The sequence below is a fragment of the Salvelinus namaycush genome, chromosome 18 (assembly GCF_016432855.1).
Source record: "Salvelinus namaycush isolate Seneca chromosome 18, SaNama_1.0, whole genome shotgun sequence".
In the NCBI taxonomy this organism is placed as follows: Eukaryota; Metazoa; Chordata; class Actinopteri; order Salmoniformes; family Salmonidae; genus Salvelinus; species Salvelinus namaycush.
In genome coordinates, this window is record NC_052324.1 from 2073883 (window position 1) to 2178166 (window position 104284).

A 104284-nucleotide genomic window follows, 5' to 3' on the forward strand; every position below is an offset into this window, starting at 1 on the left:
GAAAAACAAATGATAGTCCAAACCAGATGGGATGGCATATCGCTGCAGAATGCTGTGGTAGCCATGCTGGTTAAGTGTGCCTTGAATTCAAAATAAATCACAGACAGTGTCTCATCTGAATAGTTGATGTTGAGATGTGTCTATAACTTGAACTCTGTGAAGCATTTATTTGGGCTGCAATTTCTGAGGCTGGTAACACTAATGAACTTAACTTTTAATAAATTAAAATAATTTAATTGAAATGCATTCCAGGTGACTACCTCATGAAGCTGGTTGAGAGCATGCAAAGAGTGTGCAAAGCTGTCATCAAGGCAAAAGGGTGGCTACTGAAGAATCTCAAATATAAAATAGATTTGGATTTGTTTAACACATTTTTGGTTACTACATGATTCCATATGTGTTATTTCATAGTTTTATTCTACAATGTAGAATAATAAAAGTTAAGAAAAACCCTTGAATGAGTAGGTGTGTCCAAACTATTGACTGGTACTGTACATCTTAGATACACACACATCTTATTGCGCATACATACAAATACAGTCTGTAAATGAAAGACAAAAAATACAACAAAAACAAAGCATTGATATTCAAGCTAAATCAAACCATTATGGATTATGTGTTGTTGGGTGAGAGAAAAAGAAGAAGAAGTGTCTTTCATTAGAAAGGCGGGCAAATAGTATTTAGGCTTCAGTACCATCTGCACTGACACTTCAGTTGTTCTGTTTTTCCTTTCTGCACAGAGCAGAGATTACCATCTTTTTTAACCCAATTTTTTATTATTTTTACTTTTTAATTTAACCTTTTATTTAACTAGACAAGTCAGTTAAAAACAAATTCTTATTTACAATGACGGTCTTCCGGGGAACAGTGGGTTAACTGCCTTGTTCAGGGGCAGAATGACAGATTTTTACATTGTCAGCTCAGGGATTCGATCCAGCAACTTTTCAGTTACTGTCCCAACGCTCTAACCACTAGGCTACCTGCCATGAATGAATAAGTCATCTAATCAGTCTCTTACACATGCTGGCTATCAACACACACCCACCCATTTTTGAGATCACGTCATTTGGATATTCAAAATAAATGGATTCAAATGTATAATGTGTTTATATTATCATTCAAAATATATGTATATTAATATATAAAAAACATGTTTCAAACCCAATATATTAAACTAAATCTATAAGGAGTTGATAATTGAGAAAAAAAAGTAATACTTGACCTGCACATCCTATACTTTCTCCCCATTTCAATACTGTTTGTCACCCATTAATACTGTACATGACGGTATAGTATTATCTATACAATGACACATTTACAATACAGCAAAACTAAAACCCCTTACTGGGATTGTGTCCAGTTTAGTTCATTCCAATGTGGGGAACCATGTCATCCATGTCACCATGTACACCTTGATTTGTTCCACTAATAATGTACTGTTCTTGCCAATGTGGTCAGTACTTATACATGTGCTTGTCTGCATGTGTGTGTGTGTGTGTGTTATAGTTATGTGACTAGTGTATGAGTGCCTGTGTGTCTGCTGAAAGGTAATGGGTACAAAGTGGATAGACTGGAACCAAACATAAATAGTGCCGAAAATGAAGGCTGTTGTTCAGGGGGTTAAAGAGAATAAGTGCCTGGACAGAATGTTCTTGTAACAACCACTAGTCACTAATTCTCTAACCCTTTTAGGCTTGATATTACAGGTTTCAGGTGGAGGAGGGTAGTTGAACTGAAAAACAGTTGGGAGCATGAAAAAAACATTTTAAAACGTATGCATTTACTACTCACTCTGTAAGTCGCTCTGGATAAGAGCGTCTGTTAAATTACGAAAATGTAATTGGGGTAGAATTTCATTCAGCACTTGCTTGACAGTTTCTATACTGAACAAAAATATAAACGCAACACGTAACATTTTCAACGTTACAGTTCATATAAGGAAATCAGACAATTGAAATAAATTATTTCGGCCCTAATCTATGGATTTCACATGACTGGGCAGGGTATAGGGTAGTCCTGGCGGGGTATAGGCCCACCCACTTGGGAGCCAGGCCCAGCCAATCAGAATGAGTTTTTCCCCCCAAAAATGGCTTTATTACAGACAGAAATACTCCTCAGTTTCATCAGCTGTCTGGGTGGCTTGTCTCAGATGATCCCTCAGGTAAAGAAGCCAGATGTGGAGGTTCTGGGCTGGCGTGGTCTGCGGTTGTGAGTCTGGTTGGACATACTGCCAAATTCTCTAAAACGAGGTTGAGGCGGCTTATGGTAGAGAAATTAACATTAAATCCTCTGGCAACAGTTCTGGTGGACATTCCTGCAGTCAGCATACCAATTGCATGCACGCTCAAAACTTGAGACATCTGTGGCATTGTGCTGTGAGACAAAACTGCACATTTTAGAGTGGCCTTTTATTGTCCCCAGAACAAGGTGCACCTGTGTAATGATCATGCTGTTTAATCAGCTTCTTGTTCTGTCACACCTATCAGGTGAATGGATTTACTTGGCAAAGGAGAAATGCTCACTAACAGAGATGTAAAACAAATTTGTGCACAACATTTTTGAGAAATATGCTTTTTGTGCGTATGGAACATTTCTCCGCTCTTTTATTTCAGCTCATGAAACCAACACTTTACATGTTGCATTTATATTTTTGTTCAGTATAGTTTGCATGCTATGTTTATCACCATCACTCCCAGAAACCCCTCTAGCCCTCCAGCTCAATATGTTGGGTTGAGAATGGTATTCTGTGTGTCTTCCACTGTCCTCCAGAGCACATGCCAGATCCCTGTAACTGCCCTCAGAAACCTTAAGGGCCACATCAGAATGTGATTGTTTGTTTGTGAACTTTAAATCTAAACCAAGTAAACACTATGCCAGTATCAAGAACTTTGTATAAAAATTATGTTCAGTGTGTAAGTCTCTTTTAATATAAAACATGAAATATGCAACCAAACTGTGGGCGCTAGTCAGAATCAACTTCTAACTGGCTGGATCAATTTGGATTAAAAGGTACATTTTACAGTACATTTTCATTAAAACTTCAGATTTCAACTATACACAACTTATTATTCAGATTATTATTATTATAACTCTTCGTTTTATAATCATATTATTGTCTTGGTATTATCTTGTTATCACAAAATATACACACAGAAGGCCAGACAATGGGTACAATACTTCCAGCCCAAATTCTACATTCCTAACAGTAATTACAAAATAATCCTCTCCCCTAAGACATGAAGTGCACAAGTCAGGGGACTTTTCCCTTATTCAGTTCTTAAAGGCAAAAGACTGACAGTGTCTTCACCAGCTGATCCCAGATCAGCCTGTCCACAGCTCTTCGACTCTGGGATTCAGGACCAGGTTTAAGCTCAGGTGAACCTGGATCAGTGCCTGGGAGTCAGTGTCCCCACTAGCAGCCCTCCTGGCTACAGCTCACTGAACAGTGGTGTGCTATGGGAGGCCTGAGCAGCATGCCCTGTCTGTCTGTAGTAAGATTCCAATATGCTGTCAGTAGCCACCATGGGCTTTCTTCAGCGCTATAGCAACATCAGACGGTTCTGTATAAATGCAACTACAGGTCCAGAGCAGACTGATCTGTCATGTAGGCTGTAGAACTATACACTGTGGTGTAGAATTCACACTCTGCCTAGATATTAATGTGTGGGATGATGGATTTGTTTTAGGGATGAGTAATTGGTGTGTATGTTCTAGCTACAATACACTTTATATCCTGTAAATGACTCACTGCACAATATAAGTGTTATATGTGTTTCAATGGTAAAGCACCAAAGGACTGGGTGTGTGCAGTGCACAGGCTGAAGTCTCCTCAATGTCAACACAGATATGGATTAAGCTGTGGAAACCCACAGTGAAAAGTGCTCATTTACCTCCACAGATACAGCTTCAATTACCAGTGGAGTGAAAGTGGGACAGTGTTTGGATGGTAATATATCACAACATACCTAGTTTGTGTGAGGAAAGGTACTCAAGTTGTGTGGTTCTCTCTGAGCTAACTCAGTCTGAGAGCAACTCCAGACAGGTTGTTTAATAATCAACTGTTTACATTATTATATTTGCCTAGTTAAATAAAGGTTAAATGTATTTAACTATCACAGTCCCTATAGCTGCTGCTAACAACAGAGGAAACATCCTTGGGACCATGTCACTCAACATCTAATATGGTTATACTGTATGTACAGTGCCGTGAAAAAAGTATTTGCCCCCTTTCTGATTTTCTCTATTTTTGCATATTTTTGATACAGAATGTTATCAGATCTTCAACCAAAACCTGAGCTTACAAATAACAAATTAATGCTTATTTTATTCATTTAATTAAAGTTACGCAACACCCAATTTGCCTGTGTGAAAAAGTAATTGCCCCCTTACACTCAATAACGGTTTGTGCCTCCTTTAGCTGCAATGACTGCAACCAAACACTTCCTGTAGTTGTCAATCAGTCTCTCATGTCGCTGTGGAGGAATTTTGGCCCAGTCTTGCATGCAGAGCTGCTTTAACTCAGCGACATTTGTGGGTTCTCAAGCTTGAACTGCTCATTTCAAGTCCTACCACAACATCTCAATTGAGATTAGGTCTGGACTTTGACTAGGTCATTCCAAAACATCAATTTTTTTTATTTAATTTTGTTTTGCTATTTTCATGTAGATTTGATTGTGTCTTTTGGATCATTCACTGTCTTGCTGCATGACATTCTTCTGTAGAATTCTCGGATACAGAGCAGAATTCATGGTTCCTTCTATTAAGGCAAGTCGATCAGGTCCTGAGGCAGCAAAGCATCCCCAAACTATCACACTACCACCACCATGCTTGACCGTTGGTATGAGGTTCTTGCTGTGGAATGCAGTGTTTGGTTTTCGCCAGGCATAATGGGACATATGTCGTGTCAAAAAGCACCTGATCATCAGGAATCTTCGAAGAATGTACTATGGGCAGAATGTACTACGGGCAGATGATTAAAAAGTATAACTTTTTGGATGTTGTGGCAGTTCAAGCTTGAGAACCCACAAATGTCGCTGAGTTAAAGCAGCTCTGCATGGAAGGATGGGCCAAAATTCCTCCACAGCGACGTGAGAGACTGATGAACAACTACAGGAAGTGTTTGGTTGGAGTCATTGCAGCTAAAGGTGGCACAACCAGTTCTTGAGTGTAAGGGGGAAATTACTTTTTCACAGGGGCATTGGATGTTGCATAACTTTGATTCATGAAATAAGTATGTAATTGTTGTGTTATTTGTTCACTCAGGTTCCCTTTATCTAATATTAGGTTTTGGTTGAAGTTCTGATTACATTCTGTATCAAAAATATGCAAAAGTAGAGAAAATTTGAAAAGGGGCAAATACTTTTTCAAGGCAATGTAGGTCTAAACCTGGTTATATGTCGGTCTAAACCTGGCTCCTCCTGCAATGGAGAAAAGAATAGAGTGCACTTAAGTTGTTTACCAGGCAGACAGACATAGATGGAGAACTAATTCAAGCTTTGGAGTCTGTGCCTACTGCACATTCTCAATACCAGTTAATAAAATAGGGTTCAAAATAAATGTCCATCCTTTTGGGTCCAATAGCGAGATTTGTTTGGGTCAAATACACTGCATTTCAAACAGTCAGCAATAATCGAATGAATTCAGGGCTTGTGATATTATACCCAGGCTAAATATAAGTCTTTCACAACTATAAGACCCACTAATAATTTAATTATTTTATCAAAATAGTTTAAATCAGTTTTTTTCCCCAATAATCACTTATCTGGCTTTCAAGTCGGTCTATGAAAATGGTATTTTCGTTACAAATTTAACCAGAACCATGCATAATGCACATCCACTAATAATGACTAACCTCTTGTAGCACATCCACTAATAATGACTAACTTCTTGTAGCAGGCATTATCGAAAACTAACACAGGTCTCATAAGCACGTGCTAGTGAGTAGCCAGCTAATCTTAATATTTTAAGTTTAGCAAACTTGGATCTATTTGCTAGCTAACAAGGCATAACAGTTGAATTGTTATGAGCACACCCTTCTGTTTGAACAGCATGCTAGCCTGCCCACTTTGTTGAAATCAAGTGGCCTACCGTATTTCCCAGAATGAAAACGAGTTGCCCATTCCTTATATAATTGCGTTTTATAAATGTGCAATAAGCATAGACTAGACAGCTAGTATAACAGTCTTCGGCTAAAATGCTACTAGTGGAACGTGATACCGCAATGCCGCGCACGACAAACTGAGCATTCATTTTCCAGAATCAATGTTCATTGATACTCCCATTTTAGTAGTGATTGCTCTGCGATCAATTTGAATATTTGAGACATAAAAAGGGTATCGTTAGAAATGTTAACGTGTCCTCTATTACAGTACAATTATGTCTCAATGTGTTTCCGTGTCCATATGATCGATTTTGTGGGACCAAAGCTCAAATGCATATAGCGAGTTGAAACCTCTTGTCAGAGAGGAATTAGTGATCTCTCAGCTTTGTTGTAAGTGGCAGGGGGAGGGGCTTGGTATGCGTGTGTGTGTAAACAGAGAGGAAGAGGCGAAGGGAGAGTTTTCGCTTTCGCCAAAATCGGTCCTCCAAAAAACATTGCGGTTCTATGGTCTTATTTTGGACCTAAGCTTGTCGCCTGCCTTCGCGAAAACGACTCCACTTTGTCAGGGCGGAGACATGAGCATTTCGTCATTATATCCAGATCTCTGGTGTAAATGGGAAGGCACACAGCACAGGAGTGAAGGAGACGAGACCAGAAAGACATGAGAACAAGCCGACATAAACGCTCATAAAATCAAAAAATATTCTTGTGATAACAGGCATTTGGAATATTGCGCAAAAACATACATTCGAATGTATCTAATTAATTCGATATATCGCCCAGCCCTATCCCCCACTTAACGGTGTAGAGACAAATGTTCATTTTAAAGTTAATTTCCTGCAATTCTACACATTGTTCCATGGGGCAGAGAGAAAATGTTGCAGTTTAACAACACATTTCCAGCAATTCTACCCATTTTGCCATAGGGTGGAGAGAAATCTTTTCAGTTTGAATGCCATGTTAATATGATATCTGAGTGAGAATGACTAACAAAATCAAATGGGGGCCCCCTGGAAGTCAGGGCCCCTGGGCAAATGCCTTGTGTGCCCGGTCAGTATTCGACCATGATTACGACCATGATTACTAGATAGCTGGCTAGACTAGCTACCAATCTAAAATTGTTAGCTGACATGGCTAATTGAGTGACTGTCAGTGACTGACATAAGAAGTTAAAAACTGCTGATGCACAACCACATTTTGAAATTGCACCTGGTGTATTCTATTATTTCTCTCATTAGTAAATTGAGACCCTGACTGAGTTCCTAAAAATAAATATATATATGGCTAAAATGGGTATCGTTTTATATATATATATATATATATAGATATATACACACACACACGCACACACATATACATACACACACACACTACCAGTAAAAAGTTTGGACACACCTACTCATTCAAGGGTTTTTCTTTATTTTTACTATTTTCTACATTGTAGAATAATAGTGAAGACATCAAAACTATGAAATAACGCATATGGAATCATGCAATAACCAAAAAAGTGTTAAACAAATCCAAATATATTATATATATTTGAGATTCTTCAAAGTAGCCACCGTTTGCCTTGATGACAGCTTTGCACACTCTTGGAATTCTCTCAACCAGCTTTTCTCTCAACCAGCAGGTAGTCACCTGGAATGCATTTCAATTAACCTTGACCTTCAATTAACCTTAAGCCTTGTTAAAAGTAAATTTATGAAATTTCTTTAATTCTTAATGCGTTTGAGCCAACCAGTTGTGTTGTGACAAGGTAGGGGTGGTATACAGAAGATAGCCCTATTTGGTAAAATACCAAGTTCATATTATGGCAAGATCAAATAAGAAAAGAGAAACGACAGGCCATCATTACTTTAAGACATGAAGGCCAATCAATCCGGAAAATTTCAAGAACTTTGAAAGTTTCTTCAAGTGCAGTCACAAAAACCCTCAAGTCCATTGGTCTGATGAGCACAAATTTGCAATTTTTGGTTCCAACCGCTGTGTCTTTGTGAGACGCAGAGTAGGTGAACGGATGATCTCCGCATGTGTGGTTCCCACTGTAAAGCATGGATGAGGAGGTGTGATGGCGTGGGGGTGATTTGCTGGTGACACTGTCATTTATTTAGAATTCAAGGCACACTTAACCAGCACGGCTACCACAGCATTCTGCAGCGATACGCCATCCCATCTGGTTTGCGCTTAGTGGGACTATCATTTGTTTTTCAAAAGGACAATGACCCAAAACATACCTCCAGGCTGTGTAAGGGCTATTTGACCAAGGAGAGTGATGGAGTGCTGCATCAGATGACCTGGGCTCCACAAACACCCGACCTCAACACAATTGAGATGGTTTGAGATGAGTTGGACCGCAGAGTGAAGGAAAAGCAGCCAACAAATGCTCAGCATGTGGGAACTCCTTCAAGACTGTTGGTAAAGCATTCCAGGTGAAGCTGCTTGAGAGAATGCCAAGAGTGTACAAAGCTGTCATCAAGGCAAAGGGTGAAGGGCAAAGTGTTGAAGAATCTCAAATATAAAATATATTTTGATTTATTTAACACTTTTTTTGTTACTACATGATTCCATATGTGTTATTTCATAGTTTTGATGTCTTCACTATTATTTTATAATGTAGAAAATAGTAAAAATAAAGAAATGAGTAGGTGTGAATGAGTAGGTGTGTCGAAACTTTAGACTGGTACTGTATTATATATATATACATACATACACTGTCTTTCTATAAACTTCTGAAGCAGCATTCTTTTTGTCTCTCTGTCTGTCCGTCCATCCGTTAGACAGGATGGACTTCATCTCATCCCAGTATACAAGTGGAGAAGAGAACTGATTTAGATGGGTTGCTGTTCAATCACTAAAACCCCTAGAAACAGATGTGCTGAGCAGAGGAAAGGTGCATTGTGGGTAGCGTGTGTGGAGCACCTGATTCTTTTGAAAATCTCTATGGGGCCCCTTTTCTATGGTATTCAATCTCCCATCTCTCTCACACACCCCCACACAGCTCAGTGTTAGGTCAGGAAGGATCTAGAAAAGGCCCCTTCTCTCCCTTGACCCTGTAAAAAATATGACCTCTGTGTGTACATGGGGAGGTACACTGTGTTGTGAGTGTGTGAGACATTCACATTCTCATGCACACAGAGGTCCACATCCAGACCCAGACCCCCATTCCTCCAGGGCCAGTGGTGGAGCAGTCTCCTGAGCCTGGGTGAGTCCAGTGATGGGGTAGGATGGGTCTGGTCTAGGCTTAGAAGATTTCAGAGCACGTACTCCAGTCCTGACTGTCCTTAGCCTCCCAGTATCCACCCTTGTACACAAAGGTTGTCTCCCCAGTGATGGCGTTCTTCCTCTTGTGGAACCACTGTGGCTGGAAGCCCTCATACTCTCGACCTGGGGAAGAGACACAAGCGTCACTCAAATGAAGGGCTCAGGGAGTTATTCTGTATGGTTTACTGTCACTCCCACACATTAGACACCTCTATGTCTGTTTCTCTGGCTCTGAAACAGTACAGGCATAGTAGGGCCAAGTCAAGTCTGAATGAAAGGGGCATATGGCAGCAGGACCGGATCATAGTCTGGACCAGTGGATACAAGGGAGAAGCAGTCAGCATGCAGACCCCATACAAAGGACGCCTTCCAGGTCATCTTTATTGCAGTCATGATTATCAGCTTTTTTCCATCTTCGTAACTTTGCAAAATTGTGAAGCTTTTTGTGCAAAAATGATGCAGAAGAGCTAATCCATGCTTTCGTCACTTCTAGATTAGACTACTGCAATGCTCTACTCTCCAGCTACCCGGATAAAGCACTAAATAAACTTCAGTTAGTGCTAAAAACGGCTGCTAGAATCTTGACTAGAACCCCAACATTTGATCATATTACTCCAGTGCTAACCTCGCTACACTGGCTTCCTGTTAAGGCTAGGGCTGATTTCCAGGTTTTTACTGCTAACCTACAAAGCATTACATGGACTTGCTCCTACCTATCTCTCCGATTTGGTCCTGCCGTACATACAGTTGAAGTCGGAAGTTTACATACACTTTAGCCAAATACATTTAAACTCAGTTATTCACAACTCCTGACATTTAATCCTAGTAAAAACTCCCTGTCTTAAGTCAGTTAGGATCACCACTTTATTTTAAGAATGTGAAATGTCAGAATAATAGTAGAGAGAACTATTTATTTCAGCTTTTATTTCTTTCATCACATTCCCAGTGGGTCAGAAGTTTACATACACTCAATTAGTATTTGGTAGCATTGCCTTTAAATTGTTTAACTTGGGTCAAACGTTTCAGGTAGCCTTCCACAAGCTTCCCACAATAAATTGGGTGAATTCTGGCCCATTCCTCCTGACAGAGCTGGTGTAACTGAGTCAGGTTTGTAGGCCTCCTTAATCACACACGCATTTTCACTTTTGCCCACAAATCTTCTATAGGATTGAGGTCAGGTCTTTGTGATGGCCACTCCAATACCTTGACTTTGTTGTCCTTAAGCCATTTTGCCACAACTTTGGAAGTATGCTTGGGGTCATTGTCCATTTGGAAGACCCATTTGCGACCAAGCTTTAACTTCCTGACTGATGTCTTGAGATGTTGCTTCAATATATCCACATCATTTTCAATTCCTCCTGATGCCATCTATTTTGTGAAGTGCACCAGTCCCTCCTGCAGCAAAGCACCCTCACAACATGATACTGCCACCCCCGGGGTTAATGGTTGGGATGGTGTTCTTCGGCTTGCAAGCCTCCCCCTTTTTCCTCCAAGCATAACGATGGTCATTATGGCCAAACAGTTCTATTTTTGTTTCATCAGACCAGAGGACATTTCTCTAAAAAGTATGATCTTTGTCCCTATGTGCAGTTGCAAACCGTAGTCTGGCTATTTTATGGCGGTTTGGAGCAGTGGCTTCTTCCTTGCTGAGCGGCATTTCAGGTTATGTTGATATAGGAGTCGTTTTACTGTGGATACAGATACTTTGTACCCGTTTCCTCCAGCATCTTCACAAGGTCCTTTGCTGCTGTTCTGGGATTGATTTGCACTTTTCACACCAAAGTAAGTTAATCTCTAGGAGACAGAATGCGTCTCCTTCCTGAGCGGTATGGCGGCTGCGTGATCCCATGGTGTTTATACCTGCGCACTATTGTTTGTACAGATGAATGTGGTACGTTCAGGCATTTGGAAATTGCTCCCAAGGATGAATCAGACTTGTGGAGATCTACAATTTTTTCTGGGGTCTTGGCTGATTTCTTTTGATTTTCCCATGATGTCAAGCAAAGAGGCACTGAGTTTGAAGGTAGGCCTTGAAATACATCCACAGGTACACCTCCAATTGACTCAAATGATGTCAATTAGTCTATCAGAAGCTTCTAAAGCCATGACATCATTTTCTGGATTTTTCCACGCTGTTTAAAGGCACAGTCAACTTCTTGTCTGTAAACTTCTGACCCACTGGAATTGTGATAGTGAATTATAAATGAAATAATCTGTCTGTAAACAATTGTTGGAAAAATTACTTGTGTCATGCACAAAGTATATGTCCTAACCGACTTGCCAAAACTATAGTTTGTTAACAAGAAATTTGTGGAGTGGTTGAAAAATGAGTTTAAATGATTCAAACTAAGTGTATGTAAACTTCTGACTTCAACTGTACCTACACGTACGCTACGGTCACAAGACGCAGGCCTCCTTATTGTCCCTAGAATGTCTAAGCAAACAGCTGGTGGCAGGGCTTTCTCCTATAGAGCTACATTTTTATGGAATGGTCTGCCTACCCATGTGAGAGACGCAAACTCGTTCTCAACCTTTAAGTCTTTATTGAAGACTCATCTCTTCAGTAGGTCCTATGATTGAGTGTAGTCTGGCCCAGGGGTGTGAAGGTGAATGCCAAGGCACTGGAGCGACGAACTGCCCTTGCTGTCTCTGCCTGGCCACCTCCCCTCTCGCCACTGGGATTCTCTGCCTCTGACCCTACTACGGGGGCTGAGTCACTGGCTTACTAGTGCTCTTTGTTGCCGTCCCTATGAGGAGTGCGTCAGTTGAGTGGGTTGAGTCACAGACATGATCTTCCTGTCTGGTTTTGCGCCCCCCCTCGGGCTCGTATAGTAGAGGAGATCTTCCTGGGCTATGCTCAGCCTTGTCTCAGGGTAGTGAGTTGGTGGTCTGTTGATATCCCTCTAGTGGTGTGGGGGCTGTGCTTTGGCAAAGTAGGTGGGGTTATATCCTGCCTGGTCGGCCCTGTCCGGGGGTATCGTTAAATGGGGCCAGTGTCCCCCAACCTCAACTGTCTCAGCCTCCAGTATCTTTGCTGCAATAGTCTATGTGCCGGGGGGCTAGGGTCAGTCTGTTATATCTGGTGTAATTCTCCTGTCTTATCTGGTGTCCTGTGTGAATTTAAGTATGCTCCCCCTAATTCTCTCTCTCTCCCCCCTGGAGGACCAAAGCCCTTGGACCATGCCTCAGGACTACCTGGCCTGATGACTCCTGGCTGTCCCCAGTCCACCTGGTTCTGCTGCTGCTCCAGTTTAAATTGTTCTGCCTACCACTCCTGCTGTCTCGACCTCTGAATGCTTGGCTATGAAAAGCCAACTGACATTTACTCCTTAGATACTGACCTGTTGCACCCTCTACAACCACTGGGATTATTATTTGACCCTGCTGGTCATCTATGAACGTTTGAACATCTTGAACAACAACCTGGTCTTAATGGCCATGTCCTGTTATAATCTCCCCTACGCACAGCCAGAAGAGGACTGGCCACCCCTCAGAGCCTGGTTCCTCTGTAGGTTTCTTCCTAGGTTCCTGCCTTTCTAGAGAGTTTTTCCTAGCAACTGTGCTTCTACATCTGCATTGCTTGCTGTTTGGGGTTTTAGGCTGGGTTTCTGTATAAGCACTTCCTGACATCTGCTGATGTAAAAAGGGCTTTATAAATACATTTGATTTGATTTAATCTGAGATGTGCAGCGTGACTGCAAAAAAAACAACCTGGAACGCTGTCATAACCACAAAGCAGTGGCATAAAGTAACTAAGTAAAAAATACTTTGAAGTAGTACTTAAGTTGTTTTTTGGGGGATCTGTACTTTACTATTTGACAACTTTAACTCCACTACATTCCTAAAGAAAATATGTACTTCTTACTCCCATACATTTTCCCTGATGCCTGAAAGTACTTGTTACATTTAGAATCCTCAGGCAGGACAGCAATATGGTCCAATTCACACACCATCAATATAACGCCTTGTCATCCCTACTGCCTCTGACCTGGTGGACTAAACACAAATACTGTGTTTGTAAATTATGTCTGAGAGTTGGACTGTGCCCCTGGCTCTCTTTAAAAAAAAAATTTTTTTTAAAGAGACAATCGTGCCATCTAGTTTGCGGAAAATAAGGAATTTGATGTCTAGCTTTTACTTTTACTCATTTATGAAAATGGAGTACTTTTTCCACCGCTATACTTAAGTACATTTTAAACCAGATACTATTAGACTTTTACTCAAGTAGTATATTACTGGGTGACATTCACTTTTACTTGAGTCATTTTCTATTAAGGTACACTACAAAAAGTATGTGGACACTTGCTCGATGAACATCTCATTCCAAAATCATTAATATAGAGTTGGTCCCCCCTTTTCTGCTATAACAGCCTCCACTCTTCTGGGAAGGCTTTCCACTAGATGTTGGAACATTGCGGCAGAGACTTGCTTCCATTCAGCCCCAAGAGCATTAGTGAGGTCGGGCACTGATGTTCGGCGATTAGGCCTGGCTCGCAGTCGGCGTTCGAATTCATCCCAGAGGTGTTCAATGCGGTTAAGGTAAGGGCTCTGTGCAGGCCAGTCAAGTTCTTCCACACCGATCTCATCAAACCATTTCCATATGACCTCGCTTTGTGCATGGGGGCACTGTCATGTATGCCATTGTATGTCAAAGTATGTCATTGTATGCTGTAACATTAAGATTTCCCTTCACTGGAACTAAGGGGCCTAGCCCGAACCATGAAAAACAGCCCCAGACCAATATTCCTCCTCCACCAAACCTTACAGTTGGTACTATGCATTGGGGCAGGTAGCGTTCTCCTGGTATCCGCCAAATCCAGTTTTGTCCGTCGGACTGCCAGATGGTGAAGCGTGATTCATCACTCCAGAAAACGCATTTCCACTGCTCCAGAGTCCAATGGCGGCGCTTTACACCACTCCAGCCGACGCTAGAGTGGTGAGTGTTGCAACCGAGGACAGACGATTTTTACGCGCTACACACTTTAGCACTCGCCAGTCCCGTTCCATGAGCTTGTGTGGCCTACAACTTCGCGGCTGAGTCGTTGTTGCTCCTAGACTTTTTCACATCACAATAACAGCACTTACAGTTGACCGGGGCAGCTCTAGCAGGGTAGAAATTTTACGAATTGACTTGTTGGAAAGGTGGCATCCTATGACGGTGCCACGTTGAAAGTCACTGAGCTCTCCAGTAAGGTCATTCTACTGTCAGTGTTTGTCTATGGAGATTGCATGGCTGTGTGCTCTATTTTATACACCTGTCAACAACGGTGTGGCTGAAATAGCCAAATCCACAAATTTGAAGGGGTGTCCACATACTTTGTATATATAGTGTATCTTTACTTTTACTCAAGTATGAAAATTGGGTACTTTTTCCACCACAAAGGAGAGGGTCAACACAAAAAATATGGGGGTGGGGGAGGGTGATGCACAACAGGGGGACGCAAGGCCACCCCCACTCACCAGAGTCATCATAATCACACTCTGACCACCAACAGAGGGAGGAAAAGAGAGACGTGTCATGGGTACATCAAATACACCCCACAATAGGTCACAGTGCTACACAGTGTTGGATTTAACAATGTTACCAGGATTAGAAGTGTCTGTTGTGTCCTCTCTCTACAATCTCCCCCTAGTAGCCTCCAGTAGCTCTTCACTTCAATCCTAATCTGTTCTTTTCCTCTACTTGATCTGTCATTACCCCTCCATTTGCCGTGAGGCTCACTCCAGGTAATACTGTTATTCTCATAATCATTTACATAAAGGTCATGGGACCTGGAGGAATGATTCAAAGTTATGTGACTGAAAAAATACCTTTATAGAAATCCCTCAATCATTCCAGCCCTACTTCTGGAATGTCTGAAGTGTCCTCTCTCCCCACTTCTCCACCCAGCCCCTTTCTATCAGTCTTTTTCTTTATCAACTCTCCCTTTACCTTTCTCTCCACCTTGCCCACTTTCTCTGTGTGTCTTACCGTTGTCCAGTGCGTCTGTGGCCTCTGCCTCTCTCCTCCGCCTCACAGCTCTCTGTTTCTCCTCTAATCTCTGTTTCTCAGAGTTGGCCTCATCCCATCTCCCTGCCTCCATCAGCCTCTGGTCCGGTCTCAGCCGGCTGTCCGTCAGCCCCACCCCATCCTCCGGCTCATTCAACGTCAGCGCCAGCGAGGAGAAGAAGTACATGTTCTCAGCGTTATCCCTGACGGAGGGAGAGAGAGAGAACAGGAATAGGGAGGAAGTGGGGGAGTTGCTCTGTAATGTAGTATTCTTTACAAGTCAGTGTTTTTGTGTAAGGTGCATCATAGGCTTAGTGCGTGATCTGTGTTACTGTATAAACTGTTGTGCTGGGCAGTGCTTACGGGAGAGGGTATTTCTTCCACAGTAGTTTGGGGGACAGGGTCTGGTAGACAGTCTTCTGCTTGCCCTCGGAGCCGCTGCCCCCTTTGCTGCTCTGGACGATCTTGGAGCTCTCGATCTTATCGTCCCACGTGCCAGACAGGATGTAGTGGGCCTGCCCTCCACTGTCTGACACCACCCCTGTCACCTGGACAACACACACACACAGATAGAGGAGAGGGGGGTGAGGAAATGTATCAACCCTTATGTAGAAAATAATACAATAAACCTCTATAGTTTATCATAAACAACTATTATGAAAGAATAGTCCATTCAAAAATTATACATTTGCTTGTACTACCCAGCAGGGGGCAGCACACAACAATGTGACAGCCGAGCCTACGAGCTCATCATGCCACAGTCAGGTTTCAGCCAGGGCTAATTAGAGGGTGATGGTGGTAACATGTACCTTGCGTGGGACATCCCTGGAGAAATAGCTGTAGGGGGAGAACTTGAGCTGGCACGTCTCCTTGGTCCTGTGGTTGACTATCTCAATGTCCCCTGACTACCCATTGACAGTGGGAGGGATAGAGAAAGAGAGGGGAGAAGCGAGGGCAGAATGGGATGGCAGACAGAATGAAAGGGGAGGAATGGATAGTAGAGAGAATTGCTGGTAAGCATCAATAGCAATCATGTATATTGCATACATAAACAACTGATGAGTCATCATCAGAGTTCAGAAGGAGAGAAAGAACCACTAACATCTCAACATTCCACAGCTGCATCAGAACAGTGTCTGTACCATAGAGATCTTATTAAATTACAGCCATATTGGTCAGGGAGAAATCCAAACCAGTCTAATTGGAAAGAATGGCAGTAGAGGCATAATCCTGACTTTACTAATGCAGGAAAATAAAAGGCATGTGATATCTCAGAAATTGTGTTATAGAATTATTGTCAATCTAAAATAATATAGAATTATAAATCAAATTTATACAGGTTTTATACACATGTTTCAATTGTGCTATTGTATGATACAATGCCAGTACTTGTCTAAGTCCTATCACCAACAGAGTTCAGCCAGTGTATGGCTGTGGATTTATTGGGTTGTTTGAATGGAAGCTAACAAACACAGTGAAGATACATTCTTCAAATTCATTATTTTACACAATATCTTATCACAGCACTGGGAAACCATGGTTGCCCATCTCCCTGACCAAAATGGCTGACCTTTATTCCATCGAAAAGGTTCATGTCCATTCTAGTGTTCTAATTCCTGATTCTATGGTCTGTACATTCAGTCAGCCTCAGTGATATCATTGGATTCTAGCATGAAGGTCTATATAATTGACACTAAGTTGTGCTATAGGGACTGATAATGAGAAGCTGTTTGTGAGTGGGCCATATTCTACCATATGATAGAGTTTATTCCCTGGCCCCCGTCTCCCTCCTCCTCCTCCAGTGAGGGACTGGTATGGTTTTTGTCACTAGCACTACACAGCCGATTCAAATAACCAACTCATCATCAAGCCTGGATGATTTGAATCAGCGGTGTGGTGCTACGGCAAACACCAAAACGTGCATCCAGGGGGGGCACCAGGACAGAGTTTGGGAAACTCTGGTATAGAGTACAGAGTAGTTCTACAGACAGACAGACAGTTACAGACTGTAATTGGGTCATCTCAGAGAGAGGGGAGGGCGTTACTCGAGATGAAAGGGGAAGAAACCCCTGGAGACAACAGGCAGGCTTATTCATGTGCTATGCTGTTCTGTTCTGATTGAACTCTGCCTCCACACAACACTCATTCCAGTGGCCTGGATTACATTACAGAGATAAAGAGACGGACACCTCTAACACACTGAGGGACTAAGTAGACCCCATGAAGTAGTTAGTAGACACACCTGGTCAATCCACAGCTTGCCCACGATGATGTTGTGCACGGTGGAGATTACCTTCCTCCACACATAGTGGTTCTCACTGGAGTGGAACTGCAGGTGAATGGCACCTGGGAAGAGGGGGAAGGGAGAAAAAAGGAGGGAACATTGAGATATAATTGAGAGATTGAGTGGTGGGGATGAAATGCAGTCACAGAAAGAGTGACAACAAAAATGAAATCGATATCTTTGCGTTCTCTCTTAGTGTTAGTACCAATGCATTACAGTGTAACAAGGCAACATTGGTTGTGGTTGATATTCTGTGGTTCTTATTTTTGGTCCTTTGTAAACAAGGTCAGTCCTACCTGCAGGGACTTGGCCTGGTAATGCAGGGGAGTAGCTGAGAGGAAGAGGCTGGGACTCTCATTGCACTCACACACTTAGTGCTTTAATCAATCAGATCCGCTTTGGCCAACATCTGCATAGCGGTTGCCATTGGTTGCAAGGAGTCGTATTATCAGAAACCCCATGCAGTCTTGTTAACAAATCAGAACAGTGGAATGTGAGATGTAATTTACACCTCCATTAGGATGATAGAAACCCTCATTATTTAGTTTCATGATTTTTACATTTGAGAAAAATTATTTCTATATAGCCTATTATTTCTAACGCGAGTGGGGCGGGTGTGGCTTCGTGACAACTATCGCAAGAGCAGCTGCTCACCGATTTGACAGCTCTTTCAACAATGCCAGAACATCCACTATGAAAGTGTGGGCTATCGTCAGTTAACGCTTGATCTGATTGAATCGAGGCCTTATACTCTGTTGTCACATATTACTTACTTACATCTCACTAGGCTCACAAACATTCAATATTATATCTTTATAGTTCAAATGAATCTCATGGCTTCATGTTATGGGAAATCTATCAATCACATCTGTGGGATCTGTTCATCTCTAATGTATCAGGGTCTTAGAGACCGTAGCCCATCTCAGTAGAACACATCCCCCCTATGCATCCACTCAATTAGTATTTGGTAACATTGCCTTTAAATTGTTTAACCTGGGTCAAACATTTCGGGTAGCCTTCCACAAGCTTCCCACAATAAGTTGGGTGAATTTTAGCCCATTCCTCCTGACAGAGCTGGTGTAACTGAGTCAGGTTTGTAGGCCTCCTTGCTCGCACACGTTTTTTCAGTTCTGCCCACAAATTCTCTATAGAATTGAGGTCAGGGCTTTGTGATGGCCACTCCAATACCTTGACTTTGCTGTCCTTAAGCTTTTTTGCCACAACTTTGGAAGTATGCTTGGGGTCATTGTCCATTTGGAAGACCCATTTGCGACCAAGCTTTAACTTCCTGACTGATGTCTTGAGATCTTGCTTCAATATATCCACATCATTTTCAATTCCTCATGATGCCATCTATTTTGTGAAGTGCACCAGTCCCTCCTGCAGCATAGCACCCCCACAACATGATGCTGCCACCCCCATGCTTCACGGTTGGGATGGTGTTCTTCAGCTTGCAAGCCTCCTCCTTTTTTCTACAAACATAACGATGGTCATTATGGCCAAACAGTTCAATGTTTGTTTCATCAGACCAGAGGACATTTCTCTAAAAAGTACGATCTTTGTCCCCATGTGCAGTTGCAAACCATAGTCTGGCTATTTTATGGCGGTTTGGAGCAGTGGCTTCTTCCTTGCTGAGCGGCCTTTCAGGTTATGTCGATATAGGAGTCGTTTTACTGTGGATATAGATACTTTTGTACCTGTTTTCTCCAGCATCTTCACAAGGTCCTTTGCTGTTGTTCTGGGATTGATTTGCACTTTTCGCACCAAAGTACGTTCATCTCTAAGAGACAGAACGCGTCTCCTTCCTGAGCGGTATGACGGCTGCATGGTCCCATGGTGTTTATACTTGCATACTATTGTTTGTACAGATGAACGTGGTACCTTCAGGCGTTTTGAAATTGTTTCCAAGGATGAACCAGACTTGTGAAGGTCTACAATTTTTTTTCTGAGGTCTTGGCTGATTTCTTTTGATTTTCCCATGATGTCAAGCAAAGAGGCACTGAGTTTGAAGGTAGGCCTGGAAATACATCCACTTGTACACCTCCAATTGACTCAAATGATGTCAATTACCCGATTAAAAGCTTCTAAAGCCATGACATAATTTTCTGGAATTTTCCAAGCTGTTTAAAGGCACATTCAACTTCTTGTATGTAAACTTCTGACCCACTGGAATTGTGATACAGTGAATTATAAGTAAAATTATCTGTCTGTAAACAATTGTTGGAAAAATTACTTGTGCACAAAGTAGATGTCCTAACCGACTTGCCAAAACTATAGTTTGTTAACAAGAAATGTATGGAGTGGTTGAAAAACAAGTTTTAATGACTCCAACCTAAGTGTCAGTAAACTTCTGACTTCAACTGTATATACATACATACACCATCATGAGACATTTATTTTCATATTGTGTTGACAGCGATCAGTACATGGTGAATATGTATTCAGCAAACGCACCCAGAGGCATTATGGAGAGGTATTTGCCACGGAACTTGCTGGATATGGTGATTTGCTGCCAGAGGGTCCAGCCTCGCTGAGAAATCACATGGTGAGCTGCTGCTGGGGGGTGATGGCTCACCTACAGAGTGGGGGTGAGGGGAAAAGGTTATTTACACATTCAAAGGAAGATCACTGCTCTGGCTTCTAGTATGTCAATGATTGGAACTGTTGTGTATAATGGCTTATATCTACAGCAGGGGTACAAAATGGCAGTGTCGTCTGCAAATACATGGAGTATTTGTTGGTGTTTTTGTATGCGTTTGTCTCAGCGTCATATTGTACTGTATCTCTGTGTGTACCTGCTCACACAGCGAGCGGTAGCCCAAGTCCTCCAGGCGGTCCAGCTCGTAGGTCTCCCCCAGCAGGGGGTTGAAGGGCTTGGCCGTGCGGTGGACGGTGGTGGAGTAGGAGGACACAGAGAAGGCTGCCACCAGACACAGCTGCTCCAGGGAGCTCTCGCAGCGCGCCGCCTTGTCCAGCAGCTCATGGTACTCCAGGTCCTCTGTCAGCCGCTGCAGCATGGACAGGGGCTCGTTGAAGTTCACCTGCAGGGGAGGGACAGACAAGACAGAGAGACAGTCAGATTTCTATGGTTACAAGAGTTGTCATTGACCTGCACATTTGAGGCAAGTCCCAAATGGCCCACTATTGGGATGCCGCTCTCTCCACCTCTCAAACACTCACACCCAGGCTCATTCTACTATATGCACACAAGCACGCCACACACACTCACAGGCATGGGGATCTTGGAGAGCTCCTTGCCGATGCAGTTCTTCATGATGCTCCACAGGTTGAGGGAGTAGTTGGGCTTGTCTGGGATGCGGCTCCGCCTCCTTCGTAGGGGCTGCAGCTCCTTCCCGGAATCCTTACAGCTAGGAGACACCTGAGGGAGAGAGTGATAGAGAGAGAGAGGGAGGGAGAGAGAAAGATAGAGAGAGATGGGAAGGAGTGACTGAGACATACATCTACCTTTAGATTTGTTAACATCATAGAAAGCTGTGAAGAGAACTCTAACTTAACTATGGACAGCTTGTCAGTGACAGTAAGTCACCATTTGTAGAGTGGCACAGAGAGAAAAGAGAGGGAATAAGAGAGGAGAACGAGAGAGAGAGGGAATCGGGAGAGCAGATGTCTAACTGGTAATTAAGATCCAGAGAAATGACGGAGAGAGAAAGAGAGAGCAGCTGTGCATCTCCAGCACTGCAGAGGGAACAGGCCACAGGGAGTACACACACAAAGAGAACCTGTGAGCGTGTGTGTTCATTTGTGTGGTAAAAGCATGCAAGTGTGTGTGTGTGTGTGTGTGTGTGTGTGTGTGTGTGTGTGTGTGTGTGTGTGTGTGTGTGTGTGTGTGTGTGTGTGTGTGTGTGTGTGTGTGTGTGTGTGTGTGTGTGTGTATATATAAAAACACATGCCCAAGTTATAGTTTGTGACATGCAAATTTCCTTAACAGGATACTAGAAAACAGCAACTGGAAACAGGCTAAAAATAACACAAAGAGCTTCACAAAAAGTGACGAGGGTGAAACTACAGTGAGGTGGTGAAAAAGCCTAGTGTGTCGACAGGCAGGTGGATTATTACTGAGAGCTGTTTGTAGGAGACACACTCACATTGTCCTGGTTCCAATCATTGGAATGGCCTCCACTCGCTCCACACAGGTTACTCTGAGAACACCTGGAAGAGGAACATCATCTTAACAACAACAGACACACACACACACACACACACACACACACACACACACACTGAAGACACACAAAATAACCAAAACAGAGGGAAGAAGGCAGGCACACAGACACAGATGGATGGCTCTATTCAGCAGTGATCGTTCTCTGAGCTGTTCTGTTAGTGGTGGATAGATGTGTCTGAGCTGGAGAGGAGCAGAGTATGTATCTGGAAAATAGAAACACTATTTTCTTCACAGGGAAAGAGTCCTGCGAGACAGAAGGTGTTGAAGTAAAATAGCGCAGAAACACGACAGCAAAAAAACTACTAATTCAAATGCAGCAACAAAGTTCTAAAACTGAGCCACATATTTTGGAGGTGAAAGAATGAATCCAAAACAGAGAAGTGGCTGGGCTTCTGTGACTGGTTAATTCCCTGGTAGAGGAGCAGTAAGAGGCATGAGCTATCTTTTATCATAGAGAGGACAACATCTTGAGCTGTTAATGGTGCCAGAGCCATTACAGGACAGATAGACACTCATTAAAAACAGACCGAGGATGCTCGCAGTCGCAGACAGACAACACTGCCACCGTACAAGCAAGTGTGTGTTTGTGTGTGTCTGCTGTTTACGTGCATGTGTGTGAGTGAGTGAGTGTGAGAGAAAGATTATGAGCACAGTGGGGAGAATGTTATTACGTTTTAGCGCTGGTGGTTTATTGAGCCGCTGATGGAGGGAATGAGTCTTACACAGGCAATATGAGGTGTACTATATGGCTCTGGGCTTGACAGATGCTCTGGTGCAAACACTACGGAACCCATCAACAAGGCACAACCAAGTCATCACATCTTTGTATTTATCACAGTCTATTCACACTGAATCAGTCTAAAGACAAACTAATACCAAACTAAACATCCATGATCCATTTAGGTGGATGTGAAGAGCAGAGGGCGGCCAGGCAGGGACTTTACTGTACAGGCCATAGGGTGAGACTGACTGACTGACCTGTGCTGTGTGTTCTCAGTGGCGGTTACGGTGATAAAGGCAGGGGAGTCCTCCATGGCGTCAAAGTATTCCGTATCCTCATCTTCATCACTCGCCTCCCCTTTCTGAGGCCTCTCACTCCCTCCTGAGGGAGAGAATACACAAACAAGCACGCACAAACATACACACACAGTAAGGTATTGTGTGTAACGCACACCCTGCTCTATACTGGTGCGGCAGTAATCACATGATTTGTGGAGGGGAAGGTACAGTAGGTTACAGTAGCTAATCAACAAACCATGGAGATTAATTATGGATAATTGGCTTTAATAGGTAATGTCCCTGCAGGCTAACGAAGTACTGAACTCAATTCCTGACGAGATGGGAGGGAAAACTCCAACTTCAATACAACTTCTGACGGACAAATAATACTTCTATATCCATCCATTTCTGTGTGATACACGGCTACTCTGATACACTAGAATAGCTATCACGATGGAGAGGTGATTATGCCCATTTCAATACTATTAGTAACATGCTACTTCACTACTCATAAGAAATGTATCTTCTAGTCTATTCCAGTCTAATCCTTAATTTCATAGACAATCGAATTCAAAACCATCTGACATGGCTTGCATGTCCTATTTCCACAAATTCTCAGAGGCATGTTAGTCTAAAGCCCTAAGGACCATGGACTAGGAGGCCTGGCTAAGGGGCCTTACCCTTCTTGGTGGTGGGGGAGCTGGGTGTGTTGACGGAGAGTGTGGGGGCCTCTCTCCAGGCTCTCTCCAGACTGTTGTGTTGCTTGGCTAGCTGCTCTATGGTCTCCTCCAGGTGAATACGCTGCTCTCTCTCATACTGCAGCGCCCGCTGCCATCTCCTGCTGTGGGTCTCCGCTAGGTCCAGGAAGTCGCGACACGCCTATAATTACAAAACACAACATACAAACGCATGACGTCAGACATGATAAGAAGGACGAGAGACATGTCAATATGCACACGGATATTTCTTAGTCTAGTCCTTGTGAATTTGTAGATGTTAAAGGGCTCCTAGGCCTTTCTTGATTGGTTGAAGGAAATCAGTTTTCCAACCGAGTTGATCGTTGTGTTATCATTCTAATCAAGGTTAACAGAAATATTTAGACCACTGTTGATTAGCACCATTATCAACATCTTGACCATTAGTTATATTGGCATGCCTTGTAGCTCCCTCCAGTAACCACGAGCACAACCGTTCCTTGATTTTAACTGGCGGCTTTATTCTGTAGTTTTAGTCAGAATGATCACCTCCGTGAGAACTATAAAGTAAATTAAAATAGGGTTAAGCACACTCTTACAACCTTCTTATGTTACGAGTGACTTATTAGCTTGGTATAACTCTGAAGTACTTACATACATAGACAGTTTAGCCGGAGCTATAACAGTATCAGATTAAACACATGAAGGAAAAATACCTCATTGGCTGCTTATTACAGAAGGGAGGAAATCAAAAACTTCACACTTATTATTCCTGGCATGAATTCACGCTTCATCCTTAATTATTATAACGTTACCATCCTAACATACACACTTCTATAAGAACTACACCCGAAGACATGACATACACACTTCAACCTTTACGAACTACACCCGAAGACATGACATACACACTTCAACCTTTACGAACTACACCCGAAGACATGACATACACACTTCAACCTTTACGAACTACACCCGAAGACATGACATACACACTTCAACCTTTACGAACTACACCCGAAGACATGACATACACACTTCAACCTTTACGAACTACACCCGAAGACATGACATACACACTTCAACCTTTACGAACTACACTCGAAGACATGACATTCACACTTCAACCTTTACGAACTACACCCGAAGACATGAAAACTTAGCTAACACAGCGCGTGATTGGCTTCACTCCAAAAGGTGTGTTGCTACGATAATAATCCCCGTTACAACAGTTCTCAGCCACGTAGTTCCGCTTGTCTTATCATTTCCCCCGCATAGCGAACACGTAAACAATTCAAACAAAAAAAACTATGACATAGACTTACAGGTTAATCGTCAGTTCCATGCCTCTCTCATGCTGTATGCATATTAAGTCAAAAAAGGCATTCTGAGTTACGACTGCATTCTTGGCAAAACGGAGAGGTTACTCTAGATCAAAGACACAAGTAGAGTCCGTCAGCGTTCGCCTCCCTCTACATCGTGTGTCAGACCATGGAATGTGTTGCGAGGTCATTGACCTGAAACCGCAGGAAATGGAACACACATTGTGATAAGCAGACTGTGGGGCAGAAACACACATCAGCAAAAACATCAGTCCTGCAGGCTACCACTGCTTCCCCAATTAGGTATCAGAGTGAATGGTCAAACAACTAGCCGAAACAGTATAACATGACAAACCTGTCTATATCCATCCATGGACTTCCTAGTCCGGAAATCTACACAGCCACGGAGTGCTCTGATCCTGTGAGCACATTGTTATGCAGTCAGTGCAGCATCCTGTTCAACATCCAGCCATTAAAAACCTATTTGGTCCCGGTGCCACAGGATAGCTGAAACCACTTGGCCATGGCTCTGGCTGTGGTGTGTAGCTGAGGGCCATGTGTGTCACAGAGCACAGATAATCTGTGTCCTCTCAGATCAGTGGGTTGCACAGATAGGACATATCGCCCTCAGACAGACGGAACAGGGACATGGCAGGGTCCTATATATCCCCCACACTAAGCCAGCAGCTCAAAATAATTGGATATTTTAATATTGAAGATCTTTGTTGAAACACACACTAACCATGTACAGTAGCATCTTAATTTGACCTGTTTCTCATAGCAGGAAAATAATCCTGCAGCAACATAGTTTAACCAATTGACATGTTATAAGTTTAGTCTTCTCACAGTACAGGCCATCACATTAATAAATCAGAGAGCTGCACGCTAGCCTAACTGACAAGTAAACAACCATCTACGTTGATGACCTGACACCAAAACCAAAAGTCTAAACTAACATCCCAAAGTGTTTCAGTCATTTCACAATTCACACCAATTCAAATGAACAGCAGTGTTATTGTAGCTAAATCATAGCCTTACTCACAGATAATATATATATATCCTCTTACCTTACCAGAAGTCAAATAGTAAGTGTCCTGATTGCAGAGGTTTGACTTCTCACACTGAAAGTGCATCATGTGACAGAGCTACTCACTTCCTTCTGCTCCTCAGGCACATACACAATTAAATATCAACTTAAATCCAACTTTGGTTCCACTTTTTTTCTGCTGAATCCATCCTTTCAACTCAGACTGCTGCTCGTGACTTCCGGTGGGGGAAATATCATCATGTCTGAACTCAGTGGATATCACATAATGATTCAACATGCAAATCAAGCAGATTTGACAGCTGTTGGAGTTTAAATAAATGTTCTGGTTCAGTTTACAGTGTGTGCATGGTTGGGCAAGTGTGACAATTCTGTCAAGGTTTCATATGGCTTGAGTGCATTAAATGGAAAGGGGCCACCCACTCCAATCAGGGTGAGATCCGCATCCCTCCAAATCAAGGTGAGATCCGCATCCCTCCAAATCAGGGTGAGATCCGCATCCCTCCAAATCAGGGTGAGATCCGCATCCTTCCAGTCAGGGTGAGATCCGCATCCCTCCAAATCAAGGTGAGATCCGCATCCCTCCAAATCAAGGTGAGATCCGCATCCCTCCAAATCAGGGTGAGATCCGCATCCCTCCAAATCAGGGTGAGATCCGCATCCCTCCAAATCAAGGTGAGATCCGCATCCCTCCAAGTCAGGGTGAGATCCGCATCCTTCCAGTCAGGGTGAGATCCGCATCCCTCCAGTCAGGGTGAGATCCGCATCCCTCCAAGTCAGGGTGAGATCCGCATCCCTCCAAGTCAGGGTGAGATCCGCATCCCTCCAAATCAGGGTGAGATCCGCATCCCTCCAAGTCAGGGTGAGATCCGCATCCCTCCAAATCAGGGTGAGATCCGCATCCCTCCAAATCAGGGTGAGATCCGCATCCCTCCAGTCAGGGTCAGATCCCCCCGCCCCCCCTCCTACCACCAGTTGGTGTAAACTGAGATCAAGAGCAGTGGTTGTGGTGACATATCAAATACATCACAAACCGAACGAACCACAACCTACTGTAGCTATCAGATGATATCTGTAGCTATATCATCAAACAGCCTACTTATCTACTCCCCCCTTTCCTCTACTTACACAAAACCATTCAAAAAACTACTACAAGGAAATTTCAGAAGTAGCAGTTTTCCACCCCCTCCCTCATCGGCCTCCCTCATCGGCCTCCCTCATCGGCCTCCCTCATCGGCCTCCCTCATCGGCCTCCCTCATCGGCCTCCCTCATCGGCCTCCCTCATCGGCCTCCCTCATCGGCCTCCCTCATCGGCGCCTCCAGTTTGACCAGCTCTAACAGTGGTTTAATGAGATAGGAAATCCAATGGGGTATGTTTTATTGCCTGTCCAGTAACTTTCAGTTCCCACTCCAATTAATCAACACAGAAATGAACTGCATGCAGAAACAAAAGGCCTTTAGAGGGAAGACAACTAAATCTATGATAAAAGTGTAGACTTCTCCACACAAACGTAGAACACTCTAAATGAGGCTGAACTTTCTACAAAGCTTCAGCTGAGCAAACACACCCCATAATTTCCTCACAGTATCAGTTCAGGCCATGTTTAAAAAGGTCAAGTACATGTGCCCTGGATACACTATCCCACCTGCTTGTGACCCATGTTATGGGAACATTCCCCATGTGTCAGAAACACATTACCACAGAAATAACTGTCTGTGTCCCAGACAAAACAAAGCTATCTATTGTCAAACATACAAAAAAACATCAAACACATCAAAGCCAAGCAGCATAGTATAAGAGAGACACACAAACCTTGTCTGATTGTCTGTGTAGCGTCTGGCCCCTGTAAGAGCATGTCTGTTTTGTGGAGGCAGAGGGGGCTCTGGCATTCGTCTCTGGGCTCACGTCCCTGGGCTGGGAGGGTCTAGGGAGGTTTGGGGAGGGGGCAAGACTATTCCTGTCCCCCCCCCCAGCCCAGATCCGGTATCACTCCTTCAGCACCGACCTCTCCTTTCCTCTGCCCTCTAGTCCACTATAATACCACATGGCCTATGGAAATGACTCTCTGTGGTCATGGTAACCATAGCAATAGAGCAGCTACTGTAGTTCCGATGCTAACAACCCCACCGCATATATCTAACATACTGTAACTGGATGGGTGGCATGATACGTCACTGCTAGAAAGAGGTAACACCTAAGAAGAGCTTCCCTTTGTCGTCACATTTGCAAGAGCATTTGAGAATCTAAAGCACATCACTACAGTAAATACACAAACCAGAATCAAAATCTGCTGACCTGTGTCATTCCTGTCACATCTACTGTATCATACCATAGCACTGAGAATGATGGTCACTCTACACAGTACCCATTGCCATGTAAAAGGCTTCTACACATACAGTGCATTCGGAAAGTATTCAGACTGGATTAAATGGATTAAAGTGTTCCCCCCTTCTTCAATCTACACACAATACCCCATAATGACAAACCAAAAACAGCTTTACATTTTTTTTCAAATTAAATAAAAAATAAACTGAAATATGACATTTACATAAGTATTCAGATCATTTAGTCAGAACTTTGTTGAAGCACCTTTGGCCGCGATTACAGCCTCGAATCTTCTAGGTATGATGCTACAAGCTTGGCACACCTGTATTTGGGGAGTTTCTCCCATTCTTCTCTGCAGATCCTCTCAAGCGCTGTCAGGTTGGATGGGGAGCATCGTTGCACAGCTATTTTCAGGTCTCTCCAGAGATGTTCGACCGGGCTCTGACTGGGCCACTCAAGGACATTCAGAGACTTGTCCCGAAGCCACTCCTGCGTTGTCTTGGCTGTGTGCTTAGGTTCGTTGTCCTGTTGGAAGGTGAACCTTCACCCCAGTCTGAGGTCCTGAGCGCTCTGGAGCAGGTTTTTATCAAGGATCTCTCTGTACTTTGCTCTGTTCATCTTTCCCTCGATTCTGACTAGTCTCGCAGTCCCCGCAACTGAAAAACATCCCCACAGCATGATGCTGCCACCACCATGCTTCACCGTAGGGATGATGCCAGGTTTCCTCCAGACGTGACACTTGGCATTCAGGCCAAAGAGTTTAATCTTGGTTTCATCAGATCAGAGAATCTTGTTTCTCATGGTCTGAGTCCTTTAGGTGCCTCTTGGCAAATTCCAAGCTGGCTGTCATGTGCGTTTTACTGAGGAGTGGCTTCCGTCTGGCCACTCTACCATAAAGGCCTAATTGGTGGAGTGCTGTAGTGATGGTTGTCCTTCTGGAAGGTTCTCCCATCTCCACAGAGGAACTCTGGAGCTCTGTCAGAGTGACCATCGGGTTCTTGGTCACCTCCCTGACCAAGGCCCTTCTCCCCCGATTGCTCAGTTTGGCCAGGCGGCCAGCTCTAGGAAGAGTCTTGGTGGTTCCAAACTTCTTCCAATTAAGATTGATGGAGGCCACTGTGTTCTTGGGGACCTTCAATGCTGCAGAAATGTTTTGGTACCCTTCCCCAGATCTGTGCCTTGACACAATCCTGTCTCGGAGCTCTACGGACAATTCCTTTAACCTCATGGCTTGGTTTTTGCTCTGACATGCACTGTCAACTGTGGGACCTTATATCTACAGGTATGTGCCTTTCCAAATCATGTCCAATCAATTTAATTTACCACAGGCGAACTCCAATCAAGTTGTAGAAACATCTCAAGGATGATCAATGGAAACAGGACGCACCTGAGCTTAATTTTGAGTCTCATAGAAAAGGGTCTGAATACTTAAGTAAATAAGGCATGTTTTTTATTTTTTATACATTTGCACAATATTTTTTATCCTGTTTTCGTTTTGTCATTAAAGGATAGTGTATAGATTGATGAGAAAAATATTAATTTAATCACTTTTAGAATAAGGCTGTAACGTAACAACATTTGGAAAACTTCAAGAGGTCTGAATACTTTCCGAACCCACTGTATATCTAACATACAGCCAACCCAACTGCCTATGGACGGTTGTGGAAAGAATCTGCCCGGTGTGCAGTCTCAGTTGATCGCCGCTGGACATAGACCAACTTCTATATTTGAATAGGGACCTGAGTTGGGAGAAAAAACGACCTAACGTATCATCCGTAGTTAGTTAGCTTTATTTGGATAGATGTGTAGAAGCCTTAAGTCTCACTACTCACATTGATCATAGCATTCGAGGTGATGCGGAAGAGGGTGGCTCGTTCATTGACGCCCTTGATCTTCTCTCCTCCCTCCACTGGGACTCTCAGCGCCTCAAGTTCACTCAGAGAGCGCTGCAGGGCCGCCCCATGCTTGGCGATTAGGTCGTTACATGTGCTGAGGTCATCAAGCTTGCTGATCAGGGTCTTCAGAGTGCCCTGGATCCCCTCACTGCGGTCCGACTGGGTCGTGGGCTCCTCGTCCCCTGAGTCATCTGCAGAAAAAAGATCAGAGTTCAGATAAGAGGAGACTTTAAATAAAGGAGGGAAATCAAGGATGCAGGGTCCTCACCACAGACACGGAAAACTAAATCAAACATTAGAAAGACATTAGCACTTCTTAATGCTATTTGGAGTAAATTCCCGTAAAATGTTAACTCCATATTCTAAGCCCAATACCCAGTGGCTGCATGAACTCATGCATCCATCTCCCTTTATTGATTGCTCTCTAAGAAATGAGTTGGTTTCCCAAGTTAGAGCAATCGATAATCTCACCATTCAATGACCCACTCACTAGACATGTAAAATGGAGGACACTGCAGTAGGCTCACCAGCAGCAGAGTCAGTGTAAAATTCATACAGAGAGGCAGCCAACAGATGACCCTCAATATATTATTGGAGGTCCTAATGAGCCAAATCTATGGTCGACGGATTGATTTGCTTCATTACAGATTCATCACATTCCAAGAGATGCAAACGTGTGCGTGTGCATGTGTGTATCTAAAATACACAGGGTCATTTATGACTTAGCTATGAAGAGATTCAGAGACACTATGAAAATATACATTAAATAGTCATTACTGCCACGGATAAAATGTGTGTTGGAATTGCTCTGCTCTTTGGCTGGATTTTACAGCTGGTTTTCACTTACTAACACAAACACACACACACACAAACATCTCTCTCTTAATGGCCCCTTTCCGGAGACAGATACTGGTGAAACCCTCGGAAGCAGAACAAATGTATTTAAGCCGAGTCAGGCCATTTACATGAGGCAGTCTTCCATTCCCTCAGTGGGCCCCTGCTCTGCTCTGCTGCAGTGGTGACTGCAGGGCAGTGTGTCCGCAGTGGAGAGGTTACTCGGGACCACTCTGAACATGCAGTATGAGAACAGTGTGTCAGCCTCTGTCCAAACATTACATAGACTCTTACTGGGAACAGAAATACCCCCCAGGTCAGGCACAGAACCAGATATAGCCCACATCCAAGCATTATGGCACATCCCCTGGAATCTGAGGGATTTCACATTGCAATGACCCTGGTGGTGGTCATACGAACATCAATGGTCAGTTTAATTAAGAGACCTCCCACACAACATACTATATGACTTGATCAGAGACAGGTGTGTTAGTCTGTTAGAGAGCAACCACATCTTGACCATGCGTTTCCACAAACAAAAACCCTTTAAATGTCAGGGCAGAACACATGATTTATTGAGGCAAATCAGGAAAACTCTGACATTTGTTCTATAGTCCAGAAGTGGCATGGATCAAACTGATTCTCCATCATTTTCTCAACCCAAGATGCACAAAGTGACAGTGTATTTGTTGTATAATGCAAGTGGATCTTACTGTTATGGAAATTGGTTTGAAGATGATACACACTATTATAAGGGTAACATAACGCACCGGTAACAGAGAGACGTATGTGTGCACGGTACGGTGGCAGTGGGTGCATGCACATTCGTGTGTTTGAGTTACAAGCTATACACAGAGTGTACAAAACGTTTTTTTAAATAATGATTTATTACAAAAAACACAATACATTAAAGTATTAGAACATGATGCTGTAGTGTTTGTCCTTCAAGACACTATCAAACATGTATCAGTCTTTCCGCAACAGAGCCATCCTTATGTGTGAGGGTGCGTGTGCATGATAGTGATATAAAATATATGTCATAGTTTCCTTTTTCATGATCACAATCTTGTGAAACCCGAACCCTCCAAGATCCCCCCACAGTTCCCCAATAGCTATCCCTCAACCATTCGAGACCCCTCCCACAGTCCCCCCAGAAGCAAAATGTTTTAAATTACAATTAAATCCATTCCCCACCCCCAAGAACCCCCCAATAGACCAACAACCAAGAGAATGAAATAAAGAGACAAAAGGAAAAGACAGAAGTGTACAAAACATTAAGAACACCTGCTCTTTCCATGACAGACTGACCAGGTGAATCCAGGTGAAAGCTATGATCCCTTATTGATGTCACTTGTTAAATCCACTTCAATCAGAGTCAAGGTTAGAACACAGGTTAAAGAAGGATTTGTAAGCCTTTAGACAATTGAGATATGGATTGTGTATGCCTGTCATTCAGAAGGTGAATGGGCAAGACAAAATATTTAAGTGCCTTTGAACGGGATAAGATAGTAGATGCCAAGCAAACCAGTTTGAGTCAAGAACTGCAAAGATGCTGAGTTTTTCAAGCTCAACAGTTTTCCGTGTGTATCAAGAATGGTCCATCACCCAAAGGACATCCAGACAACTTGACACAACTGTGGGAAGCATTGCAGTCAACATGGGCCAGCATCCCTGTGGGACGCTTTCGACATCTTGTAGGGTACACGCCCCGACAAATTTAGGCTGTTCTGAGGCAAAAGGGGGGCGAAGGGGTGTAAATCAATATTAGGAAGGTGTTCTTAATGTTTTGTACACTCAGTGTATATAGGAAGTAAAATTAATATTTTCACGAGTGCAACAGCAGACATGACTTATTGTACTAAGTTAAATAAAGGAGGTGAGGTATCATCATTCTCAACACTAGAGTGTTGGACGCTGGAGCCTTAGAAACATGCCTCTACTGCTCTGGCAGGTTATTGAGTAGATGGGAGGGTCTTTCACATTTTTTAAAGGAATGTAGCTTCTCTTGAGGAGTGGGAGGTTATTGATTTAGCCTAGAATCTATCTAGAAGGATCAGGAAACTCACCATCACCCCAGGTTAGAGGACAAACTCTCTCTGAAGAATGACAGTTACATTCAGATCATTTTCACAGTCTTTCAGCTCTTCTTCGACCACCTTCATCCTCTTCACTTTCCATCTACTCTTGCATAGCTCTGTTGTATTCTTTCTTGCCTATTCCTGCATATACATCTCTGTCTGCCAGTCCTCTTCTGTTATTCCTCTCCTCCTCCTGATCTTCATCTGTTATATCAGGGAGTAATCCTGCACAGCCTAGGCCTAGGGTGGTGATTAGAATGTTCCAAGCATGTCACTTGAATGTGAAAGTGTCAGTTTAGCAGCTAGCAAAGGAAGCTGTCATAGAGGCCGTTCTACTTCCACATTCCCACTAGCAACATGCCAGCTCTCTCTCTGACTTCACAGAGGAAGAGACTAACACTACTGACAAACACATTTACAACATGTAGGCCTACATCGGTGATAAAAAAACCATCACATGCTGCACACACTAGTGACAAAAAAGTCTGAAAGGCACTACTACCCGTTTCCATTTCTACACAGGCATAACCGAGTCATAAAGACAGCAGCACCAGGAGCAGTGAGAACCAGGCAGTGGAGTGTATTAAAGTGACTCATTCCCAGTCCCAGGCTCGCGGGCTGTATGTCTGCGAACAGTCTAGAGCCTTGGCAATTACTCCACAATCTGACCTGGCAGAATGACATGCTACCAACAGACAGTTGCTCATCAAATAACAACAAGACATCAACAGGCATTCATGATAAACCAAGACCAAATATGATCCAGAGAGCCAGGGACAAGTCACACAATCGACTACAAAAAGAACTCATCTCCTAACTGTTTGGTAGTGCTAAAGAGACTGAACAATGACAGCACAAGATGTCTCTCTTTGTGCTAATCAAATGTCCTCCAGTAATCCATAAAGAGGGGGGAAACAACCCTCCTATTTGAAAGGGGAGATGTCCTGGAAGAGGGAGGAGAGAAAAGAGAGGAGGGAGAGAGAGGTAAAACAACACAAGAAAGGGAAGACGAGGGCACTCACCATGTTTGCACCCTTGGGCCTCCATCTTCACCCAGTGGGTGGTGACCAGTAAGCAAGCACAACCAGCATAGACAGCCAGAGACTGACTGCTCTGACTAGGTGATGTAATGCGTGAGCGTGCTGAACGGCCACGCTGTGTGCAGGAGCACAGAGAGACAAAACTGTCCAGCCAGAGGAAAAGACAAAAGCAGGCAGAGCTTCCGTAGACAGTCCAGCCCTGCACCAACAGAGATGGGAGCCCAGAATGACCCTCCCCATGACCATCTCACAGACCTGGAATTGAATTATAATTAGAGCAGTTAGGCTCAGTTAGTGCAGGAGGCACCACAGAGAGAGAGGGGGAACAGTAGGACTGTTTGGCGAGGCACGGAGTGACTCACCGCCTACTATAGGATGTATACTAACTAGTAGTGGCCAATAGGGTAGAGCAGAGACATATAGAGGAGAGGAAGCATGGCAGAGGCATCCCCCAGGATCATTAATATAGCCTCCAGAACCCAACTCTGCAACCCAAGAGGGGCTGCCCTATGCAACTCAACCCTCCAACACCATCCCATCCTCCTCTCTTTATGTAGCAGCAAGGTATGCCTTGGCACTTGGCATGGCATGACATGGCTGCCACTACAGCAATGCCGCTCATCCTGATCTACAGTGTTCAAGTCATCCACATTCAGTTAACTGCCAAAATAATGGAAACACTTCAGTAAATAGGGATACAAAGTATATTGAAAGCAGGTGCTTCCCCACAGGTGTGGTTCCTGAGTTAATTAAGCAATTAACATCCCATCATGCTTGGGGTTATGTATAAAATGCTGGGTAGGCCATTATTTTGGCTACAATGCCCCCATCCATAGAGCACAAGTGCTCACTGAATGGTTTGGTCACTGAATGGTTGGATGAGCATGAAAACGATGTAAACCATGTGCTATGGCCGTCTCAGGCACCAGATCTCAACCCAATTAAACACTTATGGGAGATTCTGGAGCGACGCCTGAGACAGCATTTTCCACAACCATTAACAAAACACCAAATTATGGAATTTCTCGTGGAAGAATCCCTCCAATGAGTTCCAGACACTTGTAGAATCGATGCCAAGGTGCATTGAAGCTGTGCAGGTGGTTTGTGGTGCCCAACGCCCTATTAAGACACTTAATGTCGGTGTTTCCTTTATTTTGGCAGTTACAGACTGAAATTACAGCTGCGCGAAGCAGGCAGGGTAACGTCAGGACATCCCAAGATGAGAGGCCTAAGTGGGGCTGTAGGGAAGGAATAAATAGACCAGCAGGCAGGAACAGGATATGGCCAGGGTATGATCAGACTGGGCTTAAACCGTTTATGAGGAGAAAATAAATGTATTAAGTCTGTATTAAGTTTTAACTGTCCATGTTGCTATACAGATATCATTTTAGGCCAGGGCTACCGAAATTGTTGCTTTGCCATGATTGGTTGTAGGTTACTGATAGGCCTCTACTATTGGCTGACATAGCCTATATCACTCACTAAAGGAGGCGATAGAGAATGAGTTTGGGACAGGTGGGTTGAGGCAGGTAAGTTGTAACCGAAGTTTAGAGCAGAGGTAGAGTAAAGGAACTCTGCAGCAAAGCCCTCATTATTCACAACTCACTGCCAAGGAGTTCACCAGCCAAGTGATGGCACTTAAAAATAAACAGTCACATGCACCAAGGACTATGTCTATGTGTTTAATGAATAATCTGCTTACAGCAGGTTGTCTGCATAACTAATTGCCATTCCAGCACCTCCGGGCCCCCGGCATGCAGTCTCTGAATCCATAACAAAGTCAAACGACCCTACCATCATCAGTACACTCACCTCATAGCTAATGGGGAGGCTGCCTGCTGTGAACAGAAACACTGGTTTCATGGGGTGAAATCACAGAGGGGAGGAGTACTGGTATTCGTTGTCTAATAAGAGCTAGGACATTAGGATGTGGAGAAACTAAAGATGAATGTTTTTAGCTATTTTGAATGTTGCTAAGATGAAAAGCTAAGATGAATGTTTTTAGCTATTACACAGAAGGGGACTTAGTTTGGTAGTGAGCCAGAGGTGAAGGAAAGTTGTCATGATGATCCTCTATCAAACATACAGAGGAAATTAAATAAAATATAAAACAAAGGAAGGGCATTTCAAACAACATTAGATTACAGGATATGAGTGGCTGATCAGTGAACCAATCAGAAATACAAGACACATGGCTAGCAGCCCCAGGGTACACAGCGAGTTGTGTGGGGGGCTTAATGGTAATCTTCTGCAGGTAATGAGGAGCTGTGCTGTGATGGTGCAGTGTACTGCTACACTCAGTGTCCATGCTCAGCCCCCCCACCCCTCGGAACGCACAGGACAACGGATGTGTCGGGATGGCTCTTCTTAGCAAGGTTGACGACACAGAGCGAGAGAGTCGATTACAACATGAGTCACGACTCAAGGGCGACGTGTCATCCTCCTCCCCACACCTCAGAGAACACCTATTACACAGAGACCAATAGAAAGCTGAGGCTCCCTCTACTGCTCTGATTTTATGCCTCAATTTCAGCCGATCTTGATGTCTATGATCTTCCTGAAAAAAACCCTAGTCATTACACGTCAAGTAAACCCACAACTAAATGTCCAATACCTTCCACATCCTTCTTAGCATGCAAACTGCTAATTTCACACGTCTGGTCTGACAGAGCGAGAAAGAAATAAGAAAGACAGAGAAAGAGAGAGAAAGAGAGAAAGAGAGAGAAAGAGAGAGAAAGAGAGAGAGAAAGAGATGGTTGTGTAATTAGGAGAGCAGTGCAGTACTACTAAACTGACAGACCCCGTCTCCAGCTCTTCCTGAGGATGTGCTGTCAGATCAGTGGTTTGGTTCAGGGTACATCCACTAGCATGGAGATCTGATCTACCCCAGGAGCACGCATGGAGTCATGCAGAAAGCCTGTCTCTGTGTGTTAACACTGACATTCACACACCAAACAGACAGAGGGAAGACGGCTGTACTTTAGCCTCTGGGTAGCCTAGACATAGAATGATGGGATAATGATGAGGTAATAATGAGATAATTATTAACAGGTCATCATAATAAATAATGTGAAGAATCACATCCTCACTGCATAAAACATATAATGGCTAATATGTTTATGAGATACAGTACCAAATACCATTTTAAGTGACCCTAATCAGTAATGAATGTATTGTTTTGCAGAGAACCCATTACAATTAGTGGCAGGAGCGTTGGGTGAGTAACCAAAAGGTCGCTGGTTCGAGCCGACAAGCTGAAAATCTGTCAATGTGCCCTTGAGCAAGGCACTTAACCCTAATTGCTATTGTAAGTCGATCTGGATAAGAGCTTCTGCTAAATGACTAAAATGTAAAATTGTAAATAATCCCACTTCAGAAATCCTATCAGATCCCCTCTCTGCTCAGCTCCATATACAGTATATTCCAAGTACAGACTCAAGCTATTCTACCTCATCCAGCTCAGCTCACATCCCAAACCACACGCACACCTGAGGTTAAAGGAGGCCGTGGATGGAGAAATGGTGCATTGGTAGGTAATGCATAACTACCCATGAAATCTGGAGAGTAGGTTATATTTAGTAGTACCGACGGACTAGTATGTACTTGCGTGTCTGTCTGCTTTTAGAGTAGTCAGATTCATCAAGGAGAAGAGAGACACAGGGAGCTGAGCGAGGGAGAGAGAGAGAAAGAGAATAGAGGAGTGGGATAGAGAGAGAGAGAGCGTTAGAGTGAGTGACTAGATAGGTGAGAGGATAGAGGGGAGAGAGGATAGAGGGGAGAGAGGATAGAGGGGAGAGAGGATAGAGGGGAGAGAGGATAGAGGGGAGAGAGTGTGAGCGGTGTGTCCTGGGCCAGGAGAGGGAGGAGTGTAATCCTGAGCAGTAATTGCTAACTGGCTGCTGGGCTCCCCTGAGATGCATCAAGTGAAGACAAATGGAGGAGACGGCAGGTTAAACCCAGTAACACAGCGCCCGGCTCAAAGCAACCAAATTAGGAACTGTGCAGAGCAACCTATCACTGTCCCCCCAACCTCTGCAGTACACTTCTAGTAGAATATTGAACACAATATAAGAACAAACCGAGGGTTTGGTGAGTAAGGGGCAGCGTAACTCACATTTTACCAGAAATCAAAAGATCAGCTTTCAATGAAAACAAAAGTAAAATGTAATTGTAAAAAAGTGCTGAAAGGGATCTGAAATAAATCCATATGAATATTTATTAGACAGAGGGGCAATATTCTATTTCCTGCCTGGCGTAGTATAGCAGGCTTTACAAGGAGGGGACATTTTAGAGAGCCAATATGTTGATCGATCCACAGCACATTCAGGTTCTGTCCCAAATGGCACCCTATACCCTATATTGTGCACTACTTTTGATCAATCAATCAATTAATCAAATGTATTTATAAAAGCCCTTTTTACATCAGGGCCCTTCAAGAGGAAATTGCCCTCTGCTCTCCCTCCCACTCTCTACAGGCATGGACATTAATTTGTGTTCCTCCACTAAATGCAAATTCAGCACCTCAGTGGCACCTCCTTGTCCTTGTGAGAGGGCATGCTGGGAAGGGAAAGTGTAGGAGACTGGCCTGGGAAACCACAGTGGTGCTGTAGGGTTCTACTGCATGCATGATGACAGGGTCAATGAGATATAGCAATTCAAGAGGCCAGAAGGAAAGTTAATGAAAAGACTGTGGATGACGGTCAGTTACAGTGAAACAGTCTGTACTGAGTTCTACATGGTTTCTGGTCACGGTTTTATCTGATAGTAGTAGGGTCAGGACCATACCAGTATCGTGATACTTGTTACTATCGTGATACTTGTTACTATCGTGGCAAGGATTGAACTTCTTTAGGAAAACAGCCCTAATGTTGGAAACAAACATCATGATGTTGTCATTGAGTCACATTTCCTTCCCAAGCTATAGCAGAATATTTTACATACAGCAGGTTTTTAAAGGACCAAGAGTTTAGTCTGCTTAGTGTTTTCAGTTATGCTACGGAAAACATATTGCAATACTGGCAGGGGTGAAAGTAGATTTCATTTCTTACCAGTACGGTGTACCCACCCTATATATTTTGCCGGCACACCATACCGGACCACCTTGCTTTCAACCCTGGATACTGGTATCGTCACAGCCCTTGCCTCGGCTTGTGCAAACCGGAACATCTCATAGGAACAGGAGACTATCTCCTTACCGGTACCGAACTCCCTATGTGTGCGATAGACTGGACAAGATGCTAGTCTATCGCTGGGCATTAACCCCAATCTACCTCCTTAATGCTGAGTGACAAGCAGAGACGCATCAGGTCCCATTTTTAGTCTTTGAAAAAAAAACTGTGTGTGTGTGTGTGTGTGTGTGTGTGTGTGTGTGTGTGTGTGTGTGTATGCCGAGTGGAGAGCAGAGATAGTACAGAAAGCCCAGGGCAGGAGCACACAGCTGTCCTAGTGAACCATCACTACCACCTCCAGGGGGAGAGAGGGATAGAGTGAGAGAGGGGGGAAAGAGGGATGGAGAGAGAGAGAGAAAACATGGTCATTGTGCAGTAGAGTCTACGGCAGGGGTAGTTTGGCTACCCTGGTCCTGGAGTGTCGCAAGCGCTTCTTGTTTTTGATTTAACTGACCTGGAAGACCAGGTGTGTTGAATTAGGCAATCATTGAACTGATCAATTAGCCTAGTTGGAACAAAATCCGGCAGTACCTGCGGCACTCCTCGAACAGGATTGCCTACCCCTGGTTTACGGTATAAGAGACTGTGACCAATCAAAGGACCAAATTATGACAATAAAAAATACAAACTTTAACTGACATAATTTCAACCACAGCTCAACTCACTCAACACACAAACTGTAAAGTCCATGAATGGGTTCATCCCCATCACTTCACCTCACATACCATGCTTGGTTAGTTACACTGGCCTGCACCAACAGTCACACATTACCACTCTGACACACAGCTGACATGGAGTTCCCCAAATAAAGTTTCAAAACTAAGAACCAAATCTAACCTTGGACTGATAAACTGCTGTTACAAATGTGTAATCCCCTAACAGAAACATAATGTAAATGAATTACATATTCACATGGTGATAAAGTAGACTAATTTATTCAACTTACACCCCGAAAATAAATATAAAGTAACCCAAAGTAGATTTATGCTGGTACAGTTACTATAGTGCAGTATCACACACTGCATTGAACTGCATAAGTGTGGTCATCATCTCCATGACTCTGCGGAGGGGCTCTAGGACCCAGGGAGCCGCAAGAGCTAGCATCTTTACAATCCTCAATGTCATCATCATATGTGGACTACTGTTACTATTAACACTCTACTCACATACTGTACATGCACAGACAACTATGGCATGCAGATATACACAGCTAGGGGCTAGCTAGCATGTTGCAAGTTTCATAACTTCTACATGCAAACACAAAGTGAAGCAGCCGGAAGACAGAGGGAGTGAATGGGAGAGGGAGAGAGAGAGGAAGGGAGAGGAGGAAGAGAGGGAGGGAGGGAAAGGAGTGGGAGGGGAGGCTGCATCCCCATGAACGCAGGTCCACCCATCTCAACTTTGCTGCTGCTGTGGATGGTCCAAAGCACTGACACCGGCCAGGCTGCAGTCGGACCAAGCAGCGCGGAATTGAGCCAAAAGCCAGAAAGCGCCGGTTCGATACAGAGAGATGGATGGATAAATGGATGGATACCTCCGAGACATACGAGGTGGAGGAGGTGGCAGGCCGAAGTTTTCCTCCGGGGTGGTGTGAGAGGAGTGTGGAGGCTGTCTCCTCCTGAGGCTGAGCTGTAGCTGCTGTACTGACCCTGGTTCAGTTTACTGAGGCAGCCCGAGTTGCAGAAGGAGCGGACCGTCCCTGGTTCCCAGCAGCCCCGGCCCTTCATCCCCCTCTCTCTCCTCTCTGCTCTGCAGGCCCGGCGCTCCCCGAGAAGCGACACTAGCCTGGGCCGCTACATCATCCTGGCGCGGGGGGGCGGAGGCAGCAGCGATTGTCCTTATTCAGCATTGCAGCGGGCACACGCACTGCTCACACACACATTCACACGCCCGCACGCTATGACAAGGGAAGTGAGGCAGGCGCTCCCCTCTTGCATTCGTGTTCTCTCCCTCTCCTAGCTTCGGCTCTTCTTCTCTGAAACGCTCTCGCTGCACACACACTCAGAGCACAGCACATTTACAATTCTCCTCCACATGCTTCTCTCAATGCAGTGCAGAGTGGAAAGGAGGGAAGGAGGGAGGGAGGGCGAGGCAGAGAGGAGATAGATGACTGCCGGCTGCCGAGACCTATAGAACCTAGACCAGAATGCATTACTACTTCCCCACTGCCATAGCCCCCCTCCCTCCCGCTGCTTGCCTTCCCTGCTTGACGGCATAAATCAATAGTTAACGGCTTCACTGCTGCACAGATTACAGTGAGCATTAGGGACAGTGCTTCACAGATCACAAAACTACCACGGTGTGCAGGTGTGTGAGGGATACAATATGATACTGGTGTTAACCTCATGTGGAAACTACAGTCAAGGACATACAGGTCAAACAATCTGTCATCTCTTTGCAGTCTTCAATAAAATATCTATCTACTGATCACCTCTCTGCTATTCTCTCTGCCTCTTTCCCACGACCAGTAAAGCTTTCCTGAAGAGACCAACAGTAGTGATCAGGCCACTGCGCAATTCTGACCTCCTCTAAAAGGGCAAGGTCAATGCAGAGATGTGATAGCAGAGATATACTACTGTTACTGTGGCTCTTCTCCTCAGCAGCATGCACTGCTGCACCCACAGCACAGTGTTCAGAAGGGGGGAGGTGATCATTTTAATACGGCTGCCAAGGGTTCATGCAGTGTACTGCATTTGCATTCCAAGGTGACCTTGACCGCCCACAAAGCTTTCTGCCTCCCTCTGTGCGCACGCACACGCACACACCTTGAGAAAGGGGAACAGTCTCACACACACACATGTATACCAACAATAACTAGGCTGTCCTCTGATCATATCCTCTGTTACCCTCTATAGGCTCATAACAGCAGCTATAGCGTCGCAATTCGCATACACATTGGAGCATGGCAACAGAGACAGTTTATTTATAGTGATCCACTTGAATTCTGCTCAAGCTGCTGCTGCTGCTGACGCCTCTGGGAAGGACACACTATGACAATCTGTGTTTGTATTGTAGGCAGCTGTATGAGCTGTCATTAACCATGTCATGGTTCCAGGGGTGCAACTTTCATTGGGGACGGGGATGGACATGTCCCCCCCGACATTCTGAAATTGCATTTTTGGCATTGGAATGTAATACAAAACACGGCAAGAGTGTGCTTTAGGACCAGGCGGACGCCTCCGAGCAGTCTGGTAGGCTGTTTGGAGTGTTTATCCGAATGGATTTACAGTGGTTCTTTGTATAAAAGTTGTGTCGTACTGCAACACAGCTTGCGGGCTGTCGCAGAATTCTACGGCACGTTATTTAAGTGTCAGCCATTGTTGCCATTAATGCTAGTTAGTGCTAGTTTGACCACTAAAGGGCATCTTTGAGAAAACTTTTACATTTTTTATATTGGCTGTACTAGAGAAGTTAAAACCTTTTTTTGTAAGAACATAGTATATGGGATTGATTAAGAAATTTAGCTTAATTCATTTGATTAATATTATGGTGTTTCTATTCCAAGAAAAACAAAAAATTATACATCTGACAGACAGCGCCTGATTCAGTAACACTAAACAAGGATTAGATGGAGGCAGATGTTATAGGAAGAGACTTGGATGTATAGCTGAGGGAAAGGTGGGAAGTATCTGGGCAACTACAGTACCTTTATTTAGCGAGAAGAAAATAGGAGAATAAGAAAGAGAGAAAAAGTTGTGTTAACATAGGGGGGTGGGGGGGGCGTTGACTGGCTTTCAAAAGTTGGCGCTGTACAACGTGACCGGTTGGGAGTAGGCTACTAAGTGACTGCGAGTGAAGAGCAATATAATCCTAACATTTCCACACCCTAATTGTAGTCTAACCAATACCCAAACGGAGATTCAGTGAAAATAAAAATCTCATTGATTTATCAATACGATTCCCCATGCTTGACTCAGAGCAGCGCGAAACGGTGCTGAAATAGTTGAACACACGCGGGTAGGCTATTGCTTCAAACCCTATTATAACAATTGGATGAATTTGGGTGTTCCAGTAAGCAACAATTAGTTGCCTTCATTAGCCTACTTTATTCTGAAAATAACTCCAGCACAGAGAAGAGAAAGGAGCCTTACATTTTTTAAATGATTTAACTAGGCAAGTCAGTTAATAACAAATTCTTATTTACAATGACGGCCTACACCGACCAAACCCGGACGATGCTGGGTCAATTGTGCGCCATGGGACTCCCAATCACGGCCGAATAAAGCGATTGAATTCACAACTGAATTTGACTGTTTTTCATATTGGCAATCAACCATAAACACAGCATCTACCGTGATATTCATTTCCAGCAAGATTATTCAAGCCATCAACTCACTGATGGTTGAAGATGATGAGCGATCGGCAAAGGCAATCTGGAATCTGCTGGCATCAGCGTACAAGATCGCTCTAATCACAGTCAGAAAACAATTAAAGAAACTTGAGTGGAGTTATGGAAAGGCTCTGTAAGAGATTATATATATAAAACATTTTTTGGAACATTAACCATGTGCGTTCTCTTGTTTTGTACTGTTCTGTAGTTTCAACCTAATGATTCGTCTGACAAACAAAGAACTTTGCGCGCCGCAAAACCAGTTTGGATTGAAGTATAACTTTTGTATCACTGACGCCTTTAGTGAGAGGTCTAATGCTTTAATATTTAATAATTTCTGCCCTCTGAATTCATATTCATTATATAAATAGGTCCATGTGCACCTTCATCAGATGAACCGCAACATGTCGGCTAAAGCGATTTAATTCATGGATGCAATTGAAAGTTTTTAATATTGTGATAGTGCAAAATAATCCTAACATTTACAAATAAAAATCTGATTGATTATCAAGACCAGTCCCCATGCTGTCATTCAGTGATATTTATTCCTATAGTAATTCGCTATGGAGCCATTAATATATTTAAAGTCCATAAACTCGGCAAGAGTCAACTGTCCTGCTGATAGTTGAAATAAACATCTGCATTTTGAAAGAGTATTTTTATTATTTTTTTATTAACAAAAGCATAAAGATGTTGATGAAGAAATACTGTACAGTATATGGCTTACACAACATTTTGCAGTTGCATGATGTTTGTAGTTAGAAATGTAAAACTTTAGAGTACTTAATACATAGCAAATTGGGGGGATTATTTAAAACAAAATAATTCACACCTAGCCAGAGCTATCCTTTTCTAAAGGTTGAAAAGTCTATTGTCCTGCTAATAGCCCATCGTGGAAACGTTGTTTGCACCCATAGGTTTTAGAAGATCTCGTACAATGGCTGTGTGCTACTCTCTCCACAGAACAGCACAAACTGGCTCTAACCAGAATAGAAAGAGGAGTGGGAGGCCCCAGTGCACAACTGAGCAAGAGGACAACTACATTAGAGTGTCTAGTTTGAGAAACAGACGCCTCACAAGTCCTCAACTGGCAGCTTCATTAAATAGTACCCGCAAAACCCCAGTCTCAACATCAACAGTGAAGAGGCAACCCCCGGGATGCTGGGCTTCCTTTCCTGTAGCGGTCCTCATGAGAGCCAGTTTAATCATAGGACTTAATGGTTTTGTGACTGCACTTGAAGAAACTTAACTTTTAACAAGGCACACCTGTTAATTGAAATACATTCCAGGTGACTACCTTATGAAGCTGGTTGAAAGAATGCCAAGAGTGTGCAAAGCTGTCATCAAGGCAAAGGGTAGCTACTTTGAAGAATGTAAAATATATTTCGATTTGTTTAACACTTTTTTGGTTACTACATGATTCCATAGTTTTGATGTCTTCACTATTATTCTACAATGTAGAAAATGCTAAAAATAAAGAAAAACCCTTGAATGAGTAGGTGTGTCCAAACTTTTGACTGGTACTGTATATATTTACAACAAATATATATGGGGGATTTGAAATTATGCAGATAATTACGTTGATGGAAGCCACAATCTATCTGCAATATTAAAGCTGATCTAGCCCCTAAAAGAAAATGTGACCCCCCCCCAACTTCTAAAACCAACGTTGTGCCCCTGTATGGTTCCACTTTTATACACAGTGCATGTCTGTAAGATGGATAATAAAAAGCCATGTCAGCAGTGTCCTGAGATAAGGATTTGGAATAGCATCTCTGGTGCATTACTTGTGCGTGATGTGCACTACAGGAGGTTGGTGGCACCTTAATGACTGGAGCGAAATCGGTGGAATGATATCAAATAAAACAGTCTTATATACTGAAGTAGATCTGTAGTGAAGGACATGGTGATAAACAGTCTTATATACTGAAGTAGATCTGTAGTGAAGGACATGGTGATAAACAGTCTTATATACTGAAGTAGATCTGCAGTGAAGTACATGGTGATAAACAGTCTTATATACTGAAGTAGATCTGTAGTGAAGGACATGGTGATAAACAGTCTTATATACTGAAGTAGATCTGTAGTGAAGGACATGGTGATAAACAGTCTTATATACTGAAGAGTATCTGTAGTGAAGGACATGGTGATAAACAGTCTTATATACTGAAGAGTATCTGTAGTGAAGTACATGGTGATAAACAGTCTTATATACTGAAGAGTATCTGTAGTGAAGGACATGGTGATAAACAGTCTTATATACTGAAGAGTATCTGTAGTGAAGGACATGGTGATAAACAGTCTTATATACTGAAGAGTATCTGTAGTGAAGGACATGGTGATAAACAGTCTTATATACTGAAGTAGATCTGTAGTGAAGGACATGGTGATAAACAGTCTTATATACTGAAGTAGATCTGTAGTGAAGGACATGGTGATAAACAGTCTTATATACTGAAGTAGATCTGTAGTGAAGGACATGGTGATAAACAGTCTTATATACTGAAGTAGATCTGCAGTGAAGGACATGGTGATAAACAGTCTTATATACTGAAGTAGATCTGTAGTGAAGGACATGGTGATAAACAGTCTTATATACTGAAGTAGATCTGCAGTGAAGGACATGGTGATAAACAGTCTTATATACTGAAGAGTATCTGTAGTGAAGGACATGGTGATAAACAGTCTTATATACTGAAGTAGATCTGCAGTGAAGGACATGGTGATAAACAGTCTTATATACTGAAGTAGATCTGTAGTGAAGGACATGGTGATAAACAGTCTTATATACTGAAGTAGATCTGTAGTGAAGGACATGGTGATAAACAGTCTTATATACTGAAGTAGATCTGTAGTGAAGGACATGGTGATAAACAGTCTTATATACTGAAGTAGATCTGTAGTGAAGGACATGGTGATAAACAGTCTTATATACTGAAGTAGATCTGCAGTGAAGGACATGGTGATAAACAGTCTTATATACTGAAGAGTATCTGTAGTGAAGGACATGGTGATAAACAGTCTTATATACTGAAGTAGATCTGTAGTGAAGGACATGGTGATAAACAGTCTTATATACTGAAGTAGATCTGTAGTGAAGGACATGGTGATAAACAGTCTTATATACTGAAGAGTATCTGTAGTGAAGTACATGGTGATAAACAGTCTTATATACTGAAGTAGATCTGCAGTGAAGGCCATGGTGATAAACAGTCTTATATACTGAAGAGTATCTGTAGTGAAGGACATGGTGATAAACAGTCTTATATACTGAAGAGTATCTGTAGTGAAGGACATGGTGATAAACAGTCTTATATACTGAAGTAGATCTGCAGTGAAGGACATGGTGATAAACAGTCTTATATACTGAAGTAGATCTGTAGTGAAGGACATGGTGATAAACAGTCTCATATACTGAAGTAGATCTGCAGTGAAGGACATGGTGATAAACAGTCTTATATACTGAAGTAGATCTGTAGTGAAGGACATGGTGATAAACAGTCTTATATACTGAAGTAGATCTGCAGTGAAGTACATGGTGATAAACAGTCTTATATACTGAAGTAGATCTGCAGTGAAGGACATGGTGATAAACAGTCTTATATACTGAAGAGTATCTGTAGTGAAGTACATGGTGATAAACAGTCTTATATACTGAAGTAGATCTGCAGTGAAGGACATGGTGATAAACAGTCTTATATACTGAAGAGTATCTGTAGTGAAAGACATGGTGATAAACAGTCTTATATACTGAAGTAGATCTGCAGTGAAGGACATGGTGATAAACAGTCTTATATACTGAAGTAGATCTGCAGTGAAGGACATGGTGATAAACAGTCTTATATACTGAAGTAGATCTGTAGTGAAGGACATGGTGATAAACAGTCTTATATACTGAAGTAGATCTGCAGTGAAGGACATGGTGATAAACAGTCTTATATACTGAAGTAGATCTGCAGTGAAGGACATGGTGATAAACAGTCTTATATACTGAAGTAGATCTGTAGTGAAGTACATGGTGATAAACAGTCTTATATACTGAAGTAGATCTGCAGTGAAGGACATGGTGATAAACAGTCTTATATACTGAAGTAGATCTGCAGTGAAGGACATGGTGATAAACAGTATAATATACTGAAGTAGATCTGCAGTGAAGGACATGGTGATAAACAGTCTTATATACTGAAGAGTATCTGTAGTGAAGGACATGGTGATAAACAGTCTTATATACTGAAGTAGATCTGTAGTGAAGGACATGGTGATAAACAGTCTTATATACTGAAGTAGATCTGTAGTGAAGGGCATCGTGATTGATAGCCCCCTCAATGTAACATGATGCTTCGTGCTTAGGGATTGGAAGAGGGGGTGTAGGGGTGGAAACAGTTCACACACCCACCCACACACCCCTGTGGCTATAATCCCCCCCCCCCCCCCCCCCAACCCGTGGAGGAGGGAATGACAGTTAGTGTTACTGAGGCTGTCAGGCTGCCTGGTAAATTGGGGAGTGTTTCGCTTGATTAAGGGAAAAAATAAAAGTTACCGTTATTTTTCTGACTAGAGTGTCATAAATTCTGCAGCAACATTTCTAATAGCCTAACGTGAGAAAACAGGGGCTGTGGATTCAGAGCTATAATAGTGTATCAGTGAGAGAACCGAGGGTGCTGTTGAGTGGTGGCTGATGGGTCCCAAATAGCACCCTCTTCCCTATAAAGTGCACTACTTTTGACCATAGCCCTACAGGCCCTGATCAAAAGTAATGCATTATAAAGGGAAGAGGGTGCTATTTGGGATGTATCCAGTGTGTTGGGGAGAAGGTGTGTTCTTTCGTAAGTAACTCACGTATGTCCTAAGTCTTATACAATGAGGGGAGGGAAACAAAGCCAGCTACCTCCAATTAATATCACTTGACCTGCATTTATTATTATCTCCTTTAACAGAGCTACGGGTAACAGCGCAAAGACAACTGAAATGGGTTCCACCGATGTGTGTGAGCGAGTGAGTGAGTGAGTTAACTACGGTAGCAATGGTCTCTGAATGTCATGTACGTTACGTCACTTCATCACAACAGTAGGATCCAGCAGAGAACACGCATTTTCCATGGAGATGAGAGAAAATGTTGCAGTTATAAAGCTAATTTCCTGCGATTCTATGCATTTTGCCATAGCTAATGCTGTGTTCAAGTTGACTGGATGTTCTTTGGGTGGTGGACCATTCTTGATACATACAAGAAACTGTTGAGCATGAAAACCCAGCAGCGTTGCCGTTCTGGACACACTCAAACCGGTGCACCTGGCACCTACTACCATACCCCGTTCAAAGGCACTTAAATCTTTTGTCTTACCCATTCACCCTCTGAATGGCACACATACACAATCCATGTTTTAATTGTCTCAAGTCTTAAAAACCCTTCTTTAACCTGTCTCCTCCCCTTCATCTACACTGATTGAAATGGATTTAATAAGTGACATCAATAAGCGATCATAGTTTTCACTTTGATTAACCTGGTCAGTCTGTCATAAAAAGAGCAGATGTTCCTAATATTTTGTTCACTCAAGGTATGTCCATTATATTTTTTACATACTTTATATCTGGTTACTGCGTTTGAGAATAAAATTCTCACAGCCCCAATCAAAGAACTTGGTGCTCATTAGTTCTAAACCCACTCACTGAAGTGTCTAAGTTCAAAAGAGCAAACATTTCTCTCTGAGAAAAGGGAGCAACATTATAAAAAAGAAAGGTGGTGTTATGGATGAAACAGTCTCTGGACAAAGATGGTACTAGTTATGGTGATGGCAGCCAAATTGAATGGAATGTTAAAATATATATATCTTTTTTTACATGAAGGACCAAGCAATGCCTACTACAAACTAAGTGAGCATGGCGATTCCCTCTGAAATATGATCTCCATTCCTGCCCTCTCCCTATGGGCTGATCTCCTCCTATGGTGATAAGTCAGTCATCAAAAGGAGGTTGAGGATCTTAACCATATGGTTAGAGCAGAGAGTTACTGCTTCTTGCCTGAGGTTGGGCCTGGCGCTGCTTTATTGCAGGGGGTAATGTATTGACTTGATGATTTGGCAATTACAGGCTGACACAACACTTCATATTAATGTCCCACGGAGCACCGCGCAATTATAGCTGCCCGTCAATACACTAGACCAACGAATCATCCCAGCTAGCAACTACTGAATGAATATGCATAGCCACTCGCTACACACACAAACACCAAACTGAGAATAATCTGAAATAACAAAATGTAACTCCAATGACAACAGTTAGCAGAAAAGACTATATGGAGAGGAAAAGTGACAGGAAGAAGGACAGGACAGGTCCTTGTCTACACTGAGCCTGGTGCCAGGTTTGCCCTCTTGTGGTGAGGGGGAAGGAAGGCACAGGTTTCCCAGCAGACCTCATGAAGCTCCTTTATTCTGTGTCCCAATGGCACCCTATTCCCTACATAGTGCACTACATTTGACCAAAACCTTTGGCCCATGGTCAAAAGTAGTGCACTATATAGGGAACAGGGTGGCATTTGAAGCAGCTTCAGTGTTCCTCCCCTGCTATTCCCATCAGGATGAAACCCCTCCATGACCCCCAGCCTCAGCCTGCCAGGCCTGGCACAATGCCCAGCTGGAATAGTGATCCTCAGCCTACCAGGCCAGGCACAATACCCAGCTGGAATAGTGATCCTCAGCCTGCCAGGCCTGGCACAATGCCCAGCTGGAATAGTGATCCTCAGCCTGCCAGGCCTGGCACAATGCCCAGCTGGAATAGTGATCCTCAGCCTGCCAGGCCTGGCACAATGCCCAGCTGGAATAGTGATCCTCAGCCTGCCAGGCCTGGCACAATGCCCAGCTGGAATAGTGATCCTCAGCCTGCCAGGCCTGGCACAATGCCCAGCTGGAATAGTGATCCTCGGCCAGCCAAACAGAGAATGACTGAGTAAAGCAAGTCACTAACTAGCAGGATAGGCAACTGTCTGATCTTACTGTACATGAGAATTCAAGACCGACTTCAACATCAGGGTCCTGAGACATGATGATGTGTCAGTCAGTCAGAGCCCCAAGCCATGCAGATGAAAACTAATCTAGATAAGCCACGGAACAACAATCCAATTAGGAAGGAAACCAGAGCAAACCAGAATACCAAAAACCCCAGCTATACCTGTCATAACCCAACGTTTTAGGAGTTTAGAGGTTTCCCTGTTTTAGGAGGGGGGGGAAAAACACTTCTTCCATCTATGCACTGAGTGTGTGTGACATTCTGCATCCCAATGGATTGGTCTTTCAAGCAGCACAGCATACAGAGATCCTCATTGGACACACTTAGGGCTGAGGCGGTCATGACATTTTGTCACCCGGTGATTGTCAAGCAAAAAACTGCCGGTCTCTCGGTAACTTACCATTAATTAAACATAAACACATTTAGCATCTCCTGGCTTCCACACATGCAGACCTTTGGAACATCTACATTTTAAAAGTCTAATAAATACATTTAATATAGCCTACACCTTCACAATAAATCCATTATTTATTTTAGACAGTTCTAAAGAAACATGATATGAAGAAAATGTAATGTATTTCAGAAGAACAGAATACTCTGAGTTGTCCTTATATTAGGCCCTGATCTGGCTTTGCCATATGGCTGTGGGCTATACAAGTTCATTTAGCAGACAAGATTTGCTTAGAATTCCGTGGCATTATTTTTATATTATTTTATAGTATGAAGGACAGAATTGAACATACAGTAGCTGAATAAAATAGAAAGGATGTTGTTTTCTTCAAATGATTTCTGAGGGAATGCGCACATGCAGCTATTCTGTGTTGAGCGGTTAACAAAGAAACAGGTCCTCCTATATGCTTAATTTAGAGTTATTTATGAAACTTTAGTTGGGATACAAATGTTGGGCTATATGTTTCAATTTTTAACATTCTATGGCTGCCTGATGCAAATCTAATGATGATTTGAAAAAGTCACATGAAAGGCATGAGCTCTGCTTTGTTTCTTGCATAGGCCGCACACACTTCAGTCTCTCATTCACAATTTGACAAGCAATTGATAATGCCTCAAATTTCCCGGCGGCATCCCCCTAATGTGGTCATAATGCCCCCTAAAAAAAGATCCCTGCGACCAGTGGCCGTTGTGCCCTTGGGCTGAATATAATAATTATGATTCCCTTCTCCCGACTGTACTCCGAAGCGCCTCTCACTCAGATATATCTATTCTTATTTGCCAATGCCCGTCACGTGATCGGGTTCTTCTCACAGGCATCTATCTCAGCTCCGAAGTAAGCTACAAGTGAAGACAGACACATCATACTCTGATGCAATCGCGCATGTCCTTCTTATCAAATTCCGAGGCGCATATTGAAGATGTTAGAAGAACTGTCCACATTTATTTTTCGTCAGCCAACAAGATGAGTAGTAGGCCTAACCAACAGCGATAGCACTAGCCTATGTCAATCTACTATCCCCCAAATTAATACAACCACTCGCATCAAAAAAACGTTTAAAAGCATTGAGGCTGATGCAACAGATCAGAACGTTTAGCTTAAAATATTGATAAACTATTAGGCAATTTCTTCACATTATAAGCACAGCAATGTTCACAAGCTGGGCATCATTCACAAATGATAATATATCATTCACAAGTGATAGGCTAATATTGTCACACATCAGAGTATTCTTGATTTAATCTTGTCTTTACATATACTAAATTATATATGTGTGAAATAAGTTTTGATTTAGAATGGACTATTATCATGCACCTGTCTCAGAACAAGGGTAGGGGGAAAAATACATGTAATCTATGCACTTAAATAGCGAATGGGGGATGCTTTTCCCATGGTAAAAAAAGCATCCTCCTTTTCATGCCAGCCAGGTGGGCTATACTCCTGATGTAAAGCGAAGCAATGTGCTTAATGTTAGGAGAGTTGAAAAATATATATAGTAGCCCTAGCTAATGGGATCCTCCTCTTTTTAATAGAGGCGATGAAAACTCTGTTTTCTCGCGCAATTGCATAGCCTATAGAAATGTTGAGCAACATGAGCTCATGGGCTCTCATGAAGTGATTCATTTGATTTTCAATTACATTTGCATTGATGTCAGAGTGATTAGAGGGACAATAGAGTGCCGAGTACCAGGCAGTTAGCAAGTTTGGTAGACTACTAATGACCATCAGCAGCATCAGAGCTTGGGAAAGCCTAGTTACTGTGACTAAACCCTCACGTGGAATTTGACTGCGGTCATGACTGGTGACAGCTGAAGTGGTGGTAATACGGTCACTAACAGCCCTAGACACACTCGATCCATACAGAAGACTAATCCCAGTACAGCAAAGCCCCACACAATACCACCAGTGTAGTAACTCCTGTAATATTACTGTGTTTTAAAAAAGTATGTTGTTCCCTGGCAGTTTGTGATTAACGTAGATTCCGGATCAATTTAACCATAGACTGGCTGTGTGGTTGTGTTATTCAGTAAGACTGATATAGTGCACACACACACAGAAATGCTTGGATAACAGCGATGGGGGGGGGGGGGGGGGGGTAGAAAAAAAAGTGTTACTGTACATAGAGATTATTTTTGACAATATTATATCGATACTTTGATTTCCATGACTGATCAAAACAAATGTTACCACGCTCTCTAGCATCTCTCTGCAGAAGACATATAGTGAGAAATACACGACATGACCAAACGTATGTGGACACCTGCTCGTCAAACATCTCATTCCAAAACCATGGGCATTAATATGGAGTTGGTCCCCCCTTGGCTGCTATAACAGCCTCCACTCTTCTGAGAAGGCTTTCCACTAGATGTTGGAACATTGCTGCAGGGACTTCCATTCAGCCACAAAAGCATTAGTGAGGTTGGGCGATTAGGCCTGGCTCGCAGTTGGCGTTCCAATTTATCCCAAAGGTGTTTGATGGAGTTGAGGTCAGGGTTCTGTGCAGGCCAGTCAAGTTCTTCCACACCGATCTCGACAAACCATTTCTTTTTTTCCTCTCTTTTTACCCCAATTTCGTGATTATGATCTTGTCTCATTGCTGCAGCTCCCAAACGCGCTCGGGAGAGGCGAAGGTCGTGTATGCAACCTCCGAAACATGACTTGCCAAATCACGCTTCTTAACTTCTTATGGCTGGGGGCAGTATTGAGTAACTTGGATGAATAAGGTGCCCAGAGTAAACTGACTGCCTGCCTGCTACTCAGTCCCAGAAGCTAAGATATGCATATTATTAGTAGATTTGGATAGAAACACTCTGAAGTTTGAATGATGTCTGTGAGTATAACAGAACTCATATGGCAGGCAAAAACCTGAGAAAAAATCCAACCAGGAAGTGGGAAATCTGAGGTTTGTAGGTTTGCCTATCCAACATACAATGTCTTTGGGGTCATATTGTACTTCCTAAGGCTTCCACTAGATGTCAACAGTCTTTAGTACCTTGTTTGATGCTTCTACTGTGAAGAATGACGGAAGGAGAGCTCTTCGAGTCAGGTGTCTGGTATGAGCTGGTCATGCGCGCTCCCGTGAGAGCGACCTGCGTTCCATCGCATTTCTGAAGACAAAGGAATTCTCCGGTTGAAACATTATTGAAGAGTTATGTTAAAAACATCCTAAAGATTGATTCTATACATCGTTTGACATGTTTCTACGAACTGTAATGGAATTTTTTTACTTTTCGTCTGACCTGCGCGTCATCAATTTGGATTTTGGAACTAAACGCGCTAACAAAAAGGAGTTATTTGGACATAAATTATGGACGTTATCGAACAAAACAAACATTTATTGTGGAACTGGGATTCCTGGGAGTGCATTCTGATGAAGATCATCAATGGTAAGTGAATATTTATAATACTATTTCTGACTTCTGTTGACTCCACAACATGGCGGATATCTGTATGGCTTGTTTGGGCTCTGAGCGCTGTACTCAGATTATAGCACGGTGTGCTTTTTCCGTAAAGTTTTTTTTAAATCTGACACAGCGGTTGCATTAAGGAGAAGATTATCTAAAGTTCCATGTATAATTCTTGTATCTTTTATCAATGTTTATTATGAGTATTTCTGTAAATTGATGTGGCTCTCTGCTAAATCACCGGATGTTTTGGAGGCAAAACATTACTGAACATAACACGCTTTATCGAACAAAACATACATGTATTGTGTAACATGAAGTCCTATGAGTGTCATCTGATGAAGATCATCAAAGGTTAGTGATTCATTTTATCTCTATTTCTGCTTTTTGTGACTCCTGTCTTTGGCTGGAAAAATGGCTGTGTTTTTCTGTGACTAGGTACTGATCTAACATAATCGTTTGGTGTGCTTTCGTCATAAAGCCTTTTTGAAATCGGACACTGTGGCTGGATTTACAACAAGTTTATCTTTAAAATGGTGTAAAATACTTGTATGTTTGAGGAATTTTAATTATGAGATTTCTGTTGTTTGAATTTGGCGCCCTGCACTTTCACTGGCTGTCGTCAAGTCAATCCCGTTAACGGGATCTCAGCCATAAGAAGTTAACACCAGCCCGCTTAACCCGGATGCCAGTCGCACCAATGTGTCGGAGGAAACACCGTTCAGCTGACGACCGAAGTCAGCCTGCCGGTGCCCGGCCCGCCACACAGAGTCGCTAGAGCACGATGAGCCAAGTAAAGCCCTCCCGGACAAACCTTCCCCTAACCCAGACGACGCTGGGCCAATTGTGCGCCGCCATATGGGACTCCCGGTCACAGCCGGTACTGACAGTCTGGGATCGAACCCCAGGCTGTATTGACGCCGCAACACTGCACGCAACAAAGTTCTTTGAAGAACCTTAGGGTTCTTGGCACTGAAAATTGCCCCGAAAAGGTTCTTCCAAGAACCTCATAGGAGGTGGGGTTCATTGAGGAACTTCATTAGTGGGAAGGGTTTCTTGCAGGAACCTAACTGCCCAACTGAAACATTTGGATTTTAACTTCTTATGGCTGCAGGGGCAGTATTGAGTAGCTTGGATGAAAAGGTGCCCAGAGCTGCCCAGAGTAAACTGCCTGCTCCTCAGTCCCAGTTGCTAATATATGCATATTACTATTATTATTGGATAGAAAACACTCTGAAGTTTCTAAAACTGTTTGAATGATGTCTGTATAACAGAACTCATATGGCAGGCAAAAGCCTGAGAAAAAAATCCAACCAGGAAGTGGGAAATCTGAGGTTTGTAGGTTTTCAACTCATCGCCTATTGAATACACAGTGGGATATGGGTCATGTTGCACTTCCTACGGCTTCCACTAGATGCCAACAGTCGTTAGAACCTTGTCTGATGCTTCTACTGTGAAGTGGGGCCGAAGGAGAGGGGATTGAGTAAGGTCTACCATGACCTGACCATGCGCTGACCATGCGCGTTCAAGTGAGAGCGAGCTCTGTTCCATCGCACTTCTGAAGACAAAGGAATTCTCCGGTTGGAACGTTATTGAAGATTTATGTTAAAAACATCCTAAAGATTGATTCAATACATCGTTTGACATGTTTTTACTGACTGTTACGGAACATTTTGACATTTCGTCTGCTTTTAGTGAACGCGCATTGTGACTTTGGATTTGTTTACCAAACGCGCTAACAAAAGTAGCTTTTTGGACATAAATTATGAACATTACCGAACAAAACAAACATTTCTTGTGGAAGTGGGAGTCCTGGGAGTGCATTCCGACGAAGATCAGCAAAGGTAAGTGAAGATTTATAATGCTATTTATGACTTTTGTTGACTCCACAATTTGGGCGGGTATGGCTTGCTTTTGTGGCTGAACTCTGTTCTCAGATTATTGAATATTGTGCTTTTGCCGTAAAGCTTTTTTGAAATCTGACACAGCGGTTGCATTAAGAACAAGTTTATCTTTAATTCTATGTAACACATGTATCTTTCATCAAAGTTTATGATGAGTATTTCTGTTATTTGATGTGGCTCTCTGCAATTTCTCCGGATATTTTGGAGGCATTTCTGAACATGGCACCAATGTAAACTGAGGTTTTTGGATATAAATATGAACTTTATCGAACAAAACATATATGTATTGTGTAACATGAAGTCCTATGAGTGTCATCTGATGAAGATCAGCAAATGTTAGTGATTCATTTTATCTCTATTTCTGCTTTTTGTGACTCCTGTCTTTGGCTGGAAAAATGGCTGTGATTTGGCGGTGACTTAACATAATCGTTTGTGGTGCTTTCGCTGTAAAGCCTTTTTGAAATCGGACACCGTGGTGGGATTAACAAGAAGTGTATCTTTAAAATGGTGTGAAATACTTGTATGCTTGAGGAATTTTAATTATGTAATTTCTGTTGTTTGAATTTGGCGCCCTGCACTTTCACTGGCTGTTGTTATATCAATCCCGTTAACGGGATTGCAGCCCTAAGAAGTTTTAAAGGACAGCAGGTGCAAAATGTAACTGAAAAATACATTTTAAGACCTCTTTAATTGACGGTAAGGTGTGTCCCTCTAAATTGATATTGTTTTATGATGTAAACATCCATCTTTTCATATTTGTGCAAATCTTTCTAAAACAGAAAATGGACAATTCAATGGATATAAAACCAACAAAGAGGTAAGAATATGTAGACTATAAGAATATGTTGAAGGCTAGCTATATTGGGTGCAGATGACTGAACTACTCGCTTTTGTGTCTGTAGGTATGTAGACGAGGACGCATACAAAGGTATGTCAATTGCTATTGGTATGTTATGCAGATCACATTTACCATCCTCCTCCCTTACCTCTTTAATGACAATCCCATAGGCCTCTACATAATGGACAAGGTATGTGTATGAAAACCATATCAACATTTTTTTTTTCATTCACCACAAAAACCAAGGTATGAATAATGTGTGCATGCCTTGTTTTAAAATGTTGTAATCCCAGACTTCACCCTCCCTACACCTCTGATGAATATAACAAGAAACCTGTTTGTTCACCATGCACTGCAAAATCATTCTGGCTGTGGATACGGAAAACATCAACACATTAACATCAACATGCCAGAGGATATACACATTGGGGCTCTGCTGGGAATTTACCTCATATTTGAATTGTTTTATTCTGCTTTGCCATTAAATGCATAATAAACAGTGACAACTAAAATATTGTGTTAATAGTAGTTATTGCTAAGTGTATTATTATTAATAAAAAGAGGGGTTAGAAAAGAAAAGGCCAAAAGGTTCTTCGAGGATCCATTAAAAGTGGTTCTTCAAAGAACTTAGAGGTTCCCCCACAGATTAAATTTGAAGAACCCCTAAAGGTTACTCCAGGAACATTTTCGTTTTAGAGTGTACGATGCCTTAGAACGCTGCACCACTCGGGGGGCCTTCGACAAAACATTTCTGTATGGACCTCGCTTTGTGCACAGGGCATTGTCATGCTGAAACAGGAAAAGGCCTTCCCCAAACTGTTGCCCCAAACTGTTGGAAGCACAGAATCGTCTAGGATGTCATTGCATGCTGTAGCGTTAAGATTTCCCTTCACTGGTCTAAGGGGCCTAGCCAAACCATGAAAAACAGCCCATGACCATTATTCCTCCTCCACCAAACTTTACAGTTGGCACTATGCATTCGGGCAGGCAGCGTTCTCCTGGCATCCGTCAAACCCAGATTCATCCGTCAGACTGCCAGATAGCGAAGCGTGATTCATCACTCCAGAGAACGCATTTCCACTGTTCTAGAATCCAATGGCAGCGAGCTTTACACCACTCCAGCAGACGCTTGGCAATGCACATGGTGATCTTAGGTTTGTGTGCGGCTGCTCGGCCATGGAAATCCTTTTCATGGAGCTCCCGACGAACGGTTCATGTGCTGACGTTGCTTCCAGAGGCAGTTTGAAACTTGGTAGTGAGTGTTGCAACTGAGGACAGATGATTTTTATGCACTACGCACTTCAGCACTTGACGATCATGTTCTGTGAGCTTGTGTGGCCTACCACTTCACAGCTGAGCGGTTGTTGCTCCTAGACATTTCTACTTCACAATAAAAGCTAAAGTAGGGCAGAAATTTAACAAACTGTCTTGTTGGAAAGGTGGCATCCTATGACGGAGCCCATTGAAAGTCACTGAGCAAGGCTATTCTAATGACAATGTTTGTCTGTGGAGATTGCATGGCTGTGTGCTCAATGTTCTATACATGTCAGCAGCGGGTGTGGCTGAAATAGCCAAATCACTAATTTGAAGGGGTGTCCACATACTTTTGTATATATAATAAATGTTTGGAACATCCAATCACAATAAAATTGCAGTATCGAATCACAATACATAACATATCGTCACCTAAGTACCGTGATCATATCCTATTGGGAGGTTCCTGGCTATTTCCAGCACTACTAGATAACACTACCCTCTCGCTCTCTCGCTAACGCACATCAGTGTAAAATGTAACAGGAACAGAGCGAGCCATACACTGGCTCTTTATGAGTTTTGGCTCCAGCCCTGTGCCTGCGTAATAAGGGAGGGACTGGAATGTCATCATTGTCTAGTCCATGCAGCGGTTTCCCCCAATGGGGTATATTTAAAGACCATTCAAACCACAGGTGCTAAATATCTGGGACACTGTCTACCTTGTGTCACCTCTGAATGGGATAGGAGGGGAGGGAGAGAAAAAAACTGAAAGAGAAGAGGGGAGGAAGAGATATTGCGAGGGAGAGGGAAGCCAATGACTTTTTTTGAGAGAATGCAGTGGGAAGGAAAACAGGGTGAGACACAGATGGAAGTCGGATGACAGACTGGAAAGAGTTGAGGGATGAGTGAAAGAGAGAGCGAGAGCGAGAGAGATGTGTTGGCATATCAGTGCAGCGGGTCCTGGAGTTCTGCACTGTTCATCTGCGGAATGTGCTGGTTTAGAAAGGTCAGACTTAGTGTGTGACAGCACAGCTTCAAACTCAGACTGACACCCTGCCCAGAGCACAGCAGCAGGCCAACAGGGAAAGACAGGGAAAAGACAGGGGGGGTGAGAGGTGTGGAGGCGAGGCATGCTGTTGTCCCAAGAGATCACTTAACAGGGAGGCCACTATTCCAGCATACAAAACACCCACCTCTCACAGCATGGAGCCATACACATCACCAAGGACTAGAAAGGGAGGGAGGGACTTGAGCTACTCTCACAGCATAGAGACACAGAGACGGAATAACAACAGTGGGAAAGGATAAGAATGGAGAGAGAGAGAGACAGAGAGAGAGAGACAGAGAGAGAGAGACAGAGAGAGAGAGACAGAGAGACAAGAGAGAGAGAGACAGAGAGAGACAGAGAGAGAGAGAGACAGACAGAGAGAGAGACAGAGAGAGAGACAGAGAGAGAGACAGAGATACACTAATGGTGTCCTAGTTTGAAAACAGTAGCAGGGTAACTGGACTGCCAATGTGTTACTGATCATAGAGCTTCTCTCTCCTCCACTACTCCCAACCCACCTCCATAATTCTCCTCTCCACACAGCACCGGCTTCGTTCAGCTTCATTAGAGGGACAGGATCACACTCCCAAACAGCCGGTGTGTGTCTCTGCCCAAGCCTGCAGGTCTGAGCCCAAACAGAAAACACAACCCAGACACACATTTTAAAACGGACTGATTAGAGAGGAAAAAACCATAAGGACCATCTGTCAGTTTCCCCATGTCATTCTGAGCAGGTTGTTATATGTGTTCAGATCTGAAACATTGCGATATAAAGTACTGAGATACAAAATTGAGCGCAATACACACAAATACAGAGATTGATCAAATGTATGTTAACTGATTTGCTCTCATTTACACTTACTAACACACGCACGCATGCGCACACACACACACACACATCTGAACAAAAACATCCAGGAAGCAGGAGTCAGGTCCATCAGTTCAGTATCTGAATATAGCAGAGTGTTGGAAGAGACAGTGGGAATAGCAGCAGCACTGTGTTCCACCATGGTAACCAGGACAGAGACAACATGATTGACTCCCCCTCAACTCCACCACAAACCAAGCATATAGGGGACAGTAAATAGCCCAATAACCTATACACCACACACACATGCATAAGCACACACACGCACACTCAAACAAATAACCAACCTACCCCAACTATATCCTCAACCGTTTATCTCAGATATTCAGTTGAATGGAGAAAAAGCTGTACTTACTCACAGGTCTGACTGTGCCTGAAATCCTGCTCTTGCCTTTTTCCCCTGTCAGGTCCAGTCCCAGTGGGATAGAGGAACTCTTTAGGAATGGGAAGAGGTACGGAGCATGAGTTGAAAAAAGCAGAAAAAGGTCATTCCATTCAGAACTGAGTCCCTCAGAGTGAGAAGCACAGTAAATTGCATACTGAGACAGAACGAGAGTGGGAGAGAGAGAGAAAGAGCAAAAGATAGAGTGAGCAAGCAAGAGAAACAGAGAGGGAGTGCGCGAGAGAGGTAGAGAGAGTGTGAGAGCGAATGTGGGGGGAAAAAGCAGGGAGATGGCCAGGGAAAGGAGACGGGAGGGAGTGTAAAGAGGAGGGAGAGTAGGAGAGAGAGGGAGAGAGAAGGGGAGGAAGAGAGAGGGGGAGAGGTAAAACAGAGGGATGCAGTGAGGCATGTTCCATCATGCTTTCCTAATCAATCCCCACACTATCCCCTTAGATATGCTCTCGGTTTTAGGACCACAGACAGAGAATTATCATTCACTACTGTCCACTACCCACCCAGCCTCCTCAGTGGAAGGGGTGGGAGAGAGGAGATGAAAGCAGGAAAAGAGAGAAAGAGGGAAGGATGTAGCCTACTTGTATTGTTATGCGAGAGAGTGAGGGAGGATAGAGGGCGGGACTGTGAAGATGTGTGAGAAGAGGAATGTCGCGTGGATGGATGCTTCCCATCCCACGGGACCGTTCTAACAGACAAGGGGTGTACATAAACAGAGGTGTGGACAGGGATAGACATGGGAAGGGAGGGAGCGAGTTGTCCCATAAAGCTGAGCTCAGCGGAGGGCAGGCAGATATTCCCTGGTCCCCTGGTTGTACTGGTCCTAACCTACAATACACAGATGAATCAGTTCACGCTTCAGCAAACAAAGGAATGGAGGGGTGGTCAACAACAATGACAAATCAAAAAGAGTAATTCGAGGCAGAAAGCAGTTGGAACACTCAACAAAAAAGGCAGAGATTGATTTATTTTAGCTCACTTTAATCCATTGTACAGGTGAGAAGGTGACTGACGTTTCAAAGTCAAGCTGACGTCTTCTTCAGCTTGATGTCGAAACGTCAGTCACCTGCTCTCATTCTGTACAATGGATTAAAGTGAGCTAAAATAAATCAATCTCTGCTTTTATTTGCTGAGTGTCGAAACTCCTTTCTGCCTCAAATTAGTCAAGTGTTTATTGATAAACTCTTCTCACAGAACTGAATCACTCACTACCGTACTGACCCCACCAGCCAGGATCCACAGATTACATATGCAAAAGCATATGCTCTCGTCACACACACAGCAGCAGCACCACCACAGCATACTCACATACAGAAGATTTGTGTCCGGTAACAGACTCATCGACATAGCGTATCGAGCGTTTAGCCAGTCAGATCAATGCATGGCCATGGCCTTCACTGTGAATCACTTACTTAGAGAGGCACAGAGCTCTGGTCCCACACAGAGTTGGAGAGCACACATAGAGGGAGAGGCTGCGTCCCAAACGGCACCCTATTTTCAATATAGTGTACAACTTTTGACCAGAACCCAATATGGGCACTAGTCAAATGGAGCGCATTATAAAGGGAATAGGATGCCATTTGGGACGCACCCATGGACAGGGAGCCTCCTCTGTGCTGCTCCCCCCACCTGACTGGTCCCGTTCTTCTGCACCTGAAGCAGCCCAATCAATTGGCTCCTCCTGCAGCTCCTCCATTAGTCTAATCTAGCAGGGAGGAGAGGAGAGGACTGAAGGGGCTGCATGGAGCTGCATGGAGAGACCAGGAAGGAAGGCAGCTGCCCAGAAGCTGCTTGATGTCCACATAAATGGCAATTCAGAGCAGAGCTTCTAACACGGATGATTCATTGCCAACTGCTGCACAATTTGTTTACCTTACTCTTGTTTATTATTTGTGTTCTACTACACATTTTCTTGAAATATTTCTCATTGAATTCATATTGGTTATCAAACCAAGTGGGAAATGCATTGAGTTGGGAATATGAGGGGAATCACTGTCCCCTGCTGGCTGCTTACGTAACACAGAGTCTGCACATGACTAGCCATTTATTAGCCCTAACAGCAGCGCTTGACTTTTTATTTAACCTTTGTTTAACTAGGCAAGTCAGTTAAGAACAAATCCTATTTACAATGACGGCATACCAGAAGGCAAAAGGCCTCCGGCGGGGACGGGCACTGGGATTAAAAATAAAAAGTAAATAAAAATATAGGACAAAACGCACATCACGACCAGACGTGGGCAGGAGCTCCCCGAATCAGAGTACCCGCACCTCACATTTTTCACTTCTTGAGTTGTGGCACTTATAGAATATCAGCTCAAAATGATGGAGTTCCAGCACCTAAATATAAACAGCATCTATTTAAGTCCAAGTCAAGCACTACCTGACAGCCAGTTGTGCCTCCAGAGGATTAGTTCTGTTCAACCATGGCAATCCTGACTCCATTAATGAAGAAAGATCAGCAGCAGCTCTGTCACTAATTACAGATTAAAGAGGAATTGACTTCAGTTAGGAGCTGCTGTGGTGGTCATGCCTGCTTTGGTGTGAGTCTGTCCACCATCACAGATGAATGGTTTATGGATCTAGTACAGACAGAGTCTGGGGAAGACAGAGTACTGGAGGCAGGGGAATATGTAAGGGATATTAAAGGGTCTATTGGGTCTCTGCTGAGAGGGAAGGATAAAAATAAGAGTGAGAAGACAGCTAGCGGTAGTGAGAACAAGGAACACAAGCAGGACTGGTGATGAAAGGTGTTTAATGATAATGTGTGTGTGTGTTGGTTCCTTCCTCCTCAGGAGATCAATAGGAGGTGGAGAGGATGTGACAGACAGCAACACTGGGAGACAGGGGGGACAAACCATACTGTACCAAGACCTGCCCTGTTCTAATGGCACCTAATGACATAACACTTTCACCAGCCACGTCTGGAGTTTGCTGTTGATGAACAGATCTCTATCTATCTCAGGCCCACACAGTTATTCATTCCCACACTGAGTTAGTCCATTTACTCTTCCAGCTCCTAAGAGCAACTCAACTGACTGTAAACAGGGTTGTGTGTGTCACTCTCTCCCTGTTAAGTCTGTGTTAACTCATCCTCCTAGAGGCATTAAGGCGTGAGGGAGCTGGGGAGAAAACGATCCACACAAGCACACACAGAAATTATACTGCATGGTCTCCCCTGAGAGGACAAACATGTTCACTTCTGAAACATGATGACATAAAGAACTGAAATAAAAAATGTAGCGCAATACACACAACCACAGAGATTGATCAAATGAACTGCTCTCATTTACACTTACTAACATACTGGCCTAACTGGCTCAGTGCGTGCGTCTGTGTGCGCGTGCGTCTGTGTGCGCATATTGATTTGATCTGTCCCCACCAGACACGGTCATAACACGAAGGTTAAAACACCAAAACCAACTATATGAATTTGGGGACAGGTAAAAAAAAAAAACACATGAAACATTCATGGACATTTAGCCAGCCTGCTGTTGCTAGCTACATTGTCCTGGGCGATAAACATGTAGTTGATATTTTACCTGAAATGAATATGGTCCTATTTTTTTTGCTGGATCTTTATAGAATTTGTACCCATTTTGAGTCATCCAAAAACGTGTGTTTTCTACTCCAACAATCAATCCACAGATAAAAAGGGGAAACCTAATTAGTTCTATTTTAGCACCTGGCTACGCACACGCCTGTTGACGTGCACAAGCAGCTTGGATGAAATGATTGAATAACATGTACAGAACCAGTAAACAGTTTTGACACACCTACTCATTGAAGGGTTTTTCTTGCCTTGATGACAGATTTTCTCACTCTTGGCATTCTCTCAACCAACTTCACCTGGAATGCTTTTCCAACAGTCTTGAAGGAGTTCCCACATATGCTGAGCACTTGTTTGCTGCTTTTTCTTCAACTCCAACTCATCCCAAACCATCTCAATTGGGTTGAGTTCGGGTGATTGTTGAGGCCAGGTCATCTGATGCAGCACTCCATCACTCTCCTTATTGGTCAAATAGCCCTTACACAGCCTGGAGGTGTGTTGGGTCATTGTCCTTGTAACGTGTATGCTGGGAGTCGGGAAGCAAGTACAGGGAGTGACTTTAATAATAAATAACACAAGGAACAAAACAAGAAACACTAGTAGCGTACAGACATGAAACACTGAAACAGAAACAATAACGCCTAGGGAAAGAACCAAAGGAAGTGACAAATATAGGGAAATTAATCAGGCAGGTGATGGAGTCCAGGTGAGTCTGATGAGGCGCTGGTGGGCGTAACGATGGTGACAGGTGTGCGTAATAATGAGCAGCCTTGTGACCTGGAGCACCGGAGGGAGTATACGTAACAGTCCTGTTGAAAAACAAATGAAAATTGGGACTAAGTGCAAACCATGGGATGGCGTATTGCTGCAGAATGCTGTGGTAGCCATGCTGGTTAAGTGTGACTTGAATTCTAAATGAATCACAGACAGCGTCACCAGCAAAGTACCCTCACAACTCCTTTCAAATCATATGTTATTTGTCACATACACGTGTTTAGCAGATGTTATTGCGGGTGTAGCGCAATGCTCCTCCTCCATGCTTCACGGTGGGAACCACACATGGAGAGATCATCCGTTCACCTACTCTGTGTCTCACAAAGACACGGCAGTTGGAACCAAAAATCTCAAATTTGGACTCATCAGAACAAAGAACAGATTTCCACCAGTTTAATGCCCATTGCTGGTGTTTCTTGGCCCAAGCAAGTCTCTTCTTATTATTGGTGTCCTTTAGTAGTGGTTTCTTTGCAGCAAATCAACCATGAAGGCCTGATTCACGCAGTCTCCTCTGAACAGTTGATGTTGGGATGTGTCTGTTACTTGAACTCTGTGAAACATTTATTTGGGCTGCAATCTAGGGTGCAGTCAACTCGAATTAACTTATCCTCTGCAGCAGAGGTAACTCTGGGTCTTCCTTTCCTGTGGCGGTCCTCATGAGAGCCAGATTCATCATAGCGCTTGATGGTTTTTACGACTGTACTTGAAGAAACTTTCAAAGTTCTTGACATTTTCCTGATTGACTGACCTTCATGTCTTAAAGTAATGTTGGACTGTCATTTCTCTTTTCTTATTTGAGCTGTTCTTGCCATAATATGGACTTGGTATTTTACCAAATAGGGCTATCTTCTGTATACCCCCCTACCTTGTCACAACACAACTGATTGGCTCAAACGCATTAAGAAGGAAAGAAATTCAACAAATTAACTTTTAACAAGGCACACCTGTTAATTGAAATGCATTCCAGGTGACTACCTCATGAAGCTGGTTGACAGAATGCCAAGCTTGTGCAAAGCTATCAAGGCAAAGGGTGGCTACTTTGAAGAATCTCAAATATACAATATATTTTGATTTGTTTCACACTTTTTTTGGTTGCTAGATGATTCCATATGTGCTGTTTCATAGTTTTGATGTCTTCACTATTATTCTACAATGTAGAAAATAGTACAAATAAAGAAAAACCCTGGAATGAGTAGGTGTGTCCAAACTTTTGACTGGTACTGTATGTCAAACATTTTTTGCAGCGGTTTGGTCAGCATGTAAGGCATTCATAGGCGTGCGCGCACGAACACACACACACACACACACACACGCACACGCACACGCACACGCACGCACACGCACACGCACACACACACACACACACACACACGCACACGCACACAGAAGTGATACTGCATGGTCTGCATGGTCACAAACATCACATATACACACACTCAACACAGGCAACCGCCACCAACAGATCCACAGATGACGCAATCTCTATTGCACGCCACACGGCCCTCTCCCACCTGGACAAAAGGACCACTTACATGAGAAAGAAGTTCATTGACTGAAGCTCAGCCTTTAACACCGTAGTGCCCTCCAAGATCATCACTAAGCTAAGGACCCTGGGATTAAACACCTCCCTCTGCAACTGGGTCCTGGACTTCCTAACGAGCCACCCCCAGGTGGTGAGGGTAGGCAACAACACATCCGCCACGCTGACCCTCAACACAGGGGCCCCTCAGGGGTGCGTGCTTATTCCACTCCTGTACTCCCTGTTCACCCACAACTGTGTGGCCACGCATGACTCCAATACTATCATTAAGTTTGCAGACGACATGACGGTGGTAGGCCTGATCACAGACTACAATGAGGCAGCCTACAAGGAGGAGGTCAGAGACCTAGCACTGTAGTGCCAGGACAACAACCTCTCCCTTAACGTCTGCAAGACAAAGGAGCTAAACGTGGATTACAGGAAATGGAGGGCCGAGCACGCCCCCATTCATATCGACGGGGCAAGAGTGGAGCGGGTCGAGAGCTTCAAGTCCCTCTGTGTCTACATCACTTAGGACATATCATGGTCCAACAACACCAACACAGTTGTGAAGAGGGCACGTCAAGGCCTCTTCCACCTCAGGAGGCATGGGCCCTCAGATCCTCAAAAAGTTCTACAGGTGCACCACTGAGAGCATCTTGACTGGCTGCATCACTGCTTGGTATGGCAACTTCTTGGCATCTGTCCGCAAGGCGCTGCAGAGGGTACGGGTACTCATTATTTTACTGTGTTACCATTTCCTTTTTTTATTTGAACTCTGCATTGTTGGGAAATGGCTTGTACGTTAGCACTTCACGGTAAAGTCTACACCTGTTGTATCGGGCACGTGACAAATAAAATGTGGTTTGATTTGAATGTCCCTTTGGCCTCCTGACCCTCTCGTCAGCACTGGTTACTGGGATTCTCCTGAGTAAAAGACATCAGTGGGTACTAGTCTAACACCTCCCCTTCTAAACAAGGCTGTCTCGAGGACATTTTAAAGGCTCAACACAAACTGATCCACACTTCCATCTCGCTTCCCTCTGTATCAGTCTATCCTAGGGTAGAGAGGATCAACATAAATCCAGCCTATAGCTATCTGTTTGTGGGTCTCTATAAATCTATGTCGCTGTATGTGTATGTTTCACTGGCTCTCCTCTCCTGCCTGGTTAATGATTCTACAGGGGGTGCTGGTGTCCAGTACTCACCACTCACCACCCACAGCCTCAGACAGACAAACAGCAGAGACGGCTCAATTACCACACCTTAGACTGAGGCGACCTAACACCCACGCAGAGACAGACACACAGGCCTGGCTACACAAAACACACAGGGTAGAGCCTAATGTTGTAAATACAGAAAACACACTGTTTTTTTTGTGTAGTTTCAAACACACGTGTGCCAGTCTAATTGTGAGTGACAGGTTTTCTTCACATCCTCTTTCGCTCTCTCTCTCTCTCTGTTTCGCTCAGTCACTCTAAAATTAGAGAGCTTACTTTAAAATGGAGCCCAGGGGAATATATAGCCTGTCTTTCTTGAGACACTGTGTACTGTAGTTAGTAGACTAGACTAGACCAAGCAGGGGTTGGGCTGCTGCCAGGCAGGGTTAATTGTGAAGACGAAAGCCCTTCCATGCTTTTCCCACAGGCTTTTGACAACAGACACCAATCACATGCAACAAGAATGAGTCCTTTTGGAAAGGAGAGAGTTCTGTTATCAAGAGTCTGAATGAGCGGCTGGTTCTCACAGTAATGGTAGCAGCATACAGTAAGTAGTCTGTGTTCCAACCTCCTCACTGAGAGAGCGGACCACACTGACCCCATGTGGCCACAATGGGAACTCTACAGGGTTTTCTAGTTAGAATGTAGACCCAAACATCCGGCACAAATACCAGTGGACACTGGAGACCTGAGCAGAGGATGTATGTCAGATATATCCAGTCTGTCTGGACAGAGTGACATACTGAACATGCTGGACCATAAAGTGAGTTAAATACCTTTCACCTAGTGGGTATTTGTTCAACTAAACTAACAGACCTGTCAACAAGACACACAAGACGTAAATCCTCCCTCTGTAAACAATGACAACCTCCTCCTCCAGTTCCCTTGCAGGGTAATCTATCTATTCCACCTCTATTTAGCCTGGTAAGATATCGAGATCAAACTCTCTTTTACAATGATTGTCTAAATAATCTATTAGCAATACAGGACTCACAGTGTGAAGTCACCTTACATTTAAAGTGTGACAGAACCAAAAAAGCAACTTATCTTTTTGAAAGGATCGTTATGAGTCTAAAACATGTATTCTTGTGTCAAAATTGACTACAATGTGTAAATAGGATAATTTTGGTCATAACGTCAGTTTCGTCCAAAACAGAAATTTGCAAGATAATTAAGGGGAAAATTAAGGGTATTGTAACAGTTATCCTTGAGTTGGGTTTACTTCAATCCTGCCCACAGCTGGCAGCACCCAAGTAATCATCAATTCAGAGCGCAGCTGCACACAAACTGATCATCATGGTCACAACATCACGTAAATGATATGCGCGCATCGATGTGGCTGGAAGCCGCAAGTTGTTATGATTCTGAACAGTCAGATGGCAACAATGAAGAGAAGCTGCCATGTGGGGAATTGTAGGTGGCTCGTTTCAGCTCGTTTTGTCTTGATCTTGATACCATGTCTTATTTTGAGGTGTTTTTACTGATTTCATGTTAATGCTAATATGGCTAAAATTCACTAGCTACCTAACCAACAACTATAACGATGTATTTGAAAGACAAGTGCTCATTGTGCACATGTATTTATGACTAAATACAATTTACACGTTGTCAACAATCTAAGCCAACCCCGCCTGTTTTCCCCCATAGTTGCGTATGCCTCGGTTTTGTTGCTAAACAACCAACCTGTCTCCAGACACCAGACCTGGAAGACTGTTTATCTAGTAGGGTGAGTGACTAACTGTGTATTGTTTTGGCAAAGTACAAACGCTTCCCACGTTCGAACACTCACACACAAGAGACACCCACATCAAAGCACACCTCCAAAACCCAAATCTTCTTCTCAGTCACATTTCCTAATGAGGAGAATTGAAACCGAGGCGTAAATCAGCAAGTTCAGCCTCCCTTTAAAAGCACAGCATTATCAAACACGCATTCTTACCAGACTGGTCATTCATCATGCGGATGGCTTTGGCCTTGGCCAGCTCCAGCGCTGTGACCCATCTCTGGCGCTCCACCTCCGTGCTGGCCTTCAGGTGGTAGGTGCGCCCACCGCTGCTCAGGACGGTGTTACAGGCATCCTCCGTGTCGATGTGGGCCGTGGCCAGGTTGATGGTGCCGCGACACGTATGGGCCATCTCTGCCTGAGTCCTGCAGGGGAACAACCACAAAGACAGACAGAGAGAGACAGGGACACAGACACAAGAAACAGAGACAGACAGAGAGATAGAGAGACGTACAAGGACAAGACACCAAGTCACAGAAACAGAGATGGAGACACGGGGACAAAAACAAAAAAGATAGAAAGGCTGATTAGTAGTCAAATCCCAATGCTTTGTATCTACTACTAACCTACTGTAACGTTATGTCTGACTGGACAGTGTATGCAGTCGCTTGATAAACAGTCATGACAAAACACTACATTATTCCAATATTTGGCGATGGGGCCAGGCTCAGGTACAGGTTCAGGCGAGAGGAGGCTAGTAAGCAGGGAAGCAAGGAGGCAGAGGGATAGAGAGAGTCAGAAATAGGGAGGGACACATGCAATAGTGAAATTAAAAGATAGTGGCTTAGAAAGTTAAAACAGTCAAGAGCCATCCTTGGCTTACAGTCTTGTAGACTGTATTAAACTACTGTGTAACAGTGTTCTCTGTTCCCAGCATGTCTATACACACATTCTCACATACAGCCAGCACCGGAAATGCCCACAAGGATAGTAAAACAGGGGTTAGGTTTAGGAGTTAGGGTTAAGGTTAAGGTTAGGTTTAGGGTTTTAGGGAAAATAGGATTTTGAATGGAAATCAATTTTAGGTCCCCACAAGGACAGTAAAACATATACTGTGTGTATGTGTGCACACAGACTTTGGGCAAAGAACCTAGTATTGCACTTTCAGTGGGCCACAGAATGTTGGATAACAAGGCCATTGTGTGGCTCCAAACTCCCATGGTAGACAAAACCAAACAATGAATAACAACACTGCACACAAAGGACAGAGAGAAAGAGAGAGGGTGTGAGAGAGAGGAAAGGGGAGAAAGACCACAGAGAAAGAAAGAGTGAGAATTTCCTTGGACCAACTTGTTTCCACATTTACAATAATCATCATCAGTCTGAGCTAACCATAGACGCTGGACTATCATCAGAGAACAGACACATGTGAATGAAATCCTTCAAATCCTTGATACAGATAAGTCCTCAGGAGAAGAGCAATACAATTACTCAAACAAATAGTTTTGTCATGGAGGTACATTGGGACACTTCAGCCTAATTAGTATTGGCTAGGCTGTGTGGTAGGACCAGGGTGTCAGTCTCCCCTCTGAGGACAGAGCAGGAGCTCAGTCACAACTCACAAGCTTTATCCTCAGCAACCCAATAAGGAGCAGTTTAATGTGAACAGGCTCAAAGAACAACAGACATTATACAGGGTAAGGGGCTGGGATGGGCAGTGTGTGTGTAGGATATCTATCTGTTTGTACACAGTTGTCCAAGTCCCAGACATAAGTTACTTAGTATCAGTTGCAGTGCCCTGGAGCTATGTCCGATCGCTGACCTCCTGTAATGGTGAGAACAGCTAAGCTCAACCAGCTTCTGAGGAGGTAATACAGCCCATGTGTGTCAAATCAAATCAAATTGTATTGGTTACATATACATGGTTAGCAGATGTTATTGCGAGTGTAGTGAAATGCTTGTGCTTCTATATCTGACAGTGCAGCAGTATCTAACAGATAATATCTAACAAATTCCACAACAAAACCTAATACACACAATCTAGTAAAGGAAAGGGATAAGAATATATAAGTATAAAGTATATGGATGAGCAGTGAGAGCGGCTAAGATGCAATAGATAGTAAAGAATAGATAGTGAAGGATACAGTATACATTATATACATATGAGATGAGTAATGCGAGATATGTAACCATTCTTAAAGTGGCATTATTAAAGTGACTAGTGTTCCATTTAATAAAGTGGCCAATGATATCAAGTCTGTAGGTAGGCAGCCGCCTCTCTGTGCTAGTGGTGGCTGTTTAACAATCTGATGACCTTAAGATAGAAGCTGTTTTTAAATCTCTATGTCCTAGCTTTGATTCACCTGTATTGACATCGCCTTCTGGATGGAAGCAGGGTGAACAGGTAGTGGCTCGGGTGGTTATTGTCCTTGATGATCTGTTTTGCCTTCCTGTGACATCGGGTGTTGTAGGTGTCCTGGAGGGCAGGTAGTTTGCCCCCGGTGACACATTGTGCAGACCGCACCACCCTCTGGAGAGCCTTGCGGTTGTGGGCAGTACAGTTTCCATACCAGGTGGTGATGCAGCCCAACTGGATGCTCTCAATTGTGCACCTGTAAAAGTTTGTGAGGGTTTTCGGTGACAAGCCAAATTTTTTCAGTTTCCTAAGGTTGAAGAGGCGCTGTTGAGCCTTCTTCACAACACTGTCTGTGTGCGTGGACCATTGCTGTTTGTCGGTGACATGAACACAAAGGAACTTAAAACTTTCCACCTTCTCCACTGCTGTCCCTTCGATGTGGATTGGGGGGGTGCTCCCTTTGCTGTTTCCTGAAGTCCACAATCATCTCTTTTGTTTTGCTGACATTGATTGAGAGGTTATTTTCCTGACACCACACTCCGAGGGCCCTCACCTCCTCCCTGTAGGCTGGCTTGTCGTTGTTGCTAATCAAGCCTACCACTGTTGTGTCGTCTGCAAACTTGATGATTGAGTTGGAGGCGTGCATGGCCACGCAGTCATGGGTGAACAGGGAGTACAGGTGGGGGCGGAGCATGCACCCTTGTGGGGCCCCAGTGTTGAGGATCAGAGGTGGAGGTGTTGTTTCCTACCTTCACCACCTGGGGGCGGCCCGTCAGGAAGTCCAGGACCCAGTTGCACAGGGTGGGGTCGAGACCCAGGGTCTCAAGCTTAATGATGAGTTTGGAGGGTACTATGGTGTTCGATGCTGAGCTGTAGTCAATGAACAGCATTCTTACATAGGTATTCCTCTTGTCCAGATGGGATAGGGCAGTGTGATGGCGATAGCATCGTCTGTGGACCTATTGGGGCGATAAGCAAATTGGAGTGGGTCTAGGGTGTGGGAAAGTCTGGGAAAATCATATTCCTGGTTGTAGTGTTGGTTGTGCATGTGCGTGTGTGTGTGAATGTGTGTGGACGTGTTTTTGTTTGTTTACTATTCTTGTGGGGACTTCTGCTCCCCACAAGAATAGTAAACCAACATTTGACCAACTGCTATGCTATTTGACTAAATGCTATTTCTAGGGGGTTAGGGTTAAGGTTAGAATTAGTGTTAGAATTAAGTTTGGGAGCTAGGGTTAAGGTTAGAGTACGGGTTAGGATTTTGAATGGGACTGAATTGTGTCCCCACAAGGTTAGTTGTACAAGACTGTGTGTATACCTAAATGTGTTCAAACATCCATCCTCATTGACCCCTGCCCCTCTGCCAGAACCAGCTGTCTCGCAGCATTATCCTGCCAATTGAACCAGCACGCACTCAGCCCAGAGCAACAGGATCACACGCGTGCGCGTCTCGAGACACTCACTCACTCACTCACTCAGGGTTTCTGTCCTGAAATGTCTGAAAGCTTCTAAGAAGTGCGTGTGTCGTCGTGTTGGAGAGAAAACAGTCTAGCTAGCAGGAACAGTGCTTAGTTTACAAGGCTAATTGAGAATATATTTTGAATGTGTTGTCTGTGAGTGAGTGAGTGAGTAACAGAAAGTATATTTATATATATACACACACACGCACACACACACACGTTAAAAAGTTTGGCGTCACTTAGAAATGTCCTTGTTTTTGAAAGAAAAGCTACTTTTTTGTCCATTAAAATTACATCAAATTGATCAGAAATACAGTGTAGACATTGTTAATGTTGTAACTGACTATTGTAGCTGGAAACGGCAGATTTTATATGGAATATCTACAGTTGAAGTTGGAAGTTAATAAACACTTATGTTGGAGTCATTAACTTCTTATGGCTGCAGGGGCAGTATTGAGTAGCTTGGATGAAAGGTGCACAGAGGTGCCCATAGTAAACGGCCTGCTCCTCAGCCATAGTTGCTAATATATGCGTATTATTATTAGTATTGGATAGAAAACACTCTGAAGTTTCTAAAAGTGTTTGAATTATGTCTGTGAGTATAACAGAACTCATATGGCAGGCAAAAACCTGAGACAAAATCCAAACAGGAAGTGGAAATTCTGAGGCTGGTAGATTTTCAACCAAGCTCCCATTGAAATTACAGCGAGATATGGATGAGTTTTCACTTCCTACGGCTTCCACTAGATGTCAACAGTCTGTAGAACTTTGTCTGATGACTCTACTGTGAAGGGGGCCGAAGGAGACAGGAATGAGTCACCACTGCCATGAGGTGACCATTCTTTCACCATGCGCCTTCACATAAGAGGGAGCTCCGTTCCATCGCTCATCTGAAGTCAATGTAATTCTCCAGTTGGGACGTTATTCAAGATTTATGTTAACAACATTCTAAAGATTGATTCAATACATCGTTTGACATGTTTCTACGGACTGTTACGGAACTTTTGGACATTTCGTCAGGTTTTAGTGAACGCGCTTTCCTGATGTTGGATTTGTATACCAAACATGCAACAAAAATAGCTATTTGGACAGAAATGATGGACATTACCGAAAAAAACAAACATTTCTTGTGGAAGTGGGAGTCCTGGGAGTGCATTCCGACGAAGATCAGCAAATGTAAGTGAAGATTTATAATGCTTTTTATGAGTTTTGTTGACTGCACAATTTGGGCGGGTAACTGTATGGCTTGCTTTTGTGGCTGAACGCTGTTTTCAGATTATTGAATATTGTGTTTTGCCGTAAAGCTTTTTGAAATCTGACACAGTGGTTGCATTAAGAACAAGTGTATCTTTAATTCTATGTAAAACATGTATCTTTCATCAAAGTTTATGATGAGTATTTCTGTTATTTGACGTGGCTCTCTGCAATTTCTCCGGATATTTTGGAGGCATTTCTGAACATGGCGCCAATGTAAACGGAGGTTTTTGGATATAAATATGAACTTAATCGAACAAGACATATATGTATTGTGTAATATGAAGTCCTATGAGTGTCATCTGATGAAGATCATCAAAGGTTAGTGATTAATTCTATCTCTATTTGTGCTATTTGTGACTCCTCTCTTTGGCTGGAAAAATGGCAGAATTTTTCTTTGAGTTGGTGGTGACCTAACATAATCGTTTGTGGTGCTTTCGCTGAAAAGCCTATTTGAAAATCGGACACTTTGGTGGGATTAACAACAAGATTACCTTTAAAATGGTATGTTTGAGGAATTTTAATTATGAGATTTGTTGTTTGAATTTGGCGCCCTGCACTTTCACTGGCTGCCCCTCCAATCCGTTACCGGGATTGCAGCCATAAGAAGTTAACCTCTTTCAGCTAGGGGGCACTATTTTTATGTTTGGAAAAATAATGTTCCCAAGGTAAACGGACTATTTCTCAGGCCCAGGTGCTAGAATATGCATATAATTGACAGATTAGGATAGAAAACACTCTAAAGTTTCCAAAACTGTCAAAATATTGTCTGTGAGTATAACATAACTGATTTTGCAGGCGAAAACCTGAGGAAATCCAACCCGGAAGTGCCTTTTATTTGGAAAAATCCCTGTTCCATTGCCTGCCCCTCCATTTAAAGGGGTATCAACCAGATTCCTTTTCCAATGGCATCCTCAGGCTGTGACCAGGCTTTAAACATAGTTTCAAGCTTTTATTTTGAAAAATGAGCGAGATTTATCAAAACGTGTCAGGTGTCCTTTGATTAGTTTATGCGCCCGAGAGTTGTAGCTCGACATTTTCTTTCTCTGTATTGAACAGTTTACCGTCTGGTTGAAATATTATCGATTATGTATGTTAAAAACAACCTGAGAATTGATTATAAAAACGTTTGACATGTTTCTACGAACATTACGGATACGTTTTGGAATTTGTCTGCCCTTCAGGACCAGAACGAGCCTGTGGTTTTCTGAACATAACACGCAAACCAAATGGCGGTTTTTGGTTATAAAACTAATCTTTATCGAACAAAAATAACATTTATTGTGTAACTGGGAGTCTCGTGAGTGCAAACATCCGAAGATTATCAAAGGTAAGCGATTCATTTTATTGCTTTTCTGACTTTCGTGACCAAGCTAATTTGCGGCTAGCTGTTCTTACTGTTTTGTCTAGTAATTGATAAACTCACAAACGCTTGGATTGCTTTCGCTGTAAAGCATATTTTCTAAATCTGACACGATAGGTGGATTAACAACAACCTAAGCTGTGTTTTGGTATATTTCACTTGTGATTTCATGATTATAAATATTTTTAGTATTATTTTTGAATTTGCGTCAAGAGGTTGAACAGCTTGGAAAATTCCAGAAAATGTCATGCTTCAGAAGCTTCTGATAGGCTAATTGACATCATTTGAGTCAATTGGAGGTGTACCTGTGGATGTATTTCAAGGCCTACCTTCAAACTCAGTGCCTCTTTGCTTGACATCATGGGAAAATCAAAAGAAATCAGCCCCCAAAAATTGTAGACCTCCACAAGTCTGGTTCATCCTTGGGAGCAATTTCCAAACGCCTGAAGGTACCACGTTCATCTGTACAAACAGATGCAGCCATCATACAGCTCAGGAAGGAGACGCGTTCTGTCTCCTAGAGATCAACTTACTTTGGTGCAAAAAGTGCAAATCAATCCCAGAACAACAGCAAAGAACCTTGTGAAGATGCTGGAGGAAACAGGTACAAAAGTATCTACATCCACAGTAAAACGAGTCTTAAATCGACATAACCTGAAAGGCCGCTCAGCAAGGAAGAAGCCACTGCTCCAAAACCGCCATAAAAACCCAGACTACGGTGTGCAAATGCACATGAGGACAAAGATCGTACTTTTTGGAGAAATGTCCTCTGGTCTGATGAAACAAAAATAGAACTGTTTGGCCATAATGACCATCGTTATGTTTGGAGGAAAAAGGGGGAAGCTTGCAAGCCAAAGAACACCATCCCAACCGTGAAGCACGGGGGTGCCAGCATCATGTTGTGGGGGTGCTTTGCTGCAGGAGGGACTGGTACACTTCACAAAATAGATGGCATCATGAGGAATTGAAAATTATGTGGATATATTGAAGCAAGATCTCAAGACATCAGTCAGGAAGTTAAAGCTTGGTCGCAAATGGGTCTTCCAAATGGACAATGACCTCAAGCATACTTCCAAAGTTGATTCAAAATGGCTTAAGGACAACAAAGTCAAATTATTGGAGTGGCCATCACAAAGCCCTGACCTCAATCCTATAGAACATTTGTGGGCAGAAGTGAAAAAGCGTGTGCGATCAAGGAGGCCTACAAACCTGACTCAGTTACACCAGCTCTGTAAGGAGGAATGGGCCAAAATCCACCCAATTTATTGTGGGAAGCTTGTGGAAGGCTACCCGAAACATTTGACCCAAGTTAAACAATTTAAAGGCAATGCTACCAAATACGAATTGAGTGTATGTGAACTTCTAACCCACTGAAAATGTGAAGAAATAAAAGCTGAAATATATCATTCTCTCTACTATTATTCTGACATTTCACATTCTTAAAATAAAGTGGTGATCCTAACTGATCTAAGAGGGAATTTTTACTAGGATTAAATGTCAGGAATTGTGAAAAACTGAGTTTAAATGTATTTGGCTAAGGTGTATGTAAACTTCCGACTTCAACTGTACATAGGCGTACAGAGGCCCATTATCAGCAACCGTCACTCCTGTGTTCCAATGGCACATTGTGTTAGCTAATCCAAGTTAATCATTTTAAAAGGTTAATTGATCATTAGAAAACCCTTTTGCAATTATGTAAGCACAGCTGAAACCTGTTGTGCTGATTAAAGAAGCAATAAAACTGGCCTTCTTTAGACTAGTTGAGTATCTGGAGCATCAGCATTTGTGGGTTCGATTACAGGCTCAAAATGGACAGAAACAAATACCTTTCTTCTGAAACTCATCAGTCTATTCTTGTTCTGAGAAATTAAGGCTATTCCATGCGAGAAATTGCAAAGAAACTGAAGATCTCGTACAACGCTGTGCACTACTCCATTCACAGAACAGCGCAAACTGGCTCTAACCAGAATATAAAGAGGAGTGGGAGGCTAGTCTCTCTTGACTGTTTAGCCAAGACATGAGTAGCTGGCCAGCCTGCTTGCAAGATTTCATTCTGGGTGCCGAGATTAAAGGTAAAGCTGATCCTAAACAAGCAATTTGTGGTCAACTTTTCCCTGGCTACATCTTAGACCAGTTAGGGACTTGGTCATGCAAAGCAACAGGGAGAGAAGGGTTCCTCAGCAGCCCAGCGTGCGCTGCCTTCCCAGAGCTCCAGCTCTAACTGTGTCACACCACTGTAAGTGTGCTGATGAGAAAGATGAAATCCATTCTGATCCCTCTGCCCTGTGAGGAGGCAAGGCCATGCAACGGCAAAGGGATTACAGAGCCAAGGCACAGCAGAAGCTGAGAGAGAGAGAGCGAGAGAGCGAGAGAGCGAGAGAGCGAGAGTGTGTGTGTGTGTGTGTGTGTGTGTGGGCCAGCGGGTCCTGTGTGTTGTGCTGTGCTGGTAAAGCATTAAGGGGCTTTTACCTGTCGTTCCCCTGAGCACCACACAACCACACAAAACACAGATCCACCGATCTGAGGGCGTGTAATGAAACAGAACAGCGTCTCAACACACTAGAGAGACTAGCTGGCACAGGCATGAGCAGACAGGCAGAACACACAGAGACAAACAGGTAAACAGAGAGACATACATGAATAAAGACAAGGACAAATATACAGCATGTAAGAAGGGAACACAACAGGATACAAGGAGAGATAGGCACTACATGTCCCTTGGTGTTTTCCTCCTAAGGAGGGAGAGAGTAATGAAAACATGAGACAAGCAAACCAAGACAGAGATACTGCGGCATGACATGACCTGCTGAAAGATTAAAGCTGAGGATGTTAAGTTTTTCTATTCAGCATTGTCTCTCGCACACACACACACACACACACACACACACACACACACACACACACACACACACACACACACACACACACACACACACACACAGTGACCTGGCACTGAGCCCAAGGAGGAGCCCATTAATTTGATTAGACCACGTCTTCCCTCCTTTCCCCCTCTCCAACATCTCCAGGCCAGAGGGAGCATACGTCCGAGGAAGGCTCTGAGCTCAGTGCTGAGCAGGACTGTCTCTGTCCCTCCAGCTGGCTCTTGTATTGTCTCATAACTCTTCTTTCCTCCCTTCAGGCAAGGACACAGTGTGCCAGCAGGAACAAAAACCTAAGAGCTGAAAACGATGCAGAACCCCCACCTAGCCGTGTAACTATCCAGTTAAAACTGTATTAATACTTCTATCTCAGAGCCAAGCATGGGGCCGCCAGGCTGAGTGTGTGTGAGGCAGTGGTAGCAGGGCTTGCATAGGGCTCCAGACGTTAATGCTTTGTAATCTTTACTAAAGCACTGTCAGATTTCCTCTCAGAGGTAAGTAAGGTGTGATGAGAGTTAAAGCCGGAAGAAAGAGTCAATGAAGAAATAAAAAATGAAAGACGTGAGGAGGAGGGGAAAGGCCTTGTCACACATTGAAGTGAGATAATGGTGGGTGTTCACCTCAGTAATTTACAGTACCTGACTGGTGATGGGAAAACAGTAAACAGCCAAAGGATGGTGGGGGGAGGTGGCTGACGCGGAGTAAAAGAGAGGCAGCAAAATAAATCAAAGTTGATTGGTCACGTACATAGTTTAGCAGATGTTATAGCTGGTGCAGCAAAATGCTCATGTTATTAGACCTGACCTCCCTTGACCAGCACAAAAACATCCTGTGGCGTACTGCATTAGCATCGAATAGCCCCCGTGATATGCAACTTTTCAGGGAAGTTAGGAGCCAATATACACAGGCAGTTAGGCAAGCAAAGGCTAGCTTTTTCAAACAGAAATTTGCATCCTGTCGCACAAACTCCAAAAAGTTCTGGGACACTGTAAAGTCCATGGAGAATAAGAGCACCTCCACCCAGCTGCCCACTGCACTGAGGCTAGGAAACACTGTCACCACCGATAAATCCACTATAATTGAGAATTTCAATAAGCATTTTTCTACGGCTGGCCATGCTTTCCACCTGGCTACCCCGACCCCTGTCAACAGCTCTGCACCCCCCACAGCAACTTGCCCAAGCCTCCCCCATTTCTCCTTCACCCAAATCCAGATAGCTGATGTTCTGAAAGAGCTGCAAAATCTGGACCCCTACAAATCAGCAGGGCTAGACAATCTGGACCCTCTCTTCCTAAAATTATCCGCCGAAATTGTTGCAACCCCTATTACTAGCTTGTTCAACCTCTCTTTTGTATCGTCTGAGATCCCCAAAGATTGGAAAGCTGCCACGGTCATCCCCCTCTTCAAAGGGGGAGACACTCTAGACCCAAACTGCTACAGACCTATATCTATCCTACCCTGCCTTTCTAAGGTCTTCGAAAGCCAAGTCAACAAACAGATCACCGACCATTTCGAATCCCACCGTACCTTCTCCGCTATGCAATCTGGTTTCTGAGCTGGTCATGGGTGCACCTCAGCCACGCTCAAGGTCCTAAACAATATCATAACCGCCATCAATACGAGACAATACTGCGCAGCCTTATTTCATCGACCTGGCCAAGGATTACGACTGTCAATCATTTCTTATCGGCAGACTCAACAGCCTTGGTTTCTCAAATGACTGCCTAGCCTGGTTCACCAACTACTTCTCACACAGAGTTCAGTGTGTCAAATCGGAGGGCCTGTTGTCCGGACCTCTGGCAGTCTCTATGGGGGTGCCACAGGGTTCAATCCTCAGGCCGACTCTTTTCTCTGTATACATCAATGATGTCGCTCTTGCTGCTGGTGATTCTCTGATCCACCTCTACGCAGACGACACCATTCTGTATACTTCTGGCCCTTCTTTGGACACTGTGTTAACTAACCTCCAGACAAGCATCAATGCCATACAACTCTCCTTCCGTGGCCTCCAACTGCTCTTAAATGCAAGCAAAACTAAAAATGCATGCTCTTCAACCGATCGCTGCCCACACCTACCCACCCGTCCAGCATCACTACTCTGGACGGTTCTGACTTAGAATATGTGGACAACTACAAATACCTACGTGTCTGGTTAGACTGTAAACTCTCCTTCCAGAATCACATTAAGCATCGTCAATCCAAAATGTAATCTAGAATCGGCTTCCTATTTCGCAACAAAGCATCCTTCACTCATGCTGCCAAACATACCCTCGTAAAACTGACTATCCTACCGATCCTTGACTTCAGCGATGTCATTTACAAAATAGCCTCCAACACTCTACTCAGCAAATTGGATGCAGTCTTTCACAGTGCCATCCGTTTTGTCACCAAAGCCCCATATAATACCTACCACTGCGACCTGTATGTTCTCGTTGGCTGGCCCTCGCTTCATATCCGTCGCCAAACCCACTGGCTCCAGGTCATCTATAAGTCTTTGCTAGGTAAAGCCCCACCTTATCTCAGCTCACTGGTCACCATAGCAGCACCCACCCACAGCACGCGCTCCAGCAGGTATATTTCACTGGTCACCCCCAAAGCCAATTCCTCCTTCGGCCGCCTTTCCTTCCAGTTCTCTGCTACCAATGACTGGAACGAACTGCAAAAGTCACTGAAGCTGGAGACCCATATCTCTCTCACTAGTTTTAAGCACCAGCTGTCAGAGCAGCTCACAAATCACTGCACCTGTACATAGCCCATCTGTAAATAGCCCATCCAACTACCTCATCACCATAGTGTTATTTATTTTATTTATTTTGCTCCTTTGCACCCCAGTACCGCTACTTGCACACTCATCTTCTGCACATCTATCACCCCAGTGTTTAATTTGCCATACTGTAATAATTTCGCAACTATGACCTATTTATTGCCTCACCCCCTTATCCTACCTCATTCGCACACACTATATATATAGACTTTCTCTATTGTATTATTGACTATGTTTGTTTATTCCATGTGTAACTCTGTGTTGTTGTTTGTGTCGCACTGCTTTGCTTTATCTTGGCCAGGTCGCAGTTGTAAATGAGAACTTGTTCTCAACTAGCCTACCTGGTTAAAAAAAGGTGGGGGAAAAAAAAGAAGAAAAACAATGTGCTCCTAACAACACGGTAAAATGTCAAACAGGTAAATATACAGTACCAGTTAAAAGTTGGGACACAGCTGCTCATTGCATTGTAGCATAATAGTGAAGACATCAAAACTATGAAATAACACGTATGGAATCATGTAGTAACCAAAAAAGGGTATATTTTAGACTCTTGCCTTGATGACAGCTTTGCACACTCTTGGCATTCCCTCAACCAGCTTCATGAAGTAGTCACCTGGAATGCATTTCAATTAACAGGTGTGCCTTGCTAAGTTAGTTTGTGGAATTTCTTTCCTTCTTAATACGTTTGAGACAATCAGTTGTGCTGTAACAAGGTAGGGTTGGTATACAGAAAATAGCCCTATTTGGTAAAAGACCAAGTCCATATTATGTCAAAAACAGCTGAAATAAGCAAAGAGAAATGACAGTCCATCATTACTTTAAAACATTAAGGTCAGTCAATCCTGAACATTGAGAACTTTGAAAGTTTCTTCAAGTCCAGTCGCACAAACCATCAAGTGCTATGATGAATCTGGCTCTCATGAGGACCGCCACAGGAATCAGATTGCAGCCCAAATAAATGCTTCACAGAGTTCAAGGAACAGACACATCTCAACATCAACTGATCAGAGGAGACTGTGTGAATCAGGCCTTCATGGCCAAATTGCTGCAAAGAAACCACTACTAAAGGACACCAATAATAAGAAGAGACTTGCTTGGGCCAAGAAACACGAGCAATGAACATATCCTGCCTGTTTGGTCCTGTCCGGGGGTATAGTCGGACAGGGCTACATTGTCTCCCGACCCCTCCTGTCTCAGCCTCCAGTATTTATGCTGCAGTAGTTTATGTGTCGGGGGGCTAAGATCAGTCTGTTATATCTCAAGTATTTCTCCTGTCTTATCTGGTGTCCGGTGTGAATTTAAGTATGCTCTCTCTAATTCTCTCTCTCTTTTTCTGTCTCGGAGGACCTGAGCCCTAGGACCATGCCTCAGGACTACCTGGCCTGATGACTCCTTGCTGTCCCCGGTCCACCTGGCCGTGCTGCTGCTCCAGTTTCAACTGTTCTGCCTGCGGCTATGGAACCCTGACCTGTTCACCAGACGTGCTACCTGTCCCAGACCTGCTGTTTTCAACTCTCTAGAGACAGCAGGAGCGGTAGAGATACTCCGAATGATCGGCTATGAAAAGCCAACTGACATTTACTCCTGAGGTGCTGACCTGTTGCACTCTCGACAACCACTGTGATTATTATTATTTGACCCTGCTGGTCATCTATGAACATTTGAACATCTTGGACATGTTCTGTTATAATCTCCACCCGGCACAGCCAGAAGAGGACTGGCCACCCCTCATAGCCTGGTTCCTCTCTAGGTTTCTTCCTAGGTTCTGGCCTTTCTAGGGAGTTTTTCCTAGCCACCGTGCTTCTACACCTGCATCGCTTGCTGTTTAGGGTTTTAGGCTGGGTTTCTGTACAGCACTTTGTGACAGATGATAAATAAATTTGATTGATTGATTAGACCGGTGGAAATCTATCCTTCGGTCTGATGAGTCCAAATTTGAGATTTTTGGTTCCAACCGCCATGTCTTTGTGAGACGCAAAGTAGGTGAAAGGATGATCTCCGGCATGTGTGGTTCCCACCGTGAAGCATGGAGGAGGTGCGATGGTGTGGGGGTGCTTTGACCCAAAACACATCTCCAGGCTGTGTTAGGACTATTTGACCAAGGAGGAGAGTGATGGAGTGCTGCATCAGATGACCTGGTCTCCACAATTACCCGACCTCAACCCAATTCAGATGGTTTAGGATGAGTTGGATCACAGAGTGAAGAAAAAGCAGCCAACAAGTGCTCAGCATATGTGGGAACTCCTTCAAGACTGTTGGAAAAGCATTCCTCATGAAGCTGGTTGAGAGAATGCCAAGAGTGTGCAAAGCTGTCATCAAGGCAAAGGGTGGCTACTTTGAAGAATCTCAAATATATTTAGATTTGTTTTTGGTTACTACATGATTCCATGTGTTATTTCAGTGTTATTTCATACAATGTAGAAAATAGTAAAAATATAGAAAAACCCTTGAAAGAGCAGGTGTGTCCAAACTTTTGACTGGTGCTGTATATATAAAAATGTCGGAACAGATCCGATTAACAACTCAAATACTGTAGCACTGTAACAGTAATCCAAATGCAATCTATATGTACAGTGGGGAGAACAAGTATTTGATACACTGCCGATTTTGCAGGTTTTCCTACTTACAAAGCATGTAGAGGTCTGTAATTTTTATCATAGGTACACTTCAACTGTGAGAGACGGAATCTAAAACAAAAATCCAGAAAATCACATTGTATGATTTTTAAGTAATTAATTTGCATTTTATTGCATGACATGAGTATTTGATACATCAGAAAAGCAGAACTTAATATTTGGTACAGAAACCTTTGTTTGCAATTACAGAGATCATACGTTTCCTGTAGTTCTTGACCAGGTTTGCACACACTGCAGCAGAGATTTTGGCCCACTCCTCCATACAGACCTTCTCCAGATCCTTCAGGTTTCGGGGCTGTCGCTGGGCAATATGGACTTTCAGCTCCCTCCAAAGATTTTCTATTTGGGTTCAGGTCTGGAGACTGGCTAGGCCACTCCAGGACCTTGAGATGCTTCTTACGGAGCCACTCCTTAGTTGCCCTGGCTGTGTGTTTCGGGTCGTTGTCATGCTGGAAGACCCAGCTACGACCCATCTTCAATGCTCTTACTGAGGGAAGGAGGTTGTTGGCCAAGATCTCGCGATACATGGCCCCATCCATCCTCCCCTCAATACGGTGCAGTCGTCCTGTCCCCTTTGCAGAAAAGCATCCCCAAAGAATGATGTTTCCACCTCCATGCTTCACGGTTGGGATGGTGTCTTGGGGTTGTACTCATCCTTCTTCTTCTTCCAAACACGGCGAGTGGAGTTTAGACCAAAAAGCTCTATTTTTGTCTCATCAGACCACATGACCTTCTCCCATTCCTCCTCTGGATCATCCAGATGGTCATTGGCAAACTTCAGACGGGCCTGGGCATGCGCTGGCTTGAGCAGGGGGGACCTTGCGTGCGCTGCAGGATTTTAATCCATGACGGCGTAGTGTGTTACTAATGGTTTTCTTTGAGACTGTGGTCCCAGCTCTCTTCAGGTCATTGACCAGGTCCTGCCGTGTAGTTCTGGGCTGATCCCTCACCTTCCTCATGATCATTGATGCCCCACAAGGTGAGATCTTGCATGGAGCCCCAGACCGAGGGTGATTGACCGTCATCTTGAACTTCTTCCATTTTCTAATAATTGCGCCAACAGTTGTTGCCTTCTCACCAAGCTGCTTGCCTATTGTCCTGTAGCCCATCCCAGCCTTGTGAAGGTCTACAATTTTATCCTCGATGTCCTTACACAGCTCTCTGGTCTTGGCCATTGTGGAGAGGTTGGAGTCTGTTTGATTGAGTGTGTGGACAGGTGTCTTTTATACCGGTAACGAGTTCAAACAGGTGCAGTTAATACAGGTAATGAGTGGAGAACAGGAGGGCTTCTTAAAGAAAAACTAACAGGTCTGTGAGAGACGGAATTCTTACTGGTTGGTAGGTGATCAAATACTTATGTCATGCAATAAAATGCAAATTAATTACTTAAAAATCATACAATGTGATTTTCTGGATTTTTGTTTTAGATTCCGTCTCTCACAGTTGAAGTGTACCTATGATAAAAAATTACAGACCTCTACATGCTTTGTAAGTAGGAAAACCTGCAAAATCGGCAGTGTATCAAATACTTGTTCTCCCCACTGTATATAAACAGGATGAATTTACACAAGATATACTAAGAATGATATGTATAGCAGTAGATAGAGTGAGCTATGTCAAGAATCGATTATATAAATAAATATCCTGTATGTATAAACAGTGTAACTAAAATGCAATGTCCAGTAACAGTTCAATTACAATGAGCAATGCAGAGAATACAGTATTTGCAGTCTGAGCAGAGATGCAGCAAAGACGAGTCAATGGAGCAAGTGAAACATTGCAGCTCTATAAACCGCCATAAAATGTTAAGTGGCTTAAACGCTGTGTGTCAGATCAGCTGCAGCCCAGAGATTATAGTCCATGTCCACCACTGACCTTTGACTGCCACTACCAACTTTACATATCAAGCCCTGACTTCTCCATATCAGCACAACTCGACTGGGAAACTGAGATCCCTTGAACATCATTGGGATCAAATAAGCAAGTGGCATGGGTCAAGTAGGTAGTGACTCACCCCTTCAGGCATCAACAATTTGCCCTGCTTTTGAAGAGGGAAACTAAAGAAAATAGGCTACAACAACTGATTGATGCATGCTGTGATGCATGCTGAGATGCATGTGACGTACAGTAAGCTACTCTGGCATCCATCTACAACTGGCAGGTAATCAATGCTACGTAGTCATACTACAGTCATAATATAGCCCTACATAATATGCATGTCTGACACTTTTGAAAACACAAACAAGAAAAAAGGAACTGACTTTTTTCAGAGCAGATGAAGTGTCCATTAATGGAACGCTGGATGTTTTAACGGTACAACCTGACTTTAGCCACATAGAGAGCTGTAACACACATAATGCTCTAAAACAAGGTGGCACAGCTGCAAGATACTGGAGCACTGACTGACACAGAACAACACTTCCCCTGTATAATAATGAGAAAACGGGAGATGGGATGCAGGGAGTGAAGAACAGTGTTGTTCTGACAAAGACATAGTGATGCATGCAATGCCTCCACCTCAGTTCTGCTGAGACAACAATGTTTTACAATCATGGTGGTACATCAGAGGAAGACATCAAAGGTACAGTAGAAAACCTCCAGACATGGAGAAGACACATCAGTGACATGTTAGATGCTACTGGTTTAATTTAGAATCACTTTCAAATTCAGACAGAGACAGACAGGCAGCTTCTGTACGCAGGCGGACAAAAACAAAGCCTCCAGCCAGACGCACACAGAGAGCTCTGCCAGGCAGAGAGGAGACGAGGGGCAATACTCAGGCTTGCTTTTGTGGGAACCTGTGCGCTCCACTGCCTCCGTGCTCAGATGTCAACAGGCTACCTTCACATCAGACAGCAGTCACCTTCCAACATTTGATTTGATTTGATTTAACTTTCATTTAACTAGGCAAGTCAGTTAAGAACAAATTCTTATTTTACAATGACGGCCTTTGCAGACTCAAAATAACTATTAATAGAGGGAAGACTGAGGGGACAGAGTTCTTTCCTTTCACCATTAGCACAAACAAGAGTTGGACTTTGGCTCCCCTGTTTCAGTTTCCACTAACCCTTCACTCAATGGCTAAAGGACAACAGGGCTGTGTGTGTGAAGGTGTGGTCGTATGCATCTTATTCTATAGCACGGTATAAGATGTGTTAAGTGAAGTCCACCAGGTCCCATTACCGCCGACTCCTTCAGACAGTATGCATTTGATTGAGTAGACCTACTACCGGTAGTTAGCCTACATTTTGTTCTGATGAGAGAGGTAGGCTACTTGTTTCCTCCAGTGAAGTCAAAACAAAATATTTAAACTAAGTAACTGTAGGTTGATGTGACACGTTTATAGTGTAACTATAAACTGTTCAAATACATTAGCTGTCTCTGCTCTTTACAAACACCTGGTGTCATGAACCCCATCATCTGAATGGTTTAAAAAGCCTACGCTGGTTTTAGGAGCCAATTACACTCCCTCTCTACAGCAGACACTCATGTTTCTGGATGGACCTCATTCTCAGGATCTCAGAGGAATAGACCTACTTTCTGTTATGAACCAATTAATTAACCACAGTAAAACTGGGTTGGGTTAACAACAGTTGTTACATGTGACCCACCCTCCTTCTCCATTGACTCCTCCTGTTCAGAAGGCTGCCCAGAGGAAACTTGACTCCCATTCAGGAAGCACCCGAGCCACAGGTGTTATTAGTATAACACAGGTGGCAACTGTGCACTGTGTGGAGAGACGATGCTTGTCTTCTACAAGTGAATGTAGTTTTACTCCCAGGGAAAACATTCAGTGGGAGTGCATTTCTTTGAAATGCAATAATTTTGGGTGTGTGTTATATGTAGCTAACAAAATAACATGGGTGGCAGAAAATAACTGATGACAGACTAGTTAGCTATATTTGTGCTAACGTTAGCAAGCTAGCTAGCTGGACAAACCATTATTTCATATGATAGCCCAACGCTATAAAAGGTATAAACTAAATACATTAACATTTCTTCCTATTAGACTTTGAATTCCATCTCGTTAACATCAACAATTACTTGACAAGTCTACCTAGATCTATACAAAATCTGGTTAGCTCGCTGAGCTAGCAACTTCTAGCTAGCTCAGTCAGTGACAACTAGGTCGTGCCAGAGCCACTCGCATTATGTCAGCCTGTCTGTAACGTTACAGTAACTACAATGATTTGAACATTCTAGCTAATATAGATAGCGACATATATATTTTTTAAAGAGTGATAGCTATCATTTCTTTGTTAGCTAAGTTTAAAGGGCTTGAAATCATGTTATCTATTAGTTATGTGAGAATAGTGCCCACTGAAGTTAACACATGATGGGGCTTGTCTGAAGTCAAGAAGTTGTCAGAACTATCTCCGTACCACACTGGCTAGATACCTAGTGAGCTGTCATCATAATGATTGTTTGTTTGACACTTGCAATAAAATACCATCAAAGTGTATATAGTACTAGTAGCTAGCTAGCTAGTTAGCCTGCAATTGCGGCTGATAAATTATTTTAATATTATAACCCATGCTGATGCTGAAATGGTTAACGTTTAATTTGACAGACAATGACACTGTACTGTAATTAGCTAGTTACACAGCAGCTAGTGTCAGCATGTTTACCTGTAATACGACAGAAGGCCATTGCTGAGGACGAACCATCGGCGTTGATACCCTTTCAAATAGTTAGTCCATTTAAAAAGCCAGCCTTTGTAAGTATCCGATCCCGGGGCTGGGGCACCCGCAGGAGTGGAAACCGAGCTATTCCCCTGGTCGCTCATCCTCCGCTCCGCCGCGGGTTGGGGCGTGCAGCCGGACAAACAAGGTACCGCGGAAAGGAATGACACTATCCTCCCCGAGCGACCACAGAGAGCGATCGCTCTCCCCATACACACCGCCGATGAGTGAGCTAAACCGGGGAGGGTCCGGACCAGAGAAAGCAAGATTAACACTACACGCCCCTTTCACATGACCCTGGAAACCGGAGGAAGGATGAAAACTGATGCGAACTTTGCGAAGGAGGTACTGGCATGTGACGCTGGTGTCAGGAATTCCTGAAACATCAGGAGGCATGTGATTCACTACTTCTGCGATTGTTTTATTTTCTATACGAAATGAACTATCAAAAAGCATCTCCTTGGAGTAAATTGGATAAATACTGATACAACTTAATGGATTTTTTTGCTAAATATCTGAGATATTGGAAACATTACAGACACTAAATATACCCGTGTGTGTACATGTTCATACATGTTAAGTATCAGTAGCAAGTGTGGTGTGTGAATTGTCTTAGAATTTCACTCCAGGGACTACTGTGGCTTATATTTTACACTCAACATGCACAATTAGTCTCTACTGATGCTGACATTTAGTAGATGAAGAACAATGTGTTTAAATATTTTTGGTTTCTAAGTCAAGTTTAATCAATCGTTTTTGACCGTGGGAAATATTTGCATTATAAATCCTGTCCCCTGGCCTATGCATTTACCAAAATAGACGCACATTTCACTAAATATATTATAACACCTTTATTCCACACGGTGGCGACATTGTCACATTTATGTGACGTGTGGAATCACCTCTCGGCATGAGAAGTGGTATCACTAGTGGCAGTGTTCTGGGCAACAACTGAGTCATTGAGATGAGGCATAATCAGAATGAACTATTATTAGTGTATGAATAATGAAGTGAATGAAAAAATACTGACTAAGAGACAAGAAGGCCGGTTATTGTGGGCAACACGTTTAATTTTACCATTGTCAAAAACAAAACAGCTAACACCTACTATTGAAAAAAAAGGTGATGTTTGTTAGAAAATTTAGCCCTTGATGTTGGAACACATGACACACTCACACAAACAGTCTAATTTAAATGGATGGCCATTCATGTTACTCGAGAAATTACCATTACTCTCAGATGCTACATAATCTTTCTCTTTAAGAAATCTGTCTAACTATCATTTCAGTAAAATGGAGCCTGTGCGCGCACACACACACACACACACACACACACACCTCTCAACTGCTTTTGATAGTCTCCGATATTAACCATATACAGTACACACAGGTAAATAAATTACAGCTACACAATCACACCAGTGCAATTAAACCCTGACCTGCTGGCTTGGCAGCAACAACATGCAAATCAATGATGCACATACATACGTACAATACAGGTACTCATTTTCAGTGCAAACATTGTCACAGTGTGTCTGCAATCACAGGACACATGTTTACCACATTCTCAAACAATATAAATATCTTGCACAATTCAGACACTGCTTTGATATTTCCAGAAAGTATTTTGTTTGTTTGGTAGGATGCTAATATATTGGAATGCTCTGGGGGTGTATGCTCTCTTGTGTGTGGTGGTCTGGGTATATCCAAGAGCAGGGAGGTTTAATACATTCTATGTGAGGCATTCTAGACTTGTACTGTGGTTGGATACAACTTGTCGTGCTGGTCAAGGTGCTCTGCAGATTTATTGCCCATAACATAGTCTCTACTTCTTTCTTTTCTCCTTCCATTGGCCTTCTGTTTCACTAACCCTGCCCATCAACCTGGGCTTAACCTTACAAGCATTTTAAAACCACACCCCCTGCCTACTATCCCTGCATCACATTCAATATCTGTGCTAGACATCCCCTCTAGCTTCCTGCAGGCACCAGAGCGCCATTGATATAATGTATTCATCAGAAGCACACAGACTGAGGAAGACGGGAGGAAGGGAGGATTAAAGTCCTTCATCATGATAGCGACAGCAGTGTTTTTCTGATGCAAGATAACCTCACATCCCCCTCTAAACAATAGACTTTAAATGAGAAGAGGGAGTGACAGCACTATAATTTTGTACCAGCACCTCCAATCAGTGAATGTTTGTTTACCTGGAGTACAAGGACAATTCCTGAACAAGAAATTAAATGGTTTACTGTTTAGGGGGCATTTTGGAGAGCTGTGGTTTCTGGTGCTGCTACCCCTAAAAGAGGAAGCGGATGTACTAAACCAAGAGTAAGCCATCCATCTTGTTGACTCACCCACATTTACCACACAACCCCTGTAACCTAGCCTTTCCTATGATGCATCGATCTTAGAATAATGCAATTTCAAGTATGACATCCAGGGCATTTATCTACGTCACATGACACTGCCTCACGTTTAAAAAAAGGAAAACTTTTGGGGCCTCCCGGGTGGCGCAGTGGTCTAGGGCACTGCATCGCAGCGCTAGCTGCGCCACCAGAGTCTCTGGGTTCGCGCCCAGGCTCTGTCGCAGCCGGCCGCGACCGGGAGGTCCGTGGGGCGACGCACAATTGGCCTAGCGTCGTTAGGGAGGGTTTGGCCGGTAGGGATATCCTTGTCTCATCGCGCTCCAGCGACTCCTGTGGCGGGCCGGGCGCAGTGCGCGCAAAATTGGGGAGAAAAGGGGGTTAAATAAATTTTTTAAAAAGGAAAACTTTTAAAGAAGTTGCATTCTTTCCACTCGCATGTATGAGACTAAGCTAATATGGAGAGAATACCTAGTCGTGTCGGTAATGATACTTATTCAGATACAACCATCAGCATGTATGAGCTGTTGCCTTGCAATCTGGGGCGCTCAGAGCCACACCTGGTGGTGTGGTGCTAATTGTTTGGGTAACCTGTGACCAGCGCTGTGGTGTGATGATAATTGTTTGGGTGACCTGTGACCAGAGCTGTGGTGTGATGATAATTGTTTGGGTGACCTGTGACCAGAGCTGTGGTGTGATGATAATTGTTTGGGTGACCTGTGACCAGAGCTGTGGTGTGATGATAATTGTTTGGGTAACCTGTGACCAGAGCTGTGGTGTGATGATAATTGTTTGGGTGACCTGTGACCAGAGCTGTGGTGTGATGATAATTGTTTGGGTGACCTGTGACCAGAACTGTGGTGTGATGATAATTGTTTGGGTGACCTGTGACCAGAGCTGTGGTGTGATGATAATTGTTTGGGTGAACTGTGACCAGAGCTGTGGTGTGATGATAATTGTTTGGGTGACCTGTGACCAGAGCTGTGGTGTGATGATAATTGTTTGGGTGACCTGTGACCAGAGCTGTGGAAGTAGATGTTCTACTCCTCGAAATCCATTGACAAAACCTCTTCTTCATCCTCATCCTCCTCCTCTTCCTCCTTCCTCTCAATGGGAACATTGTGACAGAACTGGGGTGTTGTGATAGGTGATAAAGATGCACGTCTAGTACAGGGACCAATGTCAGTCCTAGTAGCTACAGGATCCGAGTCAGATAAACCTCATATGAAAATGAGCTCAGTAAAGCAGGAGGCCTCTGGGTGTTTTCCAGCCATTTAGATCGAAGTCTTCTCTGTATAACCATTCCCCCTGAGGTGTGACTGAGGTTCCTATGGCTCTGACATAGGAGGGAAGGAAGTGCTCCGGGGTGAAGTTTCCCCTAGTTACAGATCTAGGATCAGCTTCCCCTCCCTCAATCCTAACCTTTACCATTAGTGGGAAAACTGCAAAACTGGGGCAACTTCACCCTACACCGGAGGGAGTCCACTGGGTCACATGACAGTACAGCGGTTCCTCTGCAGCGCCCCTTGTAGGCGGATCCCAGGTGTGTGGTTCTGTTTCATGCCACGCCCTACAGCGATGCCCAGCAGCTCTTTGAAGAGCAGGACCACATGCCAGTTGAACTTGGCAGAGCACTCCACATAGCCACACTTCCAGGTCTTCTTGACCAGTACAGAGACGGCCCTGCGAGGCGTGAAGCGCTGGCGCTGCAGGTCTCTTTTACTGCCCACCACAAGGATGGGAACCTCACTGCTGCTACCCTCCCTACAGGGACAGGGAGAGGGAAGACAGACGAGGGGGGAAGGAACAGAGAGAGAGCACAGGGATAAAGGTGAAAAAGAATTGCAATGTGATTAGCTAACAAACATGTGATCCAACAGCTACAAAGAAATCAGTCACATAATCCCTATTCTCCACACATCCTGTGTATAAATATGGATTTAAAGGTGACTGCATTGATGAAGAGTCCCCTGGTCTGTGAGTAAGTGAGCCTTCTCACCCTCCCCCTCTTCGTGACATTGTGAAGGTCAGTAGCATGACAGGGAGACAGACTGGAGACACCTTCTTCCAGAGAGGTCAATGGGTGTTTGTGTGTGAGGATTTCTGCAGTATGAGTGTTTCTGTACATGTCGGGGCTTGTGTAGTGTCTACCCACAGCCACAGTATGTGTGTGTGTGTGTGTGTGTGTGTGTGTGTGTGTGTGTGTGTGTGTGTGTGTGTGTGTGTGTGTGTGTGTGTGTGTGTGTGTGTGTGTGTGTGTGTGTGTGTGTGTGTGTGGTCCTAGGGGCCTCCCTCCACACTCTGTATTGACAGAGACTAAATGTGGAGGGAAATGTTTCTCACAGCCCATTGGATTGTGAAGCTGTATGGCAGGCTGCGAGCTGGGCTAAAGCAGTGATGACTCAAGTGAGGCCGACAGTAATGCTATTGTATACAATAAACTCAGATTCCCTGAGTTGCAAATGCAATGATTCAAGAAAGGACACAGACATACACACATACATATAAAGACCCCCCTCCCCTAACACAAACAGATTCATAAAAAAGACAACGTTTAAAATAAGAATACAAAGGGAAATGGACAATAGTGATGCTCAATTTGCTCAAATGCTCAATTTCACTTCAGGATTTATATATCCAAGATTAACCTGCATCTAAATGAGATGTGATGATATCTTCTGGTGGACATAATTTAACACTTCCATATAAACACAGTCCGAACTAGCTACTTGTACTGAGAGGTTTAAATTCAACTTGGTAATGAGGCTATGGGGTGACATAAAACCAACCCCATTAATCCCAACACCAAGCAGGCATCTGCTACCCTCTCAAATACCCATCCAGGCCTGAAGGTCTCTGGAGCAGCGGTTTAGAAGAGTATGTGTGTGTTTGTATGAGCTGTCAGAGTCTTCATTACATCAAAGGAAGGCAGCTATGGGCTTTTGGGCAGAAAGAAAACACAGCCAGATAACTGACAGGGCAGGGATTCTGGGTGAGGGAGAATGTTTGCGGGTGTGAGAGAGTGTGCAGTATGTGTGTTTGTGTTTGTTTTGAAGTGGGTTGAGTAAGCAGCAGAAGAAAGACAGGGGCAATTCCTCCCAGGCATCTTCCCATCCTTCTAGCCCACACAAATCCCAATAACCTGCATCTGGATGTCCCCTACTCCATTATTCAGATTTATTCACCAGGAAACTCATCCATCCATCCTCCCTACCTCACCATGTCCCTATGTCAATCAACCAGACAGTCAGTCAGCCAGTCAGTCAGTCATACAGTCAGTCAGACAGTCAGTCAGTCAGTCAGTCAGTCAGCCAGTCAGCCAGTCACCCAGCCAATCAGCGATACAGCCAGTCAGCCAGCTAGCCAGTCAGACTATCCAGGACAGATCAGGACAGCCTGGCAGGTCATCTAGCTTTTCACACCTGCAGCTCAGGAGGAGCAAAGACTAGTACATGTGAAAGGGATGGTGCACTGCAGTTTAAAGGCAGGTCACGTCACAGAGCTGCAAAGATGTGAATCTCTTTAGAGCTCAACAAATGAGGGCCATTCATTCCCCTATCAATATGCAAATGAATGCAGGTGCAGAGGCCTGCAGTCGGAATGACAGATGTCTTTTGTCCTTTTTCTCTTTTACATGCAGTACATGACTGCTGGTCTTCTGTGGACGTTTATGGGTCTCTCCACAGGTGTTTTACCTAATTGGTCCATATTTGTCACTGTGTTGTGGTTTTCCCTTACCTGTGCTCCATGATCTGCTGGCGGATCATCTTGACGTACTCAAAGCTCTCCACACAGCAGATGTCATAGACCAGGATGTAAGCGTTGGCATTACGCACCCCTCTGCAGCGTAGGTCCAGCCACTCCTGACAGAGAGAAAGAGAGAGACAGACAGACATCACTCACCCACTACAGACACACAAAGATCCAAAAATAGGAAGGATATCGAAGACATATTGTTTCACTTGTCAAGTGAAACATAATTTTAAATGATTTATATTTCAAGACCAAAATAACATCTTCAAATGACATGTATTCTGCTCCTATATCTCCCATAAAACAGTGACGCTTGTGAGGACAGGAGTTCTTTTAGCAGGTTTCTGAAACAGAGGTAGCCACAGATCACATCCAATTATTCAAAAGCTGTCAGGAAGTATTGTCCTCTTCATTTGGGTTGAAATTGAAATAGCGTAGAGTCAAATAGATTTTTAAGACAACTGAGTCAGTCAGATTGATAGCCCAGGTGTAATTTTAATGTTAATTGAATCTTTATTTAACTAGGAAAGTCAGTTAAGAACGAATTCGTTGTCTGACTCTACCTGGCTTGTGCATAATGCAGGCCCAGTACAGTTTTCTGGGCTACACATGGCTGAGGTCAGAAACAGAGAAACAGAGCACTGGCAGAGGGCCAGTCTCCTGTCAAGCGTAACACTTGGAACACATCAGTCCCACAGCGCTACACTGTTCAGCCCTGCTGTACGCAATGACGAGAGGGCAAACAGCAGCCTAAGATGAATAGTAATGATTTGCTAACAATAATTAAAACACACAGCACAATGGGAGTGATTTGCTTCAGCCATTAAGGTAATTGCTTCAGCCATGACACAGTGACCCAATCTCCTCCCTCCTACTCTCTATGTTTCTCTCTCTCACACACAAACACACACACACACACACTTTCTCTCGCTCACTCTCTCTCTCACTCTCTATGTCGTCAGCTCTACCTACGTGAGCTGAATCTATAACCAGTTCTGTTAGCTGGGGGAGGGAGAAAAAAGGAAGAGGGTGATTGGAGAGAGAGGGATGGAAGGAGAAAGCAGAGAGAGAGAGAAGCGGAGAGATTAAAGAGCAGCAGGTGGATGGACAGGAAGGAAGTGGGAGGGAAGGGTAGAGCGATGGAAGGATCAACAGGGTGTGAACATAAGCCCTGGCCTGAGCCCCACCAGGCTGACAGGCAGTGGGTGGAGGAGTGGGCGACGTGGCAGAGGGCACAAGCATTCCCCTTCACTCACCTCCACCACTAGCTTTCTGAACAGAGGGAGAAATCAATACGGCAAGGAGAGCTGAATGTCATTGCAGTAATGAGAATCAACAGGATAACACTGGAGGAGTACTCTAAATGCATCCTGTTTATTCTGTAGATAAGTCTAAACAGGGAGTTTGTCAATAAGTCATTTTGGTGGGGAATCAGATGTAAACCGAAGAGACGAGAGTGAGAGAGACAGAGCGTGTGTGTGTGTGTGAGAGAGAGAGAGAGAGAGAGAGAGAGAGAGAGAGAGAGAGAGAGAGAAACAGAGAGAGAGAGAAACAGAGAGAGTGGGAGGGAGGAGATTGGGTCACTGTGTCATGGCTGAAGCAATTACCTTAATGGCTGAAGCAAATCACTCCCATTGTGCTGTGTGTTTTAATTATTGTTAGCAAATCATTACTATTCATCTTAGGCTGCTGTTTGCCCTCTCGTCATTGCGTACAGCAGGGCTGAACAGTGTAGCGCCGTGGGTCCAATGTGTTACGCTTGACAGGAGACTGGTCCTCTGCCAGTGCTCTGTTTCTCTATTTCTGACCTCAGCCATGTGTAGCCCAGAAAACTGTACTGGGCCTGCATTATGCACAAAACACCAGTCTGACAACATGTTTTATGGCTTCAGTCTGGTTTACTGCAGGCTATCTGACTGACTCAAAGTTGTCTTAAAGACCTCCACTACCGTTCAAAAGTTTGGGATCACTTAGAAATGTCCTTGTTTTCCATGAAAACATACATGAAATGAGTTGCAAAATGAATAGGAAATATAGTTAAGACGTTGAAAAGGTTATAAATAATGATTTTTGATTTAAAGAATAATTGTGTCCTTCAAACTTTGCTTCCTTCAAAGAATCCTCCATTGTAGCAATTACAGCCTTGCAGACCTTTGTAATTCTAGCTGTCAATTTGTTGATTTAATCTGAAGAGATTTCATCCCATGCTTCCTGAAGCACCTCCCACAAGTTGGATTGGCTTGATGGGCACTTCATACATATCATACGGTCAAGCTGCTCCCACAACAGCTCAATAAGGTTGAGATCCATTGAGAGTGCTGGATACTCCTCTGTCCAGTGTCTGTGTTCTTTTACCCATCTTAATCTTTTCTTTTTATTGGCCAGTCTGAGATATGGCTTTTTCTTTGCAACTCTGCCTAGAAGGCCAGCATCCCGGAGTCGCCTCTTCACTGTTGACGTTGAGACTGATGTTTTGCGAATACTATTTAATGAAGCTGCCAGTTGAGGACGTGTGAGGCATCTGTTTCTCAAACTAGATACCGAGAGAGAGAAGCGGAGAGATTAAAGAGCAGCAGGTGGATGGACAGGAAGGAAGTGGGAGGGAAGGGTAGAGCGATGGAAGGATCAACAGGGTGTGAACATAAGCCCTGGCCTGAGCCCCACCAGGCTGACAGGCAGTGGGTGGAGGAGTGGGCGACGTGGCAGAGGGCACAAGCATTCCCCTTCACTCACCTCCACCACTAGCTTTCTGAACAGAGGGAGAAATCAATACGACAAGGAGAGCTGAATGTCATTGCAGTAATGAGAATCAACAGGATAACACTGGAGGAGTAATCTAAATGTATTTCTTCTGTAGATAAGTCTAAACAGGGAGTTTGTTAACAAGTCATTTTGGTCGGGAATCGGATGCAGTAATGGGGCAGAATCTGAGAGCAGATAGGGATCAATGTGAGCTGTAATGATGACAATGGTAACATATCCATGTCGACGAGGAATAATAGCCTTTATTTAATTTGGAGGGATTTTCGGCACCACTGCGTGTGTGTGTGTGTGAGAGAGAGGGAGGGAGGGAGCGTCTCACACATTCAGTAGGTCTGAAACATAATGAGGGCGATCAGCCATGGAGGCAAGCAATGTGGCACCGAGATCATTACACACAAAGGTGGGAGAGAGTGAGAGAATGAGGAGGAAGAGAAGGGAGGACAAAAAAAGACATAATGGTCTACAGTGAAAATAATGTACATAGGGAGTTTCAGTTCTATACATTTTTGCTGTCATTGCCTTTTCTCCCTGCGGGTTTATTCAATAGTTTTCCAGGAGAAATGAGGGGGGGTAGTGACCATAGATGACAGATCATCAGCATTCCTCTACCATCTCTCCTCTTCCTGCCTCAGTTTTTTCTGCCCCCCCCACTCCCCATTTTCTATCCATCAATTCCTATTTCCAGATTATTATCTCTCTTCACTGTTTAAGCAGTACACATGATCACATCCCTCACTATCTACAGTAGGTGTGTTAAATGCACCCCCATCTCTCTGTGGGCTAAAAATAGAGGTTGCATCCTCGGCTCATATCTCTTTGTCATCCAAGTACTATTTTTTATGTGGAGGTGGAGCTCTGTACACAGAAACGATTGCAACACTGCGGCTTGTAAACTCACTATTCCACCTTCTCACACCTGTATGACCGAGAAGAGAACAACAGAGAAAGAGAGAAAATAGGACATGGAAAGGAGCTATATAAAGTAAACACACATGGAAACTGTGCGTTCGCGCGCGTGTGTGTGTGTGCGTGTGAGTGCGCACAGGTGTGTGTGTTTATGTGTTCTCCAGTTGGCTCTTTGAAAACTATTAAAACTCACAGCTTAGCCTGCTCCCTTCAAGTGCCAAACAGAGCAGGTTTCCCTGACAACCCAGGTCCTTGGTCACTTTTTTACCAGGATGTGAGGGAGCTGGCATCCCACTGCTCCCAAAGACAGTAATGGTGTCCAATCACAGCTCATCCAGAGAGAAGAGAGCATGGTCATGAAGGGTTATACCTGAAGACATACCTCAGACACTATTCTGTCCCTTTGGGATTGAGCTTCTCATAACTTATTGAGGTACTGTTCACAAGGGAGACAGACCCACATTACACATGTGAGTGTTTGCGGGGTTTATTAGGGTTTAAGATGGCATTGATCTGTTGTCTCCTCCAGCTGCCGGACTCTGATGATAGCGCCAGCCTTTTAATACACACACATCTCCACCTGCTCTGCCAGTCTGTGTGACAGAGCCTATCTGCAGAGGCTGACAAAGGGCCAAGAGAGCGTAACCAGAAGACAACATTTCTGATTCATCTGATGTAATGAACAGTAAAATAGATACATTGTATTCTATATACACTCAGTTGGCAGTTTATTAGGTACACGCATCTGCACACGCATCACCGTTCTGCACACCACTGTTGTGCTCTGCCGTTATTTGCCATTCCGGGTTGCCATTTGATTAGCTGTTCAGGAGTCTTATGGCTTGGGGGTAGAAGCTGTTAAGATGCCTTTTGGAACTAGACTTGGTGCTCCGATACCCGCTTGCCACGCAGTAGCAGAGAGAACAGTCTATGGCTAGGGTGTCTGGAGTCTTTTGTTTGTCACACCATTCTCTGTAAACCCTAGACACTGTCGTGTGTGAAAATCCCAGGAGGCTGGACGTTTCTGAGATACTGGAACCGACGCGCCTGGCAAAGACGATCATACCACACTCAAAGTTGCAAACAGTAATTGAATGCCTCGATGCCTGTCTGCCTGCTTTATATAGCATATAGCAAACTCACTGTTTATATGAGCGAACGGGATGGTGTATCTAATAAAATTAGTATACATTATCATAGTAGGAGAGAGAGAAGCACATGGAAACGGAGAGAGAGACACAAGAGAGAGACGAGAGAGAGACGAGAGAGTGATAGAGCGAGAGAGCATTATGTGTGGAAGTCATGGTGATATGATACAATATCAGAAGATGAATAAATCTGAATGGGATCCACTGTAAGGCTTAAGTCCATCTGTCATCACATCCTATCGATAAACTGTGACAGATGCTCTGGGAATGCAAACAGCAACAAATTAAAACAAACAGCAGCCCCGCCAGAACATAAATGATTGTTACCATCCCCAAAGTTAAATAATGAAGTGGCGTCTGCCCTGCCTGCCTAAAGAGACCTAAACAAGTAAACATCCGAGTCTAAATGATGGAACAGAGGCAAAGTACAAGTACTACGTCCTTTATTGCATGCACTTAACTAACAGAAACCTGGGCCCCTTCCATAAACATGGAGACATACTGACGCACATCACTTTATTCACCATCTTCCTCCCCAGGTACCATGTGAGGGAAGAGGAACCGCATTTAGTGAATCTGGATTTCTATGGTGGCCATTAGACTCTTTCTAACCTATCTAATAGGCTGCAGCAGCTCCACTCTCATCTCTATTAGTCTCTCTATTCCCTCAAGGCCTTCAGCAGGGCACTGTGCTTTAATCCAATCAGCTCCAAATAAAATGAGAGTAAATCTCAATCGGGTCCGTTCTTGTTCCAGAGCGCTCTGTCCTGTGATGTTGGTCCAGACAGCCTCCCCTCTGCAGACCACCATGGGCCTCCTGGCTCATTAAATATGGAAGTAAAAGAGGAGAGCGCTCGCTCGGAGTGGAGAGCGGGAATGCCTCACCACCTGGCTGGGCTACAGAACTCACCAGGCTGGGCTACAGAACAGAACACAGAGGACAAGAGTAAGAGCCATTCCTGAGGAAATGAACAATGACAAATCTGCCTGATAGCAGTGTTCTTGTTGCACTCAACTAATGATTCCCTGGTCCTGTTTGGCTCAGTTGGTAGAGCATGGTGCTTGCAACGCAAGGGTTGTAGGTTCGATTCCCACGGGTGGACCAGTATGAAAAATATGAAAATGTATGCACTCGCTACTCTAAGTTGCTCTGGAAAAGAGCATCTGCTAAATGATTAAAATGTACCTAAGTACTAGTAGAGATGTCTGTGTTGGTTAGATACTGTATACTGATGTCTTAAAATGCTGTCTGAAGAGGTTGAGGCTGTTATGTACATATTCCTACCATTCAACCAAGGCCAGAAATTCTCCATTTAAGTATTCAACTGTTGAAAGACATAACTAATCTATATGCAGACATAATGAATCATGGTGCTGTAACGTGTAAAAGGAAAGCAACAATGCTCATGCTGCATTATATATGTAGGAGTCAGAGAACAGATATGCAATTTACACATTTTTATGTGACGAGGCGCCTGGGGATGTACTGTACACAGACACACACCCACACCTTGCAGAATCTATAATGTGATCCATCCTGTCTTCTCCCTGCTGTTTGCACCTGCCAGACTGCTCTAATGATGGCTAAGAGGCATTTAGCTGAAGAAAGAGCAAAGCAAATCAGATTGATTTTGTTGAGGTGCTCCGCTCCACAGATTGGAGACAATGAAGCACACTGCAGACCTTTTAACACATACTAAGAGACAGTTGTCATATTCTCCTCTTTTCTTTCTCTCTCCTGTAAATGGCTAGAATCCTGAATTCTCCCCTGCATTCCTGCTGGCTCTGTCTGGCGGTGCCTGGCTGGGTTGAGGCTGTCTACTCTTCAGTGTGTTGGATCTTCTGTTTACAGGAAGCACCGTGCATACCCACTTTGAATTCAGATGGCTTTCTGTTTGGCTGCATGGCCTGATCTCTCCTCCATGGCCTGATCTCAATTTCTCAGTGGCACCACACCTGTCCAAAAAAGACAGTTCTTGCAATGGAGCCGAAAGGCTGCAACGCGTTCTCTCAGCCAATGACAAAAGCCTGGCAACTATCAGTAATATGTGTTTCACGCCAGTCCCAGCCAGCTCTCCCAGCCAGCTCCGTAGTAACCTTGGAGAACCCCATCTGGAGCCCCAGCAGCCAGGTCCAGGGAGGGAACAACAGACAGGCTTCCTGTGGACCAGTGAGGAGGTCAAGATTGGTGTGTGAGGGTGTCGTTAAACATTCAGAAACACCCTTAAGCATGAATACAAGCATGTATGCACACACACACTAATATATGCATGTGTGTCTGTCACTCATTTAAGGTGAGGACAAGGAGATACAGAGAGAGCAGGCGACTGGTGCAAGTGCTGTCTGAAAGCAGAACAGCTTTGAGAAAATAGATTTAATTGATCAAACCACTGGCTGTCAGTGGAAAAAGCTGCAACTACTGTATGGTGTTTCATCTGACATTAGCTGCTCTTGCCAGGGCATATCTATGGAGCTAGAGCTTACTGTAGGTCACTAAGAGAATCTCCATTTTGGTTTTTACTCATTTAATGCATTGGTCATTATGTTGGAGCATGCTGTATTTTTAGCAGCAGTAAGTTCAACCATTTGCCATCGATTCAGAGTTTATGATTCAATGTGGAATTGTAGCACTTACTGCCACTCCAAACACTTGAATGCTACTTGATGGGCTGTGAATCTGTGTGCCAGCTCTACAAAGTCAAAGCACATGTGCTTCCAGTTCCCTCCTCTGATAAGAGCACACATCACTCCCCTCAGCCAGGCAGACAGTCTCCATCACCCCAGCCAGGTTCAGGTGCCCTGAGGCTGGGCAGCTGAGTGTCCTCTGGTAGTGGGTCTAGGAGCAAATAGCCAATAATGACTTACCTATGGAGTCACAGAGGCAGAACATATGGATCAATTCAACATGACATAAACATCCCTCCTTTTGCCTGAGGGTGGCAATATAATGCAGTGAGGAGCCCAGAGAGAGAAAGAGAGAGTGTGTGTGCTTGCATGCGTGTGTTTTAAACACCAAATACATAAAGTAGCCTATAGCCAAGGCTTACCACTGAAGTAATACATCAGGTCTCCATAGCAACTACTGCTCTAAGGGGCATCTGATTAAGAAAAAATGCAACGGATGTCTTTTGAAGAAGCGCGCGATGGTAATTTTCCAGGGCTCTAACTATTAGCGAGAGGCCAAATAGGTACTGATAACCTAAAGGTAAGTTAAAGACAATGAGGCAAACACTTCATACATCTCGAAATTATACCATTAAAGCCAAGGATATATTTTGAGCCCAATAAGAGAATGCTAGTATCTTTCCTATAAGTGAAAAACCCAAATAGAAAGTAACTTTCTATCTTACCTGGCTCGAGCTTGAGGGGAATGACGAAATTGGCGGGACATCCAAAATCTTCAGGTCGTACATGTTACCGTTCAAAATGACAGAGGGTCTGTACACATACCTGGTTCGGGTTGGAGTGTAAACCTCTGAGAAGTCATTATAAATAAATTGACGGATTATGGAAGTTTTCCCGACTCCGGGAGCTCCGATAACAGCGATACTTAGCGTCTCCACCATTCCTGGAACATCAGCACCATGGACAGCGACCAAACCAATTTGTAACTCAACAAAGATTATCCTAGCAGCGGTCTTGTATCCAGGAAATATTGCTGCTGCTGTTCCGACACAGATCAAAGCCAACAGTTATTTTACGTTGAAGTAAACACTTTTTGCTTGCTGTGGCCCAAAAATGTAGATTTTGCTAAACCTTATAATTAGGTAAAGAAAGGTCGAAACAGTCATCCGTCGTCAATGTTTTTAAATGAATTGATGGTTATGTTTGCTGTTATCCAATCTCTCTCACAACGAAACACAAATAACGCCACTTGAGCTTATTTCGTTTAATAGTCCTAAGAAAAATCAATCACTCCAAGATTCAATACCGGAGAGGGGGTTTTCGCAACGTCTCTGCATTCCATAGGGAGAAACTGTATGCTAATCTTCTGGGGAACAACCCCCCGCGCCCTCGTCCCCTAGGAGGGAGCGCAAAGTCCGTCCTCGGAATTTCCACAGGGACATAATCTCACTCACTGTTTGAATTATCTCAACATTAACGAGCCCATTATTGCTTTTCTTACGGATCTTCAGGCTGTACAGTTATTCTATCCGCACCTCTTACTCGTCTCCAGCCTATGCACCAATACGACTGACTCCTTGCGCTCACCAAAGCCTTGGAGAGGCACGCTAACTCAGCAGCCCCGTATCTACAGATAGATGTCCACGTGCTCCAGAATGAGCATAATCTGCTCTTCACGATGTAAGAAGTCACAGCTTATCATTTAGATGAAACGATCCAAAAACAGAGACAAGCGACCAACTGCTGCATAGGCATCAAATGAATGTATCTCCCCTGTTCACTGGTGTGTCTGTCGGTATGGTGCGCGTTCCTTGTGTGTGTGTGTGCGTAC

At 43.7% G+C, this 104284-nt stretch overlaps 2 protein-coding genes across 2 annotated transcripts; both read right to left on the minus strand.

Moving 5' to 3' along the window:
* Positions 1-8723: 8723 nt before the first annotated feature.
* si:ch211-106a19.1 (uncharacterized protein LOC561797 homolog) lies at positions 8724-89122 on the minus strand. Its single transcript, XM_039013083.1, has 14 exons — positions 88840-89122; positions 69716-69924; positions 30041-30294; positions 23500-23698; positions 22799-22922; positions 21741-21804; positions 20864-21013; positions 20430-20675; positions 20089-20209; positions 17593-17696; positions 16160-16255; positions 15714-15898; positions 15333-15553; positions 8724-9484 (listed from the first exon to the last, which is right to left on the minus strand). Exons 1-14 carry the CDS (start codon positions 89103-89105, stop codon positions 9342-9344), a joined length of 2382 nt encoding a protein of 793 aa, XP_038869011.1. The 5' UTR covers positions 89106-89122; the 3' UTR covers positions 8724-9341.
* A 3626-nt stretch (positions 89123-92748) lies between these two features.
* Positions 92749-103394, minus strand: rasl10a (RAS-like, family 10, member A). Its single transcript, XM_039013445.1, has 3 exons — positions 103179-103394; positions 94997-95121; positions 92749-93022 (listed from the first exon to the last, which is right to left on the minus strand). Exons 1-3 carry the CDS (start codon positions 103392-103394, stop codon positions 92749-92751), a joined length of 615 nt encoding a protein of 204 aa, XP_038869373.1.
* Positions 103395-104284: the final 890 nt, after the last annotated feature.

Coding starts and splice junctions, on each gene's coding strand:
- si:ch211-106a19.1 (XM_039013083.1), bottom strand. CDS start 89,105: ATGGGGAGAGCGATCGCTCTCTGTGGTCGCTCGGGGAGGATAGTGTCA. Junction 69,925..88,839: donor GGCCTTCTGTCGTATTACAG/GTAAACATGCTG, acceptor GTTCCCCTGCAG/GACTCAGGCAGAGATGGCCC. Junction 9,485..15,332: donor CACAGACGCACTGGACAACG/GTAAGACACACA, acceptor TCTCTTCCCCAG/GTCGAGAGTATGAGGGCTTC.
- rasl10a (XM_039013445.1), bottom strand. CDS start 103,394: ATGGTGGAGACGCTAAGTATCGCTGTTATCGGAGCTCCCGGAGTCGGG. Junction 95,122..103,178: donor TCCCCTCAAGCTCGAGCCAG/GTAAGATAGAAA, acceptor TCTCTCTGTCAG/GAGTGGCTGGACCTACGCTG. Junction 93,023..94,996: donor CAGCAGATCATGGAGCACAG/GTAAGGGAAAAC, acceptor CTGTCCCTGTAG/GGAGGGTAGCAGCAGTGAGG.